The sequence below is a fragment of the Diuraphis noxia genome, unplaced genomic scaffold, assembly GCF_037042655.1.
Source record: "Diuraphis noxia isolate RWA-SAM2 unplaced genomic scaffold, SU_Dnox_SAM2 contig0001, whole genome shotgun sequence".
NCBI classification, from domain to species: Eukaryota; Metazoa; Arthropoda; class Insecta; order Hemiptera; family Aphididae; genus Diuraphis; species Diuraphis noxia.
The window spans coordinates 58,666,230-58,810,408 of record NW_028301711.1 but is presented as its reverse complement, the minus strand read 5'-3'; the positions used below and the strand labels follow the sequence as shown (position 1 = coordinate 58,810,408).

General features: G+C 26.9%; 1 protein-coding gene across 2 annotated transcripts; it reads left to right on the top strand.

The window, feature by feature from the left end:
* The first annotated feature begins 24,324 nt into the window (after positions 1-24,324).
* LOC149061015 (uncharacterized) lies at positions 24,325-108,504 on the top strand. 2 transcript variants are annotated; one of them, XM_089218127.1, is made up of 3 exons: positions 24,325-24,453; positions 24,518-24,863; positions 35,718-37,167. In XM_089218127.1, the coding sequence occupies exons 2-3, from the start codon at positions 24,575-24,577 to the stop codon at positions 35,909-35,911; spliced, it is 483 nt and encodes a 160-aa protein (XP_089074253.1). In that variant the 5' UTR covers positions 24,325-24,453; positions 24,518-24,574; the 3' UTR covers positions 35,912-37,167. The 2 variants fall into 2 exon arrangements, with proteins under 2 accessions (XP_089074253.1, XP_089074254.1); XM_089218128.1 differs by lacking the exon at positions 35,718-37,167 and adding an exon at positions 108,406-108,504 and having other exon boundaries at positions 24,330-24,863.
* The last annotated feature ends 35,675 nt before the right edge of the window (positions 108,505-144,179 follow it).

Genomic DNA, 144,179 nt, shown 5'->3' with positions numbered 1-144,179 from the left:
CTTCGGACTGTTGTACTGGTCGATCGTCGTTCCCGGCGTTCCCGCCTGGTTGATTGTGTCCGGGTTGTCCTCCGGGATAACTCGGCTCGTATCGTGCGTTACGGCGTATTCGACAACCGATTAACACTGAGCGGTGAGAATAAGCGTAACGCCGGCTGCTCGACTGGTAGGCAATCCGTACGCCCACTGATGATGCTCGGCGATACTATTGTTGACAGGGCCGGCCGTTTGGTGTTTCTTCTGCGGTCTCCAGTAGACAACAGTCGTGTTTCATCAGTGCGGCGTGAGTCGTAGTATTGGTGTCCGGCAACGGGTTCACTGGGTGATCAGCAGTCGGCGGATAACGGCTTGTGCGTTGTACGTTGTGGCTGATGATCGTCGTTAACTTGAGTTTCCAAATGATTCCAGTTCTTCGTAATTGATTGTTCAATTGTTGATGAGTTGAGATTTGGAATTGGAATGAATGTCCTCGGTTGTTGTACCAGTATTTATACACATTGATCAGATTTCCGTAGCTTTTATTGGATTCAGACTATATAGAATGACGAGTCGACATAACCTCATTGTTAAGGTCACCTGATCTCAACGGTGCTGTTTTCACTCAGCGAACTTGTTCGTCTGTTCGAGTATAAACGTCGTTGTGTGTATAACGGTGTTGTTATAGCTGTTACTTAAATGGTAGTCTGTGGTTGGTTGGTGGTCCTGAAAAGGACCGTTTCTGTCGTCTGATAATATTCCGTAACAATTTTTAAAATATAAAAAGAAAATTTATTGCTATTTTTATTTTTTTTCTAAATTTGTTAAAATTATGGAAGAACTTATAGGTAAACTACCATTGTGTAAAAATTGATCAGCCCCCTCCAAAGGAAAATTCTGTCTACACCACTGCTCTGAAGATATTAAAATCGATAGACCATAGTTAACTGGATTATTTTTCAATTATAATATTATGGCCATTTTAAATTTTACATAATTTAAAGTGTCATTTATATTAAGTTCACATGTTGTGTTAATTTATAATAAATTACATTTTAGGCATACTTGCATATCCAACATAGAAAACGTGTATTTAATATTTATATCTACTATTTTATTATATTATTATATGTTTTACAAATTAAATACAAGTTGTAAGTGAAAAAATGTAGGTATACAATGAAACCTCTTAACAGTGGAAGTTTTATTGGGGGCCAACTATAACATTTTCATAAACTGAACTCTGAATAAAAGTTCTGATATTTAGAGGTTTCATTGTTTATATCATGTACTCATGTATTACCTTAACGTTGGACAACTTGAGGTGTTAGAGTTAGTTGTATCTTATTTAAAAACAATAGATGAAATGTCTATGTTAAATAATTTACAAAAGTTAAATTCATTAAAATTATATAAAAAAAAGCGTAGCCCACTCTCAGATAAAAATAGTTCTTTTTAAAGCATTAAATTAAATTTTTATAACAGCGTATTATGTGTATTATAGAATATATTTTAGTGTGAACTAATATTTGATACGATTAAAATTTCGGTTTTCATAACTACACATTGTTGTTGGGTAATCAATGGGGCATAAATCCATTGGTAATCAATGGTTATTAACCATCATCAGGTTCAGCTCAAAACCTCATGTAGTGTACTTATGCATCTGCATCGATTATAATAATATAATCAAATACTACAATGATTGATTAAGTTATGCTAATTATAATTGTTCTGTTAACTGTACAGGGTTTATTTATTGTAATTTTGCAAGTTTTGAAGTACACCGGAAATCAAAAATGTTGTGAATAATTTATGAATAATTTATAATCGGTGTTTCGTTAGTAATGACGTTTACACAGTGTATGGCCTACCTAGCTAGTAGCCACGTAAGTACTCACGTTTAAAAAGTAAAATGTTTGTATAAATGTTTTAAATATTGACGTAATATGACAAAAGCTTCAAACATCGTTGACTTTTTATATAGCTTATAGGATTAATTCTAAACAATGTTTTTGTTTTTAAAGCTTTTAAATTAATTTTTTTCATTAACTTCTAATTATATGTATTCAAAAATTAATATTATGCTTATATTTTAATCGTCTTAACATCGCAATACAGTTGGGTCTCGATAATCCGAACACAGGCTAATCCGAAAGACGCGGTAATCCGAACGGGCTTGAGAATTATCTTATCGTCATAATATGCACATATGTATGTATTTATAAATAATATTTTCCGGTAATACAATTTTTTCAATTATACAAGGCATACCAATCCATAATGGGAATCAATGAACAAAAAAAAAAAAAAAAAATCGATATTTTAAATATTAAAGTTCATAATTATACTCTTAATAATTATATTATATTTATATATATATTCATTGTCTTTTGAAATAACGAGCTTTTACACGATTAATACAAATAAAAATAAAATTTCATATCTTAAATTACAATAAAATTTATGGTTTTTTTAAGCCATAGGTAATCCGGATAAATCGCTAATCCGAACGACCCCTTTCCCTAACCTCGTTCGGATTATCGAGACCCTACTGTAATTTGTTATTATTTTGAATTGTCCACCAATTAAAATCATACTAATATGATAACACGGCGTTGTAGATAGGCTATTCAGTCACACCACTGTCATGCCGTGAATATATTTTGTGTTATTTTCAAAGCATTTCAATCATAAAATATAATCCTATGATCTTGTCCCATTGTACTCGTAAATAATTTTATTTTCGGTAGATCACTGCCATTGTTTAATTTTTTCCAATATTCTATAAGAACGGTTTGATTAAATTGAGCAAATAATATCAAGTAAAAGTAAGCAGTAGCTATGCTAGGTACTGGTATGTTTCTTAAATGATTATGCATAAATTAATATCAAAGCTACTTCAAATAAGAGTACAATAACGTAACAAGCAATATTTTTGAAAAAAAAAAAATAGAAGTTGAATTTAAAATTTATAAATACATAATTATTTAGTATCATTAATTGACGAATAGAAAATTACAGTTACTACTTACCAGATCAAGTTTTGATTTGTTTTAAAAGCCTCTGTAATAATGCAATAATCAACCTTGTAATATTTTGTTATTATTTTTGATTCATGTAGCATAATAGTGGTTTTTAATACTATGAATACAATGGGAGAGGGAGTTGAATGGGGTTGTGCTATTAATAATTTTCTTGAAATTACATATTTACCTACTGAAAGGAGTAGGACATTTTATAAAAAAAAATATTTCATTTTATGTTATCCCTTTATTAACTCCTTCATCGTTCTGAAGCTATGATGGTTTATAATAGGGGTGGCCAAACTATAGGCGTTGGCCAACTCCAGCCCACCATAATTTATTTCATGGTCTACGAAAATATTCTAAATTACGGAACTTATATTTAAGTACTTATCTACACAATTTTCCATTTACAAAAAACAATTAAAAATATAGTATACATTCTTCATACTTAATTCCATATCGCCATGCCATAATGTTTTTGTTATTATAACAGCATTTAATAATATAAATAGTATTATCGTATCTTAATCGTAATTTTTGAAAGTGTAAACCAATTTACATTTTTTTCATTTATAGTAATTATTAACTTAGTATTAAATAAAGCAACTAATATGAGTAAGTACAGTACAAATGTCGTTAAATCTGTAAATTTAAAGTTAAAGCCCGTTAAATTTCAGGCGTGACAACTTTTTTGTATGGTTAACGGTAAAGAAAGTTTGGCCACCACTGGCTTATAATGTAATACGATATAGTCTACTAGTATTATAAATAATAACTCAACACTAAACATGCATATTAAAAATATTTATCCACCACCGATATTTGCTAAATAGCAGTATGAAAATTTTAGTTGGCCAACTGTATATGTGTGTTTGTCAAATATGACTAGTGATGTTAAGTTCAAACCCTCTAAATATTTTTATGCAGATATAAAAACATTAAATTTAAATAAAAGTAACTATTAGAATATTTAAATATTGACTGAAAAACAAGCTATATAACTCAAACTTAAGTAAAAATAATTTTATATAAAAGTTGTACTGCCCAAAAATTGTGTTTTTTTTATAATTCACCCACATTATATTGATCAAAAAAATTTAAATTTATAACTCTTTTTGTGTGATTTATATATTAATTATGATGTATTAGACAGATTTTTATTAAATATTGTATACAATATCATGAATGATACACAAGAACAAAATTCGTTTGAAAGAAATTAATGATAGTTGGTGATTTAAATAATTTGTTCATATTATATATAATTAATTTGCATACTAGGTATTAAAATATTTGAGTGGAATTTTCATAATCAATCACATAACAATACTTATTTTGCTGTTTATTAAAATAAAAATTGTATGCAAAAATTATATTTTCTTCATTAATGCATATAATTAATAGTGTTTTTGACAATCAATGACTTACAGGTTTACTAACATAATCTAATAAGTGTTAATGTATGATGTTTATGTAAGAGATTAGTAAACATCATCATTATTTAAGTAAAAAGAAGATAAGTATTATAGTTTCAAGCTTATTCTGGTATGCTTTTATTACTTTTATATTATATAGTGTATAGATTTGTTGAAAGTTAAACACTCATTTTTTCAAAAAGTTTTAACGCTTAAAAAAACATGTTATTTAATGATTTAAAGCCATAAAAAGTAAAGTTCTTACAAAAAACTATATTTATACAGGTTTGTCAGTTATAATTTAATATTGTTTTAAAAAATGAATTCTAAACATTTTTAAACTTTTTGTGATAAATTTTATAAGAATCAAGTTAACTCGTAGGGTTATGTTGTTAACTAGTAGTTTCCTCAGCTAAAAAATAAAAACTTTTTAATTATTTATTTAAATATATAAGATTACCACCGACATGTTTTCAAAAATATGAAAATGTATCGACAATATATCAATTAATACTCAGTTAAGCACCCTTAATAGTTAGATGGCTTCTTAATCTAGGTTAGGTTACTCTTGCCAGTAAAATCTTGATCACATACCTAATACTTACTGTGCTTATTTCTATTTTATTACTATTGTAATATTATATATGTAATCCATAATCTTATAATTAATAAATATTTTGCAAAGAAAACTTATATCACAGGGTAGTAAAACTTTGATTATTTATCAATTATATTAATAATAATTATAGCATCTTATAAAAATAATAACTTATAGTAGCATCATACATTTTTTCTTTCTCAAAATTTAGAAACATCCCTATTTACTTATAACGTCATCTGACCTGAGGTTTACGTAATAAGGTATACCTAAGTACAAGCTTAGAAGTTTATTATTTATAGCATTTTCACTTTGATAATATTATACAGTCATAATTTAATATTATGTTGCAAAGGGTTTCATTGTTTGTAATTATTCCTATGAGTATTGACTAAAACTTGAACGTATTAAAACTTTAAATGATTTCAAAATGGCTAGTTTGAATTTATGATTCAACAATTTCGCGAATTTTAAATGTCATTAAAATAATCTTTAAGATGTAAACAGCTAATAATATAATGCGTATATTATAATATAACACATAAAGCATAAGACTAAAACTTAATTATCTAAAATGTTTTAATGTTTAATTATTTAATATTATACTAAGGTACTTTTTATTTGTATATTGATAATTTATTTTCAATGTACCTATGGTGGCTCAGATTCAATTAGGTATAAACAGATATAGATAACCATTTTTTTTTTGTATTTAAGTATTTAATTTATAATTAATACTAGTGCAAGAAACCATTGAAACCATTAAAACTTTCAATTATTGAGAAAATTAAAAACTGGAAATTCATCTGTCGCGTGATCTACATAAGTTCAACTAAAAATAACAACATTAAATATGCATATTTGTTTTAAAATTAATATACTAGAACTATTAAGATTGTCATTTAGCACATAGTTTCAGAATGAATTATATTAAATATTATTTATTAGGTGAGAAATAATAATTTTATTAAATACGCAAAATTTGTAAATAAAATTTAAATTTGAACGAATATAATTATAAATAAACAATATAAACACAAATGCAAATAGTATCATAAATATGTAATCAAACATCAAACCACTAGTTTGGATTTTGTGTCATCTTCAAAAAAAAAAAAAAAAAACAATATAAAAACTACCGAGGAACCCACTTTGCTGTATATTAGGTGTTGAATTAGGTGCACAGCCTCGTGAGGTAAATCACTGTAATAGATGTGTTAAAATTTAATTCGATGATGCACGATTGCATAAGCAAAACGATTCTGAAAGGAGTCTGTGAGCTCATATTTTTAAGACTATTCTTTATATATTATTTAAATATTTTCCCATATGTATTTTTTCTATTTGTTTTACTTTACGGTTAATTGAACTACTTTTTAACAAAAACAAATCATATACATTATGTAACAGTAAATATTATAAAATTATTCTATATTTTCAGAGTACCTATAATAAAACTACATAGGTAGTTATTATGAACATATTTGTAAGTCATTATTGAAGTACCACGATGGAGCCAAACGGTGAGATATAAATTAACTTAAAAAATTAAAATTAAATAAATGTTTTTAAAATTGTATGAATTATAATAGTAATAAAATTATATTGTTCTATTTATTGTAAAATATATTTGTCCAGACAAAATGTTTATTTATTTATTGATCTAAATGTTCACTATACCCATATATGATGTACTAATCAGTATCTTTGCATTCTTACAACTTACATTATGTTTTTTTTTTTATAAAACATTAACATTATATCTATGACAATCTGATTAAACATTGGACAATTTATTGGTCACCTTTTGCCTCATTTTATATTATTTTCATCAATTTCAAATCGTTATCTTAGACTACACAACACTTACCTGTATCGATAACTTGACGAACAGTGTCCGATTTATCTGAGCGCAAAATATGGGTAGGGTCAAATTGCACTTATTTTAGTCGAACTGCACACGGGCTCTTAAAAGGTATTCCAATAAAAATATCATGCATTTGAACATTGAAGGAGTTAAACGTTTAGAAAACATTCATTACCCTCCCCACTTACAGGCTTAGGCCTGACAATGATTTTAATCATTGGCGTGGTTAAAAATGATTGTTTTATACATACCCATTGTATATTATCTTAACATAATATTATATAGGTACATATTATATTAAATTATCAAATATTTAGGATATATTATAGATAATTAAAAACTTTCAAATCTTAGATTTAAAATGAAAATTTTTTATGAATTTCTAGCATAAAATAATTTATGAATTTTCGTGATTTTTACGTATGTTGTCAAAATTCAAACTTTGAATCCTTGTAAAAAAAAATTGTGAGTATGAATTTATTTTATTTTTCAACTGCTATTGTTAAAATGTGTTAGAGGCCTTATATTAAATTTTCAAGCTTTTCTACCAAACAAATACATTTTTATCGATATTTATAGAAAAAAAAAAACTAAAAAAGTTGAAAAATAAAAATGTCAGTAAACAGCTCAAAACAAATCTAAATATTTTGAAAATTTTTATCAAAATTAATACAGAAAATGCCTATATAAACATTCAGTGAAAACATCAAGTATCTGCGGTTATTTGTTTTAGACTTTTAGAGTTACAACAAAATAAGAAAATCACTAAATGTGAAATCCAGTGAAACTCCAATGTTGTAAAAATTTAAATTTCAAATGCTCATAAAAATTTAATTTGAATTTTCGGTGGACTTTTTATTTGTGATAAAGATTGAAAAACTTTTAAGGAATTTTATATTAAATTTTCAAATCTTAGATTCAAAAAGAAAATTTTTTACGAATTTCTAGCTTAAAATAATTTGTTAATTTTCGCGATTTTTACATAATATGTTGTCAAAACTCAAACTTTGAATGCTTAAAAAAAAAATTGTGACTATGTATTCCTTTTATTTTTTAACTGCTATTGTAAAAATATGTTAGGAGCCTTTTATTAAATTTTCAAATCTTATAATTAAAAAGAAAAACTGTTATGAATTTCTATCTAAGATAATTTGAACATTGCCGTAATTTTTACGTGTTTAGTCAAAATTTGAAATTTAAATGCTTAAAAAAAAAAATTGTGACTATGTATTTCTTTTATTTTTCAATTACTATTGTAAAAATATATTATGAGCCTTGTATTAAATTTTGAAATCTTAGATATAAAAGGAAATTTTTTTATGAATTTCTAGCATAAAATAATTTGTGAATTTTCGCAATTTTTACATAATATGTTGTCAAAATTCAAACTTTGAATGCTTATAAAAACAAATTGTGACTATTTATTTCTTTTATTTTTTAACTGCTATTGAAAAAATATGTTAGGAGCCTTTTATTAAATTTTCAAATCTTATAATTAAAAAGAAAAACTGTTATGAATTTCTATCTAAGATAATTTGAACATTGCCGTAATTTTTACGTGTTTAGTCAAAATTTGAAATTTAAATGCTTAAAAAAAAAAATTGTGACTATGTATTTCTTTTATTTTTCAATTACTATTGTAAAAATATATTATGAGCCTTGTATTAAATTTTGAAATCTTAGATATAAAAGGAAATTTTTTTATGAATTTCTAGCATAAAATAATTTGTGAATTTTCGCAATTTTTACATAATATGTTGTCAAAATTCAAACTTTGAATGCTTATAAAAACAAATTGTGACTATTTATTTCTTTTATTTTTTAACTGCTATTGTAAAAATATGTTGGGAGCCTTGTATTAAATTTTCAAGCTTTTCTACCGAACAAATAATTTTTATCGATATTTATAGAAAAAAAAACTAAAAAAGTTGAAAAATTAAAATGTCAGTAAACAGCTGAAAACAAATCTAAATATTTTGAAAATTTTATAAAATATATAAAATGCCTATATAAACATTCAGTCAACATTTCAAGTATCTGCGGTCATTTGTTTTAGAGTTACACCAAAATAAGGAAATCGTTAAAAGTGAAAATCCAATGTTGTAAAAATTTAAATTTCAAATGCTCATAAAAATTTAATTTGAATTTCCGGTGGACTTTTTATTTGTGGTAAAGATTGAAAAACTTGTAAGGAATCTTGCATTAAATTTTCAAATCTTAGATTTAAAAAGAAAATTTTTTATGAATTTCTAGCTTAAAATAATTTGTTAATTTTCGCGATTTTTACATAATATGTTGTCAAAACTCAAACTTTGAATGCTTAAAAAAAAAATTGTGACTATGAATTTATTTTATTTTTCAACTGCTATTGTAACAATATGTTAAGAGCCTTGTATTAAATTTTCAAGCTTTTCTGCCTAACAATTAAATTTTTATCGATATTAATTTTAAAAAGACTAATAATGATTGGAAATTTCAAATGCCTATGAATAGTTTAACTTAAGTCGAAATTTTTTGAAAATTGCATGGTGGATAGAATATACTTATATAAACATTCGGTGAAAATGTCATGTATCTATGTATCATTTATTTTAAAGTTACATCAAAGACCAAAATCTATTTTGTCGAAAACTGATTGTGCGTAAAATTTCCCGTTTTTCCCTTAATTTTTAGTTTGTTTTTTCGATTATTTAGAAATATATTAAGACATATTTATATTTTTTACTTTTGACCCCCAAAGTACCAACTAGATTCACTTTCTGATCAAAGAGGTACTGAAGTCAAAAATCGAAGCATTTTTACTGCCCCAAAACGTGATGACAGACACAAAAAAAAAACATACATTATGGTAATATCAATACATTCATCGCTCCGCTCAGAATCTAAAAGGGAATATAAAATGCCAAAAATTATAGTATAAAATTCATTTAAAATGGTTTATAATTTAATTTTTGTATTTATATTAATATTAGGTAAGTACAGGATATTAAATATTAGTACAAAAAAGTGTTAATTTAATAAAAAAAGTTGATTGAATCTGAATTAAGTTAACGCTATTCACCTGAAACATAAAAAAATTTTTTTGTAATTATTTTGTTAAAATAATAAAACAAACTAATACTAACTAAAATATTATTTAATAAAATATAACTTTGACATAATATATACAGCCTGTGTAAAATAAAAATAAATGTTTTCAAACAAGTCAATTGACGGAATTTGGTTAAAAATACTAGAAAATGAACTAAAAAAGCAAAATATGACCTAAAAATGCGAAAAAATTACCTAAAAAATTTAAAATGTCAAAAAATGCAAAAATATGCAAAATAAAAGTTTCATAGATGGATTCGTAATTACATAATTCAAATTATGTACTTGCAAAGCTATGTTTTACAATCACCAAAAAAAAAATTCACTTTCCTATAAATTCACAGCCCTGTTCATGATATATATTATTTCGTATTCGATTTATGTCGTTACTATTTAATGATTGTGTTAATTCTACAGGAACGTTGACAATTTTTTCCCTAATAATTTTCAATGGTCTCTAAATAGATTGATCAGCTGCTTTTATCTTTGCTGAATTTGAAATAATTTTTGAGGCGAATTAAGTGGTTCTTCGTGGTCATGTGTTAACTGACATCGAAAAATAACAGTAGAACTTTCATTGAGATACAGTTTTGAAAGACTACCACGATGGGTAGAACGCCTTTAACACCATCACTTACATCTTTTTCTTTGTAAAATGTGTACTTTTGATGCACAATTAAGTCACGGCCTCGTTCACTTTTAATAATTTTTAAATCGTTCATATATCATATTTACACGGCGACGTAAAAGTGTGTAACTAAGTCTGAAGTTGTAGTTTAAACAGGTCTACGCTCTACATAGTACGTGGTATACAAAATAAATATTAATCTCAACTTTTATTGATATCTATTTATCATCTGATTAGTTTCCTTCGTCGATTTTTGGCGACAATAATCATTTACGTTACCTAAATGGCATTTATGAACTAACATATAAAGCCATTAAATAGGTACACTATAGCGTTCGTAAACTTAAGGATCACAATAGTTTAACGTTTTCTAGTTCCCACTATACATGTTCGTCTCATAACAAGTGGAAACACATTCAGCTATTTTTAAAACACGATAATGTTAAACGGTATTGTTATGTACTATTATGCACTTCTTTTTTTGAACAAGTGCAGTTCGACTACTACCTGATTTTTACCCGAGTACAGTTCGATCGGGAGTTACCCGTTTCCGCTAAAAGTATACCTTTACCTTTTCCGCCGATTCATTTTTGCGCCAAACCATAAATTTGTCGATGCTCTTTTCCGCCAAAAGTGTACCTTTACCATTTTCGCCAATTCACTTTTCCACCAAATGAAAAAAATAAAAAAATAAATTATGTTTCATATTTCTATTGAATATGATAATTGTAATATTTTAAAATAAAATTGTATAAATATCATTTGAATTAAATTGTTTCAACTACATCTAATATTACGGTTTACTTCGGTCAATTTTTTATTTTATTTTTTAAATTTGAAAGATAATTATTATAACATTCAACACAAATATGAAACATTAATATTATTTGTAATTTTTTAAATTTGGTGGAAAAGTGAATTGGCGGAAAAAGTAAAGGTATACTTTTGGCGCAAAAGAGAATTGACCAATTTATGGTTTGGCGGAAAAGGGAAAGATACATTTTTGGTGGAAACCGGCACTGCCCGTTCGATCATTACTTTTTTTGAACTTGAGTGCAATTCGACCATTTCTTTTTAGGTAATAAGTGCAATTCGACTATTCCGCAAAATATTTTGCGAATTTTACATTCTTCGCTTAATTCTTTTTTTTGCATAAACTTGTTGTACTTATAGACAAAGTAAAGACATATTTTTTCCCTTAATCAAAAAAAAAAGAAAAACGCTTACCTGATAACTCGAACCTCACACACCACGGTGTATACAATATTTTATGATAATAAAGTCTCCCTAGGTAAAATATACCTAGTTAGTTGTATTATGTTCACACCATCGAAAATAACAAACGAGGCATGTAGGTTTACTTGTGCATGTGTACGTGTATTATTATGTTCATCCGCACCCGGTAAACGGCGATAAATCATCAGATTATGTGTTTTGAGGTTCAAAAAAAAATATAAAACACATTGACGGTCTTGCGTTTTCTGACGCGAAGTCATTACTCGCATAATCATACCAATGTCATATTATATTATATAATAATCACGGCTTGCGTTTAGGTAAATTTATAAGCGTTTGAACAAATGATTTTAAATTAATATTCTAATATGTTCGTATGACATTTTAATATTATGTGTATATAAATTCGCCGAGGTAGTTAAACAAGACTTGAGACTTTTCGCAAATTTCATTGGCATAGTTATAAATGCATTGTTGTTTCTTTTTTTTAATCATAGAAATCAAGAATGTAGTTTGAAAAGAATAGACAAGTGTTTAAGGTGGTGTAACCATTCCTTTTTTTTTTCAGGTTGAACCGCTAACCAGGGAGGGAAGTAGGTTTCCCCATTACGGCCTCCCTAGCAGCATCGTTTATTAACAAAAAAAAAAACAAACACAATACAACAAATACAATTTGTTCACATGGAGACAAAATATAAATATGCACAGAAAAATGGGGGGCTTCTAACCACCCCGATCGTGGCCATTCAGCTCACAGAAGTTAGCTTAACTAATTAATTAATGATTGCTCTTCTTTCTGCCTCTCTCTCTCCAAAACTTCCTTCCGGCAAATGATTTCTTCGACCATGCAGACGAATAGCTCTTTTTGGTGGACCGCTACTGCTATGACCCTTGTCCTCAGCTTCTTGTTGTGTCGTGAAAGGTGTAACCATTCCTCTGCACAGAATACCTAACCTAACCTAACCTATAGATAGATAATGGTTAAAATATAATCTGAAATACCCTTTGGTAATCGGGTTAAAGTAAAAAAATAAATAAGATTGTTGAATAATTATACATATATATATAAATAATAGTGAAGTATTTACTGGGGAATATGGGAAATATATCCCGCCTTTGTCTCTTTTTTTGTTACTTATTTATAATATTGTCATGTCAATGGGAAGTGAACTACCCCCTCCCTTTAGGGAAATTAAATGTTTGCTAACGTATAAGGTATATCCCCCCTCCCCTTGACAAAATCCTAAATACTCCACTACCTAATAAATAAATAAGTGGCGCAGTGTGGCACGCTCGTACACTCATTGTGGAAATACTCAAAGTGTACGTATCTGCTGGTGTTGTTAGCAGCTGGATGGGTGATCTGGGTTTTTAGCAACAAATCTTTGCCACACATAGATTACATGTCCCAAACCAATCGTTTCCTCCTTTAAACAGCTAATCAGAGGCGGAAACTAATTCGAATTATGGGGGGGGGGGGGGCAAAACAAAAGTATTCAATACCCACCACTTAGGTATTGAACAATTTTTGCTGCGCTAACATAATATATACCTACTAATTACAACTTATAAAAACTTAAAAAAAATTATTTTTTAAAAATAAAAACATATAAATTTTAATTATTAATAATACAATTTTTTATTAAAATTAATCTAAATATTATTCTGAAAACGCTATTGTGTATTGTAAAATATTAAAATATAATTATATCTATATACAAGTTTGTGCTAATAATATTAACTGAAAGAATGATATATCTTTGGATTATAAATAAATAGCTATAATATTTATTGTTCGTTTAAATATTTTGTTTTATGAAAGTTTCTATAAAATAAAAGTAACTTATTAATTTATGATAACACAACTGCTGATATTTTTTAAATTCCCTGACCGAACTACTTAAATCAACTTACAACTACATGACATTTGATAATTCTAAAAATATCTATCAATATTTCTGGTCATGGTATTAAGTTTGCTCTAACTCTAACACATTTATGTCTCTATAATGATGTGCGCTTAATCCATCATATATTTTTAAATTTAATATGTATAATAAAATGATTATAATAATTGTTAACAATTAAGGGTAAGATATAACACATACATACACACATACAAACGCACACACACATACAGCATTAGATATAAGGAGCTCCTTTTTTAGTCACTGGACCAGACGTACAGTTTTGGTATAGACGATCATAAGTGAGTATAAAAGACTACGCAGATCGCTTCTATACAGAAAGACGTAATATTATTTTAGTTAAAAATAGATGTATGTGTATTAAAAAAAAAAAAAAAATTAATTAATTAAAAGTATGTGCTAATGTGCATTAGAAATAAATTAAATAAAAGTAATATTAATAGACCAAAGAAAAAAGTTTTATTATTTTAAAATACAAATCGGTTACCTCACCTTACACATCAGACGCTAACTACGGTTTCAACTGGGAAGTAAATTCAAGGATTGGAGAGGTAATATAAAATAATATTATTATAACCCCCCATTATTAATCATTACGAAGTGGCACCCAACGTGGGGCTAATCTAACCTACGACCCCGAGATTAAGAGTCTCGTGCTCTATCTCGACTGAGCTAGCCGGGTCATAATTAATCATTAAATCTCATAATGGCAATATTTTTCTTACTTGGGAGTTTGCCCCTAAAAAATTAATTGTTCATTAGTGTATAATCTAGCAGATGACTTTAATAGGTAGTATTTTATATAGTATATTGAAATGTTAGCATATGAGTAACAGTATCATGACATTGTTCTGTATGTTTATAATAATATATTAAATTATATTTCTATTGGTGTAAATATTGTTATCAATATAATTCTATGTATTAAATATTCTATACGGGTGGCGAAATTTTAAAACATGTCACGGCGCATTTACCATCCGACTATCTTATCACATACAAGATATATGATAACAAGTCGACATTGATAACAAATTTGAATTTTGTTAATTACAGTGCTAATTATTGTTAATTAATAATTTTATTTTCCCTTTACAATTATTAGTTATTACAATACTTATCATTAACCTATTAATTTCAATTAAGAATGGAAGGTTTAAATTCTAAGGTACCTGTCGTAACATAATTAATATGTATAATATTTATTTATAACAGTTATTACAAATAGTTAGCACAAATTTTACATGTCAAAATTTCGGTGGTTTGTCACTAACATTAGTACGTTTTTGTTTTTTAATATTTATAGTGCCCTGTATGGCTGTATTTAAGTGTGCATTTTACTCATATGCATATTGATGTAGAGACTGCACAACATTCTCATATCTCACCTTCAACATTATGTTTTCTAACAACATTCAATTATAGCATATATCAAAAGAGTGCAAGACGTAAGAGTGTATGTGGAATAAATTATTTGTTTAATATAATTAGGTATAGGCAATAGCTCAATCAACAATAAATTAATAACAATTATAAGCTTTAAGTATAGTTCCAAATATACATAACCAATACTAAAACTATGTAATGTGATTCACAATAGGAAAATACTAAAATACACTATTATGGATAACACACTACACTATTTAATCTATTCTGTGACACTACTACACAATAATTTATTATTTAAAAATCGCTTATCGCACTAAACTTAACCATCTTCAGAACGTGGAGATTATTCGAGCGAAATAAAATACGTTTAAATTCGAAATCTAATCAATGTGTGTGGCTGCATAAATACCTAATTTAATAAATTATTAAAATTAACATGCAACATATTATTAAATTCACAATAAATTTATATTTTTAGCGTCCCCCCAGACTTTGGAGACTTAAATTAAAGGGGACGCATAATCTAACCGTAAATAAGAAGGGGTACTCAGTCCTCCTTCGTCCCCCCTCAGTTTAACCACTGATTAGCACTGTAATTAACAAAATTCAAATTTGTTATCGATGTCAACTTGTTATCATATATCTTGTATGTGATAAGATAGTCGGATGGTAAATGCGCCGTGACATGTTTTAAAATTTCGCATACGGGTGATCAGGCTGAATTGTCGGATTATTCTAATAGCCTAGGATTTATGTTAAAGGAGTATTGTTTGTTTATTTATGAAGTTTAGCTTCTAAGCAGAGCGAAAGTGGATAATGGTTTGCTATAGATACAATATCTAAAGAAGTAACTGTAATGGATGTGTTAAAATTGAATTCAATGATAACTGATTGGCCAATGCATATTAGTCACAAAAAAAGATTCTGAACGGAGTATGTCCGTCAAAATTTCTAAGAATATTTATATTTCCTTTAAATGCCTAGTTTTTTTTTATTAGTGATACATTAAGTTGAACAAAATTTTGCCCTCCTCCTGAAAAAAACCTCAAATATTATTCAATAATAATAATTATATTGGTTCATATAATATAAATTATTAGGTGTTAATGATGACCATACTATTAATAAGTTTTTCGTTATTCGCATTTCATAATAACTGTGTAATAACAACACATATACTAAAACTTGATATTTGATCTATATTTCCAGAAGTTCTTGAGCGACGGTTATAAAATATAATCCAAAGACCGAAAATTCTCACTGAGTTACCTATTTATAATGTGTTCCCAAACTCCGTTATAAATTATAATCGAATATTTTAAGTTTTTATGATTTTATTTTGAAATATAGTAAATCAACAAAAATAGTTAGAAGATAAATTATATCGTTAATAAAGCCATGTCATGAAAATTTAAAATTTAATTGTTCTTAAAAAAATAGGGTAAATTATATTAATTTTTTTAATTTCCAGTTAAGAAAAACTACTGAGAAAACTTGTTTACTTCATTATAATTTTAAGACTTGGGTGTTAATGTTTTAATATTTTATACATTTAAACATTTTTAATGGTTTTTAAATTTTCACGATTTGGTGAATTTTTGTAAAATTTGAACTTAACACACTTATAAAATAACTACTAATAAATTCATTTTTAATTTTTGATATTTTTAATATCGTATGAAAATTCTTCTAGGAACCTTGATTTAATTATCAATATGTCTTCCTCATGAATAAAATGTATATTAAAAATAATTTTTAAAGAGCTGTAAATAAGAAAATTATATTTTTCAGGGCTTATAGCTTTAGTAATAATGTTGATATAATTAATTTTTGGTTAAAATGATGTCAATATAGTTATTTATTTTTGAATTATAGAAAAATAATTTTTTTCAAAAACCGGTCTTTTGTTCAAAATGCTTCTTTTCCTTCATCTCTTCACCCCTAATTATTTTGAAATTTAGGTACTGAGATTGACTACCTCATGAGGCATATATGTATTTGGTAGCGTAACCACAACCAAAATGAAGATAAATTGACCGACGACGAATCATTGTTCTATGGACGGAATCGTTTGCGTTATCACGATGACCGCCGGGATAGGTACATCTATTGTGACTGCAACAACTAGAAAATGTGGGTGAGGGGTGAGTGGGAGACAGTTGACAGAATACAAAAAGCAGAGTAGTTTGGTGAGTTGCAAGAAATAGACGTGGACAATGAAGTGTAAGAAAAAAAAAAAGAATAAGTAGTAACAATGATACAGGTGCCATTCTACTATATCTGAAAATCATCACCTATTTCTTTAACGATTTCAAATTAATCTCAAACTCCTTCCTAGCTGCTCTAACATGCCTAATAAAAAAAATCCCACTCCTCAATTTTTTAACATACGCATCACATATCTTCAGATTATACATACCATATTTCATAATTAAATTATTAACTGTAATAATTGTATAAAAAAAAAAAACTTATAAAAATATGTAATAAAATGTTGACACTTTTAAAGTATAATAGATTAAAAAATATCTGGTAGTAATTATCAAAATGGATAAATTATTTCCTCATACCTAGTCTGTCCCATGACTAAATATAAATAGATATAATCACAATTTTGTGATAAGCATACTACCCTTGCTTCGCTTATTAGTATTTTTATAATCATACCTACCTATTTATTTAGTCATGATTATAGTATCTACTATCTATCATCAACTCTCAGCTTCTCTTACTCTTCCCCTGTTCCAACTTTACTCTGATATGGATCTGTAATTTAGTACCAAATGATTTTTTCCAATTAGGTTATAAGTTATAATATTAAGCAGCGTAACTAGAGATTATTTTTCCTATATGTTCCTTTTATTTTTAAATATTCCATATAAAACCCTTGACTAAATGTCAATCAATCGAGAGACTGAATTTTATACTCTAAAATAGTTTAGTTCACCTGTGTCTATTGCCTCTGTTTTTCCAAGAGTTAATACAACTAACTTGTAAGGATTAGGACGATTAGGTTTAGAATTTCTGCATTCATTGAGATTTAGGGCCATATCCTTAGTTTATCTATATTATGAACCTTAGTAAACAAAATATTTGAACAACACACTGGCACATCTTATTGATAACATTGCACCATCTAGATAATTATAAACACCTTGACGTTTAATAGATATCATGCTGGATTCAAGGTTTAATCAAACATATTATATTGTTCCTGAATTTAAGAGGTTCATAATGATCATAGGTAATATCGAAATAAAATATTAACACCTTAAATAATAAAAGTATATAATATTTACCTTTTAACTTATATAAGCCTAGTAACTTCATTTTTTAATCCCATTTCTCATACCAAATATTTTTATTTTCTACATAGTACATATTTTATAACTTAATTTGAAGTTAATAAAATATAATTGTGAAAATAGATTTAAAATACTATATACCTATTATAGAATTATCTATATAGTGAAATGGTTTTCATTTTATTTTATAAATGAAAATAATACATTTTAATCACTAATTCAGAACAGGAATAAAATATCAATCATGAAAAATAATAATTTATTCATAATTAACAGATATAAAATACTTCTTTTTTCTTTGTAAATATATATTATTACCATAAAAATACAGTAGGCATTCTATAAAAGTCTAAAGTGAACTATTTTTTATAATCCATACATTCAACTGATAAACAATTTGCTTACATTTTTTATCATTACATTTTACATATTTTGTTAGTTTGTCATTTAAATTATTAAATTAACGTTAGATTATTCATCGGGTAAATACTATGCGCCAATATTATCATAATATTATAATATGTCAGTGTAATATTGTTTATACTTGCACGTAAATACATCATGTATATAAAACAACAAGTAATAATGTGAAGGTATTAGTAAAGAAAATGTATTGCAATAACAACAAAAGTGTAACTATGTCATATTATTACTGTATTATTATATTATTATAATACAATAACAGTAATAACACATTGGTGGACAATCACGAAAAAGTACTGCTATAACAGTATATACCTATACCTATAACAGTATTTTTGTTTGGTGATGTTAGAGGACGCTTTTGAAGTTTTGAATAATACTACTCTTATAGCAGTACTATAAAAATTGACCAACTAGTAACACTACGTATTATAGCAGGTTTTTTTTCAATGGTACTACACGAAATAGCAAGTTGTATTGTCCCCATACAGCATAATATGAGACGTTGGATACTGACAAAATAAGACAAATATAATACCTATTATTTTTCCTATAATTAGATATGATCAGATATTAGATATAATTTATCTAGGCAAGTTTTGTATGATTATTGATTATCCTCATCGTCTATCAATGTGTTAATAAATATTGGCATGATTAAATAATATTAATAATAATTTTTTCTTATGATATATGTATACAGGCTATTAAAGAATTTTGCGTGCTTTCATCTAGTTTCTCCATTCTGGTTTACTGTGTCATTCAATCGTCTCAAGTATTTTGTAAGTAAAATATCTTTCATCCTGTCTAATCATCATTGCTGAAGTCTTCTTCTTAGTCATTTTTTTATCGGGGTTTTTATCAAGACATTTAACTCACCAAACGTAACCAGTCGATTCCAAGCGTTTTGACTTCAAGAATAATCTAATATAAAATTTGCTCGTTAAATAATATTTCCAGATCTATATTTTTTCTTCTCTCATATTCACCATTTCGAAGACAAAAATCCATGTTTTTGTTTTTGAATGTGAGTAATTCTTCTTCGTTTCTGAGTTTTGGGCGATATGGTGAGACATGCGAAAGTTACTTGTTGCTATCTGACGGACAAAGAAAAGAAAAGTACAGTTTCTCTTTCGTACTTTTAAGTAATAGTCTAATCTTGAACGTCTTATTCATAAAAAATATGCTTTAATCACATTTTTATTCTCAATTGGATTTCATATAAGTATAATTTTTATTTGTTTATGTTTATTCCAAGATATTAAAACTCATCCACTTGTCAAAGGAGTGAAGGCTCACTTTTAGTGCTGTTTTATTTGCTAAATGTCTAGTATTATTATTAGATACTATGGGTTATTCCTCATCGAGATTAAGGTTTATTCTAAAACTGCACTTAATTTATTTATTTGTGGTCGTTTTCTGTATATCCTAATAATTAGAATTACTATGTCGTTAGTTGATCTGGGACTATTCGTCTGTTAATGATTTTTTTTATGAACTTAAATATATAAGTATAAATTAAATATATTTTTTTTTTTTTTTTTATTTTTATTTTTTTTTTTTATTTGAGTTAAACAATCTATACAAGTTATGCATAATAAGCTTAAGTGTTAACAAATTAAGATTACAGCCAGAAAAATATGAAGGAGAAGCCACCCACTGGTGACAATTAAATATAAATTAAAATAAAGGTTTTCAATACTTTTTCAACAATATTTTATAATTAAATTGGTTTAGTTTTAGTCTTTAAATTATAATCTATAAATAAATCAAATAAAAGAGACTATACAATTGTTTTTTTTTTCTATGATCCTTTTATTTTTGAGATTGTTACATTTATTATTTTAATAAGAATTTCCCATCAAGAATAATATTTTGTGGTGACCCCATGTCTTACTAATGAGTCATATCTAATCTATAATAATTAATAATAAATAATAATATAGTATAGGTACACTACACACAATCAATAATTAGTTAATGTTTAGGACAGCTATTTTTGAATTGTGCAATAATTTATTTATTTAATTATGAATCTAAAATACTCCAAATCAAGCTTATTTTATGACGTACCTATTGAGTTATTATAACTTAATCAATTTATTCTTGATTCAATTTCAATTGTATTTATCTTTTATCATAAAAGTATTTAAATCAAACACTACAAGATACAGTTTTAAATCAGACCATAGGAAAAAAAAACTATTACCTATTTACCGTATAATAATTTTAAATATGAGATTATAGTGTAGTATTGAGTCGCTTTATTAAAATATTGATTCAAAGAAAAGATTACAGCTTAAAAAAATTGCTTGAGAATTAATAGTTTCTTTTTCTTACTTATTAATAATTAATTAATTATGAACCTCAATAAATATGTATAGAAATATATTAGTTTTTATTGTTGAATTATTACTAGATAGCTTTAAATGGTTGAGCTTATGATCAAATTGATATGGAGTATGGCGTATTCATTAAAAAGTCATAAAAGCTCACATCAATGTAAAATCGATTACTTCTCTCACTCTCCACTCTGAATCCAAAAATATGGATATACCTATCAACTTTTTTTTATGAAAGCTTTTTTTGAATATGATTTAAATAAAAAAGTATTGTGCATATTTTTTTACTTTACTAACACAGATTATACTCTCGAATTGAAATATTTTTAGTAAACTTAAAGCTTTTTTTGCAGTAAAATCAAAATAAATGGTTAGAATTGTGTGAAGTATTACACAGAAATGGTAATAAAACTTTTTCATTGTCTTTATTTAAATTATTTATTGTTATTTTAAACATTAACACTCAAACGCACGTATATACAAGGTGTACAAAAAATGGTTTTTAATGAATATTATGAGTATAATTTATAAAATTGTATTACCAAAATTATTAGCATAGAAAAAATATTTGTATTCAATATATTTTTTAAATTCCTTAAAATGTGGAATGTGAATAACTGATGTTGAGGTGTAGAAATATCATTACATTATAAATTGATAATAATTATTTTCTTCTTATTATAATATTTTTATTATTTGAAATACAGATATGATAAATAAATAGACATAAATTTGCATGTATTTTTACACATATTTTTAAAATTAATTTTAAATACAAATTCAATTTTGAGCACGAAACATTAAAAAACAAAACAATTATCTTATTATAATTAATTTAATAATATGATTTTGATTGTTTAATATGAGTAACTTTATTATATTATATAATATTACTATTATTATTATTAATTATTTTTTATTTTACAACTCGTGTAGTTTTATTAACCTAATTATAGTACCTTATATTTAAAATAAAATCTAATTCTTTTGTATGATTTTTCATATTATAGAATAGTAAGCACCCTCTCATTTAATCTATAAAAAGTCAGCTAATATACCTTAAGGTCTGAGTTGTAAAAACTAGTGGCTCGGAGTGTCACTCAGTACTATGTTGGATGGTTTCTAATTTTTAACTTCTAAACTTGTTGTTCTAGTCTTAAGACTCCATAGTTTTATTTAAAACATTAGGAAGATAATTAAAGTGAGATGTAAGTTTAAAACACTCAGATCCTTTTAACGAAGAATAAGAGGATTGGTTTTTAACGCTCTATCTTAATTACACATTTATAGGTATTATTATAACAATTTATTTTTATTAAAACTACAATGTGTATTTATTGTTATATCGGATTTATAAAAAAATATCATTATAATTTATTCGTTGAAAAATGCGATATTTACGAATTAACTGATTTAAAACTTTCGGCCGTCATAAAAATGGCAATTTTGAAGATATCAACGAACTGTAAAGATAAAAGTTGTTCAGAAAAATAAAGCAATCGAAATCCGGTCTTAAAAATGGTGATTCCTATTTAAGATATTTTTATCTTAGTATGCGCTGGTAAAAATAATTAAAAATTTGAATTTATCAAAAACAGATGTATTTATATGTCCTATTTGCAGTATAAAATCCCCGAATCAAATTCAAGATTACATGATTGAAATATTTCCTGTTACCTTTAACATTGAACACACTGTATTATATATTATTTTATCATAACATCTGTAACGCGTTTTGCTGAACTCATATTATATACATACAACGTACGCTACCGAACCTAAAGAAGTTTATTGAAAGAACCATGTTGTATTTTTGTTATCAAAATATGTACGGGATCTCGTTGACCCGAGTCGTACTTGCTCATACACCGACTATGCGAGCGAATTTCAGATTCAGTGATGTTATATCATTACCATGATAAATTTTAATAAGAAATGAACAGCGCTCACAGCCACGTAAGCAATTCAAATTAAATTATTAAAATAATATTTTCAATTTACATATATCTAAAAATATGATTGTCATAAGTATTATTAAAAATATTATTTAAAATATAATTCATATACAATAGATCCCATAAATGTGCAAAGTATGTGTATGTTGTGATATTTTATTAAACATTTTTTTTATTATGATAATAATTTAAATTGCTCGTGCTAAATATTTAAGTTATATTAATAACATACAGTATGGCATATATGTTGATTTAATTTATAGAAAAATTAAAATTAAAATCGTTATTTTGGTAAACGTTATTTGTTTGAAATACATTGAAATATTAAAAAAATAATATTCAAATATTACATTCAAATACATTGTACATTCACAACTGTATTAAAATAATAATTTGTAAAATGTTTAGTTTATTTAATGTTCAAAAATTGACTTTTTTCCAATCCAGTATAATATTTTTAAATAAACGTTATTAATTTGTATCGAATTCCTGCTACCTTGGTATAGTACTATAGTGAATTGAGAACTAAGTGGATACTACGTTGTACTTACGTATCATATAGTAGATATACGAATTTGTGGACGATTGGAATATGTTATTTAATTTTAAAAAACTTAGATAAAAATGAAAATCTTCGATTCACGTTTGACCGCCTGGTGACAAAATTTATAGTTTTAAATTTTACATTTCAAAACACACATATAGTCGTAAAAATGGCTTAAGAACATGAGTAGAGGAATAAAATATGCGCAATGGTGAGTGTGGGCTTGGACGTTCAAATAGTACTACCGATATAGGTAAAATAAATGGACAAATCAAACAAAAAATCGTTAAGAATAATTACAAAAATAATTATTTATTAATGGGTGTAACACGCACGCATGCACCCCACACGCACACATACGCACAACCTAATAGTATGTGAGGTGTATATATTTCAATATTATAATAACATATCCACCGTATATTTCGGTTACAGCGCATCGTAAACGAATGTTGGCCTACACGTCAACGGCGGTGGCGAACCGCGCGCGCGACTCGGCCGGAAAACGCACTTTTCACGCTGGCGCGTTGACGCGGTCCGCCGCTTTTTGTCGCTGCCACCGTCGCCGCTGACGCCTTTGCCGCTGCCACTCACCACGTGGATCGGTCGCCAGACAGTCGAGCATCGTCGGTGCCGTTTCTACTGCTGCCACCGCCACTCGATCCACTGCTGAGACTATTCGTTGACCGTCCAAGTCAAATATCGTTTACCACCTGTCTTGTGTCCTCGTACGTATAGCACACGTGAAAAATCATATTACATAACATTATTTATTCACATACGATTTGAAAGAACCTAACGGACTTAGAAGTCCGATCATCCGCGACCGTCAAAGATCGCGCGGAGGACATGGACAAGGAAGGAGAATCGGACAAGAGGTCCGGGGCCGTCAGAAATCGCGCGGTTGACGAACATGAGCCACCGGCCGTAGATAAGAGCGGTGGTACATCCGACAGGCCGTTCGTGACTACCGTTGAGCTGATGGTGGACAAAAAAGGAAAACCCGGAGATGAAAGACCGGAAGTGAAAGAAAAGGACGGAAACGATTCGGACATGCCAACAGACGAAGTGGATGATGATGTGGTCAGCGAAGGGAGAAACAAGATTTTCCGGCTGGAAGGTGCAGTCTATTCAATCGGTAAGTGATTTAAATTTTTTCTTACTATACACGATATTACAACGATACCTATATTATATAGTACAACGATCGACAAAAATATGTCGTCTCAACAATATGTAACCATAGTATTACTTATAATAACATCTATATTACTAATAATGTTTTAAAAGCATGTTTGAAATTATTTTTTGCATTTAAAAAAATTATTTCCGTTCGATTAGAGTACGGGTGGACATCCGTATTAATACTTACGTATTTCGAGAATTCTGTTGTCGTCGATCACACGATCTGGCCTCATTAATAACCATCCCCCAGCGACCTCAATCATAATAATATTATAATTCCACCAAACAGTCCTGAACGAGTCACGAGCTAAAACTTTGATTGGTCATAACACTACTGACACACAAGCAATAGAGTATATTATTATCATGGTAGATGAATTTTAACAATATCATGTTCGATAAAATGAAACCGACACGCAACTGTATTTATAGGTACCTATATTATTATATTGTGTTTCGATTAATCCAGGAATTATTTTCAAAATGTTTTTGATACACAGTGGCCGGTTTTTTCCTCTGCAGTATTTTAACTGAATTATAATCAGGAAATTACATTATATACACTATACAGGTACTATGTTGTTTTCAAATTAAAAATTCAATACGTAAAGTTCTAAAACGAATTTGTATGTAAAAATAGTAAAAAAAAGATTTTATTCAAACACTTGAATACGATTAGCATATTAAATTTCGGAATTTTTTTAATCGTAATATAAAGTTTATCGAAAAAACATTATTATATTTCGATTCCCCATTTATCGCTAACAGAAAAAAAACATTTCCATTTTATTTTTAGTACCTGCTATAGAGATCTGAAAAATTAAAATATGTTTTATCTAGTAAATCGATATAAATTTTTTTAAATTTCTTTTGATGAGTACCTATAGCATTGTTGAAACAAACATACTGATACATGATTAGTCTTGTAAAATAAAGTTTTTAAACTACTATAAAAGTGTGACTTAGGTCAATTAAACTAAGGTAAATTAACAAATGATTACATAATATAGAATATATTGCAGAATGATGTTTTTATGACATAAATTGAGCAATTTGGTGTGTGTTGATATTCGTATTATAAAATGATTATAAATTTAATATTTTTAGAAAATGAATAAATATATATTGAGAATTTTATTTACTTTACTAAAGATGGTTTTTAAATGTTACGACATTAAAATTTTTAACTACTATAATATATTATTTATATAAAAATGAAAATTTTTAAATTATTTTTTTAATTAATATACAAAAATGTTTATTGTTATATAATATTATAGTTAGGTACTAACATAAAATCATTTATACATTGGGAGATATTAAATATGTTTTTTCTCATATTTGTTAATAATATCATTAAATCTTTTATATTTAAATATCCTATTGAAAATTTCTTTGGTTTCTATTATTCAGTGATTAATTCTAGTCGAGCTTCATCTAACAAAAATTTTATTTTAAAACATAATAAAAACTTCCAAATAAAATTTACATATCTTCGACCTCCGTGAAACAAACATTTCTTCACTGCAGCGTTCCAAATCAAAAAATATGGTTTACAATAGTGGAATAATGTTTGAATTGGTTGCATTAATTTCAAAAAAGTAAAATCAAAAGACCAATAACTAATAACAATTTAGTGAATGAAAATGGGAGAAAAACAATTAGCAAACAAATGCAAAACCATGATACAAGTGTGATATATTTATATGATCATAGTCAAATAGAATGCGTGGTGTTTTTCGATTGTGTATTTTTTATTTCTTATGCTTGTACCATGCAATTCCATGGACTGCACTGTATCCATCTTATTCATGTTTGTGTTGTGAAAAGACCCTTTATGTATTTAAAAACTATTCAATAACGCCATGATATCGAATCAATTCGATTAAAACTTAAATTCTACCATTTAAAAAAATTTTTTGCATTACTTATATTTCCATATTATGTGTTACATTAGATTTAAAAATACTTACAAAAAGTTGTCACCAAACAATGTTCTAAATCTCAATATTTTAATATTGTATACACATTGTAACAATCCAATTTCCATTTCAAAATGGATAACTATTATAGTAAACAAGTTTTAAGAAGTCTTATTTTTATGGGATGTAACCATTCTTTATTTTATTAGGAAGTCAAAATTAAAGAATCTTGATTGATTTGTTGAAAACTTACATGGATGAGACTGGTACGCAAATTTAGTTTATTTTTTTGTTCCGGTTCTAAATCCAGTAATCTAACCTACTCCTTTATTTTTTTTAAATAATCCCTTTTGGTTTATGAAAATTATAAATTATAAATTGAGGATTAGAACCAATATTATACGGTACCTACCTACCTACTAAGAATGTGGGAAACAGTTTTATTTTATACTTTATAGATTTTATAGAATCTGATGATATATAATACTTATATAAAATTGCAATGATTCATATAAAGAAACATCCATTTTACTCTTTTTTTTTCAAACTTAAAGTAATCTAACTGGCTTTTTCAAAAATAACATATCGACAAAATCCTCCAAAATATCCTAGATTATAATCTTATGTATTTTATAATTAGGCAATTCAATCTAATATCTTCAAAATTACAGAACAAAGAAGATTATTATAAACGTAACATTTGCTGAGTTGTTCGTATGGGTGTGGCGTCTTCTTAATACAATAAATGAGGATTTGTTTGGTCGTAAATTATTAGACTAAGCCTATTGGAAAAATTGAATGAGGATGACAAAAAGGTATTATTGAGAAACAACTTTAAATGATAGAACACTATATAGTTATAATTATTTTGTTAGTTTGAACTTATTGACGTCTGGTATAAAGAATTACTATTTGTTCACCTAAAAAAATTCATAAACTTAAATTTTAAATACTGACTACATTTTAGAATCAATAGTTATATTTAAAGTTAGTTGAAATTATTTAGCATATGATTACATTCACTATAGTTAGTTAACTAAAATAATAAAATACTTTGCGTTTATGTAATTTAAACAAAACATAAACTACAGTGAGTAATTTTAATGAGTAATATACATTTAAAACAATTAATATAAATATACATTTAGTTTTTTAAATTGTTAAATAAAATACCTAGTGATTTTGTGTCTTGTATAAATAATATAATAAGAATCATATGATGGTTAAATTTCCAGAGAATTTATATGACACATTTTTATCTTAATAAATTTACTCGTCAAAATTTAACTTCGGGATTTGTCAGATTAGTTTTGAGTTTTACAATTTACAGATTGAAATGTTTTGTCATAAACTTTTTTTTTCACATCAACATTTTTAACTTAATAATCTACTGGCTGTGACACGATTGAGCATAAAACATATTTTTCGCAACACGATTGAGCATAAATTGTCGGCGTATCAAAGGAAATTGAAATACAAAAGAAAACCAACACGATTGAGCATAAAAAACTCTGAAACGTTGCCATTTTCAATTTTTAACTGTATTATAGGTACAAAAATATTTATTTAAATAAATTCAGTGCGAATAATTTTAAGTGGCCGTGTGAAAATTGATTCTTCAGCTTTTCTCTTGCAATTTTGTCTCAAAACTTGTGTTTCTATTTTCTCAATAGAATTTTGATCGTGTTTATGTTGTTCAGCAGTTTCAATCACTTTACGTTTATCTAAACCTGAGAACATTATTGCTGAACATTTATTATTCGTAAAACTCCATCTTAAAAGATTAATCTTTTTTGCGCTCTCCAATTAATTTATATTTGTATAAACTCACTAAGGCCAATTCTTTGCCTCTTTCTGATAAAATAATTGTTATATCACTTATATCCATATTAAAAAAATAGAAACTATAAAAGCATTTATACGAAACGCACTATACACGACTATAGGTGATCGAACACTGATATTATTGTTTTAATAATTTTGGAATTGTATCTTAATTATCTTATATTTTCCCCTGAAGCTAAATATCTAAAACGTCGTTTTTCTGCGAGGAGCTCGGCTCGCGTCATATATCATAATAATTGGTGTAATAACAAGTGAAAATAATAAATTTCAAAATGTTGGCAAAGTGAATATGGCAACATCGCATAAAATATTCTATGCTCAATCGTGTTGCTAAAAAGGTCTATGCTCAATTGTTTTATGCTCAATCGTGCTTTACCGAATCAACTGCCATCAGTGTACATGTTTAATAATAATTGGCTGATTGTAGAGGAAATTTAAATGCCAGCTTCATCAGACTTTCATGATAGCTTAACTATTACCTTTAAGACAGTCGACTCTCGATAATTCAAACGTTCAATAATTCGAATCCTTCGGTAATTCGAAGTAAATGCTCTGTCCCTTGAAAATCACACGCGGTAATTCGAATAAAAACAATGCATTTAAGTACACTATGTATCTCGAAATTAAATTTTGGGAAAACTGACCACTAACATACAAGGCCGTAACTGTGGGGAGGATTTATGGGTCTACCCCCCTCGAAATGTTTAAAAGTAGAAACCTTTTAGCGGTTAGGTAATGAAAAATATTCACTATCTATCTACATTTGAAAAAATTTTGGATCCCCTTGAAATTTTTTTTTCAGTTACGGCCTTGCTATTACGTGACAATTTGAAGTATATTCACCAAATATAAAAAGTTATGAAAAAATGAAAATCAATTCGATGAAGCAGAAAACCATAACAGATTTCTTATAATAATTATCTTTTACAATCATAATTTAATGTACATAATATAATTTTTATATAGTTTAATTTACAATTTAAAAACAATGTATAACTCTAATATTATGTACCATCTAGTTTGCTGAAAGAATTAATAATTATGAACAATGCAAAAAAAAAAAGTATTTATTAACTCTCGGTAATTCGAAGTTTTTCAACAATCCCGACAATTTTGAATTATCGAGAGCCGACTGTATATTGATATAGTCAACATATTATGCTAATTATTTATTCGTTATGTTAGAAGTTAAGTTGAAGTCCATAGTTACGAGTTCAACATTTATAATTTTATTCTCAATTATAGACACTTATTTGTTCAGTGTAATATTTTGTGGTTATATCACACATTATTACTGCTTATTGATAAATTTAATTGAAATATTACTCCAACAAATTTGAACTCATATTTCAATAATAATTATCTTAAACAATTAAAATTAAGTTAATATAATTTTATAATTTTTGTCTCAGTGGTACCTAATCAAATACATAATTAATATAAACAAATCAAACAAAATGCATTATCAAATTTAGTATTTATTAACAATATATTGGTACTAAATTTGTCCATAGCGTTAAATATACATTTAATTTTATATATTAAATTAAAGTGATTAAAATAATAAAATACTTAAACAAGTAACTACAAGTAATAACAAGTAATAAATAGGTGAACATTTGCCTTAATTGTAAATGTCTCATAAAAATTAAGTTCAATGAATCTTTTAATACCTGATTCAAAAAGGCAAGTTAAAAGGAATTGCCTATATATTTTAGATTCTGAGTGAAGCAAGGTTGATAATACAATGATGCGTGTTTATTTGTATTTTAATTCTAAATTTATTTTTGTACTTAAGACATATTTTCATATTTAAGGTAATCCAGAAAAACGAGGGTAATTTCTAATTGAAAATTTCTGTCATCTAATTTGTACCTTAGAAAGTAAAAATAAAAATAATTTACTGTCTTAATAATTGGGAAAAACAAAAAAAAATATTTTAGCAAATACTGGATTATTTAAGTAGGTAATGTTAATTTTTGATTGAATTCATTTTGATATTTTAAAGTAATTCGAAAATAAATTATTACGAATACTTGAAATTTTCATAAAATAATATTTTCTGTACTAAGTGTAGGTAGTTATAATAATTTTTTTTTTTTATAAATAGTGATACAAATGTATATACTCGGTCAAAAATCATAATCATGTAATATGAGTTCATGAATAAGTTGTACTTATAGCTTATAGTGATTTAAAATTATTGAAAGTATTTGAGCTACATTTTTTTTATAGGCGTTTAATGTTCAAATTTTTACAAATGTCTTTAAAATTAAAATGTTTGCATATTATTATCTATTTTAATAACTAAGCTGGCTTTAAGATTCAATACAAAGTTAATTAAAATACATTTTTGCAGTAACATAATAGTATCAAAAATACATAATATGCAAAATTTATTTGTTCATAGATTTTATATTCAGCTTTTACAACAATTAGATATTTAGATACACTTTCAACTTAGCTATTTAAATATTAAATATTATAATTTGAGTGTATAATTCAAAAACCATTATTAGTTAATAGTAATTGAAACAATTGAAACTTGAGCTCTTATATGTTTTGTATTTACAATACTTATTGAAATATTCGAAATGTTTAGTTCAATTCTAAGAAAATGTATACGTTGAATTTATTCACATCGTTTGAATTGATTTAAATAACAACTAAAGAAACGATATTATAATTATTATAATATAATATGTGTGATTTATTTATAGTGAAAATTAGTTTAATCTACTTATAAAAGTATTTATAATTAATAGCAAAATAAGTTTATAATAGCAGTATAAATACATAATGCAATATTCATACGTTACATATTATGGATATTTCGTCTCAGCTAAGAATCGTTTTTTGTATAGGTACAACGATTTATCACTTAATTTAAATTAAATACATCATTGACCAGCTAAATGACGAGTAACACAAGGAAAACAATTTCGCCGCTTATTTACATTATATAAGCATTTTAAATGCTATATATATATATATATTTTATAGCTTATTCAAGTAATTTTATTGTTGGTCACAATGACGCATATATTTACATCTATTTAAAAAGGAATTTTACTTGATGAGAAAAATAAGCAAATAATTTCTAATAGATTAATTGTGTATAATATATTACATTGGTATTGGTATAAAAACGTAATGTTACATATTATAAAAGTAGACAATTTAATTTTAACCAACGCTATACCGTGAAATATATATTCTTCGTTCATACAGTTTATTTTTAACTGTAATTTTAACCATGAATGAGTACCAACCGACACTTGAATTATCTAATAATTGATATTACGATATACTAGTTTGTCACAACTAATTAATTTATGTAAAACAGGATTATTAAAATATGTAAAATATCATTTTTAAAAGAGAGAATATTTAAGACAACAATTAATAAATATAAATAAAAGTCCACGTATAACTTACAGTAAACCTATGTCGTTATTTTTAATACTCATTGGCTCTAACATATTTTTTTTTATTTGATCGTCGAGTGAAATTTATTTAGGTACGAGACAATTCTTATTAACCATTAACCACAAAAATAATTATAATATTATTATATCGAGTCGTTCAGTGTTTTTCGATAATGGCATGTTATAACCAGAATATTAATATACCTAGATACGTGGAGAATATAAAATAATAATTTAATATTATTGTAGTTTGAAAAAAAATTTTCTTAATCCTGATTTGCTTGATTCAGAAATATAATTTAAAATATAATGGAACCAGATATGCTTGCTTTTATATACATAGGTAATATTTTATTAAGAAGAAATGTATATACTGTAATATATGAATAATATATATTATATTTATATTATGAGTTATAACCAATATATAATTACTAGAGTAAATGGGTAGGTACTTCAATTTTGTACAATTTGAATGCATAGTTTATCATTGTAATTAAGCGTTTAACGGTTGGCTAACGTATGAATCTACACTGTATAATAAATTAGCTTCGTTTGCACGTAGAAATAATTTGAATTAATTGATCAGACTATGTGAAACTTTAATGTGTATTTTCTATCTTTAATATTACCGGTTTATTTATTTAACATTAATTGCTTAGATAGTATATAAGTACATGTAAACTATCACGTTAAGCCTATTAACATAGATTGGTAGGTAATTTAAATAATATTTATATGCATATGTATATTGTTTATACAAATGTTTATGACTATGGTATGTTTAACAAAAGAATAGGAATATATTATTAATTATAATGTGATTGACGAACAGAAAAATAACATTAATTACGTGATAGGTAGGTAATAATTATTACCATTCTATTCATAATTCAACGATGATAGTACCTTATGATATTAATGAATAATGAATTCTTAATTAATATTATGTAGCTCTTAATAATTCATTAACAAACCAGACATTGAATCTTTAATATTTGAAATAATTCAATGAACAACTTACATAGTTATGTATAATAGTAGTGGTTTACTAAGATGGTATAAGATTACACATAAAACAATTATAATTTAATCATTATTTTGTGGATAGTTAGATTATATTATTATAGTTGATAAAAAGCTGCAATTTTAAATCATAAGTTAATACATATGTGTTGTGAAAAACTGACGTCAACTTATTATTAAATATTTGGTAAAATAAAAAAACATTTATGAACAATTGAATAAAGTGTAATTTAGGAGTATTTATTTAGGAATCACTGTTTCTAGTTTACTGATACTAATAATAACTATTGTTTGTTTTTTTGTGAGATTATATTGCTTAAAAAGAAAGAATTTAATTATTTTATGTATGTAACTAGTATAAAGAAAATACTATAGACATCTATTGCATTTTACATTGTATGCAAAAAACAAAAATCTGCTATAAAAGTATAGTAAATATAATGTTCCTTATTCTTTATTATTAAAATATAGGACTAAACATCTCAATTTTTAATGTAAAATATCGAATAAATTTTATATAATAATATTAAAAATGTTATTTAATTATAAAATTCACTCATAACAAATTATATCATAATTCAATGATTTATTTCAAAATTTGAAACGCAACGAAATGACACAATAATAATATTATGTTTGTTAGATGGAAGGTGTCGGCCATTTATGACTTTCAAGTCTTCCCACAAGAACTACAATTATGATTGTCTGGAGAGATAGATATATAATAGGGGAACCTGCCTGTTTAAATCATATTATCTAACATGAACAGAAAATCACTGACAATATTGATTTTATAGAGGTGTAAATTATTACCTACTAAACCGATTAAGTAAATAAAATAATATGTAGAATTGTATTTTTGGATAAAACATACTATAAATTCTAAATATTATTTCCATATTTTATAACATCGACGGAGTGTTTTAGAGATATTTTTGTATTTTTGTAATTATATGCTCAACTCATTTAATCTTTGTGTCGTGAAACAGGCCTGCTAAAGTCGTTTCTCCTAACTTTCTAATTATGTCGAATTCGTCAAACTCGTTTAAATTTCTCTCTTTTATTTTATCTTCTTAATTAGATAAATGAATGAACATTTGTAGTCCGCAATGTAGACGGTACAAATTTGTAAACGTGTCATGATGCCATTTTTCATAGAATGGAAAGCAAGAACAAAAAAATCACAAACAAAAATCGTCTCTGTTTAAGTGCTCTTTTACCAGTGTTTTTATCTTCGGGGTTTTCACTACTCATCATTATGATGTGCTCAACTTAAATCGCCTACGGTGAAAACTATTTGGAAATAAAAATGTAAAATTCAAACGAAAAAAAAAACGATTTTTAACGAAGTAATGAAAAAAAAAACCAGCAGGATTCTACCGTAGAGTAACATTATCTTTATGGAACATGATTTAATAAATTAATATACAGATTACATTATATTAATTTGATGTCAAAGTATAAAAAAAGAAGGGACGTGAAATTTGTTATTTCACATTTTGAATTTAATTTGTGTGTCGACCCAACTCCGTTTTATACATTTATATTATATTGTGTGAAAATATCTTAGTAGGTAGTTACTGCAATATATCATAATAATTTATTTTTAAATTTTTTTGCCGACTTCGTAGAAAATAAATTTAAAATTTCCTTTTACAATTTATAAACGATCATTTTTCTTGTTGATCAAACAAAGAATAAACGAGGGAAATTATTAAGGAAATTGACATTTTTACTTCGGAGATTTATATTTATGTTTTCACACTCATCCTTTGTACTCACATTGATATGTAGGTACATGTAATACCAAAACGATGAGATATAATATTAAACGTTAACAATGCCAACGCACTTGCTTGATATTAGAAAAATAGAATATTACTACCTATATAAAATATATATTTATAATAAAATTATATGATATTTTGAATTTATCAAATGTTGTAGAAAAAATAAATAAATATATGTTTATCATTTTTTTTTGTGATGTTTCATGTATATGAACTGTATGTCCTTATAATAATTGTCGGTACTTAAAAAAATATGTTATTTGACGGAAATGTGAATGAGCATATATTATTATTATTGTTTCAAGAACGCTGTTGAGAAATGTCGGGCAACTGAAACCACTCTTTGGCTGCAAAATTCAGTCGGTCAAATAATTAAATGTCGGCTTGAATCTCGCCAGTGTAAACTCGTACATAATATAATATATTATTTACTAGTATTTTATACATATGTAGTAATAATAATAATAATAATAATAATAATAATAATAATAATAATAATAATGATAATAATAATAATAATAATAATAATAATAATAATAATAATAATAATAATAATAATACCTGCATTGATTACGTAGAATCAATAATGCATAATGCTCGAGAACGGTCTTGACTGGAGTTGTGATGGCGTTGAGACCAGCAGCCAATAATATTTACGATCTGAGACGCATTAGCACACCCGGCCACTTGGTTAGGAAAATAGCTGAATACCAAACGTCATGCTTAAATCTACACAGCGACTGTCATGGCCGAGAGGCGAGTCCGTTTGTATATAATATTATTATATTATTTTTAGCACGGTGGCTGAAGTTACCGGATAAACGTCTCATCCACGTACCTTGTATATATCCAACCCTCCGAAAGAATAACGGGCTGGAAGCTGATGCAGAGATCCTACTTCCGGTGCACACACACCTGCTGTCATTGACGTTGCTCCGTCCTATCCCTTACGACGACGACGACGGCGACGATAGTTACGGCGCAAACTGACGTGTCTTTTGAATTTTTGCTTAAAATCTTTCCAAAAACACATAATATTATTTTACAGTGTTTTACAGATGTAGGTATATACGTATTGTACAGCACACGGTAGACGAAACTCAAATTACAATATGGTAATTTTAACACCCGTCCATCACTTATAAAATAACGATACGTAATGCTAATAATATTGCGTACCTTTGGATACGTATACTTATTTTTATATTACATATGTCTCTCACTCTCGATAAGCGTTGACGTTTAATTACCGTTTTAATATTTACACCGTATTTTTACACACTTGCCGTCTATTTTTAAATTTAAATATTTTTTTTCATTCGTCACCATAATAATATAATATTATACACTCAAGCGATGATTCCGTTTTAATGTATTCCACGGGCAAATTGAATTATTATACCTGACCGTCATTTTATTTGTTTTGTCCGTTTGAGTTTGAATGCATACACATATTGTTATGTTATCGTTAAATTTCAATTCAATTCCCAATGTCGTCTAATTTAATTATTCTTGTTTAGTAGTTCCATTACGTCAATATAAGTAAAAGCCAAAAGGTAGGTACATTCATAAATTACGGATTTTGATGGTTCACTGAAATGAAGAAACACAATAATCCAATCTGAATCCACGGAATGCGTTAGTAGGAAATTATTGTATTATACATTTCTATCTAATGCATAATAATATACATTTTGTAATACACCCATCATATTATATTGTTATAATAATTAGTGGGTATAGAACTCGATATCCGTCCAATGAATGAATATATTTAAAATGTTTAATTTATGTTGGTATTAAATAATAGGGCTATGTATTATATACGTACGATTAATTTGATTTACATGTTGAATATCAAAATCAATTGTTTTTTTTTTCTTAATCATTGTTCAAATATTAAAACAATAGTTACCTACATAGTTATTAAATATATGTAGTTTAAATATATAAAATAATCATACTTATCGTAAAAATGAATATTTTTGTTTATTCATCATGTTTATCAATAAATATTAATTTTCACATATTTAAAAAAATAATGGTATGTGGCTTGGCGTTGCCCAGTGTTTACACTCAGTTGCGTATGCGCTCTAAGTGTACGCACGGGCTGGCGTTGATAGCTTCCGGATGGGTGACCTAACCACATAGGCGCAACTAGAGGCCAAACACTGGGGGTGCTAAAATTATGTAGATAAAACAGACCCGTGGGGGCCATGCTCATACAATTTACATTTTTAGCAGTCAATTACATGAGGCACAATCATCTCAAAGGTTAGGTAATAATACTATGTTAGTGTGTTTAAATAATAAACAATATTATACATAACATATAATATACTATTTTATACTAATATTATTTTTCTTTTATTAGTAGAATTGGAATATATTTCTAATATTTCTGAAGAAGTAATTTTATAACAACATCTCATTCAATATTTAAACAACCTTACATAAAACAAAAAAAACTTTTTCATATGATTTTTCCATTTTTGGTGTTTTTGATCTGGGGGTGCTCAGCACCCCCCTAGTTGCGCCTATGCGGCTAACCAGGAATTTTACAACGAAATTCTTGTCACACATACATATGTATACCTAATCAAACCGTCTCCCCTAAAAACAACTAATGACCATAGTTTCCAAGCTTCTGATCAATAAAAAATAAATGAAAATAATAGTATTTAAAATAAAACAACTGAACAAATCCCCGAAATTAAAATACGATACAAAATCAGCGGATATAGAAAAAAAAATCCCCAGAAAAATACCTTAATTTATTATTCTTCATTAGTTGTTTTTATTGTCATATTAAGTATATTAGATGTATTTTTTTTTCTTCATAATAATTAATCAATAACTTACCTTAGATAATACGTATAGTATAATAAATTTAGTGCGATTATAATTTATAATAACTGTCAACCTAACTTAGGTAGGTTCTATATTTTTAATATACGATTGTCTATTTTCTTATTTTATATTTTTATTTCTATTTTATATAATATTTTGAAAAGTTATTTATATATACTTACCAAACTACCTTATTTTTATTAAATAATATGATAAAAAAGTACAAAAATAAATAATTATATTAAAAAAACCAATACAAATCAGATATTGGCAACTAATTAGACTTGATACCATTGATTATATTTTTACTCTCTTTCTTCTTGGAAAAGGGTATAACTCCCAAAGAGCATTGGAGTTCAACATGTACTAATGTCAAACGTATAAAGTTACAGAATATAGTGTAATTTGTGAAGTATTTACAATTTAATCAGTTTGGTAGATACCTGTTGGGGTCACAGGAATCATCTTAAATGTAATCGTTACCTAATTAGAATAATAAATATAAACAAATATAAATCACTACAATTTCGAGATTTTCTTACATTTTAATATCAAATTAATTGAATGTATTGCGTCAAAGTAGTTGAATTTTTAATTCTGAGTGAAGCAAGTATATTGATATAACGATAATACTTTTTCTTTAATGAAATCGTTAGTAATTTTTGTTTAATTAGTTTTGAAGAAAGCTGGATCTTTTTGCATGAAATTAATTGGAAATAATTTAGGGTAAACTGTTAGTGATGAAATAAATTTTAGTTTCTCGTTGCAATACAATAAATCATAATATTAAATATTTTAAATTCCACAAATTACTTATTTATAGCAGGTACCTATTTTATAGTTTAATGATTTCCTAAAAAATTAAGCTAAACAAAACTATTTTATTTAGAGGTCATGTACAAATTAAAATTATATGGATCATAACACTACGAGTGTAATCCATATTTACAATTTTTAGTTCTATGTTATTGATTTTTTTTTTTAAATATCTTATTAATTTTCGAGATTTGTTTTAATTTTTTTCATGAATTAAATGTTATTTATCAACTCTTCTTAAATTAATATTAATTAATATTCAATTCCGTTCATTATAAATTACTTTTATAAATAACGTTAAATGTGTTTTACAAATACTATAGTCAGCAGAGCTGCTTTGAATTCGATGACTGAATACTGCATTAAAAATTATGAAAATGTGTGACACTATCCTACGTGAGCTAATCCTTTAGTGTTCTATCTTGAATTTGGAATTTGATTTTAATTAATTTCAAACCATCGGAACTATAACTAATATTGGAAATACTATTGAATAACGTTGTGATTGGCGTGCACCCTAATTAGTTATTCGTTTGCCCAGTCTGTCTATTTTGATGTATAGCTATCGAATAAGTAATTAATCAAGGCCGTATCTAATATTTTTTCAGTCATAATATTTTATTGACAGATTTTCTATTATACAGAAATATCAATAATCCAGTAATAATTTCTAAAATCATCTAAAATTATTTGGATTTATATATACCTAGGTATAAAAATTATTATATTATTAACATTAAAACAATGGGTGTACTAAATTATTATTTAATACGAGAGTTTAATAGCGATCTGTTATTATTTATTTTGAATAATGCATTCACTTGTAAACTTCGGTGTATATAATAATAATATATGTATGTTTGTGTAGGTATTGATTCTAGAACTTGTTAATCCCTACAACAAACAGAATATTTGAAACGTACAAATTTAAATAATGCCCACATTATTGTTTCATATCACACGTATTATTCTGTTATGCGTATTATGATCAATATAATATCAAATATTTAAATATACATTTTTCGGACACTACTTGTTATTGTTTTGTATTGTAAATATTTTGGAAAAATAACTTATGTGTAGCTTATGGAATCTATATTATGGCAAGGGTTTTACAGTTCATGTATTTATCCAAGACCTGTTTTATCCAAAAATCTTCAGTAGACGAAGTCTTATTCATTTGCAATGAGATATCTTCTTGCAAATCAATAATTTCCATTTGAAGTGAAGATTTTGGAAGTCTGGATAATTTTGTAGCAACGTCAATCCATTCTCCAATTGGAGAAACTTCAAACGGATTTTTAAAAAATTGAGATAGTTTTCCAATTTCTGCAAAGTCTTTGAATCTCTTACCAAATCTTCACTAAGGTCCGACAAAAAACTTAAAAACATACTGCAGTCTATGTCAAAATTCTTTTTATATTCAAGGATTGTTGGAAAATGAATAAAATCTTGATTTTTTTATATATTTTTCAAAGATTTCAAGTATTCGCCGGAAAGCAGATACACTTGATATCAGATCACAAATTAACTTGTTATGCCCTTGTAACTCAGTATTAAGTACATTTAAATATGTAAGAATGTCTTTTAAAAATTCCACAGATAGCATATTGCTCTCGTTTGTTAAGAATTTATGATAGGCACTGCTTTGATTCTTGTGAATCTAAGTTTACCAAGAACGTGATTACTTCTTCTTTTATACTCCAAAAACGTTCGATCACTTTGCCTTTACTTAACCAACGGATATTGTTATGTTGAAGTAAATCCGAATACACTGAATCACATTCAAATAAAAAATCTTTAAACTGCCTGTGTTGAAGAGCAGATCGGGACCTCAAAAAATTAATCAACTTGATCATCATGTCCATTACTTCCTTTAGCGTTGTACTAAGTTTGCCACACAGAGATGTTTGATGAATTATACATTGATATGAAAGTATTTCAGCATTCTTATCCTTGATTCTCTAAACAAATCCCTTTTCTTTACCAATCATTGCTGGGGTGCCATCGGTTGAAATAGACACAATTTTATCATAACTAATATTTGATTTAGTCATGAAGTCGTCAAAAGTTTTAAACAAATCTTCTCCACGAGTCTTGCATTTCAATGGCAATAATGCTAACAACTCGTCACTAAATACTTTACATTCAACGTCTAAAAAGCGCACGAAAAATTACATCTGCTCAGAATCAACAATATCACATGACTCACACAAATTTTTATAGTACAATGACAATAAAATTATCATATTCCAAATTTGCATTTAACTGAAAATTAGTTTCATAGTAGGTTAATTCATAATATTATTACAGACGCTATCGAGAAAACTTTTGGTCCCATAATCATATATACTTATATATACATTGGTCTATTGATACTTATTATTATGTTTTATATTCAGAACGTTTTTGAGCTCAAATGTGTTTTTATAGTATTTTTTAGTACTTTTGTTGAGTTAAAGACATTTAAATTATTTATCAACTATGATTTTTTTAATAAATTAAAAACACATGTGTATAAATTATTAGCTTTAAAGTGAGTTTCATTATAAGGACTAGCAAAATAGTCGGTAAAACATAAATTAAAATGATAACAAATCCAATTACCTGTTGTCGTTTTTTTAAATCCATGATATCCCTACTTCGTTCATATTGTTAACATATACACTTTATAGCTTAATTTAAATTGTATTTTAATCTTATAAAATGATAAAATTATTTTGCATTTCTAAGAAAACGATGTATTGTTGTCTATAATATATATATATACTATCCAGTGATTGTTATGTATTATAACTTAAATAACAATTAGGTATATACCTTATACCTACTCAATTTTGTTGCGTCTGCTAGAGTTCAATTTAAGGTTTAAAAATGTGACCTAAAAGTTAGCAGTTAATTTTGGGTAAAAATGAGTTTTTCCAGTGTTTAAAATAATAAATTTAGTATCGTGATGGGCTATGGTATATTATATGTATACGATTTGGTGCGAATTACATTATAAAAAATAGTTTGATTGGATCCTAATTATTAGGCTATTACGGATAGAGTTATCAAAAATTGTTCTTTACACGCCCCACTATGTATAGAAGATCTTTTATACATCGTGAAACATGCTATCAGTCATACTAATAAACATTAACCTTTTATTCAGTTACACATGGATAATTTTTTTTTTTTTTAAATGCCCATGATCATGATTATACTTTATACTTGTTTTAAGTGTAATAATTATTTTTCACCACTGGCACAAATGTAATTTAATTTAACTCTTTTTTCAAAAAATTAAACTCAAATAGGTTAATATAACGATATTAAAATATACTATATGGCTAATAAAAAAAATTCTATAGATTCAAAGTATACTAGTGGAGAAAATGAATAGTAAAATACATATTCAATAAAAAAATAAAATGCCAATCAATAATCATACCTACGCTAGATTTGGTTTTGGTTGTATTTAAAGTAAGTTTTAATAAAAATGTAATATTGTATACTTAGTTTTTTTTTATATAACTTTGATTTAATCTAGGTATATTGGAAAACAATCATGTTATGTGTCGTGTATTGATCAGTTTTTCTAAGTAAATTTGTATATTCTAAGATGTACCTACACAACGTGTTTAGTAAAAACCCGAATAAAATTAAGAATTTCAGCATTTACTGAGTACAAACAGTAATACCTAAGTTTACATCGTGATCAGGTATTTACGGTAACACACATATTATATATATGTAAAAAACTAATACTGAAATTAAAATTAAAATTATACCATACAGTATGTAATATATATTAACACCTAGATACATATTATTATATTCAAACAGTAGATTACATCGTTATTAAAATCATATTGTAGCACAAAATTTGTACCTACCGAATTAATAATTTTTACATAATTATACATCATATTATTTTCTACGGACCTGCCTATATACACAGGTTCTATCAGTAATGATGAAATGATCTTGTTGTTGGGGGGAGTGATGTGGCTAACTTTTCGACATGCACTAATTGATCATTAAAAACAAAAATTATGGTTTTAACTTAATAAGACCATAATTATTAAGAGAAAAGATTATAGGGTCATCGTCTTCATGTAATCACCACTGGGTAAAAAGTAAATCACCATATCATGTGTTCAGTGTGATTATGATGATTGTGTGTTAAAGTCTAATAAAAGTTATCCAAAACGTAGATGATGTTTTATGATTATTTATCTATTTATTATATGATATTAAACGAGGCTTGCCATCAAATGTAAAAATGTAAAAATAAGTAGGTAATTACTAGGAAAAAATAAACTTATCATGATACAACAATATTTATAAAGAAGCATGGACATTGAAAAAATCTTAAGATAATTATAACAGTTACACTTTAAATAATGAAGAATAATTCAAGTATACCTAATAGAAATATAATCTAAAATAAAAAATATAGCTCCTCATTGGCTAATTTTATCAGGAGAATTTTACATATAACAATTGTTGAAACATAAAATTATATATATAGGATATACTGTGTGGGGATAAAATACAGGGATTTGAAAATTGACACTTATATAGCAAGTCAGCTGTAGTACCAAGATTTCCATCAAATAATTTCCGCTGATAAAGCAAATGTGCTTGATCTGTCCTATTTGTTAAGCTAGACATGTACAGGTTATGATTAAATAATAATATACAAGCCACAAGATAATCTGAATTTTAAATTACAGTCATGGTATCATTTAAACACGTGAAAACAAAGAAACAATAGAAATAAATAAAAAATAAACGTTTTAAATCATAATACAGGTTTTTAACACCCTTTTAAGCGTAATTAGTGTAAAAAAGTGTAATTTTTTAATGTAAAATTATAATTCCTACTTCTTATACAATAATATTTATCTAAAAGGAATTATTTCGATGGATTTTAGTGTTAGAAAATATTTCAATTCAATACTCATTTTTTGGTAATAAATTAAATTGTTTAAAATTGCATTCATTCGTACGTACTTCGATTTATGTGGAACATCTATAATATGCCTACTTGACCACCACCACAGCATTTTTGAATATCACTTTTTCATAAGGATTATAATAATTTTAATTAGCGCTATACCTATTCATAGCGATTATGAAATACAAAGGTACCTAAAGAAAAAATTCTTCAATAACTTCACACATTTATATGCATGTAATATACTTGTACATTTGCTAATATAAATTCTCAAAAAAAAAAGTCAAACAATAAATACACGAAAAATATTATAATATTAAAATCTGCGAGTTATTTTCATTAGATTTAAGCATTCAACTTTCGTTGCGCTAAGAATTAAGCCAAATAAGATTTTTGCAGAAATTTTTGAACTAATAATCTTTACTACACAGGTACTTAAAATGTAGCCATGCATTTAGAATTTTACGCATGTAGAATTTTTAGTATAGAATCCTAAGCACTTTGTTGTGGACTTTTCCTACCCCAATGCAATCTATACTATAAAAACCAGTCCTGATTTTTTGTAACGACTTGGTTCCGAAATGGCTTGACCGATGTGGCTGATTTTTTTCAGTTGTGTTCGTCATTGTCAGGGAAAGGTTTAGATGAAATAACATTTTAGAAAAATCTACCGGAATAAAGAATAATCATTTTTACAAATTTATTTCATAAGGAATGGAGAATTAGATAGATGACTATCCGTATGTCCTCACGCCAAGAGGGCAATATTATATGATTTATTGCAAGATCTTCTGCCCAGTGGCAATCCATATTTACAAGGTTTTAAATATGTTATTGAAACATTTCCACCAAACTCTACTGATTTCAAAGTCATTAGATCATTAGAGACGATCAAAAACCATCAAACGAGCACAGCGGCTGTTTCAATGCTCCACAGTCAGGTAAAGTGGATACAAAGGTATAAACATTATACTTTGGGCAAGAGACATGGTAGGTACACAGATACCTCAGTAAAGATAGGCTGTCACTCCTTATTAATTCATCCAAATTTTTATTTCATTTGGATTTTATAATTAATTTAAATGATAAAACAACAAATACTGGATTAAAATTATGATACTGTAGATAAATTCAAATTCGCTGTAGAATTTACTACTAGCTTCGTTCTACAAAAAACAAATACCAGTTTATTAGATAAATATTATAAAGTATTTGAGTCAGATTTTATTGATGTTTAATCGAAGTACCAATTATTGAGCAAAAATACAGATTTGACATCAACGCGTCTATGTGACATTAAATTCACTAAAATGAACGATGTCACCTGCTGTCTGGCCGAGAACAGTGCCCCGAGTACCCGAGTAACATGTGCAAAAAAATTATTCCCTAACAGCACCAATATCATGAAACATCGTTGGACACATACAAGAGAGAAACTATAACCATGTGAGGTGTGTAATAAATCGTTCGCTAAATAAAGAAATCTGATGATACACAGATGGATAGAAACAGAAAAGAAATCACGCCTCTGTGACTTCTGTGGAACGTCGTTCGCTAACCAAATAGTTTGCTAAAATAAACAATAATTTGATGGCGCATAGATAGATACGTACAGGAGAGGAAGCACACCCGTTTGAAGAGTGTAACAAAAAACAAATCGTTCACTAACAACAGTAATCCGACGACTCACCGACGGACGCACCCAGGTAACAAACCTTTCACACACAGGTTCATTAATAACCAACGGCACACTGGAGTACTCACAAGAACCCGTCCTTAGATTTAAAATTTCGCATCAAAAGGTTGGAATAACAACGGTTGTTTGGTTATCATATTATATAGATATCGCAATTCGAGTAGGTATTGATTTATTCGTGTAATAGTTTCTCATGTTTTGATTTGTTTGATTGTGATTAAAACCATTCGTTACTGTTTTTAATTGTCCAAAATTACTATATTATAATTAATAATATTTTCAAGTACCTAAAACATGTTAACAAGTATACTACTAATCATATGCAAGTGTGACTAAGATTGTGTGTACGAAACAGTGGTTTGAAGCTGTTCAAAAATTAATTCAATTTACACTCGTCGCGTGGCATCAATGTAGTGTGCTTCTGAAATTGTGCAGTCAGTTATCATACTGTATTTTTTACTGTTATTTATTTATTTGTATAAGAATTGGTGCTTCTTTGCGTATACTAAATATTAAAGAATAAATACAAGTTGGTGGAAAGTTGAATACCTGCAAGGCTGCAAATGTCATTTTTTGAAATTACCTACATTAAAAGATCTAGAATTCAAATTGTTATCTAAACTTGCAATTTTCTCGAAATTTGAAATTTCTATGAAAATTATGCATAATACATATATTTTATTAGTGATAACTGATAAGGGAATTCGTATCGTTTCTAATTTTAAATTTTAAAGTCTTATAACTATCATAAAATTTAAAATTTAAAAAATATTTGTGGTTTTAATGACCTTTATTGTCAAAAATTTAATTCTTAACACATAATTCTAAAAAAATATTCAAAGAATGTCAAATGCCTATAAATAGTTTGAAATCACTGTTCAAGATTACTACCTTAAAACTTTAGTTGCCTAACTTTCAAATGTTTATGGCTAAAAATAAATTGCGATATTTTGTTAGTAAGATACTTTAGCCTAGATATTTTTACGATATAATCACAGCATTATTTGTTCTTTATTATTTAATAGAGTACCTAATTTAAAATACGAAATTGTATTTTAACTAGAACTACAAGAGTAAATCTTTATAAAATATGTTATTAGTTTATGCATACGGACAATAATACATTTAACAGAAACGCAATGTATGCAATTCGAATCGTTTGTTGACTGATGACGTTAGTGATGTGTGAAAAGTAAATAAATATTAGTATGTGTGTGTCTATATATGTGACACCATCACATTCAGCGGAGAGTGTATTTCCACGTGTCTAGACATATGTTACTGTGCAATGTTACATCACGTATTTGTATTGTATGTTTGTAAACAGTTTCATGCAATGATAGATTTCAATTTTTCTTTTTCAGTATTCAATTTGGTGTGCTGAATTTTATTGGAGACTTTTATAGAATTTTATAAGCTCCCTACTTAGTTTATATAGGTAAATCCTTTCAGATATTTAAAATCCGCAAACGTTTTGCCCTTATTTTACTTTAATGTGACTATCTATTGGATTTTTAAAAAAATTATCGTCAACTATAGAAAGGGGACAAGTCCTTAAGTTTAAATTTAAACTTAGTTTCGTTTCTATTTTTTCTTGTTTTTTTTAAGCATGTTTAAAAATAAATGTCTTGAATTAATTCTACAACAACTAGCTATTAGCTAAATATCTAAAATTAATATACGAATTGAATTTTAAGCGAAACAAATTTGGTTTCACAATATAAATGTTTACAAATATATATTGATACAAAAATCACATAAGTTAATAATAAAACAAAAATATTAATTAAAAATGTTTTTATAAAACGTAGATCCGTTTTGAATCATCCAACTTAAACCTACAAAGGTTGTCAGTCTATTTTTATATTTCAATCACAACCTTCGTTTCTATTAATTTGTTTTTACTAACAATGATTTTTAATTGATTTAATTGATCATTTCTAATTGATATTATATACTGTGAAAATGTTACATAAACTAGTTTAATTAGTTTTAAACGTTTGCTGTCAATTTAAACAAAATATGGTGCCTACAATGTCCATAAGAATATAACACAAATATGATGTTCCTCGATACATTTTACTGCAAATCTGTTGATATTGAGGATAACTAAAATATAATCGAGTAAATTATCAGGTATCTTAAGGTTAAAACTATTATAATTTTAATCGTGATATGATGTGTATTATTTGAATGTTCGATAAAAGTCAGGAATTAAAATAATTATAATTTATAGTCGTGTGGGTATGTTGTCTGTTTAATATAAAAAATACTATGATTTTACATACAACGTGTCTCCACGCGATTATTATTACATTTTTGTTCGATTCACTCCATACGCCGTATTAGTCCGTAGGGACCGTAGGACACAAGGTCTTTTTTGTACTCGCATCATCTATCCAACCTTTCTTAGTCATATGTAAAAAAAAAAAAAAAATAAATATACGAGAAAAAATCCCATGTGTGAACCATTGTAACATCGAGACATAGCGTACCTATGGGTTATGTATTGTATACATGAATGTGCGTCAGAGCGTATAGGTACCTATAATATTATAATAGTATGGGTACTTATAGGTATGTGTATGCGGGCAACGCTAACGTTCGTTTACAGAAAGAAAAATAAAAAAAAATAAATTCGTACAGTACATCGATTGTAAGACGGAAAACGCAGTCCTTTGGTGAGATGCCGTGCAAAGGGCGCTTAGAAGAGAATATTTCGTGTAGCTCGTTAAACGCGCCAACGACTATAACACTCCCTTGAACGCAAGTGCGCATAAATTCAGCAAACTATGTATAACATGTATAAATATTTCAGTGTATCGTATAATATTTTAAATGTTATGCGTAGGCGTTTTCCTCCTCGTCGTACTGTATATCACCGACACGTAGACTCGAATGTAGACAAAAAACTCTCACACACAAATACACGAACAAAAAGTGTTGTTAATCTTATATTTTATTCAATGTTGTATTGATAATTTTATTCAGTCTCTAAGCATAACATATAATTTATTTATATTGTTATGAGCAATTTAATTTTTTATAGTATTATGGTATGCTGAACGTATATTTGCCAAAAACTTCATAAAACGATAAATGCGATTTAAAGTATATAACAAAATAACTAAAATCGTTATAGGTAAATATTTAATTTTCAATTCTTACATACCTATGCAATTTTATCAAAATTCGAATGAAAAAGTATTAGAATTTTTTTTAAATTTAAATATTATAGGTATTAAAATAATTGATTGGTTAGCTTGATTACCAAAAAGTGTCCGTCATCAATCTGAATTATTTTTCATTGTATGCAATGATTTTTATTGAATTCAGATTTAACACATGTGTTTACAGTGCCTATACTCGATGAAAACACACGCTTGACTCTTACTTTACAGCGAGCAAAAACAGTTACCTATTTCCCATTTTTTTCCTCAAATATTTTATTAAGTATACTGGTAAATAATTATATGTCCACGTTTGATCACCTGAAGTTCAAACTAGATCTGATTTTACATCGAAAACTCTCCTGAATTTAAAATTCGGTGCATTTTTCTTCAAGTGGAACATAATGATAAATAATGATAATTAATGAAATATACATTATATTCTATAAATATATAAGATACCGCTACTGATCTAACGTAGGTATAAGAATTCTAAATTCATATTCAAATCGATCCATCTATTGCCACCCACTCTCACCTCTTCAAATCGGGACTGATATACACACACATACCGTACTATTATTAGTATAGTTTTCATCCCTTAAACCTGGTGTATGCATTTCTTTAGCCACTCAAAAGCTGTATAGCACAATATTATTTAGTAAATGGCAGTTTTGCAGCGGGACGGGAAATTGTCGTAACCGCCGCTGATGTGTTCTGAAACTGACAAAAGCAGTCGCCCACCAGCTTGCTTTTGCCGCTCATCGTTATGTTACTATTACAAATGGTTTTAGTTTGACAGTAACATATTGCCATGCGGCGCGAGCGTAACCGGTCAAAAATGGATCCGTTTCTTTATGCCGTATATATAATATTATATTTGTATTTATTTTTTTTCACAAAGGCAAATAAACATATATCACACCCTCGGGTGGTGTATCGAGCGCGAGTCTTGCTGTATTTAAAATATATATCGTAGATTATATTCATAAGAATAGGCCGAGTTCGAGTGAGAGAATAGCAAAACATTTAGGACCACACGTGATTGTACGATAAACAATGCATACGAATATTATAATATTGTTAGTAAATAAATAAATAATTGTTTACAAGGACTTATAGTATTCACCGTGGCCATTCGCAGTGATCTTTACTCTTTATGTTGGACGTTGGACAAGTGAACTTCATTATATCAGTCCTCGGAGATTTTCAGGGGATATTTGGTCAGATCTGAATGCAAGAATATGAAAAATTACGGCAAGACTTGGGGTGACCGCACACTATAGTAAAGCAAAATTGACTAAATAAATTTAAGTCATATTTAGTCATAATAAAGTATTATTAACACACACTAGATAAAACATAGTTAGTCAAGTACCGTAGTAAATCAAATAGTAGTCAAAATATCCTAGACGAGGAGGAAATGCTATTCCTATTTTATAGTTTCTTCTAAGAGAAATTGAACGGTGGAAAAAAATTGGGTTCATCCTTTGAACTTGAAACTAACTAAAAATAATATAATTAATAAATGTTTTATTCTTGAACTTCGAAATAACTAATATAAATTTAGAAATTTTACACGAATGAGTACCGACACGTTTGATTATATTCTAGAAAAACTTAATGATGAAATTTTTTTGAATTGATGTTGATTTTTATCATTTAATTTTAAAAAATCTGGAATAGGTAATACTTTAAAAAAAGAAAGTTCAGGTGTATCCTCATTATTTTTTTGAGATTGAGTTCTTGTCTTTATATATTCCAACATCGGTTCCACCATTCTTTCACTGGGTAATATTTTTTGATTTGTTCTTGGTTTTTTAAATACTGATTCATTACTTGATTTTTTATTTTCTACATCTTCAGTAGCTATTGCTTATGAAAGCACTTCTTGTTCAGTTGTTTCTTGATTTTTTCCTAGATATTGTGAATCTGACACTATAGGTTCTTCAACGAAATTATCGTTTACAAAGTGATCTATATATGGAAATTACTCAAATTGCTTTCCATTTTTTTGTGTTGTAATACGTAATCAGAGAGAAACAGTATATTATCAAACAAATACCAATTTATTTTTCTTGACGATCCTCCGGACCCAGATGACATTTTTTTTTTATTCATGCAACTGTCTTGAAAATGAATTTTGAAGAGTAGGTAGTCCATTTTGCCTTGCATTCATTAGCTGTAATTCATCAACACATTTTATACTTATTACAATATAAAGTTGTATTTATATTTTGTTTTATTTAAAAACAATGTTTTTAGTTATTTGGCAACGGGAGAGCGATTTCAACGTCTTCATTAACAATTTCACCTAGGTGCTACGACAATAGGATTCATAATTAATGAAGTATGTAATGTTATATGGAAATTATTATCATCTATTTATTTGCCAACGCCTAGAGAAAAAGGCTGGATTAAAATTTCAAATGAATTCAACCAAAATTGGAATTTTCTTAATTGCGCAGGAGCAGGTGCTATTCAATGTACACCGTAAGCTGGTTACGAGTATTTTAATTATAAAGGGTTAGGGTTATTAAATTGTAGCTAGACCTACTTCAAGCCGTGGTCAATGTATACGCAAAATTTATGACAATCGATGTCGGGAATTATGGTCGGTCCAGTGACGGTGGAATATTTAAAGAATCTAATTTTGGTAAAATGTTACTACACAATGAATTAAATTTGCCTCCCCGAGAAAAGTTCATAATAACATCAACGAAGAATATCCTTTTGTTTTCGTTGAGGATGAAGCATAACCTTTATTACCATGCTTGATGAGACTTTTTCCACGTAGGAACTTAAAAATCGAAAGTACATTTTTAATTATCGGTAGTCACGGGCAAGACGAATAGTAGAATGCGCTTTCAGCATTATGGTTAAGAAATTTAAAGTATTGGAAAACAAAATTGTGATTGGCCCAGAAAAAGCTACCCAGATCGTTAAAGCTATTTGTGTATTTCATATCTTAATTATGATGAAAGAGCAACATTGTATTGATAATTAAGAATTTATAAATTCTCAAGATCAGAATGAAATAATTGAACAAGATATCAGTAGAATTAGATCTTCTAATAATAAATCTTCTACAGTAGCAATATTACTTCGAAATAAATTTACGGAATATTCTATTTCAAATAAAGGTTCTGTATCTTGGAAAAATAAATACACTCTGTATAAATAATAATGAATTGATTAAATAATTAATTATTTTAAGTACCTAATTAGTTATTATATAGTTACTATCGTAATTTATGTTGAGTAGAATATAAAAAATATAATATAATGAAAAATATGAAAATCTGGTATTTTTAGAATATCCTATATTTCTATCCATAATATTGTTCTTTTATATTTCTATTACTTTATTTTTTGTCTTTGTAATTATACAGAGACGGCCGTTCTTGGACTAATGATATTAAATTTTCTAAGCTCATTTCATGCACAATCGAAATTTTATAATCGAATTGAATAAAATAATATTATATGCATATTATGGTACCTACCTACCTACTACTTATTTAATTACGCAATATGTAAAAGTTTTCCGGGGATGAGTGTCGTCTGATGTTTATTAATTAAAATAAAAAATTTAAACGAAAAATAAAAAAGTACTTCAGTACTTGTATAGTATATAATTACCTTATGTTGTAGACAATTTATAAATAATATTTGGCATAATTTTGATAATTATTCAGTGACTGTTTGATAATGACTAATGAAAATAGAGCACGGTCTAGGTATTTCAATAAAACAATATTAGTTATGAGTGAATACAAAAATAATTAATTTTGACTACGCTTTATCAGAGTGTGTGTTTTACATAAAATATAAATGTTTTATTTTTGATTAGTCATAATAAAGCGAATTTAGTCTCTTTAAAGTAGTTTACTTTACCAGTATGCGGTCACCCTTAACAAAACGAATATAATATGTTATTGCGTAAAAATATTATACGTACCTACCTACATAATGTGGCATCTACAGTTTTCTTCGTTTCGCGATGACAATTGACTCTTCGTCGCCCTCGACGCATACTATTCTGTACAATATATTACCTAACCTAACTAATATATAAGTTTGTTTGATATCCGAAATACGTACATATATGCTGTTATATTTACTATGATAATGAAAGGAATTCGGTTTTTGGTGTTTGCGACGTCATATGCAGCACGTGCATGTATGTGTCTCGTATATGTTATAAATTGTGTCTTTGACCGAGAATTCAATGACATTCCCACCAATTGACCCAAAAACTTCTCACACATCCATTATTTTATGCATTTCCACTCACGATTTAGGTCCCCTCACTCCCAATGATTGATGGCACGTCACGATCTCGTCAAACGCGCTTTTCGTTCAAGTTCGGGTTTGCGTCTGTGTGTTTCAAGCCAGCACGTCTTGCTCCAATAAAATTACTTTTGAATTAGATATGGAGCTATGGTGATTGCGATTAGAAAAAAATCAACGGAAATAGAATTCTGAAACTACACTGAGTAACGGATATCCCACACTGCACCAATGTTTGTCGTGAGTGGAAAATTGTTTACAACAGGTTATTGCGTATATCGTTCACTTTTCGAATTTATATCGAACAGACAAACACTGATTGGTGACTACAATTTCATTCAGTATTATGTCATAATAAAATATTCAATATTTAGAAGAAGATAGGACGATTAACACAAAATTATACATCATATCAATGATAGTTAGAATTCGTTAATTTATGAGTAAAGATTCGATGTGGTGAAAAATATGATTTTCAAATGACAACTTATGAGAAATATTGAATTCAATTTTCAAATCTTAGATATCATCAGAAATTTTTTTATTAATTTTTAACTAAAAACACTAAAAATATTTTTTCAAATTTTTGTGATTTAGACGGATTTTGTCAAAATTTTGCTTTCAAACGCTAATAAAAAATAAATCTGTATTTAAGCTCAAATTTTTTAATTTGTACTAAATAACTTAGGAGAAATCCTGTATTCAATTTTAAGATTTTGACTGATTATAAATTTTTTTATTAAATTATTGAAAAAAACTTTATAAAAGCCAAAAATTTTCTTATAGCTACAAATTACTCAAAAAGAGTTAGAATATTTTGAAAATGGTTTTGTGCATTTATCATTCAGTGGAAATTTCATTTATCTAGATATAGTTTTTTTTTAAATTATATCATAAATAAATCGATTTTTTCGATTCGCTCAGAATTTAAAATAAACGTGGATACATAATATATTATCTATACTACAAATATTCATGATGATAATGTATATTAACATAGGTATCGTTAGTTTCCTCTGTGTAAAATTAAAAGCACGAAAACATTGAGATTTCGTATTTAAATAAAGTATTTTATTCTTATATTTGTTTATTATAGTTCATGATAATATAGTAAGTTGTGTATACATTTGATGACATTTATGATTTCGAAAGGTACGTGACATCGTGTTGCAGTTTAAGTTGAATGACAATGATTGACTACATTTAAAAAGTATAATATCATTGTCTATAGGTAATCAAAGTGGTCGATAGAAACGGTGATACATACATTTTGACTGACAGGCAGGCGTGAAGGTCTATGATACAAAACCGAGAATAAAAGAAACGAAACGTAAAAAATAAAAATAATAAATTTGAAACTTGTGAGGAAGTTATTTTCTTTTTCGAGACCCATTGGTAATGGTATCAGTGGAGTGATTGTCAAATACTCAGGGATGTTGAACCAGGAGAGTAGTAGCACATGATAATAAAACTAATGACAACGATTCGTTAGTTCAAGTTAAGAGCAGCAAGTGCACTTTTATTTATTTTGTTCTGGTTCTAAAAATACTAATGAAATATACACATGCCTATCATTTTAAAGTGTTATATTATATTTTTTAGTTTCTGAAAAATGCTATACTTACTGTTAATGATGTGGTTCTAAGTTTGTATGTAGGACTTATTACTAATTGCTTACTTAAATAAGTTTTACACTTAGAGATTATTGTCTACGTTTATGTCTACATATAATATGATGGAAAGTAAATTCAGATTTAATCACTTAATGAATTCAAAATAGTTTGCTTTATAATTTAAATTTAAATGTTAAAGATATAGTATTGCAAAATTAAAGAACCTATTCATAACATTCTCGTATTCAACACATATATACAAGTTGCCAATATACATTTTTTGAGTGTAATTAAATAATTAAAAATAATAATAAATGACAAATTACAGAGGAAAAATATGTAAATTGTGATGCATTATTATTGTAATAATACAAATAACATACTTTTGGAAAACCTAAAACGTATGTTTAAAAATAGTTTATTATAATATCTATTGTTTATTTACGAGCTTTTATTTTTGTCTTGAAAATAAGTAGACACTTAGTACTTATACGCACGTATTTTGGAAACCAAACCATTTATTGAATTTCTACGTAAAAAAAAAAAAAAACAATACATCTAAAGAAAAGTTTGTTCCAGCAGAATTGAATAGGTGACCATTATAATAAACTATTGTTTTGTTTGAACTACTGACAAATGCAATAGTTTATACTGAAGTTTGTAATTGTATACAAAACAATTGCATTCGAAAATTCAATTTAAAGAACTAATATATTAACCTTGAAAATAACTTAAAATACAAATTTAATAGTAATTCATGATTATTTTAACGCCAATATGATTCCTTATCTTGTTATTTCGTAAAATACATAAAATAATAAATTGAGTTTTTTTTTTGTTTTCAACAAAAGTAGGCCCTTTGAGTATTATTTTTAAAAAAGCAATTCATATAATCGAATAAAACTTACCAAATTTACACTATTAAAATTAATAATGATAAAGCTGTAAATTTTTTCCATAAACTTTAAAAACATGTTTATTAGGTAAGTAATACAACCAATGTTTCACGTAATATACATGTAATAATAAATAATAAAGGAACCAACCAAATCTTAAAAAAGACAGTTTTTGACCTGTATTTGGTAGATTACGTTTTTAAGTAAATAAAATATTTAATACTATTGTCATATATATATATATATCCTTAAAAGCCTACATTTTCTTTGTAATGGTATCCGTTTTATAAATGGAAAAGTTCAATTTAAAACATAATATCGATTAACGGTAAATGTTTATTTTTTCTGACGACTGTTTCTAAGTACAAAAAACCGTTATTTGGCTCTTCAGTAAAAAAGATTAAAAAAAAAAGGTTGGTATAAATTTATAAAAATATAAGAATATAGTGTTTGCTGGCAAAGTGCTAAAGCATTTCATTGTTTATTTCATCAGTTTGTCATTTAATCAATTCTTTTGTAATAGCCAAGTTCATATAAATACTTGCTTAGTAATGACTAATGACTAATGAGCAAGTTCAACTGATGATTTGGTAATAATAAAATGTCGAAAACATTTTTTAACTAAAAACACCATAATATTAGAATGTTATTAATTGTTAGAATAAATGTAACGTTAACGTAATGAAAGCTATTTTAAAATTTGGTTTATGTCCAATGAAGTAAGAAAATTCAAGTTTAACAAGAAATATTTAATTAAAAATTTTACACATAGATAAGTAAGGTTTTGCAATGCGTAACAATGCTCGATTATTTCAAATTATTAACGATGTATAATATGTTTCTTTTTGTAGTTTTGTTTAGAAAAATCTCTTTATGGTAGTGAATGCCATTTAAAGATTACCTAAGTAACTAAAAGTAGTTTTTTAAATTTAACACTCATATATCATAGGTTTAGACGAACACGATTATACATTTGTGGTACATAATCGAAATGTCAAAGGACTTATTTGAAGTAACGATGATTTCAAAATAATAGGTAGTATTTAAATTAAACCATAATATTAAACTATCTTTGGATTCAAATAAAATCTAATACCAAAATTAGTATCTATTAGTGATGTACATTATTGAAACTTAATATCGACAGTTAATTATTATCGATAGTACGGACTTTCATAAATATTCACATGTGCTATTTTAAATTTAAATTGTTTGAATTGATTAACTTTTTTTATAATTAATAACAGACTGCTGACTAACGTTTATCTCATATTATACACCACTATTAAAACTTGTTTGATTATCCTTTCAATGATACCTATCTTATTAAAATTGGTTTTAAATTCGGTTACATCTCCTATTTTGTATTACCTGAGACAAAGAAAGTTACAAACTTAAAATTAAATTAAAAATGTTTGTGTCTATGCCTTTATTAATAATTTCATGTCATAACTAGAATCATATATTTAAAATTATTAATAAACTTAGTGTATGCGTACTAATTTATGTGCTCTTTACGGATGCTTATGTATATAGTACCTAATTAGATTAAAGTTTGTTAATTTTTCTGTAAATGAAATGAAAAAACATTTTCACAATAACAATATTCTATTTTATATCACTTTCAAAATTATAAATAAATATATTTATATTGATTATTGACTTAACTCAGGTAATGTGGGCGCATTTTATTTTTATTGGTAAAAATAATTAATGATTTCTCCATGGCATTAAAATCATACAAGGTAGATTTTACTTTGGCAATATAGATATGTATTGAAATTACCATCAAATGATTATAAAATAAATTTTGAATTATACTATAATTATTTTTGGACATTTATACTAATGTGTTTAGCTTAATGGTTTATGTTTAAAAAACCTAACTAGTCAAAATTTTAAATATTATTGATTAGCATTCATTAAATTACACAATAGAGAATAGAAAAAATGATTATTATATAATATAATGTGACAAGAATTGTATATGGTACCTAAACCATTTAGGTTGATAAATTGCAATAAGAAAATATACTTGTTAAAGTATTCACATGAATTTTTCACATGAAGATAGTTATTGATCTAGATACCCTATCGGTGAATTTAAAATGTTTGAATATATTTATGATAACATTTTTTTCATTTGAAAAAAAATGCACGTTTAAAGTACCTTAACTCTCGGTCTTAAAATCTTTTTTTTATATTTCATGTACATTGAGTTAAAGTTTACAGTTTTAATGAAATTTTTAAATCGAATTATTTTAAATCAAAATCAGTCTTTTAGCCGTCCGTAGGATATCCACATCTTTCTAATAAAATATAAATGTAATTTCTGAGGCGAATAATTAAAAAAAAAAATACGATTTTTACCGAACAGTGAAAAATTATTTACAAAAACTATTTCAGCATAATATATAACAATTAAGTTATTATAAATACTGAATAGGTATGAATAGCATTTTCAATAATAATAATAAAATATAAAAATACCAATAAAATAATTTGAAGGTGGAATAATAATAAATTATTGATCTACCGTATCTGTATCTTAAGAGGACGTCACACCCGCATGTGTTGTCTCCGTCGTACAAGTGCGTAGCATAGCAAATTTTACGCTCAGCAGATTACGTTTATCTCCGTTAATTTAAAATTTAGAGTGAATTGACCTATTATAAAAATGAAAGGCAAGATTATTACCGAGGGCATCTCATAGGCTTTTTATTATATTTTAATTTTAAACCGAGTTATGAGTATTTTTAGATATAAAAATAATTTACAATTTTAAAATAGTCATAACTCAGTTTAAAATTAAAATATAATAAAAAGCCTATAAGATGTCCTCGGTAATAATCTTGCCTTTAATTTTTATAATAGGTCAATTCACTCTAAATTTTAAATTAACGGAGATAAACGTAATCTGCTGAGCGTAAAATGTGTTATGCTACGCACTTGTACGACGGAGACAACACATGCGGGTGTGGCGTCCTCTTAAAATCGTTAAGCATTGGCTTAAATTACATTAATTATAAATAAAATAGTTTTTATAGAATAGTAGGTAGGTTTAAATTATAATTTCATAGGTATCTAAAAACTGCTAAATTTTATTGGAGTTGGATTTATATCAGAAACAAATAGTACAAAATAAACAAGAGAACTTATTTTTACGATGATTATTTTATAAAACATAATTTAAATTAGGTGAATTTATTACTTAGAAAATAATCTAAAATACGTTAATTTTTTTATTGTTTATTAAATTACCATTTGTATTACTGTGAAATTTCTGTTTATTAAACTAAGATTCTAAGTACTATTTTTGATGTGTATGTTTACAATTTTCATTAATCATGAGCATAAAATAGAAAATGTTTAGAATGATAAAATGAAATAACTTTGAAATTCAGTGTATTATATCTTAAAGCTCAAAGCTAAAATATTTATCCAATTTTGTACTAACGTTCATGCCTACAATCTATGTAACCCATCTTACACCTTCACCTTTCTGCTAGTCTACCCTTTTGCATAAATACTCAAATATTTTAAAACTTTCCAAAATTAGTCGAAAACCATCATGTCAGTGAGAAATCCATCGATATGAAAGGCGCAGAAGGTTAAATTTGATGATATACGAGTCTTAGTTTTCTTTTTTTAATGATTTACGTATGCACGCCTCAACGGGTTTTTTCGGGTTCATTGTACATTTATTCTTTTCGCTGGAATTTTTTATTGGCTCCCCTCATATATTCTATCTTGTTAGTTATTGATTCGGTGACGTCAAATATTATCATGTCACCCACTAAAACGAGTACCTACTTATTAAATTCTCTACCATGTCATCCCTGCATCAATAACCGTGTAACGGGCATTCCAAGATTGTCGGCCGGTCGAGAAATTGAAAATGGTTTTTGTCAATGTTAAATACGTTATGAAAAATGTTTTTTATAATACCTGCATCTTTAACAAAATTGTGGCAGAATTAATGATATATGTATAGTAAAACTGGTTTTCATATTAAGGTGTACTTCAGAAATAGTTAAAATCAAAATGCATGGGTTGTTAGATTCGCATACAAAATTTTATGTTTGTCAGTTAAATCATATAAATGTTAGTATTCGGCTAGAGATTTTTATCTAAGCAAGATAAATTAAATTTATATCCACAAAGAATATGTTATAAATTTCAAAAAATTATATATGTATATATTTTTTAAATTAAATATTTACTAATAGTATTTTAATCAAATTTGAAAATGTTATGAAACAAAACACAACAATCTCTGATATAGGTAGTAATTTAAGCTTTGTTTAAACAAAATGTTATTTAATTGTTGACGCCAAACGTCGGTACTCTTTATAAGTAAGTTGATATCTATAGATCAATAAAATAAATTTGATAGATTGGTATCTAATAAATTATATCATTCAATTTGTTTTTTTTTAATTAATATATTTTTTTAATTGAATATTTATAATTTATAAAGTTAAGGAGTTTTAACTGTAAATATTAATGCACATTTTATACGTATCTTTAATAATATGTTATGTATACATTATTTTTCGTCGATTTATTAAATTGATTAAAAATATAAAATACAAAAACATGGCCTGTTTCAATCCTACTAATTTAATGCAATCATGTTCTGTTTAACTAAAATTAATTACAATATTATGTATAGCTAAGAATTTAAAGTTAAAATCAAGGTTCCACGCAAATAGTTCATACTGTAACCAAAAAATACAAAAAATATGTAAACAAACAATTTTATTGACATTTTAAGTTTTAAATTTGGATGAAATTAGATATTTAAACAAAAATTTACAATTTTAGTAGTTTTGTTGTAATTATTTAAAAATATTATTTCTGTGTGTTTGTAACTTTGTGAAGTATATTATTATATTTTTTACTTTGTTTAACCTACTTCATTGTATGTTTAGAATAGTTTTTTTTTTGTATAGGTTCAATAATTTTATAATATTAAATTCAAATTTAACAGTAACTCTTTGAAGTCTAATGTACAGCAGAACGTTACCCAAATGCCAATTTATTTAAATATTTTTTTATCGAAATTTCAGACTACAGGAAAAACTCAAGAAGTGTAACATTATGAATACTTAGCGATTCTATATTTCTATTATCTAAGATTTGGAGTATGATAAATAAGTAACTAGTTAATCTTATAAATTTTTACGTTTGCATAGCTTAATGGAATATTCGCAGATCTAAGTAGACTAAATTACTTAAGTTAATTGGTTTCTAAATCTTCACTATTTACCCGTTCTTTGTTTTTAAATCTACGCCTTCTTCATTGTCATTGTGCGTTTTTCAGAACACTAACCGTGAATATTATATTGAACTGTGTATATAGCGTTATATCTGAGAATATCATTATTAGTGTTAGGTAATAGGAAAATTCTGTGGATCGAATAAAACTCGTGTTATAGCCCAGAATACATTAAAACCATATTTATTTTTGAACAACTGATGACAATTTTAAATTTAATATAAGGGTTGATCATATTATATTTTTTTTTTTATCTTTTAGTTACTCAAATATATTATAAGAAAGACTTGTTTTCACTTAGATGAGACGGGTAAATGAAGGTAAACCTATTGGAAAAAATATGGCTACAATGATAAAAATCATAATATATATACATATATAATATAATATAATATAATAATATATATAATTTTATATACGTTAAATTATATTATATATTAATAAATCATAACTATTATATCATAAACTATTATCATGTATCATTTCAATAGTTTTAACGTAAAGAATTCATTATATGTTGTTATATGTTGGTATTTTATTTTGAAAAAATATTTTGTTAATGGTAAAATAAATTAAAATAGAAGCATTTGTGTATGTAATGTGTGAAAAGTATTAAATTATTATACAGAATAAAATATTTTATTTTTTCATGATTCTCAAAACAAATACCAAAAAAAAAAAAAAAAAAAAACTCTTGTTTGAACCAAGCAAAATTAGTATTTTTGTAAATTTGTATGCCTATACATTAAAGAAAAAATATATGCAAGTTAGCCAATTCCTTCTAACATTTAATAAGTCAACTTGACTAAAAGTTATGATAACTTATGTTACTTTTGTTTTTCGTGAACTTAAAAATGTTAAAAATAAATAAAAAAAGACGTAATTAACTTTAAAACTAATAATAATAATTTAATCATAAGATAGAACTGAGATAGATGACATAATATAGAACTATTGATATCACCATCGATAAGTAATGTGTGGGGAGATTATTGTATAAATATCTAAAATAAGTTTTATAGTAGGTTAGTTATTTTAAGAATGAAAATAGTACCTATTATAGCAATAAGGTTTCTATTAGGTACAAAATTGAAGCAATTTCCTGATGTTATAAATCTTTATAGTGATACTTGTCAAAGTAGATAGATATGTATCAAAAACTATTAATCTGAAATAAGGGTATCGAAAGCTTTAATGGTTTTAATATTACTGACCTTTAGATATTTTCAAATTGATATTGACTGAACTATAATGTATTATAATATAGTGCAAACACACTAATTATTGTGATGTATTTTTGTAGGCGTAATTATAATTCAATGCTTTTTGTACGCTCTTGAGTTAATACAAGAAGATGTATATCGTTTCAGATGACGTTAACTAATTTGTTTGTAGATATCTATGATTTTTTTTTATTAAAAAAAAAATTCATCGAATATAAAGCATAAAAAATAACAAAACACCTTTTGTTTACTTCACGGTTTAATAACGTTGGCTTAGTTTGGATATAGGTCTGATAAAGACTATTTATAAAATAATTAATTTTTTATTAAAAACCTGATACCTTTGTATAAAGTTTATTTATTCAAAACAAATTATTTATTTATTAGTTTATTAATCATAAATAAATAATAATAATTTACCATGATATATATTTATTTAAGTAACAATACATATAGGTGAAAATAGAATACAAATATAGTGAATATTTACTAAACCATTGTATTCATTTTTTTAAAGAAAATTTTTAATATAATATGAATTTTGAACCTATTAAACAAATTATGTTAATTCAATATGCATTCTTTTAAATGCTGTGTGGAAAAAAATAATTATAAGCTATAATTTGAGGTTGTCTGTTATTTAATTTACCTAAAATTCCATCTATAGGCCTTAGATTTAAAATAACCATCATGTAAGAGAAATAATAAATGTGTAGATGGCAATAATTTTGCATTTGAAGAAATAACTGAACGAGTAACTGAATAAAATATTAAGGATAGTTTTTGTAATAAATCTCACAAGGAAACTTTTTAAATGTCAAATTGTTCATCAAGCTGATGGAACACAGAAAAAAAGATTTCGAATGTTAGAATATAATTCATAATATTATGTCATTCTAAATTATTATTATTTTCACACCACGCAATTTAATACTGAGATAGTCCATTAAAAAATAAAACCCATAGGTACATTTGGGTGGAGGATAGAGGAAGCTTAACACCGCTAAATATTTATTAAGCTTTCTCATAATAGGTACAGATATAAATTAAAAAGTAAGCTTGTGTATTTTATAGAATTCTAACCTTCCCCAAAAAATCGACCATAGTTGCCTATGATAAAACTATTGGAATGTTATTTTATTAAAGCAATAAAAAAATTATGTACACAATTATTTTTTTCGTGAAAATAAGAAATGTACAGAAAATAAATATTAAGTCAGGTGATGATGACCATGGCTTTCTTTATAATATATCTATAATTCTACATAGGTAGATAAAATTAAGCTTAAGTAAAATTTTTAATCCATTATTTTACATTTTCAATTCTAAAAACCGAATATGTAAAGATTTAAGTGAAGTAGGTATGCATCTTTTTGTTTTAGTAGGTAATGAACTTTAGAAATTTTAGTCTAGGCAGTTATAGAGTTTTGAATTTTCTTCAGGTTATTATGTACTTATCTCTGAACCTCGGTATGTTTACCATTATTCTTAATATTTTATTCAGATTTTTTTGAAGAGTTTATTCCAATCGAAATAAGGAAATGCGTAAGTTATTTGGTAACTAGTTTTATTATATATTATTATTTTATTAAAGTTGATTATTGTTTATACATCTATCATAAATTTGTATTTAGTTTAGAAATTAATATTACAAAGCACTGGTATGTTTATTATAATTTGTTTGATTCAGGTAACCATCAGGTTAACTTAAAAAAAAAAAAAACATCTTCTAATCCATAGGAACTTATTCGACAAATGGTTGGTAAAGCGTAAATTTGCTGTCAATGATGACCTCTAGGTCTAATATGTATATGAACCCTGAACTTTTTGAATTTTGTGTATTATATAGTGTTTATTGTATTTAGGCATTGTTAATATAGTTATAAGGTGATACTAAAGGCTGTGGTAATCGCTTCAATATTAAGTGATTCCCCTCAAACTGTTGTACCGTCAGTAAACATAAGACGAAATTTTTCACGATAACTAAAGAGTATTAAGAACATAAATTATAAATAATATGGTTTTTTAGTTTGGAGCCTTGTGGTACCACAAGTATGCCATCATTTATAGACCGATAGTCAAGAATTGTCTGTTTGACATAGAGAAGAATTAATAATATTAAATCAGCATTTCGACATTGCTAATGTTTTGTTTGAGGAGGAGATATTCGTGTTAAACCGCGTCATATATCTACTCCTTAGAAATGTCAATATATAACTGCAATATTATGACTGTGTATTTTTTATAACACATTTTAATTTGATATGTGGGTGATGTATATTTTTGATTGAGATGTGGTTAGGTGCAAAATTACTAAAATTAGTGTTTTTAAAACAGTTTCTAAATATATAATAAGATATAAAATTAAGGGCATTCTATCAGAGTTTATCATAAATAAATTTAAAAATCTTTAAAATATCAATTCGTTTTCCTTTTATTAAATTTATCTTGATTATCTAAATAAAAGTTTCATTACCATATTTACTTTTTATAATTTATTGTTCTTAAATATTTATTTGATATATGTGATTAAAATTCTCAATTGCCTTTTAGTATGCGATCTACTTTTAATGTTCCAATTATAGCATGCGGCCTACCTTAAATCGATGGTCTAAAATTAAAATATCAAGCACGCTAGCATTATGTATAAATATTATATTTCTTAATTAAAAACCAGGGTACGTAATCGAAGTGATTAATGGATGTATACTTTAATTCGCTTTCTGTATTTCTACATTCTAACTTGAAAACTCGTGATAACAATAAATTCGATTTGACTGTAAACTGAATAATTCAGTAACCACATCGTTGTACGATAAATAAATACGAATCAGTATAATATACATGAATCAATTAAGTCAGAAGTTGTTAAAATTGAATAAAATATTATTTAGCAGTAACTGAAAATATGTCTGAAATATGTGATTTTTCTAATTTGGTATTAAATGAACCATTGTAGCGGGAATACTCTTATAAACAGTAGTTATCGTGTAAAGTGATGACAAGGAGTCGAATCACCAATAGCCGTAGGACACCGGTGAATGTACATGGAAGAGATACCATTTATATGTGATATTTGTAATAAATCGTTCATTTAAAGTGGAAAGTTGACGAAGGATTCTTCAATAATTGTCATGCAGATGAGAAACTTTCTGCATAAAGATTGTGACAATGCGTTTATTCAAAGCGGTTCACTGACGATGGCGGTATACAGGCTGATGCATTATTAAGGCCGAATCATAGGAAAATGCAATGATCCAATGACAGCAGTATTTATATATTTTTTATATATATTATATTATATAATATATTTATATATATTTATATATTTATATATTTATATATTTATATATCACTAATTGCATCCAAAAATTGATTTAATGTATAAGTTTCATCAGGATCAAAATTGTCGAATGTAGCTAGGTCACATCCTACTTGCATCCCAGTAATTCATTTTATAACCGAGTTTCGTTCTAAAAAAAATATATTACAAATCAATTATTTGAATGTACATTGATAAAATGTAAGTACACTGTATATTATTCATCTTCTTGCATAGTATTAATTTTACTGTATGATATTATATTATATAAAGAAATATGAAAAAATGATGATTAATATATTTTAACTAAATATTGTAGACTATAATCATTACATACTCTTTAATTTTGATTCTAATTAATGTATAGGTATAATGTATTAAAAACGTACAAGAAATAATAGGTCATACTTATATATTGCATAATATGTTCTGAGACGAGTTAAGACTACGATGCCAATCTTATCTAATTGTCCACCAAAATATTTATGTTGATGACTTGATGTACACATACTTAAAAATTGTCTATGCTTGATGTTTGGTTAACTTATAAATTAACTAGTTAATTCATAGAATATTGCTCATAAATATTGTAACAGTACACCACTCACCTAAACAGTCCTACAAGGACTATACAATATCAGGCAATAAGAACACACCATATAGGAAATTACAGTAATCAGAGACTTTTTACCAAATATAAGTACTTCAAATTACGCTAACAATCTGATAAATACAATCATGGATAGGGGAGGTCAGGGCAAATAAAATTAAACCCTCTCCATGACTGTAACCCAAAAACCAAGCAAACAGCACCCAGATCTGAACCGACGGAAAACACAAACACCACGGTAGCACACGCGATAGTTTACTAGTTGGTACGGCACACGGGTTATATACTGGTCGTTTCCCCACCACATACCACATTCTTCAATCAACACAATTTCTTCGACCTAAACATTCAACTCAGTACGAAGATAAGAAGAATAGAAGGAACATCGAAGCAACACGACGACCAGCCTTAGTGCACGATTCACGTCGACGGGACAACAGGAGAAGACTCCTCGTACAAACCCGTGCGCAACCCGATCGGGCATCGCCACAACGACACAGAATAACTGAATGAATCCAGTGAACGATCCACTTTTCTTGTATGGACCTTGAGCAACCCATACGGGCATCGCCACACTCTTTCCGTACGAATCGACATCGCAACCAGCGCAAGGACCAATTAGCGCAGCCTATCGAAGTCCAGAGAGAATTTCCTTGTGTACACCCCTGAGCAACCTATACGGGCATCGCCACATACTGTGTATGCAAGTTGACGAGCCGGAGCAGTCCATTCAACAAAGGTACCGGACGATTTGCGTTCCCTGCGTGGACCGTAAGCTACCTATACAGACATCGCTACGCTTTCTCCCTGCAGATACTCCGACCTGAGTCAACTCCGACAGAGACAGGATTTGTCAGCCTGCGGAATCGAACCCAGAGCCAGAAGACTCGCTCTGCTGCTTGCGGACAAACTCAAGGGAACACGACGAGAACAACAGCATTGGGGAACAACGCACAGAGGACATGGCGGCGATACTGCCTTGTTACTACGCCAAACCGCATAGCGGCCATCCTACCCACCCACGGCCACTTTTGAGGTCTACCTTCCCGGGTCAGATTCACGGTAGCAGTCGCTTCATAGCTAGACACTACACGTAGTCCAAACCGTACCTTGATTTTTATTCCCTTGAATTGGTAAATACCCTTAAGTGTTGATAGAAGGAGCTTCCAGATCATCGTAGCAATACGCTGTATTCAGTAGCCCATTCTCAAGCCTGGCTGTCATGTTAGCATATCTACCCCAGGTAAACCTGTGTATTTATAAATATTAACATGAAAATAAGCAGACAAAGTGATACCATTAAACCAAGATGTTGTCATTCATTTCAACAGAACAAGCCAGAAGGCCACTGTTTCAATATTTTAATTGTAACATAGAACTAAGGGTACCTATATGCGGTATGATCTAGGACACAAACGAAAACACACACACAATTTGTAAATAAGTCAAAATTCTTAATTTAGTTAGATATTTATTGTTTGTTATAGTTACGATTAGAAAACAACTATATGTTTAAATATAAAATTAAAAATATTAATTATAAAAATATATATTTTTAATAATAAATCAATAATACGGATCAAATTATATCAAGTATCGATTTTAGTTATAAGATAAGATTGATGTCGAAGATGTAAGTTAAATTTACTTATTGTAAAATATACAGCCGGATTCATGGATGTCAATATCGCATATTCATTTTTTTGTTAATAATTTTTTAACAAAAAATTGTGATACATTTTGTAATGTCCGTGATCACCAATTTTATGTTTATAGTTTTAAATACATAGATATGTGTATTGTGTATCGGTTCATACACATTATGACATAAAAATACTTCTCAGAACCATACGGTAACAGCCATTCACAACGTGGTGAACTAACTAAACATCGGATATATCGTCTTCCAAGCTAAGTCAAATATCAACCAAATACGTGTAATCTCGCTGGCCATTCTTAAAAAAAAAAAAATTAAATTTTGTTATATGTACAATGTACATTGAGAAGCAATAATCAAATATTATTTGGCAGGTATATAAAATTTAATTCATTTTTTAAAAAATTAACAATTTAATTGAATGCTTCAAATTGTTATATTTATGTTTAAAACTACCATATTAATTTCATCTATAAGAGCTGTTAACTGTGGTAAATTGTTTTTATACCTGATAAACCGAAGAAATTATAGGATATCATAAAATATATAGGTACACTCATTATTATTTATTATATACACATATCTATTTAGTTAGTCATGGGTACACTGAAATAATAAAATACGGTATACTACATTAATAATAATATTTATAATTATTGATTGTGAGTTTCTATAAGCTTATCAATTTATTGATTTTTATAGAACTTTGGTTTGATCATCTGCTCTAAATTCTAACTGGTGTTGACGGTGTTGTACTCACTATGAATAATTTGGAAAGTTACTCAAGTATCCGTATACCCTAATAAATTACGCTTATAACTTATAATATATTTAAAAAAATATACATTTTTACAAAAGTGTATTTAACACTGACCGCAACGACATATGGTGTTCATTTGTATTATATAACAATTATTTAACTTATATTCAAGTATTTCTTTCTTTACCAATATGTTTCTATTTAAAACATATTAATTTCATACAAATGTCGAAAAAGTTTGACCGTGTAAGTGTCAAGTTCCAAACATGCCAATATCAAAAATTATATAAGTTTACAGAAAATCATTTTAAAAATAATTATTTTATGTTGCGCCAAAAATGTTTGTATAAGTTTTACCAATATTTTCTTTTCTTAGTTATAACAACAAAAATAATAAAATGTATGGTATTTTAATCTATGTAATAATATCTTAAGACTATGAACCTCGTTACTTTTGTCAATTATGATAAGTTATATTTGTATTGATTGGAATTTATTAATTTACACGATATAACTAAGTTCCATGTATAATTATTCTATCAAGCTCATCGATTCTTAACCACCGTTTATAAAGTATTTGAAAAAATGCATGAACATAAAACAATATATTTATGGTAACTTAGGCAATGCCAATACTACAATACCAATACGAAATTATGTAAAAATCTAAATATTGTAAATATAATAAAAGTATAATAAAGTGACACATTGATATTTAAATCAAAAATTTTAGATTTTAATTTTTCGTAAAATTGTTTAAACAGATTACATAATATTAAACTCATCTTGTAAAATTAATTTTTTCTTAGTCTGATACAATTTCTAAGTGTACAGACTTGGTCGTACACATAATCTATCTCAGTGCGGGAAAAAGATCTATTTGTTTGAACAAGAAGGCCGAAAAAATCGCCATAATTTGTTAAGAGTGAACAATCTCGAGACACGTACTAATCACAAAAGAAAAAAATAACGTGATAGACGACAGAACGACCAGATAAGATCCAAAATTTTTGGTTCAACGTCGATAGAATCAACTTTGATCCACCTTAAATAAACAATAAATGGTAATGTTGGATTAACAAAGTGGTAAGATGTGAAGTTGGTGGCGACAATATCGGATGTGTAGCGATGTTTCGAGACTGAGGAAACACGAATTGCAGACTTCCTACACAGACAACTTTGTCTTTGACGTAGGATGCCAGCTCTGTTAATGAAGACGGTGGGACGCTTGACTGAGAGTTCAATTAATTTGCTTGATTGTATTTCATAACGACTAAGAACGATTTTTCTCACGCAATGAATTTTAGTGGGCCATTGCAAACTGATTTCCCTCGTAATGGTTCTAAAAATGAAAAATATAAACAATATTCCGTGTTGCTTCTTGGCGAACGATTAAAAATGCTGTATTAGTTTCAAAGTTAGAGATGACATGATACATGATAACGAACAGAAACGTGGCCACCTTGGCTCTGGTTTCTAGTAGTTGGTATGGACCCAAAGAAACGAAATTCGACCTTTGACCGGATCGTGTCCCGATGAAAGTTAAGATCATCACCAAATGCTCGTCTCTTGGATCATAATATATAGTATTACTTCTGTTTTGGCGAATGAATCGAGTCCAGTTGTACTATTGTTATTTCACTTATTATTCTATCAATTCACGAGCGCCAGCGCAAAGTAATCCAATGATGTTTTGTTTTGTAAGTAGCAAATTTTCTTTGGTGTCGACGCCGAATTCAATGTAATCCACGTATGAGAGAGAATGCTCTGTTTGTGGGAACCGATTACTGTCTTGAACAGGTTTTGATAACCATCTTCAAGTTTATTTAAGCAAAAAACGGTAAGATATGGAGCACAAATAAAATCGTAAGTAATTGTTTGTAGTTGGAATTCTTGCAGTTCAACGTCAAAAAATTCGCACCAAAAAATATGTTGAAATTTACAATCTTCTGGAAGGACCAGAATCTGCTGATACATTTCGACGTTTTTTTTTGGTGGTTAATTTTGGACTAATGAATAGCACTTCGCTCAGTGAAATACCTGGTGAGGATGCGGCAGAAGCATCGAAGATAACGCGTAATTTTGACGAATCACCTTCGGATCTATGACGGGGTGATGAGATATAAAGTAACTTACCACTTCAGAAGCTGGCACCATTATGTCTTAATGTTTATATTATTCTTTCATGCATTTTTGATAAGTGACATGTAAATCGGAATACTCTTGTTTAATGTTTCTCGAGGTTGTAAAAAAGTTTCAATGTTCTGACACGGTAATCACCGAGACGATGAGACAACGTAAGAGTAAGTGAATACGGGGCACTGAACAAAATAAATAGTGAAACGAAACTTAAAACGTTTAGTTGCAAAAATGTACCTATATATAATCTCTTTAGTATGGGATGATGGACGTTATAATAATACGGCATTTGGTCTACAATATAATATTTTAATTAAATATACACTTTATCCTGTAGCATTACTTATGTTGATATTTAGTATATCACCTTATACCTTATTTAATTTTTTTTAATTGTATATTAAATTATTATGATTACCTAGATAAAATTGAATATCTAGAAAATAGGAATAAAATAGTCAAGTAGTAAATAAAATAACAAGTGTTTTTAGTCACATAGACTAAGATGAATAATATCAATATAATTTGATACTGGGTGCTTAAATTAACGCATACAGGTTTACTATAGAAATAAATAAATAAATAAACTTTAAAAAATGAATATAATGCTGTATCACATCGTGTTAATACACTAATACGACAATCTCTGTGTTTTGAGTCTGTTAAAAGAGTTTGTAGATATTCAAAAACTGTCGGATTGTATGAATAAGAGATTGAAAGACTGGAAATTCTGGAGTCCAAAAGATTGATAAAGTCGTCTCCGTGTAGCTAATGTGTATATTAACCATACCTATAAGTTTGTCATTCGCACTACTTAGTTGTGGATTTTATAAAATTTCTTATGTTACATGTTCTTCTATATAAAATTAGTACATTTTTGTAATTTGATGATTATCGATTTATTTATAATAGGTACTCCATAATAATCGAGGTACAATTATTATTATGTGATTGTATGGGAACGTAGGTTGCTTGGTATTAATTATTTCATAATATTTATGAGTTAATTATGATCTAAATCTAAACGTATGTTATTTTCTTTATAGACATAATTTGATTGTGTTTGGTTAATATCAGTCAAATACACTATTACTGGATATAATCGTCTCAAAATTTATCAATATTATAATGTACATTATTTTATATATTACAAAATGGCTTTTGGGTAGATCGATACGGGATAAGAAATGTTTTGTTGTGGCTAAAATTTTAGATTCGCTATTGAGGAGTGAACAAACAGCTTTAGTTCGTTCACATGCATCCTAAGTGTAATCGAATTTTCTACTTAGTACAAAAGTAGAATTAGTAAGAGCTGCACCCAAGAATGACGTATTATTGTCATTCATAGATGTTGACCGGGCATCCAAATTATTTCAGTTTTGTGACGATTTATTACGAGCGAAATGTAATAAAGAACTTTGGTGAGCGACAAACATTTTTCTAAAAACAAGCCTTTAACTAAGCAGTCAAGGTGGAAATATTTTGTTATTAAGCACTTATTCGTTAACTAGGTATGGAGAAAAGATTATAACCATTTTAAATGTTTGAGGATACAAAAGATGAATGTTACACAATGATTGTAATATTATTTTAATGTTTTAAATGTTCCATAATAATTGTTTACACATATTATAAGTTTTTTAAGTATGTAACGACGACAAGTGTGTTTGTTTTACAAGTGTCTTCCACCAGGAAAATTCGTTAATTTCAATATATACGAAAAATAATCAATACGATTCAATAAAAGCTTTAGAAAAGCTTATACGAGGTATAGGGTTATTAAAAATACTCATGTAAGCTTAACTATCTTCATCTGTTGATATTAAATCCTTAGATATATTTATCTTATAAAATATTGTTGCTGAGATTTTTTGTATCTGAGTCACAACGGCAAATCTGTTTTTATGCGATGTCTATTATAGACAGTGACATTATGATGAGTCACTATTTATTTTATTATAAGAAAATAAGATTTTTTGCAAGGCTAGGCAAGTTAATGATTTTTTTTTAACTCAGTTAAGTTAAGTTTATATGCATCAATAAGAAAAAGTTAAAAGTTATTTTAATGCACATTTTTTAAACTTTTTATTTAATTAAAAAAAAGTTAATTGTTTTTTTATACAACGTTAACGTACTTTATTTTTTTCCAAACCAATAAACTAAATTATAGATTATAGTGTTTATACTATTATACAGTATTTCCATATAGTATATTGTATAAAACAGTAGTTTCCTATCTAATAAGTAATAAGAAATAAATAATAATTAATTTAAATTAAATAAAAAAAAAGTTGTATTTCAAACAGATATTATTTGTGTGTGTGTGTGTGTGTTACCTATTATAAACATGGCAAAATACTAAGTCACAACTGAATAGTGATAAATTTACAGGCCCAACATCGCACGAAACCGCAATATCGTAGAATTGATAAGTTATTGGTTTTATTTTTTGTTTAGTTTTAGACTAGTGTTAGTATTATTTCTCGAAATTACGACGTCGAGCACTCATGCGTCGTCGATCGTCGATAACAACAATATACCATATTATAATATATAAGCATACTATTATTATTATGTTATTATTTATTATTATTATTACTTGATATAATTAATTTAATAACATAAAACATTATATTATAAAATTAAAAATATACAGTTTGTTCCATTAGAGTACAGACTACAGAGTGATCGGAAAAATATAAAATTTTTAACTTTAAATAATTCCCGGCAAATATTTTTTTGACATGACAACAAAATTGACTCAAATAATTAAATGTAAAAAAAAATAATAAAAAAAATAAATTAACTTAATTTATTTCTTAAAATAAAAAATAAATTCGTTAATTTGACGTTAATTAAAAAATAAATTTAGTAAATTAGTAGTTCAGTTAATGAAAATCCAAAAGTAACTAGTTAAGTTAAAAAGTTTAAATTAAATTAACTTTTTAACTTAACTTTAACTTTTTAACTCGTTAATAACCAGCCTTGATTTTTTGATTAGTTATACTTGTTTGAACATGTTTAATGAGTTTTTAATATTAATCAAATTTGGAGAATTATTTTAGTATTTTTCTTTGAATTTAGATAATATTTTTTCAATAAAAATAAAATTTAACATTTGTATATTTAATTTAGCGTAAGTAGTAAAAATACAGATTAACTTAACAATTTTCAAACAGTTACATAATAGAAATTAAAAAAATATATATATTATTCATATTATATTTTGTTTAAAACCTATAAATATGAATTTATTATTATTTCAAAACTAAAAAAATCTCAAGATCGAAAAAATTCCCATTACACTAGCTGTAGTTGTTAAAGTTTTATGATAAAAAGCAATAAGTACGTGTGAATATGAAATTTCTGTCAAACGTGTTACATTGAATTGATTTACAAGGGGATTACGCTTTAAATATATTTGAATTTTATTTTATCGAACAAAAATGTGAAATGAAAAAGAGATATGTTTAAACAAAATATTACAGTAACCTATAACCTCAAACATAGTTTACAAATTGAATTGAAAGATGAACTGAATACATTGTACTCGGCATGAGTTCTCTATTTCCATACCATTTTTTATAAAATTATTTGAAATTATAGTAGGTATATTTTGATTTAAGTATCATATTACTTGGATGCATATTTGTTTTGTACTCGTGTACCTTTGCAATTGTTTTTATTTAAAACAATTTCCTTACCTCATAATAATTACAACATATTGAATGAAGAGTTTTATTTTTCAACAATTCATTCATTAGTTATATTGTAACAGAAGGCATAATCAGTGTGCCAATAGTATTTGGATCAATTCCCTGGATGGCCTTTGATTAGACAAGTTATTATGGTCGTGGGATATAATGTCTAGTACAGAATTTGAATAATTTATTTTAATTTGCTTTTTTTACAGTACATGAGACTGATTTAATTTCAATTAAATCCTGATTTTAAAACCTTTTTATGCAGTATTGTTAAAAATGTAATGGTTCATGAGAGAGGTAGCCTTGCGTAAGCGCTGTTGACTTAATTATGGTTTACGTTAGCCATTCAAACACTAATCATTAAAAGTAAAAATAAATGTCCATCAGAATAAATTTAACAATTATAAAAATTAACAAATCAATTCAATACATTGAAATGACTTTACCTATTTTATAATATGCTTAAAATATTTATATTATAAAATAAAAAATAATTAATTGAATTATTAGAATGATAAAAACCAAATCTCACTACTTCTATATTATTATTTGCGCAAATGGTTATTCTGGCTGCATTTGAATTGCATGCTAAACCTTATTTTGGTCGAATTTTTGTGAGAAATTTTTTGCAAAAAATTTTATACCAGATTTTTATATTATACAATACAATAGTACAACTCTATTTCCCATTACTATGAACAACGAATCATAAAAATATCGCAACATATCACTCACACCTATTTAAAAAAAAAAAAAAAAAACTATAAATGTTTTTGAATATATATATTTATATCACTTTAAATTGTCGGTTTTAAATATTTTAAGTTTATAATATGATCGAAGTAGTGGATCAACATTTTGCGGAGTACCCCTATATCACTCCACTCCACACATCTAAACTTTGAATATAGCTCATAAACTACTTGTTCAAAATTTGTTTTCCATACAACGTAGTAGGTACATCAAAAAATACTCAACTTTGAAGTGTAAAATCAAAAATATTGTTTTTAATTACTGTAAAGGTATGAAGAAAATGTTTTCAAAAGTGTAAATAGTAAGTTTTTTTAACGACGATTTTTACGTTAAATATATCACCCGATTGCAATATCTCACGAAATAATGGAGATATCAAAATTCTGGTTTTATAATGAGATTCACAGGGATATTAACTACAATAAATTACAACAGGCATTTGTCTTCTCATATGTTTATATTGTTTTCAGACTTTTTTTTTTGATTACATAATATTTAAAATTATACATTCACACAAAACATAATATACCCATAACATAAAGTAAGAAACTACGATAATTTTATGTTAGTTATCATAAATGTCACACACAACTCGGAGGTACCAAAAAATGATAGTTATGAATATTGTAATCATTAACTTCCACATGCAGTTCTATTGCGTTGGTTATTCCATAAATTTAATATCTACATTCTACACGAATTACTTTCTATCAGTATTCAGTATAGGACATAGGTATGTTTTTTTATTTATTCACCCAAATCCTATAAAAAAAGGGAATTTTATTCCTTGTCGAATGAAATGTATTCATCAACGGATCTTAAGGTTCCTTATTCCCATATTATCGGCCGGCACAGAGTGTCCCCTCGAACAAAACAAACACGTATGGATGAGTAGACGATCAATGTGATATATCATCATGATACACATCTACAACACTGAACAGTCCCTACTACGGTGAATATTTTCCCATGCATCACGAGGTTATCGATACGAAAAGAATTTTTAAGATGACGTCGAACCCGTGCGGGTCGTCTCCGTCTTATATCAACGTATACGAAAAAGTACATTTAACGGTTCCAATTTCGCGTTGTCTGTTAAAATAAAATATCTTGAATTCAACAATTTTCAAACTTAAGACTATTATAATGCGCGTGTCATCTTCTCGTATGATTTTTCACGATACTGTAAAATATTACACTTTTGAAATACTTATAATTCGATTTTAATTTAAAACATTGTAAAAAACCAACGAGAATAAATAAATAAAGCTCTTGAACCTTATTTTTTATAATAGGTCAATTCACTCTAATATGAAAATAAAAAATATAAAATTGGAAGTGCTGAATGCAACACATTTTTCTTGTTGTCTATTATTTAAAATGGAGACTACCCGCACGGTTGTGACGTCTTAGCGTTAGCACATTGGTTAAGACTTTTTGGAATAGGTATTAGTAAGTTTTAAGCTCACATTTCTATGTCTGGAACAAAAATTCGAGGAAAACAGAATCGGTCTAAATATTAATAATACACCTTAACTAACTGGAGTTAAGTAGAAAGGTACATCTTTATATATTAACATTTGTTTTCTGCAGAAAATGTGTATGATGTCGTAGTTCTTTTCGTTAATGTACATATTTTACATTACTAAAGGTTAGGAACATAACTTACTGTAAAATCAGGGCCCAAATTAAAATATTTTATACTTGATTACGTGTTGCGCCGTGATTTACGATAATATACTGTATTCTCTCACCGTCGACTCACTGAAAAAAATCGTATCCGGCCACCCTACTTCCGTCTCTCGTCCCTTCAACCCCTCCTACAATCAAAGTTCCACTAACCACCCCTTTCGCAGACGGTCTTAACGACTCACCACCATCTATTTCTCATCCATGTACCGCTGGGACAATAACGTATATTAGGTACGTCTAATCGTTATTTACAGGGACGCGGTGCACCAAAAATAAGACCATTTGTTTCAATTATCTTCGAACGCCTGTTTAGCATTTTAGCTCACTCGATTCTTGCACGTGCGTATTCTTCGTTATCGTCCACCGCTTCGGCAAAATGAATATTTTATTTTATATTTTAATACCAGCAACGGGCCGTGTTGTGAAATATTGTTATTCTGACATTTTGTAGCCACCGCTCGTGTTTGAGTTGTTGTGAGATTTTATTGGTTTTTTTTTTTTATTTTATATTCATTTCGATTTAAAATAAAAAGTATAAATTGCAAAAACTAAGTGCACCGGGTGAAATTGAATTTTTTGTTTTACATTCAGCCGACTCTTGTGGTTGAATCTATTTTACGTTACAACAGCCGTGGACAGTGGTATTTCAGCATTCAGAAATCAATATGTCAGTGAGAAAAATAAACTATCGTAAAATAAAGAAATTAAGATGAAACTCTACTGGTAAAACGGCGAAGATAAAATATCTAAGTACGTCAGTGCGCGTGCTAAATCCAGAATCAAATAAATCATTTCAGACAAGTTCCACACGTTGTATCAATATATGCTGATAAAATATGATTGTACAGGACGGCAATGAAATAACTTTGATATATAAGGTTTCTAATAAATTTAAATATATATATTTTTTTATCGTTTGCAGAATATATAAAAGAATATCAAAAAATCAATAACTACAGGAAACAGAAAAGTAAATTATAAATTAAAAGGCGTTATTGTTGTCCTTTGCAGTTGTCCAATAAATTTATTACTACATTGAGTGGTTTATTTTGGATTGAAGTTTAAATAACACAATGGCGTCAGATTCAGGAGTTGACTTTTGAGAGTAGTAGGGTTTCATAAGAGTACAGAATTGTACCACAAAGAGTAACCTAGGTATTAGAGGTGTATTTTTTTCAGAATATGAACTGTCGTTTGAACACTCTTGACACAAACAAAATTTCAACTACGGTTACGGTATATGCATTATAAGCCCACACTAATTATAATGGTCATACTTTTATTGTTTATGCCAACTGACCGAGACCACACAAACACGATTAAAATTTAAAATTTAACAATATTTGACGATTGGATGTATTTAATTACATTTGAGTACAGTATGACGCTTTGTATTCACTATTATATATATGATGTAGACGATTGTAATGGTTGTACGTGAACCTATTGGATTTCCGATTATATTATTGACGGATAAATCAGACGACTAAAACTGTCAACTGATTATTCTGGAATACGGTGGTTTTCATATTATTATTATTCTATTATTAATGGGAAATTGATTTTAAATCTTAAATGCTGCATTTTACGGCTCTATACAAATGTTAGAATCAACAAAAAAATAAAAAACGAACGAACCGTCATCAACCGTTTACGATCGAATACTCCATGCTGTGTGATTTTTTAAAGATAAACACTGTTTTTTTAAATCTCTTAACATTTTTTGAAATTATTTTTTAGCAAATTTAAAATTATTACAAAATAATACTTTCGATAAAATATCGAAATATGTATCTTTATTCATATTACCCTAAAGCTTTTTACATAATTCCACATCAATTTTGTATTTTATATTATATTCCAAAGTAGAATATATTTCTGAGAATTGTATTACCTACATATACATCGAATTTTGAGTTAATAGTTCATTATTAGTGATTAGTTTAAATATGTTTATTTATGGTATAGTGGACCATGCAATTTGTGCAGTTCTATAGTCATTCTGCACATTTTAACTTAAAATATAATATAACCTATTAACAACTCATTCAAAGTTCGATTTGTATGCATCAAAACCCTAGTAAAAATTTCAAATATTATATCGTCATTAACAAATTTAAATGCTTTTCTCAAAAATTTCGTATTGTAATATATTCAAATATTATAAAAAAATAAAATATTTTAAACATACAATTTTTCAAATAAATTAGTACCTATATCAAATCCTCAAATACTCTATACGCTTTATACTTAATTAGGCATGTACAATGAGCCGTCTTTATGCATCGTCGTAAAGAGCAATAAATCAATTTCAAAAGATATCAACATACATCTGGTCGTTCCATTACACTCACTAATAATGAGTTATGTATTGTGTGGGCTCTAGTGTTTTCGTGTGTCGTGCAGAAACCGTGTATAATAGCATACTATATGAACGCATATCTCAAAATGAGTGAATGTTTAATTACTCTGGAAAAATAGTTGCTAATGATATTAAAATCGTGTTATTATTTTAATGATACCAGAAATTGCCTTTTTTGTAATACTAGAATTGGGCTGTAATTTAATACGCTTTATGGGCTAACGTAAACAAAGCTGTGACCTGCAACCGACCAGTATTATAGTGGTAGATTTTTTTTCAATCAATGTAAAATTATTAAAAATATTTGACAATGTACAATAATTTATTTTTGTAAAAATATTAAATGATAGATCTTAGTCCATATAATATTATGTCAGCAGTCTTTATGCTACGATAGATTTTTTTCATTTTTACGCCACTTTGTAAATTACGGTTAATTTTTAAGTTTTTAAATTTATCGTATCATTAATCATACTAGAATTCGATTCACTATATTTTAATAATTCATACACAAATACGTTTCTTATGGTTATTATATAAGAAAAAATTAATGTTGTAATTAAATTATACGTCAAAATTATTTAATTACTGATTTTTTACAAGGTTTAATGAAAGAAAATAATCTGATCAATTCAATATTTCATAAATTAAGAGGCAAAGTGGGAACCGAATCCAGGGTAGATGATTTAAATTTTTTCAGGTCACCTACAATTTACCGATTAAATCATAAGCAAGTTTTACTTGGTAAGATCAAATTAAATGATTCTAATTATTTTTAGGGCCTACAAAATTACAAAAAAGCTAATATATATTATTATTTCATATATAATAATATTACTACATTTATTAATACCAAAGTATTTTAATCACTGTTTTGTTATTTAACTTAACTTACGATATATAAATATAAATACTACTAAGACCCGAGAAACAAAATTAGTATAATTTAAAGTATATAGGTTAATGTCGACGAAATAAAAATAGTTGTATGTTGTATTTTATTGGTTTAAGTATAGTAGGTAATAAGTTAAAAATACATTTAAAATAAATAAATATAAAAATTATAAACAATATACTTAATAAAATATTAAAAATTATCTGTATATTAAAAAAAGTGAAAAAACAGATTAACCATAAAAAAGATTTATATATTTAAATCTGGGCAATAATAGTTTCGATAATAGTTTAGATTTCTCACTCATTGCATTTATAATAATATTTTTATCATATTCTGTAATAATTTTATTTTCAAAAGTTATAACATTATAAGCATAAAAGCTTGAAGATATTCATGTCATCGTATTTTCGGTCTATTTTCAAAATATCCTTTCACACGCAATTTGTGTAACAGGGAGGGTTAAAATTTATTATGTGATGAGCCAACAAAATAACTTAGAATATAATCAAGAAAACAATAATTCAAAAAATAATACTGAAAATATAAAAGGAAAACAATTTTAGTATATTACTATATATCAGTAAGTACATATACACAGACGCGTGGAAAAACGACAACTTTGACCCACTCAACATTAGTGCACAAATACTAATAGAAATATAATAGCCTCAAACTCATAACGTTCCCTTAACCACATCAGTACCTACATCACATTTGTGTGCAAACATTTTTACTGGTTAATTACAGATATTATGTGTATAAACAAAAATGGGACCAAAAACACAATATTATTATGTATTATTAGGTATTATTCAATTAGTCAATTAACCAGGTAGGTATTTTTATATCCATTGCCGTTCTTCAGATGTACAACATTCGACAGGCACATCGTCAATGTGTAAATCAGTAATTATTTTTTATTTATTAGTTCTACTGAGTTATAGTTGAAAGCACGTAGGTATTACCTGAATGTTTTATTATGAAAATAAACAACTAACGTCAAGATATTGTTTTGTTTTGTAATTTTATATCCAATATTACATTTTTACATCATACTCTTACCGGACTATTAAAATATAATACAATATAATAATTTTCGTTTCTTAAGTTTTAATATAAACAAATTGTTAACGCATTTATTAATATTGTAAATAAAATATAATATACATATTATAATAAACTGATCATAATGTGGTTCATATCATTTAGAAAAACTGGGTGCTCCATCCCATAAAGTTCCTGCTTAAATAAATTTATATATTATTATAAATTCTATTTTTATTTTTATTTTTGTGTATCCATTTACTACGTCATATTATATTTCAATGATTTTAAATGTTTTATTAGACTTACATAAAATATTTCTATACCAATATCTATGCCACAAGTTTGAAAATGATCACTGAGTTAACTTTTTATTATAAAACTCATTTTTAACGTCAAGTTACAAAATTGGAGAAATGCCTGCATGTCTTTCATATAAAAATATAATATATTATTATTTTGTATTTTTTTTTTATTTTTTGTTTATTTTTTATGTACACCAATGTAAAATGATGATATATTAAGTGCATTAATTTAATACACTTTTTTAAACGGTCAAATACTCGTAAAATGAAACAAGCACGGTGTATTAACCGTTTTCCGGGGAAAATTTATCATTACGCACATCTATTAGCTGCTTAAGTACGATAACAACCTTTATGATTATTTCATGAAAAACATGGAAAACGGTACAAGTATTTTAATGAATTATTTCAAACATGTTAATGTTTCCCTGATAATATCTAGTATCCACTGAATGTAAACTTCAAAACGAAAACATTCGTTTTAAATTTAAATTTGTAAATACTTTTCAGAAGAATAAATGAATGTCTTTGATCAGTTTACGGCTCATATTTGTGTATTTGTGCTCATTTCATCCCAATGATCCAATACATTTCAGTGCAATGGAAAATGGGTATTTCATATACGAGATATTATGATATTTATATAAGAGATAGCTTTTATTTTTTATGGATTTATTTTACATTATGTGATATATCTTCACACAATAATTATAGTTGCATTTGTATAAGACATTGTGCTATCTAAATTATTATTAACATTGACAGTTTTTGTAACTATTATAATGCATATAATAATAAGCATATAAGTAAGTGTTGTAAGTTTAATTTTAAAAAGTTCAGTTTTACGTTTAAATCGTTTGGAAATAAAACACATTTTATTTCATTATTGAATATTAAAAATAATTTAAGGAATAAATCGAAATAAAGGGTTTAGTGATTTTCTTCGATGTTATTGTACATATAGTGTAAAATGTAAACACGTTCGTCTATATTAACTCATTACTACTACATATTTTTTATTAAAAATGTGATAAATTATGTTATTTCAAACATAAATGTGATATTATTAATTAAATGCACGATGAACCAAATAACTACACATATTATTAAATTATACGTAATAAAATATGATTTTTTTGCATTGATATTTATCAAAAATAAAATTTCTTTTAATAACTACATCAAAATATTTCCTTTAGATTATTAGATTTATTCTCTGTAAACACAACATAATTTATTTTAGATAATTAGTAGAGCCATACAATCATGTTAAAACATATATGTATATATATATATATATATTGGAATTGGCGTATTAAGAAGATTTTCATTGAATTTAATATTAATTTTATGAAACAGATTTTAAATTTGGCGTACATTCACTTGTTTTTAAAAAGTATCTAGGTAAGTTTAATTTCTTAGAAGATTTTAAAAAATGGACGAAATTAAATTCTAAAACTACAAATACTGGTCCACTCAATTTATATTCCAGTGATTTTGCTGTAATAATGAAAATAATAAGACTAGTTGATTTTTTTTTTAACTTTGTAGGATAGAAATATTTTTAAAAATATTTTTGGAATATGTCAAACAATTTTCGTTTAAAACATTAAAAAAAATAATACATTTATTGTCTTATTTTCCTGTTTTTTATATAATTATAATAATTAATATTATTAAATTTCAAAAATATCTAATAAATATAATAAAACATATCATCTAACTTTTCAAATTATTTCAAGTAAGTAAAAGATAATATAAATCTAAATTGATGAGCATAAGCACTAGGTAACGTATTTTAAATGGATGTTTTTGAAGAAGCTGAGCAAGCAAATAATGTTCAATTCGTGATAAAGTTTTTTAAAAATCCAAATAATTTGTTATTTAGCTATTCAATACCAAAAATAACAAATAACGTTAGTGGCTAGTGTACATAAAACACTATATAAAATGATACATGAATTAAGTTAAATAATTGAATTCTAATTTAATATAAAATTCAGATAATTTTTTTCAATGTATTTTAGTATTTTTTAGTTTCTGAACGGAGTGATGAATGTATTGATTTTACAATGATGTGTGTGTCTGTGTACAGCATAACTAGTCGAAATAATGCTTCAGTTTCAAACTTTAGGGGTGGTTTCTGATGTAAAAGTGAATATCTTTGGTGCATTATACAGGTAAAAAGTAAACATTTTCCAACAGTTTTCAAAAAAATCGAGAAAAAACAAAAAAAAAAAAAAAACGACAAGAAAAACGGGAATTTTTACGCAAAACCAGTTTTCGACCGAATCGATTTATTAATATGGTTGTAATTCAAAAACTAATCCCTGTAAATACTTGAAATTTTCACCAAATGTTTATGTTAGTGTGATCTATATACAGTTTAATTTTCAAATATTTTGATTTTTTTTAGTTATTTATAGACAACTGAAATTTTCGATTTTCATGTGAATTTGTTTTTGAAGTTAAAAAAAAAAATTTGGAAGATCAAAAAACTTGTTAATTTAATAAAAGGTTCCTTATGAGTTGTTCTTATTGTAGCGAAGAATAATTAAAAATCGTAATAAACGATTATATTTTATAAGCGTTTATTATTCAAATTTTTATGAAATCTGTCAAAAACGCGAAAATTTGCAAGTAATTTTGAAGTTGAAAAATCATAAAATTGTTTATGTTTATAACTAAGGATGAAAAATACAATACTATGTTTTTCATAAGTTTTCCTTCAATTAGCTATAGAGAAAACTCGAAGCATCATTATAGGAAAAATTTTAAGAGCGTTTGAATTTTAAATTTTTACGAAATTGTGTAACGATAACGATTTATCTTCAAACCAGGTATATGTATAATATCTATGATAATATAAGGTATTATGAATTATGATAACTACATGCAATGTTTTTGGAAAAAATGATTCACCATGCCTTATGCAAAATGCGTCCTAATTGAAAAATAAAATACTTTGTTTTCAAAATAGAATATATGACAATATTTCAATATAATATATCCTACACTGACAAATCATCTCCGTTCAGAATCGTTTTTCGTATACAATGATACCTATTATTGTATTCAAATTTAACCTACCCAAGTCAGAGGTCCATCTCACCCCCTAATGTACAGCATAGCGACATCCACTTACCCGCTTTTTACATTTGTTTCTGTATATTATAATGAATCTAGGTTTTTTTATTTTTCATTTTATTGACATAAAAATTGACCATAAAATCATAATTTTGTTAAATTATATTAAAATAACAAGCACTTAAGTGCACGAGGTAAAATCATACTATAAAGTGTAACTATATTTTAAAAAAGTAAGTTTAAGAAATATTTTTCTCACTGATTTTTCGTGGGACTCAGATGCATTTATACATTGTAACATGAATATTTTTATAAATAGAATAAAAAACATCAAGAATTGACTGATTTGTTCAAATTTGTAATAAAAAAAGATATAATTTTTCTAAAAAGTTATTTATAATAATATGTTGCTAATGTAACCTTAAACTGCTTAGATGTAATTTTATTGAAACATAGTTATTTTACTCGTATTACATGCTCGTTTAAGATGTACAGATATATTATTTTACTCACTGAGAAACATCCCAGGCTTAAAATTAATTATAGATTAAGCATTATATTTCTTTGACTCATTGACATATAATTAGTAATATATGCATTTAATTAACCGTAGAAAAAACAAAACAAATGTTTTTATATTGTATGATATATTCTATTACGATTCTAAACTAATAAGTTATTTTTTTACCATACAATAAATAGGTAAATTACTAATATTTACTATTATTTCTATTACTTGTATGTGATATTGTACCATGATATAATAAATTATAAAGTAAAATATAGAATGAACTATTTAGAATATCATAAAATCAACTGAAAAATGTGTTTTTGTATATTGTATGGAAATCATTACGATTAATATTTTAGGGTAACAACAAAATGACTTAATTGAAAAAAAAATATATATCAACAGCATATTTTTTAATTTTATAACTTTGTTTGAATCTGAACTTAAAATAACTATAAACGGTGCACAATACATATTAGTTTCTATAAGAAAAATTGATGTGAAAATGTTATAATATATTTTAAACTTAGGTATCAAAATTGAAAATGTTATGAATTTTTAAATATAGATATATTTTTAAAATGTTCACGATTTAACTGTAAGCTAATTTCTAGTCATTTTAAAACTTAAAAAATACAAAAATATTTAAAAATTTAAATATCTCTAGAAAAATCCCAATGTTTATTCTTTCCTAAATTAAAACAATATTTTTTTTCTCCCTTGTAAGTTAATTAACCTATGACCCTGTTTTTGTGGTAGTTTTTTCTCAATTATTAATAAAGATACTATACATTTACTAACGTTGCCACAAAAACTTCTAGCTGAAAACAGCTTTAATGTTGATAATTTATGCAAGTTATACATGTACTTCAAAAATTGTCAACCAATAAAGAAAAAAATTAAAATTGTAAAAACAATTCATTCATGGCTCAGCTCAAAACTTTTATATTATACTTTATCCTACATAATTTTAAATCATTCTAATGAAAAAAAAAATATCTTATTCTTAATAATTTCAAATATATTATATTTTCTATAAAGCGTTCATTTGCCAAACAAATATTAATAACTTATCATTAGAACACGAATAATTAATAATTATGTTATAGAAAACCTTAAAAATATAATTTATATGAAAATACATAGTGATCATATTATTTTATAATGAAATGAATAGGGCTTTGGGTGAACACATTTTTTAAAACAAAATCCACTCAATTCAAATATAAATGCCACTTCTTACTACAGCTTAATAAGGGATCAGAGCCAAACCGACTATAATCTCGATTCTCAATACTGAATTTTTTTGATTAATTCGATAACGATGCGTCTACACAAAAAATATTGAACGGTACATTATAAACTGAGTGTTGATCCTTCGTTTTGCATCACTAGTTGCTGAAAATTATATTATTTTTAATTTGAAACAGTAGGATTAAAAATCTCACTATATAACATATTATATAACAGTTACATATAACTGAGACACTGAGTATATGCTAGCCAATTAATTGCACACCAATATTTAATTTCAGGATAATCACGAAACAGTGATAAAATAATTTTTCATTTAAAGACATAAAAATATCATATCATATATCATTATATTTTATCCATAGATACAATCATAAATATTACACACTATTTTAAATAGAACACATTATATGATAATATTGTTAGTTGTCCGTAAAGAAATTATTTTATAGCAAGGTAATTTAGTTTACATAATTAATATATAACTTTTAAATGTTTATTTTTTGGGTAGTATTCATTCTTTACAAGACATATTGTTACTTCTTATGACATAGATTTTGAAAGCAATTTTTATAGAACCCTTCAATTTGTTATTCATTTTTAAAAATGTTACGTTTGGAATTGTGTTGACACGATGTTACATCGAAAACGATGCATAGATAAAACGTTGATACATTGACTACTATTAACTGAGAAGTGTTCGAACATTCTTATCAGTACAGCGTAACACATTTTTATCAAAGTGGTCGTTTAAAACAGTTACACAGGCATGCGGAGTAAAATAAATTACAACAAATATCTCATGTGTTTCTCATGTTTTGCTTACGGTGGATATTTACTTGAGGTAGGTACAAGACAAGTGTAAACTAACGAAGATAAATATTGTTGGTTTTAATTAAATTGATAACAAAGCTCCAGTGTCACATGATGTTAACTAGTCTTCATTATATAATTTAAATCTTACATAAAAAATTTAATATCATTATTCCTTATGGTTACAACATTGTCAAACTTCATAGGATCTCAAATATTTTTTTTTTTACGGTTTTTATTTATATTTACACAAAACATTATTAATTATTTTCAATTCACATATTAAGTCTTATTTGAACACGAAGCAAAATGTTTAAAATGTAGTATTGTATTTATAATTAATTTCGTTTAAAAATTCATAACTCAAATTATATTATTGTAGTGTTTTTAAGACATTATAATAAATACTAAAATCTTTTCATATTTTTTTATATCGCTGTAGACGAAAAATGATTGTGAACGGAGACGGTTTGTCGGCTAAGATATTTCATATTATATAAACATATCTTGTTTTTTTCCTGTTCAAAAACCAGGAACGGGTGTAAACTGTTCATCACAATACTGCCACCCAATATATAAACATACCTAAAAGTATATATAATGTAATTCCGTCCAAATTTTAACTTAAAAAAATAAATATATTCTATAAAGAAAGAAATAGTAAGAATATGTAGTTAAAATGCTAATAAAAAATTTAATTTTTATTTCTAGTATGCATTTTTTTATCAATTAAGAAACTTAATAAATAAATAAACTTTTGTTCAAATCTTAGATTTAAAAAAAAAACAATTTTTACGAATTTCTGATTTGAAATAATTTGCAAATTATTGTGATTATTACATATTATTTTGTCAAAATTTGAAATTCAAAAGCTCATAAAAATTATTGTACTTTCATGCATAATTTTGATGTTGATATCTAACAACAAAAATTTTTGATGAGCCTTTTATTATTTTAGTTTTTGAACGAGTAAAATTGTCTTATCGACACAAGTATATAAATAAACGAACAATAGTCGAAAATTGCATATTCCTCTAAATAGTAAATATCTCAACACAAGTCAAAATAATTTAAACATTGTATGATGAATAGAAAATGTTAATATAAATATTCTGTGTGAATAGAATATATTTTCAGCATTTTGTTTTAAATTGTTACTACCAAAACTAAAATGTATTTTTTGGAAAACTAATTTTGCGTAAAAATTCACATATACCGTAATTATGTTTTTTGTACCTAGTCCATAGTGATTTTGAAAATTCTCAGAATTCAAAATATCTAAATTAGACCAACTAGATTCACTCTTCCAACTGGAAAAGATGCTTAAGTTGAAAATCCGAGCATTATTTTGACAACTTATTTCGTAAACAGACTCACAGACACACACGCACACAATCACACATCATTGTAAAATCAATACATTTATCTCTCCGCTCAAAATCTATAATGTATATACATTGACATAATTGATAAATTACTATTTTTGAATTGAGATTATTGTATTGATTTTCATTTTGCCATTCATGCACCTACAGTGAATACTTCATTATAGAAGTAAAGCAATTTACAGAGGATGGCAGGATGGCAAGATTGTAATTGCAATCGTATTTCCAATTAAATTATAAAGTTTTGAGTATTATACACGATAGATAGCATTTGAATACTCTCAAATTTAATATTTATGTATTAATCTTGTATTTGATTTAAAGTAAAACTTTAAACCTATATAATTATTCTGATTTATTTCAGAATTATTACTGAATTTGTTCACGAAAAAAATATACTAAGATATTTAAACGTTATATGTTAATAGTAATATAATGTGTTGTTTTTTTTAAACTATCTTAAAAGATAATAACAACGTAATGTATTACAAATAATGTATTTGAATTCGATAAAGTTGGTATAAGCTTCCCTATATAAGTTATGATACTTAGTAAAATTAACTTTTTTAAGACCCTAGAATAGTTGGTGAATCAATGCGAATACGTGATGAGCATTAAATCATATATTTTTAAGATATATCGAAATTGCTTTGTTTGATTATTTAATATAAACGTCAGTATTACTAACGAAGTTTCTTAATTTTTATCAATACGAAAAACCTTCTTGATGTTAGCTATGTGTTTTATAACGTTTGGTTTTTGAATCTAATAACATTGTAACATAACATGGCATTTAGACGGAATAGATCAGGTAATACAAACTACAATTTTTCAGTTCAGCTGTGTTTAGACATAAAATAAAATAGATCGGTATGTCTTCAATGCCGAGTTAATTTGAAATATTCAATAATTGTACTCGTAGAATTTTACTGTTTTGCATAATATTAAGTAACAATATTCTTTTCGTCCAATATCAATAAATATTATATTATACCTAGTACGGGTTTTAAATGGTAACACATTTTATTTACTATGCGCATTAAATTTGTTCAGTGGTTTTTGTTGGCTTTGCCGCCTGTTGGGTACAATAAGTTAAATTTTCTGTTGATAATCGCCAAGTTACGATACGTGTCATTAGACACTATGTTCGATAAGCTCGCCCGGGTCAGTATTTAAACGGGAAATGTAAAACAGTTATCTCATTGCCTCCGATTTGAAACGATTTATCATTCAGCTTCAGCGGAGTGTTACAGGCAGCAGTTACTTACACAAATGTTAATTAATAATGACAGATAGTTATATTTCCGTTTTATGCTCAATTTTTTCTTGGGTTTCTTTTATTTTCGATCCTCTGCTAGTTAATCATTTATGTTTGTGAATAATTAGAAACACTGATATAAGAAGGTATATCTGATCAAATAAAACGCTTTGGATTTTTGTTTTAAGTTTGCCATATAGGTTATATAACGTGGCGTGCACCAATTATTTAAACTGAAAAATATTATTGTACTTTATACAAATTATTTCAATACAACTTTTATACAATATATAATTTTTTCTATATTTATATATAAATAATGTAAAGAAAATTTCCTTTAAAATACTTATAATATGTGCTTCACAATTTTTCCTTCTGATTTAATTTATATTGAATGTTTCAGAACTCAAGGTTAGACAAATTAGGAATAAATAAAAAAACCATTTAGTGTATGCTTAAAAATTGTATAAAACGTTAATATCTTATAGTACAATAGTAACTTTTAAAATCTAAAAATATACATAGTGATATTGCCACACGTATGTAGCTAATAAATTCATTAAAATAAACTGGATTTTTTAACGAATATGCACAATAATATATATCTTACCTAATAATAAGTTTAGAATAATTCAATTAGGGTACAATAATGTATTGCTATGTGGGTCGTAAGTAAAAGATAATATTTGTATATCAATATATTATGATGGTTAATTAGTTTATGGAAATTGTATTTGTTTTGGAAACATATGTTTTTTGAGAGTAGTTTTAATATTTTAGAGTGAGTAAACCAAACCAACAAATAATATAATTCAATTTTGTAATTTCGATTAATTAGTTTTAATATTTCATTATTTATTCAAATTTTAGGTTTATAATATTAGTACCATCAGTACTATTTCCGTTATTGTTCAAGGTAGATGATTTTTAATTTGTTTCGTATAAATTATACTACTTTAAAATTCATGAATTTAGGAATGAAAAAAAAAAATGTAGTATACATGTCATGTTAATACACTGTTATGGTAATCAAATACCTTGATAAGAAACCAATAATTACCAAAGTATCATAAAATAATATGCAATTGTAAAATTATATCGAGACTTAAGAATTGTCATTTGCCTCTAGTCTGGATGAAAAAAAAATGGAAAAGATACTGCGTCTTAGAGTTTTATTCATTAACGTAGTAAACCGCTCTTGGCCATAAATTCGTAAACACGTTGTGTATTCGATTTGAAAACTCGAATACTGTGAAACTATAAGCTACTGCACAATACGCCCTTAAGGTTAACGTTCAATATCGAAGATTTTGCACGTGTCCTTTTCATACACATTTTGATCGTATTTCTCACGAATACTTATTAGACCTTGTTTGGAAAACTTTCCAAAGCAGTTTCTCTAATTGCAGTAGTCAAATTTGAACCAAATGATCTGCATATAATATGATCTATACAATTGACTGTTTTGAAAATTAGTGGCAAGTGAAAATGAAAGATTGAAAACTGGTTAATTATTAATTAAAATTTGTAAGAAGGTATTAAACAGTTAAGTATATCGTCAATTTTAAGTTGAAATTAATAATAAAACTTATCCTCCACTTAAGATTTAAAAAATTTGTTTGGTAACCTTAAATCGAATTAAATCATGATCAATCACAAATTCATTGTTTTAAGGGCCGTTATTTGTAATATATTTTCATGCAAATATTTAAATCCTTGTACAATAGTAACTTCTATTTCTTGAATAATTTAAATGCATAGTATAATTAATCCTCACATATATTTGAATGACAGTGTTACGTTTCTAATGCAATAATAATTAATTTATATGGTTATACGGCGCAATATATAGGCAATTTCGGTACATACACGTATACGTGTCTTTATATTATATTGTAAATATTCAATTTATTTTAGTTAATTATTATATTCAGATATTATTTAAACGAAAGATTTGAATCAACCCACTAAATAAAATATCCCTTTGCTTCAATATGATGGGTTCATAAAAAATTGTCAACAATAACTTTAATTTATAATATTTTTTTCAAAATCACAATTCACCGTTACGAAGTGCAATTAAGAGAGACTATTTGATTAAATTCATTCATAAATTATATAATTATAATTTTTTAGATTTTTACTGGAGTGAGGAATGTATTGGTACAATGATGTTTATTTCTTTTTCCTTTTTAAAATGTTAACATGTTTTCTCCCTCTAAACTTGCTTAAAAGTATCATGTGTAGCATATTTTCTGAAAGGTAATATTCTTGATCTGGTACTTTAGATAGGTTATTTTTTGATTTTCAAAACGGTGCTCGAAATAAAAGCGGTTAAAGGAGAAAAAACGTTCGATTTTACTATTTTAAAATATTAAATAATTACGGACGACGTTTTCTACCAGAAATATTGTTTATTAAATGAAAAATGACAAGAGATCTTTTTTGTTATATTTTGTTCCTTACGGTTTAAAGCTTGGACAATTTTAGCCTATTTATAGACATTTTAATTTTGGGAGTTTTTTCTTGTAATTCGGTTAAAACATTCGTAAAAACTTGAAATTTGGTTTGTTTACTTTTATTATCCTTAGCTAGAAATGGTAAAATTTTCAAAACATTTGAGCTTTTTCTTATGTTTTGTATTTTTTTAAATTTTTATGATATTTCCTAATTATAAATTACCTATTTATATAAATCGTTCTTTAGCTGTTCTTATAACACTTTGTTTATCACCATAGAAAAGAATAAAATCAAATAAAACGTTTCCCTCATCCGCTCAGAATCATTTTTTATCGAATGCAACATTGCATTCAAATCGAATGCAGTAATATATTACACTATCCTGTCCGAAGACCGAAGACCGAAGTGACGATGGACAAACATCTACCACCGAAGTGCTAACTTACTTTTTTTTTAATTATAAAAATATAATTAATGTAGTACAACATATCCTAGACTGATAAACCGTCTCCACTCAAAATTATTTTTCGTATATAATGATATTAAATCATTGAATTCAAATTTAATATCATGCATTACCGTAACCCATTTGTAACCTACTGTACTGCAGAGCGACATCACTTACTTACTCGCTTTTTATAATATGGAATACAAATTTATATTTTTAATTGAACCAGACGTTATGTAATTCTATTATTATTAAGTTACTTTACCATACTTTATAATAAAATACACCAAAAGATTCTAATTTAATAGGTAGTTAGATTAAATTTAATAGAACATTTTTATCATAAGTTTACGGTAAAACAATTCGGATAGTACAATAAACATAGACTTTCTCAGTTATAATTAATATGTTATTTAATCAGTTTGTTAAACGTATTCAATTCAATTAATTAGAAAAACGGTACCTAAACATTACCTACCCGATCACGTAGTTCAATTTTAATTAAAATTATCCATGTATATTTTTCGTTTAATTTTTTTCATTTTCTAAGTTAATATTTTTATTGATTAGATACATTTTTGACTACTTTCAATTAATAAGTATAATATAAATATATTTTATTAATGCAATTGATTAAATTTAAAATATATTATCACAAGTGTTTATTTTAACAAGTACAGTTAAATTGAAATTTGGTGTTTATATTCAATACGCATTGACCTAACAAATTAAAAATTATAGCTTCTGATGTTTAGGTACTTGACTTACATCTAGATAAGTTAAAGATAAAAATTAACTACAAAAAAACAAAAATGATGATTATAAGTAAAGTTATAATAAATAACGCTTAACAATGAACGGTTATAACAAGTAAGCGAATTATGCTATTTAGGTAGCTTGATAACAGATGAAAATAAATCTACAAAAGAAATAAGAAGACGAATTGCATAAGCAAAACAAGCATTCGAGAAAAAACGGAAATTTCTTACTAATAAACATCTAAATATAAGTTTAGGAAAGAAATCCGTAAAAAGATACATTTGTAGTATATTACTATATAGTTGTGAATAGTGGACGATAGAAAAGTATGTAAAAGATAAACTGGAAGCTATAGAGATGTGGATATGAAGGAGAATAACTGAAACAAGTTGGAGAGAACATAAGAGGTTACCTAACGTTTTTTTTTTATTCAAAGCAACGCCGCGGGAACTGCTCCGACGCCGCCATAGTTTATTGGTTAAAAAAAACACAATTATACATACGTGGGGGATAATCGGGACAATACCAGACTTGCCTCGCGTTCAAAGTTACATTTCATAATTTAATTTTGCTGATTTATTGCCACCTAACCTAACCTAACCTAACATTAAGCAATGCTAAACGAGATCAATGAAGTAAGAACAGTGATGAACACAATAATGAAAAGAACAATTAAGCTAATTGGACATCTACTAAGACACAATGTGTTCATCACTATCATTATGGAAGGAAAAATAGAGGGTAAAGAACCAGGGGAAGACCATGTAAATCTTTCTTTGAAGAAATCTTCCAACGAATGGGTTGTACCTCTTATCAAAGTCTCAAGAGGATGGCATATGACAGACATAATTGACTACAACAACAAGGCTAGGCCTTTAGATACTGATGATGATGGAGGTTAGTTTAGGTACTTGTAAAAAGTTTTAATATATTTTAAATTGATAAAATGATAACTTACTAGTTTAAATTACCATTAAAAATTGATTAAATTGATAAGTTTCTAGCTTAATAACTGTGATTTTTTTGCTTAAAGTCGTGACTAAAGTCAAAATGGATATAATACCTATATACTTTTTTTATTGGTATTTGTAAAGATCATCCATTATGCTGATTGATTGATCTCGATAAAAATTTGATGTATCTTTTCTATTGAGTACTAGTTGATTAAAAGTATATTAAAACACATAATTTTAACAGTTTAATAATCAATTCATTTTTCATTAATGCTATATCATCTACAAAGTATATATAATTTTCATATTTTCCAATGTCTTTTACATTACTATTTTCGCACAACCCTGTAAAAATATAAGTTAGTTAACGCTCTTCGATAATAACTCTGGTATTTTTTCATTGTTATATTTTCCCGGAATAATTATTAATCTCGATATTGGTAACGAAATGTTCAGAAAATGTTTATTATAATTTAAATTTTCTAATGAGTTTTTGTAAACATAAAATAACAATAAATTGTTTTTCTAAAAGAACCGTGACTAGATAACGAAATATTTACCAATCGCTTTTAATTCAAACGTTTTAAAAATATATACAAATATATATATATATATATCCAAATTAATTATTAAAAATATTTTACAAAACCATTTTTTTTATGAGTTGTCTTTACTTAGTCACTAATGCTATTGTTCAATTTTTTAAAGTACATTGATTGTATTAGAATGTGAACTTTATTTGGAAGTTGAATTTTAATACTAAATAATTTCATGCCAGACAATGTAAATGCATGTTAACATATTTAACACACATAAAGCAATTTGAGGGGAAAAAAAAACAATAAAGCACTTGAGTGAGAAAATTTTATTTTTTTATTTTATTAAATGTATTTCTGATTATTTTTGTTTGTATTTTTTATTATTTTTTATTTTAGAGTGAATTTAATTTCTTATTTAAGTAATCTGATACGCTATTAAAAAATTAAAGTAAAAATATTATTTAGACAAACAACATATTGTGTACCTACCACATTTCGGCACTATAAAGACAAGGTATATTATGTTTTTGTTAGTTTTTATTTTATGATTGATTTATTTAAGATAAATGAATTTAAATAAGTGAATATCATAAAAAATAAAACATAAAAAACTCATACTACAACTCAAATTTTTATAAAATTCGTTTTATTGTTTGGGTGCTTTATTTTTAGTTATATTCAAACTGATCATTTTTTGTTTTTAGCTAAAATATTTTTTAAGACATTATAATAAATACTAAAATCTTTTCATATCTTTTTATATCGCTGTAGACGAAAAATGATTGTGAACGGAGGCGGTGTGTTGGCTAAGATATTTCATATTATATAAACATACCTTGATTTTTTCCTGTTCAAAAACCAGGAACGGGTGTGAACTGTTCATCACAATACTGCCACCCAATATATAAACATACCTAAAAGTATATATAATGTAATTCCGTCCAAATTTTAACTTAAAATCGCAAAACAAAAACTGTGATACAATTTTTTCAGATTTTTTGATTACAGTATAGGCTACTTACGTGGACCCTTAATTTAAATTTTTAATCATTAGCTATACAAGTTGAACTTCACATAAATATTTTAAGACTGAATTTTTTTTTTAAATTTTATATTTTAAATTTTCACAAAATGTTTAGCTTAAATATTTATAAAAAAAAAATCTTCCATGTAATTTTTGATTTTTGTCAACTGACAAATGGCTAACTAACAAATATAGTATCAAGGATCTTGTGTTACATTTTCAAGCTTTATGACCCAATGAAAAACATTTTATTGAAATTTATGGAAAAAAAAAAAATTGAAAATTGAAAATGTCAGTTAACACTCCAAATCAAGTCAAAAGATTTCGAACATTTTCAAGTATAGCAAATGATAATATAAACATTTGGTGTAAATTTAAAGTAGCTAAATTTATTCATTTTTGAATTAAGGCAAAATAAAAAATAAATATATTCTATAAAGAAAGAAATAGTAAGAATATGTAGTTAAAATGCTAATAAAAGATTTAATTTTTATTTCTGGTATGCATTTTTTTATCAATTAAGAAACTTAATAAATAAATGAACTTTTGTTCAAATCTTAGATTTAAAAAAAAAAAATTTTTACGAATTTCTAATTTGAAATAATTTGAAAATTATTGTGATTATTACATATTATTTTGTCAAAATTTGAAATTCAGAAGCTCATAAAAATTATTATATTTTCATGCTTAATTTTGTTGTTGATTTATTACAAAAAAAATTTTTGGTAAGCTTTTTATTAATTTTTCAAGTTTTTGAACGAGTAAAATTGTCTTATCGACACAAGTATAAAAATAAACGAACAATAATCGAAAATTGCATATTCTTCTAAATATCTCAACATAAGTCAAAATAATTTAAAAATTATATGATGTATAGAAAATGTTAATATAAATATTCTGTATGAATCGTATATATTTTCAGCACGTACAGTGATTGTGTCGTTTTCATCGTTTATCACGAGAACGAATCTCAATTTTCCTCACTTTAACACGTTGATGAGATTTTCTTGTTTTTGTACACATCGAGAATATCGAATAGTACTGTGTCATAAAAACTCATACAATCATATTTTTTTAAATTTATCTTTATTAATTGTAAGTCGTAGCACTCACTTCCGGCTTAAGCCATTTTCGCTGTCGTTCAACCTAAACTAAATCGAAATTGACAACCATTTATTTATTTAATACAAACAATAACAAGTTACCCACCACGTCTGCAAAAGATATTTTTTTTACCACCTAGAGGTCATAAAAGTAAAATATGTTTTATTTTTCTACAAAATACCTACCTATAATAGTATATAATATATTAGATAATATATAATATTTGCAAACACTGTAGTGTAAATTTTTATGTTTGAAGATTTAAACATATATTGTGTATTAAGGAATTACTCAGTCTTTACATACCTACGATTACCGTTTAGTGATTTAAAAACAATAACAAAAATAATTTCAAGATTTAATCGAAAGTTGATCACAATGCGATAATTTAAAATTTCTTAAAAAATATCGAACAATATGGGATTGAAGTGAATAACAGTTTTATACGATGCGTGATACCTTGCAGACGTCTTATAGCAAGCATACATCACTTTGTTCATACATGAACCGTATTTTTACTGATTTTTTAGGTTATTATTCGATACACGTTGGTCGAGTATTACGATCAACCCAGGAAGTACCACTTTAAGTATAGATTTGATTGTAATAGTACACGTCGATCACATGTCTTCCGCTTTTAGATGGATATAGAGCTGCTTGGTTTGTCGACAAACGAATGACCATTAAAAAGAGCCGATGAGTTTGCGTTTGCGATTTTGGCCACGATCGATTGCACTCAATGTCACGTACCAAACGACGTGGTGATCGCCGTGTGACAGGTTAACGCGATTATCGTGTATACTTAAGGGTAGCGCAGACACGGTGAAAATGCTGGGATCGACGTGCTAGAAAAAACGACGAGAAATAAAAATAACATGTGAAACGGGGAAACGGCAAACGAAAATGGTACCACGATATTATATTCTGTCATTTCTGTATATAGGCGGATGTCCTCCGTTACGTTTGTGCGCGACAACGACCGGAAATTTCCGATCGCCGAGAACAACGTCAGCGGCTGTATACAATATACATATATATTATTTTGTATAATGTATAGATACTGGCCGGCGGGGGAGGGTGTTGTGCATGTTGGATGACGAGGTGAATGAGGCGAACCGTTGAAAATGATATATTTGACAGGACCCCAATCCTCCAACCCGAGGGTAGATGGGAACGACCTTGTTACAGCGACAAATGATGGGATAGAGGGTGATTACCTGTGTCGCGTGCGTGTGGGTGATGTGTATATGTATATGTGTTCATGTGAGTGTGTAGGTCCGCAGGTCGTGTAGTAGTGTGTGACATACCTGAACGTGCGAATTCCATCGGTGCCTTCAGACTTTTGAGCAAACGGACTTTAATGGCTTTTGTTTGATCAACATGAAACTTATACCACTCAACCGCCCGCCGACCAGCCGCCAACTACAACGACGTTTTACCACGAAAAGTTCGATACAAAAAATTCATCTATACAGGTGTGTGTGTGCTCAGCGTTATTTTTGAGGTGAGAACGATTGGTAGTTAAACTAAAAAAATTACAGTAATTATTGAAAATCGTTTATCAGTTTTATAATATACTCATTGGAAAAAATTCAATATAAACAACATAATATAATACAATGATTTCACGTGTAAGACAATTTTGAATTGTATTTCATGTTACTCTGAAATATAATTTTTCAATTAAAATATGTATATGATTTATTACGCCATGCTTATTAGGGTTCAATGATGATAGCAATTATGTTTGCTTATAAAAAAGTTTGAACAAGTCCCAAAAGAACAAATAATGAGATATTATTTTCATAATGATGTAATATGTCATAAATTGTTGATAGTTACTGTTAAAACACTTTACAATTTTAGTTAAGTCTAAATCATACATGTATTATACTTCTCCCAATATATGCAGTGGTTATATATATATATATATATATATAGAAAAATTAACTTATTAAAAGTTAAAACGTTAATTTTTGTTTTCTATTTAACTGAATTAAAAAAGAAAATGTACATAACTATAATAATTAACTTAAGTTTCTTTTAAATAAAATAAATTAAACTGAATTAAAAAATGAACTTTTACAAATTTGAATTATTCACTTTAAAAATAAACGTATTTCTAGTATACAAATAAAGGATGGACACATGTGTGTCCAATTATCTAAATATTATGTTCTAATATACATTTCTAAGTAGGTAACTTACGGAAACCTAAGTTTAAAAAAGGAGATAATATACTTCTTATTTCGTTAGTTTAATTGTAAATTTCAATACTTTTTATAGAATAAATGCATATTTCTAAAATATTCTAAAAGCATATTGCTAACTTATCAGTCATTTAGAGTTGTTCTCTCATTATTGATTATTTATTTATTTATTATAAGAGCTAAGTGTGGTTCTAAAATCCTAAGTTAATGAATCTTACATTATATAGCTTAGTAATATCATAACTTTAGTATGATAGTATGATAATTAAATAATTTTATTTAATATTTTAGTCCGTTTAGCCTATTTAAAACGAAGTTTGGGTGCTAAATATGTATTTGTAGTATTTATTTAAGTAAAGAGTTTGAAATAAAGCGGCATTAAATTCGAAGTCTTGCGTTTTTAGAGTTTCCGGTTGCCAGTTCATAAATTGTTCGTTATTTTGTTTTATGACTTTTAGTGAAGTTCAGTGACTCTAAAAGTTTTATAATATATTTTGTATTGCTTCTTGGTATATTGAAATGATGACACAGATTATGACACTTTAAAGAGGAAACTTTTGTAATTTTAAATATTTATCAGAAAATTATTAAAACTATGGACAAATCAGTTGACTACCTATACATCTCTCAAAATTATTTATTATTTTTTTTAATATCAAATAATCAGAATCTTAAAATTAAAATTGTGATGATTTTTGAGTTATAAGACCTATGCTCATACGTGAATTTATAAATATTGAATTAAATATATATGTTTTTATTAAACCTTTATTTATTTGTTATTTTTATTAAATTTAGTTATTTTATAATAATTCATCTAAGCCACAGACATAGTAATTTAATGTATTTTCAGAGATGGTTTACCAATCCAATGTCAAAATAACGAAATGCGATAACTTATGAAATTAAAATATGATATACGAAACTAATTTTGTGCCCGATATAATGTACGTGAAGTTGTCCCCATCTCCACCATGACCAATTTTTTTGAAAGTTATATACTCATTTTGTAAATAATTTGTAAACATTTGCAAATTGGTTTACAGAATTTGCAAGTCATTTCCCTGCCCTCTATAAACAAAATAACACAGGGGACCAACTTTACGCAGCCCCCTCCCCTTTTGAGCTAAAGATTCCAAAATGACACCAACATTTTGCCAATTGATTTTCAGAATTCGCAAATCATTTTACAACCGTTAAACTAAATAAAGAACTAGATTATATCTAAGCTAGATAAAAAAAAATTATTTTAATAATAATCATTTTCATTGAATGTATTATAATTTATAATGTATAATTCAACTAATGAATCTATTAAGTATTATAATATTATCCGTTATTTTATTTTAATGTAGGTATATACTTTTTATATGATAAATATGATCAAATGTGGTAATTTTTAAGACCAGAAAAAGTTTATGAATTATGTATTGCGAATAATATTAAATGAAAATACTTTGGTAGTCGATACTAAAATAATTGGTTTTAAAATGGAACTTTATTTTTATTATAGTTAATAAGTAAATTTTTTTCTTAATTTCTCATTACTTTGCTTTCAACACATTTCAAATTTGTTTGAATTAAAAAAAAATCTATTATATGATATTGTTTGGTTTGTGTCGTTATAAATCAAGTCATTATCACTTTCCTTCAAAATTATTCTTTCACTTGATTAAATTAAAAATTATTAAAAATGGTTATTTAAACCAGAAAAATGTAGCCATTGTCCCATGAGATTAAATGAATGGAACTTACAAAAACGTAAGCTTTGTCTGTGGCTTGGTCAGGCGTACGCTCAATCTGCGCAAACGAGCTGAGCGTACCCATCCGAGATTTTTAGCAACTTATCCTTGCCACACATACACAAATACGTGTTACAATCTACCAACTTAAAAATATACAAAAAATACACAAAAATAACCTCTACCATCCCACCCCATACCCAATGAACTATGTTCCCAAGGGTTCCCCCTAATAAAAAAAAATACGTAAGACACTAATTAAAACAATGTATAATAATATGGTCTTCGGTATTCCATATTTAAATATTTGAAAATTTCTTTAAAATTGAATTCACATATATGCAGTTATCTATAGAAGAAAACTCAATGGCTGTACTTAGTTTACTTCTATACATTTGCAACAAAAAAAAAATGTGTTTTTAAACATAATGAAGTACTCCTATATTAAAATTTGAATTCCATATACGGGATAATGAGTCCTGCCACACAAAATAATTCAAATTAACATTTTATGTTTGATATAAAATAATATGACTTTTTATTTGATTAAAATATTACCGCAGATGAAAAAATGTATTTTCAGAAAATTTAATTTCAATAATAATTGTTAAATTAATTCTACTACATACGGTCACGGAGTGTGGCGTGTCGTGTTTCAACGTATGCGAGGCGGTAGGCGCCGTTTGCAATAGACTGCAAGTCATGATTAAAATATATTTATTATAAATATATAAGAAAACCCGATAGTAATAATAATACTGCCCAGCAGATCTAAATAATCGCTTGAAAACGTGTGCTGACTGGGGTTGGTAGATTATATTTTATAACTATACACATGCGTTCTCTTTTGTATTTTATTTTGACGAATGATCAAACTTTTCTTTTTTAAACATTATTTAACTTTCATTTTTAATATTATCAAAATATTAAATCACCTTCTCGATTTCAATTATACACAATACCTCATTGAGTTTTGAACTTGTTATAGATTCTGAGAGGAGTGATAAATCAGCAATTTTATTTTAAAACGACGAGTGTGTTATTTATTTAATTTTTAATTTTTATTTGGAAACAAATTACGACAGTGATATTTTTATAGTCAAATTTTCTTGCTATGATGTACATTTTTAAACTTTTATGGAATTCTTAAAAGTAACTTACATACAATTTTTGGCACAACACATTCGGCTTATAACATAGTAATATAATATAATATTTATAATATAATGCTCATCATAAGCTGTTTTCACAGCCAAAATCATGAAATAAAATTATACTAATTAAAAATAATTCACTTTATTTTCAGTTGTTGTAGTCTAGATTTTAAAACATACACGAAATCCCTCAAACATTTTTCTATAAGTATGTAGCTAACCAAAAAATATAAAAAAATATAGATATGTTTATTTTATTTTTATTTAAAGTTATAATTTCTACAAAATCAAAAAACCTTAGATACGACGGTATTAACCTATTTTTAATTATTACTAATGAATATTGGTAAACAAAAGCAAAATACATTTTAATATATTTTATGTTATGTGTTTTGCCTAGGTAAAATAAAAATAAAATAAAATGAAAATATTTGTTTTCGAATTAGCTCTATATACTATGAAAAAAAATTTTTATTTAATAAATGATCTATGAAATTTAACAGAATTAGAAATTAATTTTTTTTTGTAATTAGATAATTTAACTTTTTTTGTTAAAAACAACCATTTTGATATACCTAATCTCCGATCTCGAAAATCAAATTTTGAATTTTACGATTGATTAATTGATCTTTTTCAACAATTTCAAATAAAACCATTTCATATACTACCACATCGAACTCCATTCCTAGTAAAATAAATTTTATAAGTATTGCACTAACACAGACTGGCATTTATTTAATTATATTTTACTTAAAGGACCAACTTGTTTCAAAAAACACGTTATTTCTTTACTTTAGATCATTGTGAAATATATCCAGTACTTATGCTTTGTTTATAATATAATTATATATTCCATTTAGTTTATTGGGTATACGGAAAAGATATATTCAGTGGATGAATAGAGGTACTAAATGCCACAGCTACATATGATAGCACTGCAAACCATTTGAGAGATGTTCAGAATTACACTCGAATAAAAACATTAATTTTCTTTCCGTTTACTTTCTATTTTATTCATTCATAATCATGATGTATTATTGTTCAATATACTTAATATTCATTTTTTTTTTTCAAGAGTAGTAAAATAGTTTTTCAGCTTATTCGTTTTTAACATAACTTAAAATAATGACGACTTTAATCATGGTAATTGTAGATATACGTTTTATTCTCAACAATATTTATACTTAAATAAAACAAATTGAAACAAGTTTGAATGCTCCCAATTAGTTAAATTATTCATAATAGCTATGACGATGTTGGTAAAAAATATTTGCATGAACAACATCCAAGAAAAAAATAAACGAAATTATTATGCCTGACACTTGTATTATTTCACATACAATTATTAATTTATTTTATAGAAAAATATTATTTTCCGTCCGTTGTTTGCGAGAAGCATTGGATTTATATTTTATCAAAATTATTTTTGATATTTAGAAATATAATATTTATATTTTATACATTAATAAAGTATTTTTATACGGATGATTTCGCATAGAATTGCAATAACCATTTGTAATAAAATCTAATTTTAGTAAGATTTCATGAAAAATTTAAATGGTGGATACGACAGTCAGCAAAATAAAATATGATATATATTGTATATTTATAAATAGTTGTGTCAAAGGAGAATTTTTTACCTATTAATTGTTACCGATACATATGAATCCCAATGAAATATTTTATTTTTTTCATTGTTTTAATGAATATTTTTCAATAATATAAATAATTTATTTTTCTTATTATTATAAATATTATATAAAATATATATACGAGTATATATATATATATATTATATAATATTATATAAATATTTATACTTTATTATCAGACTAAATCGTACTTATAAACATTCATATCAAACGACTATACTCAACTTAACTAAGTAACTTCAATGTTCTACTAATATTCGTTGAATCTATATAAAGGGTATTTAAAATTTTAAAAATAAATAACAATTTCTTAGAATGTTAAACATAGTTTTTTCATAGAATCTAAAATATAATAAAATCAATACAACTTTAATTGTAATTAAAAAAAAACTTAATTTTACTACTTAGAGTTAAATGAAATTCAACATCGTATAAATGATTCAAAACTTTTCATATAAATAGATAGTTATTAATTTTTTAGTACCTATGTCTTAAATAATAGTAAGTATTTTTACTTTTAGATTTGTGTACTTAGGATTCGAAAAATGTTTAGTGTATTATCATTGTTTTTACTTGAACATTTTTTATTAAAAATGTAAAATATAAATATTCCATATTATTTTATTGTTAATAGTTGTTTAGAAGGCTCACTAGAACGCACCATGTAATATGGTTGTGAGAAAAAAGTCGGTTCATGTCACGCATGGGCCGTCGGCAACCGTTGATTTCCGCCACGTGCTCTCATGAGTTAGCACCGTAGTCTAGTCGTCGTGACCGTTACCGTGACCGACCCATATTCGTAGCTTATACAATGTAGTGCCTTTTTATTAACCGTGTTCCTTATTACATTTTTTCATCACGTGTGTTTTTTTTTTTTTTTTTGTGCGTAGCCGTATGATGAGTATGGTTGTCATTCTTCACGTTCGATATTTTGAGCCGTTGATATCCTTTTTCCTCTAATATCATCGCTGTTGTAAAATCGTGGACCTACGAGATTGATTTATCTTGAAGTACACGTGGTTTTCGTCGCCATTTGCGTACCTTTCCCCTTGTCGTGTCACTTGCGGATAAAGACCCGTTCACTGGGATTGTTTTGTATATAGCTCCAAATCTCACCGTTTAAACTGTATGGTTCAGATGTATTAGCCAACTGAGAGTTACGTCATATGGTGCAAAGGGTCCAGTCAGCTACCAGGAGGTCCGACGTATCACACCCGTATTATTATTATTATTTTTTTTTTTGTTAACTCGATGATTGTTGTTATCAGCATCGTTAGCAGTTGTTTTTTGGTATTACCAGTCGCTTTCCTGATTGTCATTATTATTATAATTATTATTTGTATTGAGTTAGGACTAACATAATATTAATCTGTTTTCATGTATACATATTAATAATATAGTACTATACAAAAATACAATTTATACTTTTATACAGTTCACTACAAAATAGTTATATAATTTCTTTATATATATACTATAAAAAAGGAAGTAGGATTTTTATTTGTTTGCAAAAACTAGTTGAGGTACAACGTACAACCGTGTTCTGTTGAACCGGCTATCGGCTATCACGACTAAATATTTGAACCTTTATACCAGATAATTTGTGTAATTCTAATTATTGCTTTGTTGTTGATTATCCTGAATTATTTTCCGTCTTGCTTGCTCCTTATTATTAAAAATCATGTAATATGGGAAGACCTAAACGTCAAGACTTGGACAATGCTGATAGTAAACGGTTTTTATTTTGTGCTTGTGCATCACGAGATTTATCGTTAAGGTCAATTAAAAAAATTAATACTACAGGTGAAGAAACTAAAATAGATGTCGAATGTCGCGCATTGTTTGAAGCTCATCACTTGTCATTGAAACAGTTCATTGATCAATTATTAGAGTTGGAACAACAAGTAGTATTAAATGCTCTTGTTGAATTTGAAACTGTTGATCCTGAAGTCACTGACACTATGAAAGAGGTATGTCGGTATGTGCTAACATTCAATTTATTGCTACTGGCTTCCATAGCTCTTCTGTTAACGTGACTGCAAATAATAATGTTTCTATTGGTGCACGAAAAACAGCACAGGCAATTGTGTTACCAAAAATTGAATTGCCAAAATTGGATGGTAATGTCCTAGGTTAGGTATCGTTTCGTGACATGTTTCAATCATTAGTTCATGACAACCCTGATATTTCTAACATTCAACGTTACCATTTTTTAATTTTAAGCATGTCCGTTTCAGGATTTAAAGTAGTGAAAGCGATTCCTTTAACGGCTGATAATTACATCATAGCTTAAAACACATTAAAACAATCGTTTGCAAATCAACGACTATTAGCTTCTGTGCACACTGTCAAATTGTTTTTATTTGTCCCTTTGAAATATGTAACAAGAAAACTTGCGATGTGACGCCTAAGGTGAAAACAAGTATATGAAACGCGCTCAGCCAAGGGAATAGTTACCAAAGTTATCAACAGGGAGCGCAAGTCGGACAACAGTACCAAACCTGCCAGAATATACGTTGTCACGGCGCTCTTCTACATGGCTCATGTGTATTCATAAATTCATATAAAAGCGTCCGTGACGATGCCACGGACACCTCTTTCGGACCGTTATAGTTGTCTGTTATTCCTGGCTAGCGGCTAATGCGACTCTCGGCTACCTCACTATTGGAAAGCTAGAATCGCATAAGTCGTTCGGCCAATTACATGGTAATTATTACGATTGCTGGAGACCCGTCCAACAATGAAGTTGCCGTACACCACCCAGTCACCAGTACACCACCTGTACCACATTGTCAGTCGTAGCCGTATCAGTGATTTCGTCGATCTACTATATACTATTCTCGGCCACCTTACTATAGGAAGGCTAGGATAGTCATATATTGTTACCTCATTACCGCGTATCATCGAATATTATTCTCGGCTACCTATCCGAAGGAACGCTAGAATAATCATACATTATCGTGTCGTCGCCGCGTGTAAGGCCCGCCGTATCAATAGCATTGTATCATACGGCACACTACCGCGCCGTATTATCATCAAACCTGCAGTGATACCGCCGCGTATAACACGCCACTGGGCCACTGTATCATTACTATTATAATACGCGTGACAAAATTTCGTTAAATAGTGGGTCACAGGTTTCAGCCATTACGGTATATTATGCCACCAGACTTGGTTTTAAACTTAACAAGTGCCATGTAGAAGTGATTGGCCTCTCTCAACAACCGGTGTCCAAGGAGGTTACTCGGGGTGAATTCAGATCAATCACTGTTTAAGACAAATAATGTTATAATATTGTCCCTGATCATTGGATAATTGCCAACGTGTTCGCTTGCTGCTACTGTTCGTTCACACACGATATCAATACCTAGAACTGGCTGATCCTGCATTTGATCATCCTAGCACCGATGCGAGAAGTGGTTTTGTAAAACAGTGTCACGGGACACATCAGGCAGGTTTAGTGTTGCTCTTCCTTTTCGGTCTATAATAAACGCTCAATGTAATCTAAATCAAGATTTGAATACATATAGTGGTATTGATTCTTCTCGTTCTATAACTTTAAATCGGTTGTTTAATATTGAACGTCGTTAAAAGAATATAAAACAAACAAAAAAAATATTTTTTTTTTTTATATAACGAAATCGAATATTGCGTGAAAAATAAAAAAAATGTCGGTAGTTTCAAAATGTTTATCTGACCATGGGTTCCACGTAAATTCATAAGTTTTGTTTTACGTGAGACATCACTGGTGCGCCGCCCGTCAACCACCATGCTGTTATAAATTATAATACGTATATTACTTATGGGCACGCGGCACCACCTAGTTCTAACTTCTAGTACCTACACAGTAATCAATTTGAAATAATATTTATCTAAAAACACTTTACCAAATAATAATAAGTTTATTGCTACACGGATTTACACTCAAGATACATAATATAATATATGTTATTCTTAATTTATTAAATAATACGTCATGATAAAAAATGGCCCCAGTTGCCGATGCTTAGTTAATAATAAAAAATAAATTTTACATATTTTATTTTCTATTATTATTTCGAAACTTATTTTTTACATACCTTTATAATATGATCTAGTATCAAAAACAGAAAATTATCTTATTTTTAAAAAACTAAATTATTTACTAGAAAATCTTGAATATATTGTTTACATTAAATCTTCATAGTTTGGTTTTGGTTGAGCTGCTATTGTTTGACATATTGGTACAGTTTCAAATTCTGTTATTGTTGGCGTTATTTCTTTTATTGTTTTTTTTTTATTTCTGACATAATTGTACGTAACGCCACTCGTGGTTACAACGTTCATATTTGGTTTTTAAAACACATCGTCCAGCAGGTTTTAAATATACCATTTTGTCACCCAATTATTTTTTATTTATATTATGATTATGATCTAAAATGGCAATCATACTCGTATTTTCGTCGCAGCATGGCGTGGGGTGTGGTCTGTGATATTCAGTGACGGCAACTAACCTGTGGCTTTTTTGGGCTAAGTGTATCAGACAAGAATCATGAATGCAAAAACTGGACTGGTATGCCTCGCCACTGACACATTTAATAGACAAGTGGAACACATTTATTTCCAAATTTCCCATGCTGGCTCAGGTTATGCTAACTTGGCATATTGATATTCAATTTTCGAGACTGGTAGAGCTAATAGGTTTTGCGATGCTCCTCAGAAGGGATACGTGGTAAATATGTATTTACGAGTGATTAACTAGAAGAATGTTGTCAAGGTTTATTTTATCGCATATAAAATCACAATATATTTAACAGTACCTAAGTTTTATATGTAACTAATAAAAATTCCAAAATGCATAAAAGAATATACACTGAAAAAACATCAATCACAATTATTTTTGCCTTTTGTTGATATTGTTTTCAAACATTTCCTGTATAAATTAAAAATTGTATAAACATGATAACACAAATATTAATGTCATAATTATTTTTAACATTATTAAAACAATGTTTTTTTTAACATACATTCACAAAAATATTGTGATTCTTTTGATTTTCATGACTTTGGTAAGTATTTTCTATACAAAACGTATTGGAATTAATATTGCTCATTTTTTCCAGATTTCAAAATTACGCAGTCATGTCTAAAACAATTCATTCAATGTCAACAATATTACTACAACCATAATTAATTTTAAAGACACTAGACTTCAAGCAATACATCCCAGTTGTCAATTTGCATTATTATTATATTATATTATATATAATATATATCATATATCATAAATTTAATTACAGTATATTATTACGGTTGGTAACAGGGAATTTTTTTATTTCACTTTTCACTTCACTTATTTTATAATGGGATAGGTTTTCAACATGAAAAAAACCTTTGTTAAAGTTAGTTGAGTTAACCTAACCTCATTGAGTATTTTTATTTTTGTATTAATCACTTATATGTCACTGACCACTATTAAAGAAAAATATGAAATATAATAAAGATTACCTTCAAACCTGTATTTGTTTTATAAATTATTTAACTATTCACTCGTAAAGTATTATACTAAAAATAAAAGTTATTATCTCCGCTTAATATTGGCGATTCATCTACTGACTAAAATCTCTTGTTTGAAAACATGCGTAAAGCGATTTGATCAGATGGCTTTACAGAAAACTTTACTCTCCTTAGAATTTATAATACATACAATTCAATGAAGGTTTTTGTAAAAGTTCAATTCCATTAGCTGTTCACCGTTTTATATATTGTGGTAGGAAATTATATTGTTGTTACGATCCGTTAATTAAATTACAACGTGGGCAAACATAGTTTAACGCGTGAAAGATGTGCAAAGTTGACGAAGAACCTTGGCCATATATATTTTGTGTGCAAGGCGAAAATTACACCAACAAGTTGTAAGTTTTTCAATGGAATTTAGACACTCAAAATATTCAAAAGCAACTTTATACACTCATGAAAGTTGTGAACGATTTTCATTCAATACTAATATATCATCCTCTCGGTTTTAATGTCGTTGACATGTTATTTCCATCAAGGGAGAGGGAGAAATATTCGTGTACAATGTGCAATATGCTATCCATACATAATATCTAAAAAAAAAAATCAAAAATATAAAAAAAACACGTTTCCAATACTTTATTATTGCTCATATATTTCATATTAGGTATCTTGGTGAGTACTTTTTCTCAATGAAAGAATTTTTCATTTTGAGAAACAAAGCTTTTTTTCTTTATTACTGGCATCGAATTCTATTGTTGAGGGTTATTTAGGCATGATTATATATTTTCTTATCTAGATAGAAATCAAAATGTTATATTTTAATTTTTCTTAGATAAAAACTCCAATTATCTTGTGTAATTTATCTAGCCCAGTACCCCTGGACCAACCCGTAAATACGCCACTGTATATATACCATGTGTTCAACAATTGAGGGAACATTGAATTTCTCTGAATTTTTTTACAAGTTTTCTTCCTCCGTTCTTTATAAGTTCCGAAATTATTGAATCTTCTCCTGGTGCCTTTCCTCTCTTTAGCATTCCAACTACCATTTCAACTTCTTCCAATGAGGGTTCTTCTAGTATTGCTCTACTGTGACAACATTATTATCATTCGTTTCTGACTGGGTTGATATATTCAACATTTTCTCGAAAACCTTTTTGAATTATTTTGTTACTTCTTCTTTATCGGTAATTAAAGTTCATTTGTCATTTTTCATTATTGTTGATAATGGTTTAATTCCATTTTTAACCTCATTTGCCTTTTCAAAGAATAGTTTTGTAATATTTTTGTAGCTATTTTAGATAGTTTATATTCTGGATTTCTCCCACATTTATTTGTTTTTCCTGATTATCTGTTTTGCTTTTATTTGTTGTAAGGCTAATTCTCGTTTATTGGTTTCACTTGAATCTCTTAGCATTTTTGTTCTTGCGTTGTCTCTTTCTACCATGGTAGTCCTGCATTCTTCATTAAACCATTTATTTATTGATCGTTTTCCTTGAAAACCCAAAATTTCCTCTATCATTTTCTTGACTGATTTTTTGGTTTTTTTCCCACATCTCATTTATACTGCTTTCCTCTTCTGCTGATCACAATATGTCATTTAACCTATTTTTGTTTGGTTCTGCCGTCTGAGAATTCTTTAGTGGTGCAATGTTAACCTTTTTTGACAGGTGCTTTTTGCTCTTTCCATTTTATTGATAGTCTAAATCTGACCTTGGTTTTCACAATGAAATGATCTAATATTCAACTACTACCTCTCATGCATAGGTACATAGGTTCATACCTCAAAGTACATACATTTACCATTACATATCTTTTAATTATACCATATACTACTACGTGATCTATCTGGTTTCTCGTTCGCCCATCTGGCGATACCCACGTTTGTTTGTGTATGTTTTTATGAGGGAAGATAGTGCTACTTATTACCATATTTCGGGCCATAGCAAAATTTATTAGTCTTGTACAAAATTGTCATTTGAGTTCGTATGTAAGCATTGTAAGCTATTTCTGCCTATTGTCGGACTGAAAAGAGGTTCTTGACCAATCTTAGCGTTAAAATCTCCAAGTAATATTTTTACCTTCCAATTTGGTAATAGGTCACATACCGTATCCAGTCTTTTATATAATTCATTCTTAATTAACTCATTCTTATCCTCAATAGGTGCATAGCCGTTGATTATAAAGTTAAGTTATACCATTTACACTTTGATTCTGGATAACATATTCTATAATTAATTGCTTCAAAGCGTTTTACGTTAGGTAAAAGTTTGTTGCTTATGACAAATCCAACCCCTGCTTGATGATCCAGTCTCCCACTGTAAAAGTAAGTCAAATTATTTGTTTTTAGGTTTCCTTGCCCTGGCCATCTAGTTTCTTGAATCGCAACTAATGCATTTTATAATGAATCGTAAAAATGTATTATTTATTAAAATTTGAATTGCCCTTATTCAGTCAATTTTGGTTTTAGAGCCATAGTTAACAGGTCGAAATGACTTAAAAAAATTCAGTCTATCCGAATTTGGTATTAAAAATACCAGTTATTATTAAAAAAATATATGTTGCGTTGCGCATGCTCGTACTGAGAGGGTTAAACATTTTAAATTTATCTGAAAATGTTTATAGCTTGTTTTTGCTAGCTTGTTATTATATTGTAGTTTAAAAGCTTAGATAAAAGCTTTAATTAAATGCAGAAATGAATACGTTATATTTTAAAAATTTACCTGCCTTTTTTATTCTAAAAAAAAATAATTTTTAAACTATTTAAGCAACAAATAAAATTGAAACACATTTCAAGCACCAAATACTATTTTTTAGATTTGATCTACTATTTGTCTAGATAAATTTGGATTATCTTTTATCTAATAAGTCAATAATTATTAGTTGAGTTTATTTTTATCTTCATCAAAATATATTTTGTGTCTATTATATTTATCTTTATCTAGATGAAAAACTAATTATCTAGGTTAAACACTGCCACATTCATAATACTATTCAATTTATAAAAATATGCAACAGATTGTTGATAAAAAAAAATGATGTTTAAAATAAAGCATTAAATTAAATTAAAAAGCTCGCAATAATTAATTTTACCCACTATAACAATGTATATTTTTTCCTAATAACCTATACCATACTTATACTACGTACCTATTTAACGTAGTTAAAGTATTTAACATTTACAATTTCTTATTGTCGATGTTTGATCAACATATCTTTCATGTCATAACTATTTATTACATTTTAATATTTTAGAGACTCTACTTTACATATGTTATTAAAAATATCAACTACTACTTAAAAAGTTAAAATAGCATTAATAACCCACAATTTTGAATTTAGATTGTCACTTTCTATAATCCATAGATCATTATTTTCAGCAGACAACAATATTATTCTAAATATAAGCAGAACTCATTATGTATTCATAAATATTCTTTTGAAGTTTACGAAATTGATCCAACTTTTAAATACATAATAAAGATTAAACTAATAATAGTTTAAGACTTTTCAATTTTTATGAGAATTTTTTTTTGAAGTGTAGGTAAAAAAATTGTGGATGACCAAAAAAACTTGAAAATTTAATACAAGTTTCCTTATGAGTTGTTCTTATTGTAGCTAAAAAAAATTAAAAATTGTTAGTCACCATTTTTTTTATAAGCGTTTTTAGTTCAAATTTTTACGAAATCTTTCGAAAACACGAACATTTGCAAGTAATTTTGAAGTTAAAAAAATCATAAAATTGTTTGTGTTTATAACTAAGGATTAAAAATACAACACAATATTTTTCATAAGTTTTCCTTCAAGTACCTATAGAAAAAACTCGAAGGAAAAATTTAAAGTGCGTTTGAATTTAAAATTTTTACGAAATAGCGTAACGATAACGATTTATCCTCAAACGATTTTAAATATTTGTTATTATTCAAAATGTATAATTTGTAGATACTTGAAAATTTTACCAGTTATTTAGATTGGCATTTTCTTTACATGATTTAATTTTCAAAATATTTTGACTTTTTTGAGATATTTATAGATAACTGAAATTATAAGATATTATGAATTATGATAACTACATGCAATGTTTTTGGAAAAATTGATTAACCATGTCTTATGCAAAATGCGTCCTAATTGAAAAATAAAATACTTGTTTCAAAATAGCATATATGACAATATTTAAATATAATATATCCTAAACTGACAAATCATCTCCGTTCAGAATCGTTTTTCGTATACAATGATACCTATCATTGCATTCAAATCTAACCTACTCTAGTTAGAGGTCCACCCCACCACCTAATGTACAGCAGAGCGACATCCACTTACCCGCTTTTTTACTTTTGAATTGAATAATTTAAGATAACTATGTTCTAAAATTGTTTAATATAAAACTCATATTTTAGTTTCAATGTTAGTTATTTAAATTGAGTCAAGAAAAACAAAACACATTAACACTGATTTGGATATTTGTTTTGAGTTAAATATTAGTTAATTTAAATACAATACTTCAGCAACTATAATATTAATATATCTTAGAGTTTTGTATCAGTCTTCGTTTTAAGTTCTAGAGTCGTTAGTCATTCACTTTGTATATACATAATAATTTAGTTGTTTATATTTATTTATGTATATTTACATTAAGTCTTATAGAAGTTCACATGTAGAATGAAGTTAAATACTTCGTTTGTGTTTTCAATGCCTACTTATAGTATTTTGCTGAATTGATCAGGTAATTGTTATGAACTGTAAAGTTATTTGTTAAATTAATACATGATGAACATATTATATTTTATGCTGACTATAGAATGAACTTTCCATAATTATAAAAATACATATAATTTTTGTGATTTTGTTTTGTCAATTTATGTTAAATAGTCTTAAATGCGGTGTATAAATGTATAAAAATTCAATATATAAAAATTAAAAGTGCAACCGATACATTTAAATTATCTTTATTTCATTTATACATTAAGTAATTTTAAAATGCGTAGGAATATAATATAGATGTGCATATATTTAATAAATATAAATGAGATATTCCTGTAGTTAAAAAAAACAATTTATCAGAGTGAGAAGTTTTGTAAGGTAATTTGATTTGAAAAATTTTGTACACGATTAGTACTTGTTTATCAAACTATATGATCATCATTAGTTTTGAGTTTTTTATGCAATACTCTGTATCATGGTTAATTTATCCAGACTAATGACAATCATCACAAATGATAAATATTCGACCAACAATAAATTACGGTTATTTTTTTTCAAAGTATTAATCAATTTAAAAAGATTCAATTAGAGTTTTATATACGTTGAAATTTGTTTTGATAAAAAAAAAAAATAGTTCTACTACACATTTGAAATAAGATTCAAAAAGATCGAAATTCTATGTGAACAGAATTTATACATTTTTACCAATTTTTCTGGTGTTATATATATATATATATATATAAAAAATTATGCCGTTTCTATTACGAAAAAAAAAATATATAATAATAAACTTAAGATTTAATTGTTATACGAATATATTTATTAGAATGATAAATACTAAATAGTATTAACAGTTATTTTGAAATTATGTTGATTAAACACTGCAATAATATTATTATAGAACTCACTAAAAATAAAATTAAGTACCAACATGAAACTTCATTGCTAGAAATTAACCAATTTCCAAGTAAAAAATAAATTTAATATTTAATAACATTACTCTTAAATCATATAAGTTTAATCTTGAACCATATTTCAAAATGTATTTTTATTATTTTTATTTATTAAGATTAATATTACATATTATAAACTGAATATTATTTAACTTATAGGTTTTACAACTTGCATTACTAATTTATCCCAAATTTTTAATACCTAGTTAGAAATCATAAATATTCACTTAATATACATAATATACATGTGGTTAGACGTTTTTAATATTTTATGACACTGTTTTAAGTAAAAAGTCAAATATAATTAAATATTTAAAAATAACAACATAACTAATTTAACAAGAGACTTTAAGTACTTGTCATATTTGATATTTATTCATTTACAATAATAAACCACTGACATGGTAAAAAATTCAAACTTAAGATCGATAATCCGTTTTTGGTTTGTTTAAGTTATTTTTTTGTAATATCCTGTTTTTAAAATACAATTTGTCTCTGTGATTTAAACATAGACTTACACACATAAATCATTAGGGAAGTGAATAAATAAATCAATTTTGCAGTTGTTTATAGTTGATGGATGATGTAGTTTGTTGAATATTTATCTTTATATAAACAAAATAAAATCATCAACGATATATAATGATTATTTACGAATTTATGATTTATATACGGATGAGATAATGGAATGATATTTATTTTTATTTTTAGTAGAAAATTTTCTTTAATAATAATTGTAGTACTTAAAATAAGTGTGTACTTACTCGATGGCTATTCAAAACATTCATAATGTATGAATCATGCATGTTAAACCCAGTACACCACACATAAAAAAAAAAATATGTGTGAGTTACACTCTGGGGAAGTAAAACTTCTTTCATAGAATTGGGTCCGTTAAATCATCAGTGAGATAGGGAAGGAGTGAAAAAAAATCAGTACGAAAAAAACACATAAAATACACACTGAAAATATTAATTAAAAATAGAAAACACACTAAACAAATGACGCGCTATCACACTCGAACATATAACATTTAATCATTCAAGCGATTTCTGTCGCAGTCATACACACGCATTCATACACTGTTTCATTTTTTCGTGACGTTTCATTATTCGTGACGATTTTTTTCTCCATCCATACCGCAAGAAAGAAGTTTTACTTCAAAAAAAAACAAAATTACATTATTGAGTAAGTACAGAAAATAATAACTAATAAAATAGATAGAATGAAAATATAAATAAATATTAAAATTTAGAAGAAACTGCAGTATTATTAAAATAAAATATTCACATATAATATATACCTAATATTTCATATACTGTATAATTTTGAATGTATTAGGCATAGCCTGTAAACACCTATACTTAATTGCATAACTTTCTCAAAATAGTTATTAACAACTTTTTGTAATGTATTTTTTTTTTTTTAATGCCAAAATAGTATCATAAAGAAATAATAGTATTTTCTGATTTACATGTTACATATATTACATATAAACATCCAAGCCAAAATTAATGTATTACTGGAATTCTAAACTAGAAAATGGAATCTTATTATAAACATTGTACAACTTATTTATTATAATGTAAGTACCTAATACATTAGAATTGGTAGGTATTTATGTTTGGTAGGTAACTATTTTTTGTATGTACAGATTTAATTTGAGAAACAGAGTGTTTTTTTAACAAAATGATTGATCAATGTATTAATGAATTTATAAATTCTCATGGTATATGAAAACATAATTAATGATTTCAAAACTAGTGTTCATTAGTATAAAATATTATATTCTATCAAAACCTTAAAGCACTATGGTGCTCTATTTAGGGTTTAAACTACTAATTATCGATAGTAACACACTTGTCGAAAAGTCTCTGAAATGATCAGAAAATACTAAGCAGACTTTATATGTATTAGGTCAAAGGTAAAAATAATATGTTTTTATATAATTTTATTTTTCTAATAGTTATCACTTTAGTCTTCCAATTTTATGATTTTTGTTTTTTATAAAACAGCAATGGTATCCAATATCCATGCCAAAATAAATACTCAATAGTTATTAAAGCAGGTATACATTTAAATCGTTTTACAATATTCTAAACTATAATATTATTATATAATATGTATATACTTATATATATATTTATATTATTAATTTATGTTTGATCAAACATAAAGTATAATTTAAATTTTTTTTAAATTGTTCACTTATAACTTACTATGCATCGAAATTACTATATTCGATAAAAATATTTGAAACCTACCTAATTGAAATATACTTTTAACCATCATGATGAAAAATAGATATAAATAATTTTCTTTTCTACATTTTTCAATATTCCGGGCTATTCCTGAGAATTCCAACAAAATTACTTTCTCGGAAATTTGATGCCTCAGTTACGTCTAAAGATTGTAATTTTCAAAAAGAAAAGTTTTCTATCTGCAATTATGATTATAATATCTAAGTAAAAATAATTGATTTTTTTTTTTTAAATGTATAGTTCTATTAAATAGCAAGTACCTATTTACTTTTTACTTATAGCGATGCGAGAAGAGAGCATGGATGTTTCCGTGTGTAGATTATTTCACTGTCCTTATATACTTATACATTTTATACATTATACGTGCCTCTATACGGCGCGGGGGCTTAATAACATACATCACGACTTACAATATTATATATATAGCATCTTTCATCGCGGTGGATCTTATATTTCAAAATGTGGAAGCAACCAGCGACCGTCGTAACTCCGGCCCGAACTCAAAACAACGGTATACATATATATATATATACGACGGACCCAACATAAGCACTTTAAGGACCGCACCCTCGTACAGGCGATTTACCGGGATTTTACTACTGTCTGTCGTAAACGTCGTCCATTGTTCACCACCGCCGAGGTTTTACCATAAACGTATACAATTTAACAATATAAATATATATATATATATATATATATATGTACAACACACTCGTCCGCCACCATCCTTATAATAATAATATATAACTTTTTTTATTTTATTGTTCTTCTGGTTTATTTATTTATGACGGAACGCCACGTTGAAAATAATGTAAAAATTACTGCGCCGTTCAGAATAATTTTTCATATTGCATAGCGGTATACAATCTATGTTTATCGACGTAATTAGTCATATTACCAAGAGGTATAAATATAACCCTTTAAGAGAAATAACCTATGACGTGTTTTTCGACACATAGGTTGGCAAGCATGATCATCCATACTGTCCATTGTTCATAAATAATCATTATTGCATTTTTAAGTGTGCTCAATGGAGTACCTAACGTGTAGCGATATTTACTTCTTAAAAAAAAAAATAATTTTTTTCTTATATAAATTGAAACAATATGAAGATTTTTAGAAAATAATGATGTAATTTAATCATAAATGGAATGGGTATGTTTTGAGTTATTTTACTTTAAAATAGCTCCATGATAATATTAGTATAGGTATTGGAAGATGCAGTGGAGTTGATTAAATGCAAACATTTTAACAATTAATTTTATTCTATCAGAATGATATGATCTATAAAATTTGTCTGATTGTTATAAATACCTACTGCGTAGTTAAAATATTGCATAATATATTTTAAAACTATTTTAGATTTTGAGCTTATCGACTTGCGATAAATATATTGCTTATAATTGTCTGACATTAAAATCCATAAATTTTCGAAACAGGCATAAAAAAAATCTAGTTGATACACTTTGAGAGGTTAAAATTGAAAAAAAATCAGTAATATATAATAGCGATGGGGAAAAAATTAAGGTAAAAAGAAAAATTTTACTTAAAACAAATTTAAAGAAAAAAATGTTTATTTTTAAAACTATTTACCTAACTGTTTTTTGACTCAAAATCAATATCCATAAAAACTTGCTATTTTCATCAAATATTTCTAGAAGAATTTTCCATGTATGGTAAAATTTAAAAATATACCTACTTTTCTGTTTTTAAGCCGTGAGAATTTTTCAAATTTCGTTAACTCTTTAAAATGTTTGTCAATAAAAGTTTCTGAATTTGATAAAAAGCTTGAAAATTTAATGCAAGGTTCATAATAAGTTTTTTATATGATTTCACAAATATTAAATATACATTGGCACGATATTTGATGAATAAATTTTAAGTTCAAATTTTGACAACATTCACAAAATTTCCTGAAATAAGCAAAATATTCTTCAGTTAAAAATTCATTAAATTTTTATTTTCATATCTAACATATAAAACAATTAAATCTTCATGAAAATTCCTCACAAGTTTTTCAACCCTCAAAAAAAAGTTTATCTAAAAGTAACATACATTTTTTTATAAGCGTTTGAAATAAAAATTACTACATTGTTATTCAGCGGTTTTTAATTATTAAATTTTATTTTAGTACTATTGTACTATGTGTTACACCATCTCCGTTCAGAATCGTTTTTCGTACTTATGCAATTATTTATGACCATTGAATTCAAATCTATTGCACCAATTACAATGAAATAATCGACAACAACTGTACAATTAATTAAATTCTTAATATCATTATCTATATAGTATATTTTAAGTATGTTTAATGGATCGTCTTGTAGGTAGATGCATGCAACGAATTTTTTTTTTTTTTTTTAACACATATTATTTTAAAGTGATAAAAAATTCAAACACTTTAGTCAACTATGTAGGCTGTAAGTGATTTATCTCATGTAGGTACCGTGTAACGAAACAAACAAAATTAACTAAATGCTCGTACAATGGGGTGAGAAATATATATTCTGTGTTATTTTGTTTAATAATAATGCCATTATAAACAACAATAAATTCATATGGTTACAATTATTACGCTAATATAATCCCTAATGGATGCTGTTGTTTATATTATTATATAGTGATTAATGTCTATAGCATATTTATTTATATATATATAAATGTTTATGAATATATACAATTTATACGCTGTATACATACGTTAGGTATATTAATCGTTTTCGTAGTTTTAATTACATATACAATACATAACGCAAAAACTATAGCAACATTTAATCTAATTAAAAACTCATTTAGAAAGAATTAAAAGTGACATGATGCTTTGATCTACATACTAATAAATGAGAAAAGACGCAGAAGTGCAGTTTTATTGCACCGAATGTGGCCAATTGCCTTGTTTTGTTTGATTTCGACAATTGCATGCTTATACAAATAACATTTTTATTTTTTTATTCGTATTGTGTCTGGAATTAATATTTTGAATTATTAGATGCTTATTATGAATAGAGTTACCTAATATAGACACTTTTGAATGAGAACTTCTATTTGTTTCAGGTTTTATATAATATTGGAAATTTTTTAAATCACTAATTTATTTTATAAATGCAGTTAATACTTCACTTTAACTTTATGCAATATTATTAAATAGAAATATTAGCTAGAAAAGTAGAATTATGCTATGTACCTACCACTAGAGTGGATTTAAAAAAAAACATTCGAGGTTATAAAGTTTTACTGGTGAATGTCTAACGATAGGAACTGCAGACTAATCACTCTGCCTATAAATAAATCAATATTTGATCAAGTCGAAAATAGATGGTTTATACATTTTGTTAACTTTTGGTTATGGCTTGACTGAGTATTGTTCACATAGTTTATTTGATTGAACCGAAGTGCGATAATTACCATTTGAGAAAAGCGATCGCCTCGAGTGCTATTACCCTTTGACTTCCTCAAAGTTAATAATCTTATTTCCCTTTTACTGTAATGTTATATGAACGCTTGTTATATTTGACTTCTTATCTCCAACTACACAAAACTTATAACACCAAAAGCCACATAAATCCATCCCTTGACTAGATATTTTTTCAATTTCCTTCTCTTAATAAAATTAAGGATTACAATTATTCAATATGCACAACATGATATAGAACAATACTAAAAAAAACTTAGAACTTAATTATACGTAAATGTTATTCGCGTCATCTACGCATAGTTGTATGCAATTTACGTTTGTTAAACAAACAAGTATAATATACCTAACTTTCTAATAATGTCTTTCTTTTTTTTTAGTAGAAATTAAAAATATCTTAACTGGTTGGCTAAGTAATTAAAATATGATTATACCTTACTATATCTGAAAATGTTAAATTTATAAAAGTGATTTTTTACTCTAGATGTACTGCATTTTTAAATCGATTGTTTATTAATTAATAACTGTACACTACATAAACAGTATTATTCATAATATTTGATTTCCAGTGATACACGGCTCACTTGAAATAAACTATAATGAGCTCGTTAGGCTTGTATTAAAATTTTAAATGATATCTATTCTATAGTAAATTTTATGTTGTATTTATGATTGGTCGATAACAATGTTATTGTCAATACCCATATATAATAAACATGTAGAATATATATATATTTTTCGTAGTAGTGTAATAATAGAATACAGGAACATTAGAATATACAACTTATTATGTCTGTAAATTAAATACATACATATTATACAAAATGTTTATTGTACATTTTCATATAATATGATGAATCACTGTATTAATAATAAATTAACTTAAATTTAGTGATAAATAGATATAGATAGATAGATTTAAAAATAGATAGATAAGCAATTGGTGATTACATATTGTTTGTTTGTTTTTTTTAATAGATTATAATTGTACCTATAACTATCTTTAATAGCAGTTATTTAAACATAATATATTATTTATAAGTTGACTGTGCTGATCAGGCGTATACGATTGTTAATTACGCTTTGATATTTAAAATTTTGATCTACTTGGTGATGGGAATAACGGCAATTAGTTTTGCGAAATTTTTTAAAAATTATTCAATTAAACAATAATTATACCTGCCATTGACAGATGCCTACAAAGTTTAAATAAAAAAAAAATTATTACAAATTGATATACATATAATGTATTATTATGTATTTGTATTGTTTGTATAGTACCAATCTAAAAATTTGGTATTAGGCTCAAGATTGTTTTACGATCGACTAATATATTTTAGAATACAAGAGTTTTCGTAAAACAAAAAATACAGAAATTATAGTTTTTAAATTGAGAATAGAATACAGCTATTATTTTTACTATTAATGTTTGTTATCTGTAGAATATATTTTTTGGTAAATTGATAAAATCCATAGTTTTCTACTATTCCTCATATCGTGTAAAACAACCCTTAATTTGTCTGTTCACATCGTTGAAGTATGATTTATCACTAAATGTGCTCTCCATACATATTTTACATTGAATTTATTATATTAAAAATGTCAAGTATTTGTATTAAGCATCTGTCTGGATTTTTTGTACACTTCTCTAAACACTATGTTCTACACACGAAAGTGAGTATACCTATAATATATCCACCATTGAATAAATTATGATAAGAATGCAATATAAATTAATTTTTACATGTAAAATATAATAATGATTAATTATTTTAAGCAGCATTTCAGTATAAATGTTTTATTGAATAATTCCGTAGGGTACTTGAGCATATTAATTAATTAAAACTATTGAGTTCAATCATATTTAGTAGGCAATTTAAATTAATGATATTAACATAAAAAAATATGCTTCATTAAACGCATAAAATATTTATAAAATTATAAATACCCTCTACTAATTATACCTTACTATAGTCATTAATATTGAACTTATTATGAATAAAACAATACAATTTTTGAAACTTTTGACGAATGTATAAACTTTTTATATAAGGTAATATTCTTATAACCGATTTTAAAATTTCGAATCTTAGACCAAGTTTTAATTAATTTTAAGAAAAAAATGCTTAAAATTGTTCAAAATTGTTCAAAATGAAAATTCTTTCCGAATTTAAGGACCAAATATTGGTATCTATATTAATGATGCAAACATATAACCTTCAATAGATAATTTATTATGTTATATGAGTAAATACAGGAACTTCTGGCCAGCATTTTAGTTAAAATGTATTATCAATTTTAAAAACAAGAAAAAACTATTGGTTTCATCCTCAAAAATTAATTTGATTTTTTGAACTACTCGTTATAAAAATAAGACAAATAAACTTAGACCAATAAATTAGTAATTTACTATTATCCAACATTATATTATATTATTGCTTCCATTAAATATACTTTATAATGTTTCGATAAAAGCATCAGCATATGAAACACGAATAATATAATATATTGTACGATAACATTAAAAACCCAGAGTATGTACAATTTGCTGTTTTGGTATTTTATCTTAACAGTCATATCACTCCAAGTCGGTTCAGTTCATTGTTGAGTAATTTTGAAAAGCAACAACCAACGGACCAAATAATTTAGTTTTATTCAGTTAATATAATATTATTATCGTGATAAGGACATTAGAAAAATAGAAGGCACTTATTATATATTTTAAATTATTCAGTGATGTAGAATTATAATATTTTATATAAAAATAATTATTTGTCTTTGAAAATATTGCACCTAATGCACTTTTGATGATGTGATATGGTTTATTTCATAAAGAGGCTAAAATTCTAAGGATACTGAACTCTAATAAAGGGAATTCTCGGATTTATCTGTAACGTAATAAACTAGGAGCAGAGAAGCATGGTATAGAGATGGGAGTGGGACGAAAAGATTAGTGTATCATTCACGCCTAACCTAAGACCAGTACAAAGAAAAATGATAACACCGCGTTAAGAAGCTTTGAATGAAAGATCACGGGCGATGGGATATAATCTCGTAGATTGATATCAACGATGTTTAAAATGTGATAAATACAGACAAAACGAAGTTTTGGATGAACATCTAGACTTATAATATAATTACCTAGGTATGTAATATATTTTATTATTTTCTTTTTTGCCATTAATTTTGTTAACTTAATTGTTGTTTATGAGCTTGTAAAATGTAATATTATGTGTATATAGTTTAAATATATTATGTACGATATTACGTTAATCACGCTCCAACTAAGTTTCGCATAATCCGATTGTCGTTTTAGTGTTATAATAATATTATTATAGTATTATATATGTATACCAATTTGTGTGTCATGTATTTATTATTTTTTTTTTACTCGATGAGATATGACTTTATAATATTATAATATGATTGTATTATCAAACTACACATATTATTTGAATAAGATAATTATTATTAATAATTTACTATAAATAATTCACGTGAATATTCAAATGAAATATATTTTAGTAATAATCAATTCAATTTAAAGCAATCAGAACCACGCCAGAATAAACTCTAAATTTTTGGAATAATTTGATAATATTTTAGCAATTCTTAAAAAATAAGCCAATTACATTTTCTACAGCTTATAGGATTCCTTTGTTGTGGTAAAGTTATTTTGTTATTTATTATACTCATTATTCTACTCATCCAGTTATATTTTGATCGTCCAAAATATTAAAATAAAGAAATATATAATGATTTATCTTGTTGATTTATAACGAACTTATTTCAATACGTATTGTGTCATTTATTTAGCTTAGAGTTTTTATCTGATTAATAATAAATAGGTATGCTTATATATTTTTGTTTTGAAAATTAATGAATTACTGTTCATAATAATAATAATTGCATTGTGCAATAAAAATCCTCCATGGTAAAATTTAAAACTTAAAATAAAACTGCCTAAATTACGTTATAATATTGTAGTTTGTTATGACAAAGACAAAATAACGATATTATCATACTATGTAGATTTTAAAGTAAAATGCTTAATCTTGAAAAAAACAGTATATTGTTGCAAAAAAACAGTAAGTAGCTACATGATAAAATGTTGTTAGGTTAGAATACCTAAGGTACCTTCGAACTGATAAAAATAATAAATTCAGTAATTGTTTTTATTATTTTAATCGGAATAAAATAAAACCAGTGATGTTAGGTAATGACTTCTAACAGTTATAACTAGTTACTAATAATATTCTTAAACGTATCCCATTTAAACTTAGTGTTATTAAGCATAATATGATACTAAACGGATTATGATCGTATTGATTTATTCGATTATTAGTGACAGTGGTCGTAGAACCAACATGTTGGTTATTGAATGGGAGTGTCAATTTGTTCAAAGTGATTTGCATCGAAATTCTGTACCTAATAATTAAAGAAATGTTGAAATATATTAATAATCTACGTGTAGGTAAATGTATGATATTAATTGTAATAATATGTTAAATAATTTAATATCAAGATATATAGTATAATAATTATATAAAATATCAAAGATACAGTGGAATCGTAGTATGAATTAAAAATTGTTTTTGAAGAATATCGTTTGAGTTAATAAACGGTAATACCCAATAACTTAAATTTATTACTGATTTATTAGAAAAAAATTGACTCTCTTACCAATTTTACTCAATGTCTTTCATATAGTATCGAATAACGATTCGTAATTATGTTAAGATTATTGTCATAGTAGATAAAAATAAGTATTATTTATAATAAATACCAACCTAACTATATTATTTTGTTGTCTTATTTTGAATTAAATATATAGGTACATGATTCGGCTAATAACGGAAATCGCTATTTTTTGCTGGAAAAACTGTAATTAAATGGAAATCGAAAATAGGAAAATTAACATTTAGCTATATATTTCTTTACATACCTAGATAAAATAGCTGTACAAAATTTTAAATATTCTTCTTTAAATTCTGTTTATTTTAATTTTTAAACATAATATAATCTTTTACGATAGGTATAATATGATTAGGGTATCAACAAACACGACTCACCTAAAAATATTATTTATTTTTGTTTTCATGACGTAAAATAAATTATAATATTCAAATACTAAATCATACAGAGTTATGTTCGATAATCTTAGACAAAATAAAATATTATTGTTGTTAAAAACATTTCTTCAAGTTTCAGATTTATGAATAAGCTAATAATTATTGATTAATATTTACATTGCATCGCATGCAATTTTATTATAATTTCTCAGAACACAACTGAATACTCATAAGCTCTTTTAATATTCTCTATTTGTTTTGATATTAAGCTGACATTTTCATGGAATTTGAAATAAATATACTGATGTAGTTTGTAGAGTATTTATTTTTTTGTCATTTATTCCTATATGTATTTGTTCTTCTACATACGTAATACTGAAAGCTTATACTAAGATAACGTACATACATTTTCAATAATATAAAATTGTAATACATAATAAACATAGATATTAAAAAAAATATACCATGATAAAATTATTTTTATTATTTTTATTTAAAAACTCTAGAAGGCAGTATTCGCGTTGGCTCGTTATTTAACATCATAATTGATTAGTTTTTTACTCCACATAAAATAATAATTGTATTCACAAAAAGAAGCGGACAAACAAAATAATCAGCGATAAGCTCAATCAGATGGTGTTATATAATTAATTTAGGAAATAATAAAACATTAATTATATTAATAAGTAGTTGTATACGTATATTATTATTCTGTCAACTTGTAGTTTTAGTTAATAGATGAATTACCCGAATAAAATGAATATAAATACATGCGGACCCGGACATTTTGGCGTGGCCATCTTGGCGCGGCCACTTTTGCGTAAACCATTTTGGCGTAATACTATTTTGGCGTTACATTTTGGTGTATATTTAAAAGTAATAAGAATTTGAACATGTATGGTATAAAATGTCTGTAGACTAGAAAAGCAGACTAATGTGACTGTATATCTGTCATCTGTGCGGGTATGTTGCGGGTAATCAGTAATTAGTTGTCATAAAGTTTAATATTTACTAATCAGTTGTAATCAGCAATGGCTTAAATAAAGAACATTTGAGGTCAAGGTATATAGTTTTTTAAGCAAATAGCTGAAAATATAAGTTGTTACTAAATTATACTCAAATTATAATTATATTTTTTATATATGTGAACTAAAATACTAGACTATTGACTAAAGTCAATTACTTTTTATTTATATACATTTATATCAATTGATTTTTTACTCCACCTACTTCATTAATTAATAGTTATTATACATAATGATTATTATATTATTATATTACTCGCACAGACAACTACTGATATACTAGTCATATTAGGTCAAAACTTAACGTCAAAATAAGCCTTGCGCCAAATTAGCCATATTATGCCAAATTGATTTACGCCAAAGTGGCCACGCCAATACGGCCACGCCAAGATGTCCTAGATCGAAATACATGCAGGTACCTGATATCATGTTGATTTAATACTTCTTATCTTTCCTTGAATATTACTTATTACTGTTACTCGAACGACTAAGCTTATTTTAATCATAATACGCGATAATTAATGGAACATATATCATAAATTATCGTTAGAAAGTATGTCAAGAAAACAAAATATGATATGATAAATACTTCCTGTTAACTTAACATTTGTGGTTCATAATTTATCATCTATAATACAAGTGTTCATGTAAGATAAATTGACTTAACTTGTTGCAATAATAGAAGATGAATTTAAAATACTTACACGGAGTTAACTTTTAAGAACATGTTATATTAGAAAAAACTTTATATAATTAAATTTAAACTTAAAACTACACGTGAATTAATGACTAAAAACAATATATATATTATATCTTTCAGGAAGAAAGGTTGGTAATTAATTATTTTGAATTTGAATTGTGTATGATAAAATTAATAATAATTTAAATTCAGAATTAAAATATACTATACAAATTATACCAAAATTATGAGAAAAAGTAAGACAATGAATGGCTATACAAGTTTTTATTATCCATTTTAAGCTACGTAAAATAGCACTAAAATTTTAGCTTATCATAAACCGCAACTGTTTTATGCACCTACATAATTGTCTTTATGTTTAGCCATAATATCAGTGAAAACGTTTCGTAGTTTAATTCAATTTCCTAATGGATATAATTAAAATCAAAAAATGTCTAAAAAAACATGAATATTTTATAGCGTCGTAATTTGTTTACGAGTCCATCGTTTAATTAAGTTAAACAAGAGAAACTCGTTAATTATTACTATACGTGGCACGCTTTATTATAAACACCATTTAATTTGCTTTTATTTTGATCTAATATAAAAAACTGAATATTTTTTTTTCTTATTCCTGTACCTCCTTGTGTAGGTGTCACAAATACAGCTGATGTTAATTAAAATCAATAAAAGGAATAAATCATCTATAGTATAATACCACCCATCAATATATCGAAAGTCCATAATAATATTATTAATAATGATGGATTCCAACCTAAGCTTTAAATTTGAATCCATGATCTATATGCGTTTGGTTTTTAATTAATTAACTGTCAAACATTAAATGATAAATTATTCAAATTTTATGAACACTTATTAATCAGTTACAGATATTTCTTAAGTTTTCTAATTTTCATAGATTTGCTTTCTTGAGTGTTGTGACACTATTTGAGTTAAAAAGTGTCACAAAAAAACATCTGTGTGCTGTTTAAAATTTTTTAAATATTCTAAAAGTATATGACATCAATATAAACACGTTAAAGAATGTTTATTTGTTGAAAATAAAATAATAATAAATAAGATTAATAGTATTATTTATTAGTATATTATACCTGGTTAGTGTAAACTAAAATGTTTGATGTGAATGTACATTCACATGGTCTAGACATTCATATTGTAATTTGGTCACTCTTAATTGGTGGGTTACTATTAATATTATTAGTGTATATATGCCACTGTTTATGAAATATACATTAAAACTATGGCACAATAATTTTTATGAAACATTTGTAATTTATAACAGCGTAGGTATACAATAGTATAAGCATAAAATTATGTTAATTACGTAACAACAAACTTATAAATATTCACTTTCGACACGAATTTTCTCATTTTTTCTCATGGTGTTGACTGTATTTCCAATAAGTATTAATTCATAATTTTTTTACAATTTTTTCATATGAGTGAGTTTTTTGTAGTCTATTGCCTTTTGCCTATAATAATTAATAGGTGATCCGCTGTCATGAGTCTATTTTCCCAGTTTTGTTGTGTTCTATTAAATTCCTAAGAAAATAAATAGTAGGTATGTGAAAAATAAGATATTTCATAATATATAAAAATAATTATTCTGAGTTAACTACTGCAGTGGGCCTCTCCCTAAACTTTTTATTGTTGTAAAAATCATTCATTTGGTTGGAAATTTATTTAGCTTTTATGGCGGTGACCTTTGAGATTAACATAACAAAAGCACTATTAATTATTATTATTCACCGCAATGGGTTTCTTTATAAATTTTTTCCACTATATTGTATTAATATAATACCTTCCCACCAAAAGGTGAATGGTACTTATTTGATTACACTATCTCATTGTTTTTTTTTTTCGTGCGTGGGATGGGGGTGACTGGAGTGGCCGACCTGAGGGAGCGTGATTGCCGACGGCCATGACCCGTCTGCTGTCATCACCGGCTTTCGCAACCGGTGCTTGGATCTTTTTTTCCAGTCCATCGATCAACAATGTTACTATTATAATATTATCATAAAGGTTTTGTTGTTATTTTTTTGCCTAACATTTTTTCTGACAAAACCACACGCATTATCATCAAAATATTAACCGCGTCATTAGATGTCAGCGTCTGACACGAGCACCTCCCCCTGGATGATTAACAGACCGAGTAAATAATTAATGAACTTAACCGGTCGACCATCCGAGGCCTCGACACCAATGCCAGACATTGTGGCGGTGGCGCGTGTACCAGATTCGACCACATCGCGAGGTTTGACGGCGAGGAGGGTCCAGCGACCGAGATCCAATTTTGTATAATAGTCTTGCCTTGTCCGTAAATCGTACCAACGATATTCGTCTCACATTTATTATATAGGTAAGTATCACAAGTAGGTAAAAGGTAAACCACAATGGTAGATTCATCACTAGGTACTACAGTGGCTATATATATATATGGGTATTATTTAAAACAGTTTGAGAACAGGACAGCGAGTTTAGGTTTCTCTATAACCCTCAAATCGTCCCGATTACCGAGATAATTCCAGTTATAATATGTATGAATTTTATATACCTACACTATATTTATATCAGTAAATGAAGGTATAAATATGAGTAAAAGCACATTGCTCATAATGACTGATAGTCCACTAAAACCCTAATACCCTAATGATTTATGAAGCTGAAAATATTAATGTAAAAAAAAATTCACCGATGGTTAAACTTGAGATCAGAAAACTTTGTAATGATGGCAAATACAACATAGAATTATTTTTACAACTACTCATAACTAGTGATTTACTAGATATAATTGTATATTTTTTTTTAAATTTATTTAATGAATGTACTGGAAAAACTTCAATATATTCATTAAACGTTATTGCATAACGGTCAACTGACCAAATTTTGGGTCATTTCAACTCAAACGATCTACGCGTCAGCTACGCATCTTATCTTAGTGGTTTTCCAGAATACATAGGTATTATTAGTGTTGAGTTCTCTAATAAGGATTGGAACATCGTATGATTGGTTTAGCTTTAGCAGAATCAAAAACGCTTAATACTAATAATGTTTTTTTGAATAATGATGGTATTTAAACATTTTAAACGAAAATTGAAATGTTAATTATTACCTATTGGATAAGTAAGAAGACATGTTAAATAGAGTCTTGTTAATTTAATTTTTTTTTAATTTTTGGATTTGTAGGTATGACAGCTCTCCATTTCCATGTTTGAAATTCATTGAACTATAAAGATAATAGTAATGTTCTGTATAAGATACATTTTTTTTATGTCTTAAGATTTGTCTTTGAATTTTCATTCAAAGGCAATTAGAGGTATCGATTTTTGTTCAGATTTAAATAATCAATTCAGTTAAATAATGAGTCTAGATGATCATTTAAGAAAACGACATACCTAAATAGTGAACATTTGATGCTATAGGAATTGTGAGGGAGAAGAAGTTACTCTACGTTGAATAAGATTTACCGTTATGTCATTCTTTAGAAGTATTTATTTTAATTGCCACGCGTTTGGGCGAATTACCTTTTAATACACATAATAAAAATAATGTGTTTGAGCGAGTATGAGAATATGATAAATACAATACAAAATATAAAAGATACAATTAAATATATTGATATCCATTACCTATTACATTAATATTTTGTATATTATATCAATTAAAACATAATTATTATGGCAAGAATATCAGTATTGCATGTTCATAGCATTACTGTTAATTATTACATTTAATATATTGATCTTAAAATTAAAAATTATAATTTTAGCAGGGCTTGAAACCGGTATTTGATACCGTTTTTGAATACCGTTTAAAACCGTTAAAAAACGAAATCGATATCAAAACCGAAATCAAAAACAAAAAAAATCAATAACGGTATTCAAAACCGAAATCGAAATCCTAATAACTAAATACCGATATTCAAAACCGAAAACGAAATTGAAAAAAAAAATACCGATATTCGAGAGCAAAAACGAAATCGGAAAAAATAAATACCGATATTTGAAAGCAAAAACGAAATCGGAAAAAATAAATACCGATATTTGAATCCAAAAACGAAAACGGAAAAAATAAATACCATTATCCAAAACGGAAAACAATTTAAAATGAAAATATTACATTTAAACTTAAATAGCTAAGCTGTTATAATTACGGTCAACTGAGGAGTGTTGGGTCGTCCGAAGGAAATAAAGTATAAATATAGGAGTCGTGAGATGCGGGTAATTAGATTGCAAATTCACTCTAAAGTCTAGACTATAATAATATTTATATATAATACTCTATAAACAGTATTATATTCTATTCATTATAAGGAATAAGTAATAACCACGAATTAAGATATATCTTAATTCGTGGTAATAACTAATAACTTATATGACGTAATAGTATGTAAATGTAAAATGTTGTAACGTATGCCTAATTAAATTGTATATATAACTATAACTGTTTAGGTATAACTTTGATGTAAGTACTTTGGTAATTTATTTTATAAATAAACAGGATGTAAAATAGGTTAGATCATATTTTATGGTGACAGGTGTATAATTTATAAATTTTTAATAATATTATCTCGGAATTAAAAATAAATTGATTTGTAATTTTTCACGAATATTTTAGTCTGTAAGTTTTATCATAAATTCTATATCAATATAACTTGTACACATTTGTATAACATACTGCCCAATATTACTGAGCACAGTTGTTATTCTTACAACTTGTATTTCTTACAATAATAAATCTATTATAAAATCAATGGTAATATTATTAGTATATTACTATATTTGGTCTGGTCCAAACTCCAAGTTGTTAAGGTCCCCATGACACCACACACTGCAGCGGTGGCGGTGGCGGTTCTATTGTTTTCTTTACCGCCGGTGCCCGGTGGAATATAATGACACCCGCAATACGCCATGACATAATAATAATTTTCTATGTAAGAATTTCTAAGTATTCACCAAATGTGAAAAAAAAATTGTTTAGGTATAACAATATCAATGTAGTCACTAGTCAGTAAGCACCCGATAAACAGTGCAGCAACTAGGAATTTGGCCAAAGTGCAGGTAAAATTTTGGGGCCCTGGTAGACAATTAGATAGCGTAAAAAAAAAAAAAAAATGGCAAATATTGAATTCTTAACTTCGGCAAGTTGATTTTCCCTAGTTCTACTTCATTTTGGCTTCACTTTCATATATTTTTTGTACCACGTTTTATAGCTGATAATAAATAAATTAATTTGAGTAACATAAAACTTATCAGCTATCACCAAGTGAATAATACTTAGATGGCTATACATCAGTGGTTTTCGAGAATAGTATTTACTCGTATCATAGTCTTATCACACCAGCACCTATTTTTCTTAAAAATTGTACTACACTGTAAATTGACTCCAATCCCATGTACCAATGGAGTACCATTTATGGAAATTTGACCATTGTAATGAGAATATATACATTATATTCCCTGTATAATTTTTCAGTAGTTACTAGTAAAATATTTTATTTTACTTTTCAAATTGCTGTGTTTTTATGTAAGATGTAACTTATATTTTACTAGTAGTTAGTTCACATCTCAGATTCATGTGCACACTTCAAATTTAGGACTGCACGCTTTGTGTCGCCATTATTTAAGGATGTTATTTGTGTCCAAATGGACACATAGTAAAGTCCAATGGACGCCCATTAGAGTAAGATTTTTCTGACTGTCCACTATAGAATTATAGTATTAACTATTAATATAATTTAGTGTTGAAGTTTTAGTGGCCACCTCATTAAATGAAGAAGTCTCTTTGGGTGTGTGTTGCTCCCCCGCTAACCGCATTACCGCAAGGTGAAATAGTTTAATATTTTCAACCAGTGGGGACCACGGGAATCGAAAATGAACCCAAAATCGAAAAAAAAAATACCGGTATTCGAAAACAAAAACGAAATCGGAAAAAATAAATACCGTTATCCAAAACCGAAAACGAAATCGCAAAAAATAAATACCGGTATTCGAAAACAAAAACAAAATCGGAAAAAATAAATACCGTTATCCAAAACCGAAATCAAAATCGGAAAAAATATATACCGTTATCCAAAACCGAAATCGAAATCGGAAAAAATATATACCGTTATCCGAAACCGAAATCGAAATCGGAAAATTTTTTTTCGGTTTCAAGCCCTGAATTTTAGTGAATCAAATTATTTAAAAAAGAAACTTTTAGTTCATCCATTGAATTTTTGGACAGTATGTCGAAATTAAAAGATTTATTTTGTCTCTTCGCTAATAGTACCACGTCAAAAATTATAGGTTAATGATATTGAAGATGTATACTCAATGTATATATGTAAGTGTTAACTATATTTTAAAGTAAATAGATTTGAATTAATCAGTTGGTCAACGGTAAAATATTAAATCAAATCTGATATTATTGCTTCTAGAGAAAATTTAACAAAAATCAAAGATACTACAAATAATATGTTGGTTTACTTGTGCAGCGAAATGGTTATTTTCAACATATTATTATGAGAAAGAATAGATAATATGAGGGAAATATAAAGGTATTTTATCGTTATAATTATTTTTTAAATTGAGAAAGATATAGGTATACATTTTTTATGTTAGTTATACAATTTTAAATTAAATTTCAAAACTGCAAATTGAAGGTTTGAAAATAAAGACATTTGTATTTATACTATTTATTTTCATTTAAGTAGGTGCCTACTTGAGTTTAATCGTTTTATAATTTTATCCTCTATACACGAAATTCTATCATAACTGATTTATACTGAATACTTATATCATTATTATTATTGATATCATATTGAATGGGCCACAAGCGTATATTTGTCTCATTTGATCCATTTGAAAAATTCAATGGTGGCAGTTGATACAATTTATCTCTTATGGATAAAAATAACAATATATTATTCAACTTAATTTACGCAGGTACCTATATAAGTTTGAAGTGTAGTCGGTTATATTATTTGCGGGATTCACGTTACTGCTACTTGACGGTTACAGAGAAAAAAATAATGAGGGTGGAGGGCTTTATTGTTTGGCTATAGTTTAATAACAATGATCAGTGTCCGTTATTGCTTTGTTTAATTTTATCATTAATTTGTCTTAACCCGTAAAATCAATCTATTAATATTTATGAATTTGTTTGATAGAATCAGGGGTATGACACTCTCCATCTTCCTGTACTAAATAAATGAGTGATCTTGAGCCTCTGATTGCGTACTTTCACAATTGTTAATAAGAAATTAAATAATCGATAACAAAGTAATATCACAATAATATTATTGATTTCAAAATACTTTTACAGCGTATAACCATTTTGAAATAAAATAATAAAAGAAATAAAGCTCTGTGCACAGACCGAATTAAAAAGATTCACAAACAAATAAATAGGTATAATTCAAAATATTACTAAACATAACGTTTCTTTGTAAAAAAAAAAACTTTACTAACTTCAAGGCGGAGCCTCCAGTGATTCGTTCGTACCTTCAAGGCTGAGCTTTCACTATGTTATCACACCCGAGAGTGTCGTTTCTTGTTTATTCTTTGATAGAATGCACCCAGTTACTTTTTTATGTTACTGTTAAAGTATTGAATAAGTTATTTTATAATCTAACATAATGTTCTAGTTAAAGTATTTGTATTCTAACTATATGAATACTCTATCTAGAAAATACATATAGGTATATCTAGACATCTAGTTATATTATACAATTACAGATTATGAATCGTGTTTAAATTAACAACTAGTTAAAGTGAGTAAAAGAATAATTATGAATATTACTTATATTTTCTAGAAAAATATATAAATATCTTGAGAAAATAAAAATATTGGAGCCATCTTAGTCATAATGTATACATTTTTGCTTACATTGCTTTACAATTGTATTACCTCGATCTTTATCAAACTTAGTACACGATTTATATTGTTAACATTTTGAATTGCACACAACACCATTCTAACGGTTTCACCATTCTTATACCGATTAGTGGTGAATTTAGTACTTCGTTTAACCCTTTGAGCCCGGCTATTGGAAAAAATGAAAAAAGTTAAAATTTTTTTTGACAAAATTTTTTATTGTGGTGCAACTAAAGTCTATGATTTTTTTCAAAATTTTTTTTTAGGCCCTTCACTTACTTTTTTGTCCGGGACTTCAAAGTCCCGTCAGGTTGATATGCATTACAATGAAAATTAATAGCAAATCATTATTTGCATTAAAAATACGAGAAATCTACTTCTGATAATATAATTTTATTTAAATCGTAAACATAAAAATGAACGGACTTCTTGCCAATTTTTACTTTGTTATTTTACGTAAAAAAAAAAATAATACATAGTAGTAAAATTATAAAAATTTTTGTAAATAATTAAAAAAATTATACAATGTCAACTTGATGGTATTCTACAAAACAATTTTTCCTTTCATTGCAACACAGAAATACTCGGCAGTGGTTACACGAAGAAAGTGGCCGGGACTCTACTCCTCGAACGCTGCAAAGTTCACATCTACCTCTCTTTGTACCAAAACTTGGCCAATGAATACCCCTGTGATAAAATAAAAAATATAAATAATAATAAAAAATAATGATGAAATAGTTTTATTATACCTGTTGCCTAATCTGACGTCTTTGGAGTTGGATAAAGTTTTCTTTCTTCGATTTGATGGCGTTTGTGGAGCTGATCTTTTCAGGCTTATAGATTTTCTTGATGGAGTATTTCGAGCTGTCATCAGACCAAGGGCAACTGATCGACGGAAATCAAATACATCCGTTTTTTCAAACATTTGGCAATAAATGACATATGCGTTTACAAACGTTATGTCTAACAGTCCCCAAAAAATCCTAAGCCACCACTTTTTGGATTTACGGTCAACGTTATATAATGCCCTCAATCTGTCTGCGTGATCAACTCCACCCATATATTTGTTGTAGTCTTTGATTGGATTTGGGCACGATATGCTCAATCTAGAGCCATCTTTCATAGTCCTATCAACAGATGTTATTTCATTACCGTGATAGTTTGACCCAATATGTACCACTTTGTTATCTTTCCATTTGAATATTCCAATACCTGAAGTAGAAAATCGGTAGTCAAATTCTCCCCGAGGTATTTCAGAATCTTTTTTGAAATTTTGTGGCATCCCTTTACGATTTTGTCTGATTGTACCACAAGCTAGTGTTTGTTGCGTTCTCAACTTTTCAAGGAGTGAAATAGTTGTAAAATAGTTATCGAAAAATACAAGTCTAGATTCGTTCCAAAATGGTTTTGTCAACTGCAATACAATTCTTTCTCCCAAATTAGTGTTCTCGAACTCTTTTTCTAACGTTTCGTTTTTTCCTTGGTACACCGAAAATTTCATAATATATCCGTTCTGGTCTGCAATACACCACAATTTGTAACCCCTTTTTATTGGTTTCATTGGGTTAAATTGCTTTAACGTACTGCGACCCTTGAATTTAATCATAGACTCATCAACACTAAGTTCACGTGTTCCAGATGAAGACTCAAAAAATATTTGGTTCAAACTATTTATCATAGGACGTAATTTGAACAATTTATCTTTATTGTTCTGAGGAATATTTTCATTATTATTGACGTGAATATTAGATAGTATTTCTACAAATCGATCTCTTGTCATAACTTCAGAAATAGCTGGCACATTTAAATCTTTGGCCCCCTTCCAATAATGTTTATATGAAGGTAGTTTATGATACCCCATACAAAAATTAATTCCAAAAAAAGAGAGTAGTTCATTTTCTCGTAGTTTGAGATTTTTATTTTTTTGAGTTGCGTACAGATTACTTTGGTCCAAAATATTTTCTATGATAGGATTAATAAGTTTTAAAAATATATCCGTTGCCGTTTTACAGTTACCAAACATCACTTGGTTGTAACCTAAACTTTTTTCATAATCTGGTAAAGCTGCTGTAATTTCATTTTTTTTACGCCATTGCCTATTAACTTCAACAGGATCTGGAGTATTATTAACAGCAAATTCTATAGTCGTATTATTATCGATATGTTCTGGTGTGCGTGTATTATCAAGTATAACATGGTCAGAAATAGATTTATTGGACAAATTAGTTGAATTTGATACTCGTGGTCTCAAAGTTCTAGAACAGTTTGGTGTATTAGTGGTTTTTAGACTTACGTCCTCGGTTTGATAGGAAAAGTCAAATTCCGGAAAATCAAAAATAATAACATCCGAATTATCAATTATTAATGGTTCTTTGTCATCTTTACCGGTTTCACATTCACTTTGCAAAAAAAAATTACCAAATTCAATTACCTCTTGTTGGGCTTGCTCGTCGGTATCACCATCATCTACATCGTATTCGTCCTCAGATTCTGGATCATCCGGAACATCCATTAATAGCCAATCTTCGATATCTTGATCTTTTTTACTTGCACTCATTTTGAAAAAAAATAATTCGAACAAATATTTTTACGATAAAAATTGACGACGAAATATACGAGACGTGCGTACGGAAGACTAAATTATATTATATTATATTGCGAACACACGATCGGGTGTTTTACGACTGACTAATACTGACGGGATATATGAGTCCCGCGACAAAAATGTTGATTAATTTCGTAAATATTGATAATATGACGACCAATCATATTTTATTTCATTATTGAGAAGTATTGAAAAATAAACAAACGATTAGCGTCGTCTGCAAGCAGATTATATACGCAGAATATAACTAGAAAAATACAATTGCTGGCAGATAAGAGTACGGTTGGGTTTCCCCTGTTACAGTGTAAAATGAATAGTCTATGAATAAGTATATTTCACTTTTTTTTTTTTCAACGTATATTAGACGGGACTCAGATGTCCCGCCAGGCCAGAACATACCGATATCTAAAAGCATATATTTTCTATTACCGATTAAAGTGTCCGGGACTCAAACGTCCCGCTAGTACCAAAAGGGTTAAAAACGCCTTGTCCATTTCCAAATGACTGTTCTGTAGCTGCAGATCGTAGAGAAATTTGTTTTTCTTGAGGATCATCGCTTAATGTTATAAAGTTTTTGAAATAAGTAGGGGATGGGGAAAGTGCATATAGCTGTTTAAAAATACCCATAATTTTTAAGATATTATTCAAATACATGAATTTAAAATATAATTATAATAACGTAAGTACCACATTTATATCCAACTTGATAGAATCCGTCATTTTTAAACCATGCAATTACCGATCAAGGGTCTTCCTTTATTAATATAAAGTATTTTAATTTTAATTTTAACTTTATCTTTTTTTTGTGTGTTTATAATTTATTTCGTTCTTTGTTTTGTCATTCTTCTCTTTGTTTGTGTTTTATTTTTTCGGTTGATGATATTGCTGGTAATAAAGTGTGTAGCAATACACGTAACGATAGGCCAGTCTTAGAATTAGTTCCAAATATCGCATTGTACGGGCTTCGTTTATTAACGGAATAATAGGCTTTATTTCTTACAAATTAAATGAATCGGAGACATTTATTTCATTTGTTAGTATCCAAGTTGTCAATATATTTTCAACATCTTAGTTTGCTCGCTCAATATTGATAGTGTGACGTACGTCTTAAAATCAGTAATATTTTTATACATTTTTTTATGTTCAAATAACATACCGTCTCTTACTCCATGTACAACTGACTTATGAACATTGTTTAAAATGTCAAACATATCGTATATTGTTTTTATTTAAAGGATTACATGCTTCCACCGCTAAGATTATTAGCCAATATTTTTTTTTTTTTATATATATATATATAAAAACAGATTCGATATTTAAATATGTATACAATGTAGAAGAAAAAAAATGACATATTTACAGTTAAATTATTAATTGTATTACAAGGTAGATTGGCTGTCAGAATTTTTTGATGAGGTTGCATATAGTTATAAACTTGATGATATTTAGGGTTTGTTCTTCGTCGAGGATTTCTTTGATATTGTGCGGTAAGTTGAGAAACGTGCGTACTGGTTCGTATGTGGGGCATTCTTGGAATATGTGTTTTACAGTGATGCGAATTAGACATATACTACACGTAGGTGGCTGATCTTTGCTGATTAGGAAGGAGTGCGTGGTGAAAGTGTGGCCGATTCTTATACGAGTGATCGCAATATCTTGACGTCGGTTGAGATCCGGAGGTGTATACCACTGTTTCTCGTCTATTTATGATAGTAAATTTTTAAATTAGGAATGTTTTAATTTAATGGATAAATTAATGTTTCAACGTAATTTATTGTTTTGAAATCGTAATATTTTGCAATCCACTAACCACGGGTTTGCGTTTTTCTGAATTTCGTTTTTTTTTTTTTTGACGTCAGATAACAAATTCAAATATTTGTCACTATATTAAATAGCACAATTGTTTTTTATACTCATGTTTTCAATTGTTTTTTCAATTTTGTACCATCTGTAGACTTAGGTCCATATTTAGGCGAGGATACGTGGATCAGACCCCCCTTTAGCCTTTTTTTTGAAATTTAGAGACCAATGTTTTTAAAAAATAGATAGAGTTTTCGTATATTTTTATTTCCTCACACCCAATAGACAGCAAGTTATTAAACTAATGACTAATTAAATTGTATCTAGATAAGTCACTTTGAAAAAGATTTAATTTAAAATATAACTCGTTGTACTTATATTTCTGTTGTAAGTGATATAAGTTATAGTTATACCAATCACAATATAAATTACAAAAAATATCACTAAAACATTTTAAATCAATCATGTTTATATTATATTTGAATTATTAAAATAAATTGTAGTGGTTAGGTATATTTTTGTATGGATGAGTAAGATTTTTAGGGATTGTAAATGTAATTTAATGTTTTTAAACTTTTATTTTTAAATCAAATGGTTCAACGGGAAAGATATTATGACATTCAATACATACCAAATTTATGATACAGACTGTATCATTTTAGATTTATTAAGATAAAAAAATAAATATAATTATAATATATCATAATAAATAATATGTTTTATATTGAATAACAATTAATGAAAGAAAACTTACTGTTAGAACGAAACGTTCAGCTAGTGGTATTCTACTTAATTATTTTCATATAGATCAATGTCAAAATTCCCTCCGATTATAGTTTCACAATATCCGGAGGAGTTTTATCTAGAAACATCCGGCAGACTTAACAAAAATGCGCCAATTCGGATAAAAAAAAAACACACATATAATATAGAATGCCTCAAGAAAGTTTAATATTACAATAAAATAAAAAAAGGACAAAAACTAAGGGGTTTATTTTTCTCTTTGTACCAGTACGTGTCGTCGTGAATTTACAGTCAATATCCGGTTTGGTGTTTTTACATACACTACAGTTAATTTACATTTTATATTATATTATACTCATCAATTGGATTTTCCCTTCCAATGTAACTACAACTAAAATAAATAAAAACGTTTGATAATCTTTGCATATTTTTTAAAATCAATATACATTTGACTTAATTTTAATTATTTCCTTATTGAAAAAATCTGAGAATCAAAATGGAAATTAGATTCATGCTATATTATACACCAAGATATTTGCATACAATAAATACATTACCTATAACAAAAATTACGTGCCATTTTAATAACATTTTATATTTACGTTATATTTTGATGAACTAGAAATAAGTTGACCTATTCAAATTAACTCAAACGGGCTACATTTTGAATTGACTTTTTCTCATGTATTCAATATGACAATATAATAATATAGCAATCAACGAGTAAAATTGGTTTTAATTCGTATTGTTTAAAGGTCCTATAGTTTAAGTATTATGTTGTACAATCAAGTATCAGGTTAATAATAAAAAAAAATACTGTCAATTCATATCATTCAACCAGCTATATATTGTTTATTCAAAGTATTAACGTAAAAATTATTTAGGTGTTAATCAAAATGAATAAAATAATGTTACTAGGTAGCTATCTATTCATTTTGTAGTCATTATATTGCATAGAACGGGCAATACCCTAAAGTAATGTTAAACAAAAGTTATGTACCGCCATTTGTTAGCCGAACACGTGGCATGAAACAACAGTTAAAACCCCAATGTGCGTATAGAATAGAAGCGAATGGGAAGAAAAAAAAATACCAACAACATTTCAAAATAACGAATGGGACTTGTGGGAATTGTTTTAAAGTTTACGATGACAAATAGACAGTGACTGAAATAGGTCTTCTAATCGGCGTCCGTGAGAAAAAAACGCAAGTCATACAATATACTTTGGTATATACCTAGGTAATCGTTTTTCTGTTAATAACTGATAAATGGAGCATAAAATAGTTCCTATTTTATTACTATACCATGGTCTAATACTTTTGGTAAAGTCAATCTAACTGTCCAGTTTGTAAGCTAGCAACGAGCTTAATTGTTTTTGTTAACATCTCAACAAACATCATGTAGCACTTTTAACCACGGTTTGTGGATCAATCGGATGTCGTATTAATACATGTAGCAGCTACCACCATACTTAAACATCCAATCCGAAATGATATTAAATTTTCTCAAAAGAATAGAAAATTTTAATTTCATCTCATTCAGACGTGGTAAAGAATTGTTTTATAAATTTACAAATATTTATCTGGGAATGAAAAATTCTAAAATTAATTTTATTATATTTTACTTTTATTTAATTTTTTCCGTTATTTTTAGGCAAAAAATATGGTCTCATTTATAGCAGAACATCAAAAATATCCTACTAATATTTTACAAAGAATAAATTATGACGTTATGCAAATATCATGAACTAACGAACGGTCGGAATAGTTTTATTATTATTATTAATATTATTAAATGGATATACTTAAATGCATCGAAATCGTATGACGATGACAACTCTACCGTACACAATTGTTCATAAATATATTTGACTGATTGATGGTTGTTTAAAAATGAATGGTAAATTGATAAGTTTATCGTTATTTCCATGAAAAAATTATGAACAATATTGAATATCTATATTCGACATTGTAAAATAAATGTTGGCAATATATTTGCATTTTAAAAATATTTTATTTTCTTACCTTGTTAAAGATTGTTAAAAAAATAAAAAATAAATTAAATTGACAAGATATAATTTGTTAAATGATTTGAATAAAGTTTACAGGTTGTTCTGTTCAATAACTTTTTCGGTTGAGTTAACAACGTCGAACTGCAATGATTTAACGACAGAAGAAAATATTATGTACAATAAATATAAATTTATCTGCATTATATTCACTTTTATTAGTATGTACTATGTACTTATTGAAATGTATTTGCTTTTAATATTATGGATGTGGCCCCTAATAACAAAAATATTTGTTCTCTTTTTATATTTAAATATGCATTTTTACTATGAGCTATTTCACATCATTGCATATTATAACAAAGATAGTGAACTCTGTTTTATGAATATATTATTTTACTATTTTATTAAAAATGTAACAAAAGAGCGATTCAAAGTTCAAACTTAACAATAAAATGTACGAGGTTGGAAATAATTTTCTGTACAAAAAATTAAGAAGAACACGAGTGTATTTTCAAAATTTAGAATATATACAAAATTAACATATATGATTTCAAAATGTATTTATATTGCTGTGTGTCATCACATTATTATGGACCATTCTATTCCAAGTTTGGTACTACCGACCAGAAATAAAAATACTGATAATAATTATTTTTGTTAATCCCAATATCAACACTAAAAATAAAACTATCATCACATTCTCACATTTTTTTATTTTAGTCTTATTACAATACAATTGAAAACAGTGCTCAGAAAAATAAAAACAAACATTAATTTACACTATAATACATGATATGTGCTGTTTTTTAGGTCTGATGTAAAATTGTAAACTGGACGTCCCGCGAGGATTTACCCATTGCGATATCTCACGAAATAATGGAGATATCAAAATTCTGGTTTTATGATAAGATTCACAGGGATAAGAACTACAATTATATAATTTTTATATTTATTTCCATGTTTTTGTAAACAATTTAAAAAATATATTTTTTTATTTAATTATTTTCAAAAAAATTAAAGATGGTCATTTTGTAGAGTTTATTTTTCTAAAAATATTGACGTTCCAAAATTTTATTTTTATTAATTTCCCGATTTTTAATATTTTTTCTAGTTTTAGAGAAATAAAATATGATCATAAATATATAACTATTAGGAACACAGAAAGTATTCGGCTGGCCATATAGAAATGCGCGCAGCGCGGTGCGTTACATGTTTGATAACATTACGCTGTTAAATAATTCTCAATTTTTCTCGAAACTAAAAAAAATTTTAAAAATCGGGAAAATAACGGAAATAAAATTTTGAAACTTCAATATTTTCAGAAAAATTAACTTTACAAAATGGCTATCTTTAATTTTTTTTTTGAAATAATTAAATTAATAAATATATTTTTTAACTTTTTTACCAAAACTTTAAAATATGAAATAATTATAGTTCTTATCCCTGCGAGTCTTATTACAAAACCAGAATTTCGATATCATCATTATTTCGGGAAATAACGCAATAGGTAAATCCTCAAGGGACACCCTGTATAATGCATAGAAAATATTTTTATTATTAAACAAACCTTAATGTTTTTTGAGCAAAACACATTAATATACCACTTTCAAACTGCAATTAAACACGCGTTGTTTAACCTGACCAATCAATATATAGTTACAATTCTTTCCATTGCACTCGACTTTCTAGTTATTCTGAGAGTCAGCTGCACACGCATTTTATATTTTATACTTTCACTGGTAGATACGCAATTTATCGGTGTGGTACTGTGGCATTATCTAGTGTGCGGAAAACTGAGAAAATGAGATCTGAATTTCATTTATTTTTATCCTCATATATAATAATACTTACAATATATATATATATATATACATAATACTGATCGGTCTGCTGAAATCGGAAATCGTTTTCCTTCGCTATCGCGTCAATCGGACAACACTGGTGGAAAAATATATATATGACCGGGATTGAACAGTATAATAGATATATAGTAAAGTTTACCAATCATTGGAAATAAAGTTCGTATCGTTCGTAGACTGGACACTACTTACCATACACTACTAGTGTATGGTATGTGCGAGCCAAGTGCGAGACCATTGCGAAGCCGACAGGTGTCGTTTTCGTTTAATAAACTAACATGTGGTCTGAAATACCACCGTAGACAATTTTGAAATATATATTATTATTATTATGTTCGTCATTTTAAATATTATTACGGCAGAAGTGAATGCCA

Bases quoted from the DNA above. Each gene is read 5' to 3' on its own strand.
- LOC149061015 (XM_089218127.1), top strand. From the start codon at position 24,575: ATGGACAAGGAAGGAGAATCGGACAAGAGGTCCGGGGCCGTCAGAAAT. The intron at 24,864-35,717 runs GTAAGTGATTTA...TATTATTTTTAG, and splicing joins AGGTGCAGTCTATTCAATCG to CACGGTGGCTGAAGTTACCG.